Source organism: Lissotriton vulgaris, unplaced genomic scaffold (genome assembly GCF_964263255.1).
Source record: "Lissotriton vulgaris unplaced genomic scaffold, aLisVul1.2 SCAFFOLD_706, whole genome shotgun sequence".
In the NCBI taxonomy this organism is placed as follows: Eukaryota; Metazoa; Chordata; class Amphibia; order Caudata; family Salamandridae; genus Lissotriton; species Lissotriton vulgaris.
Window position 1 is genome coordinate 95,706 of NW_028253650.1, and position 144,179 is coordinate 239,884.

Below are 144,179 nucleotides of genomic sequence, written 5' to 3' on the forward strand. Positions count from 1 at the left end.
AGAAATGGAGGTGGTCCAACCAATTTTGTCCACAAATTGAGAAAGCGAGGAAGCATGTAAACAAATCTGTTTCAGCTTACATGAGAGACCATGGAATGGGCTCCTTGTACAACAATAACTTGCGTTACTACATGCAAGATATCTACAGAGGAGATGGAGTTCACTTCTCAGATGAGGGCAACAGAATTTTCATTCTGAATTTAAGACTGTGCATTGGTACCTACTTATAAGTACCTAAATGTACCATAAACCCAAAAGCTCTTCTCAGAGCTACCCTTCATCTGATCACTCACAATTATTATTTTTCTCTAACTTTTTTCTGTAATTTTCAACAAACTACGCTCAAAGAGCGCTACCCGGTACGCGAACTGGAAGCTAACCGCGCAAATATTAAAAAAAAATGTTTTTTCTCCGCACATATGGTCCTCCTCAGCCACCCTCAGAAAACCTAGGGGGTCAAAATACTTGTACTGTGCCCCCTTCTACCCATTCTGAACATTATTTGCCCTCCATTTTATATCTTAATTCGACCGAAACACAAAATGGTGGACTCCCGTTACGCTCCTAGTTCGCGGACCGGACCGCTTCCCGGGAAGCGGTCCAAAAAAAAAGGTGGGAAAGTAATTCACAGAAAAACGACTGGAGACACTCTCACCAAATATAGATTAGCTTATACTACATAACAATCCCTTTCATTTTCACAAATTTGATTGAAATTCCATTTAGCCATTAAGTCTGTAGACCTCTCTAAATACCGTGAGGTAAATTACTTCACAAAACACATCTGAAGTATTGGAATTGACAACCAATGAAAATGTTACTTTCATTTTCTACTTATATTACCTGACATTTGATTGGTTATATACCTGAATATATATAAAGGAAGAGAAGAAAACACAGCCATTTTGACTACTACTTCTTGTTGTACATCACATTTGAATAGCTACCAAACACTTCAACTTGTTTGTGAAGGTAAGTTGTTATTTTTAAAACTGAAGTATATTGTGCACTATAACTTAATATGGTAGACTTTTTCTGATAGATATACACTATCCCTCTGTAGTAGTTATGGATTTAGATAGACTTCTCTGTTATAGTTATGAATGGAATTAGGCTTGTCTTGGTTAAATCACATACACTTTTTTATAGTCCTATTTCCACTCTGATACTATACACTGCCAAAAATAATTCACTGATAAAAACTGCCTATCTAAAATTAATCCCACCAGTGCCCTATCTCTACTAATATATATTTTTTTAATCATAATTTCAGGCAAAATGGAAGGCGAGCAACAAGTTAAATTTACAATTGTACTGGAGGAGAGCAGCCAAGACAAAATTGATGATTTTATGGATCAAAGTAGAGACCAGGAACTACTACAATGTGTTGAAGCAGTGGATAACCTGCTTCAAAATGAGGACATGTTACACCCTATATTCAATTTTGAAATTTCTGACACTGAAATGTTAGAAAGTTTAAAGAATTATGAAACACAATCAAAATAAAAAAAATACTTTAAAAATAAAGAAAACAAAAAAAAACAACAAAAACAACAAACAATTAACATACAGTATTTGAAAAGTCTATCATTCTTTTTTCCTTATAGTACGCTGCCCAGAACGCTTTCCGGTTCGCGTACTAGGCGCTCACCACGCAAAAAAGAATAAAAAAAATTTTGTTTTGCCCTGCTGGGACCTTTTACAACCTCCACATAAAACCTAGGGGGTCAACGAGGATCTACTATGCCCCCTTATGGTAATTTCCCGGTTTGTTTTGGCCTCCTCTTGTCTCTCGATCCTACCGAGAGACAAGATGGCGGCCGCTCCGGACTGTTTAGAATGTTGACAGACACCGAAGAGCCAATCAGCTTCGCATCGCAAAGCTCCGTTACGCGAAAAGTAAGCGGACCGGAGCGCAGCCCGGAGCGCTGTTACAGATATATATCTTGTTTTGAACGTTAATTTCTCAAAATCCACTGGAGCACATATATTGAGACCTAGCAAAGGCACATCGGGCTAACAGTCCCTACAATTTTGCCAAGTTTCGTGCAAATCCATTCAGCCGTTCGAGCTAAAAGTGAGGCCAACCGCCCTATGGAAATTAACATGTGGAAAACGCGTTTTGGGACCCCCCTTTTTTCTCGGCCCCCCCTTGACAAAACCCCCCCAAATTTTAAAGGGCTGCTCAGAAACAAAATGTGCCATTTTCCTGAAAATTTCAGCCGATTCCGTCCACAAACGCCAAAGTTATTAGACATAGAATTTTCAAAAATCCCATAGGGAAAAAATCCTAACTATATATACCTACTGGCGACCGCCAGTAGGTAATATATATAGGTCAAGGTCACCGTGGAGTGACCGAAACGCGTCATGCTGGCGAAATCGTGTGAATAAACTTGAGAGGAAAATTACATCTTTGCGCTGTGGAGTGGTTTGTACCTGTGGCATCCGTTTTGGCGGATAGGATCTTGGTCCTGATGTGAGGCAGCGGAGCAGGACTTTGAATTGCACATATATATATATATATATATATATATATATATATATATATATATATATATATATATATATATATATATATATATATATATATATATATATATATTATATATATCGGTCGCCAGTAGGTATATATAGTTAGGATTTTTTTGAATAGGGATTTCTGAAAATTCTATGTTGAATAACTTTGGCGTTGATGGACGGAATTGGCTGAAATTTTCAGGAAAATGGCACATTTTGTTTCTGAGCGTCCCCTGAAAGTTTGGGGGGGGGGGTTTCGTCAAGCGGGGGCCGAGAAAAAAGGGGGGTCCCAAAACGTGTTTTTAACATTGAGTTTTCCATAGGGCGGTTGGACTCACTTTTAGCTCGAACGGCTGAATGGATTTCCACAAAACTTGGCAAAATTGTAGGGACTGGTAGCCCGATGTGCCTTTGCTATGTCTCAAGATATATGCTCCAGTGCTTTTTACGAAAATTAACTATATATATTGGGCTACATTGGGCTATATATATGTTAGAGCCCAAATGTAGCCCAATGTAGCCCAATGTAGCCCAAAGATGGCCACCAGAGACAAGAAAAACCAACTGTAGCCCAAATATCAGCCAGATGTAGCCCAATTATAGCCCAGTGACAGAATGTCCCAGAGTGTTCTAAGGAACAACTTGAGCGCTAACAGTCTTACTTATGACAAAAGTATGGCACACCTGAAGTCATCTTGATTGGAATAAAGTGTTAACACTTAAAACATTTAATTTGCAAAGGAACAAAATGAGGGGTTTCATTTTGCCATAGAAATGTTATATATTACCTACTGGCGGTCGTAGGTATATATAGTTAGGATTTTTTTGAATAGGGATTTCTGAAAATTCTATGTTGAATAACTTTGGCGTTGATGGACGGAATTGGCTGAAATTTTCAGGAAAATGGCACATGTCGTTTCTGAGCGTTCCCTGAAAGTGTGGGGGGGTTTCGTCAAGCGGGGTCCAAGAAAAAAGGGGGGTCCCAAAACGTGTTTTTAACATTGAGTTTTCCATAGGGCGGTTGGACTCACTTTTAGCTCTAACGGCTGAATGGATTTCTATGAAACTTGGCAAAATTGTAGAGACTGTTTGCCCGATGTGCCTTTGCTAGGTCTCAAGATATGTGCTCCAGTGGATTTTGAGAAATTAACGTTCAAAAAAATATATATATCTGTGACAGCGTCCCGGTTAGCGCCCCGGTTCGCGTACCAGACGCGTAACGGAACTTCGCGAGGAGAAACGGATTGGCTCTCCGGTGACTCTCACCATTCTAAACAGTCCGGAGCGGCTGCCATCTTGTCTCTCGGTAGGATCGAGAGACAAGAGGTGGAAATAAACGAAGGGGGAAATGATTGAAAGGGGCAAGGTAGACCCCTCCTGACCCGCTAGGATTGATGTGGGGGCTTAAAGGGCCCCGCGGGGCAAAAAAATAAAATAACTTTTTTTTCGATTTTTTGAGGTGGAAGCGCTACCCGGTACGCAAACCGGGTAGCTCACCGGTAGCGTAACGGGAGTCCGCCATCTTGTGTTTCGGACGAATTTAGTCACAAGATGGAGGATAAACAATGTTGGGAATGGGTATAAGGGGGCACGGGAGACATATCCTGACCCCCTAGGTTTTCTGAGGGTGGCTGAGGAGGCCCATATATGTAAAAAAGAAAACCTTTTTTTTTCAAATTTTCGCACGGTTAGCGCCCGGTCCGCGCACCGGGTAGCGTTCCGGAAAGCGTAACAAGGGGAAAACCAAGGGAAATAGTAAAATAATATTTTAGAGTGCTTTGAGGTAGGGTAGCTCTGAATAGAGCTGTTGTGTTGTGTGGGTGATGTAAGTACCAACATGTAGGTACCAATGAAGAGTCTAAAATTCAATGTACACCGTCTCCTCTGTAGATATTTTGTATGTTCCAATATGGGTTATTTAAATGTAAATGTGTGGAAAAGCACTTCATGCTTTAAAGCAATTGTATTTTTGAACTGATTGTTCTTTCCTCTTAGTCCTCCTCTTTGTTTTTTTTCCCCTCACTCTTCTTCAGCATGATAGTTGATAAATTTGTTCCCTCAAAAAAATTATATACATAAAAAAATTATATTAAATACATATAAAATATATTTTTCCTTTAAAAGAAGAATACATTTTACAGCTTTTGATATTTGCTATTAAAAAACCATTGAAATTCACTGAAAAAACCATAGGTTACAGACCATATATAGTTTGGAATTAGCATTTACAAAACCTTGAAAATTCACTGAAAAAAACCATAGGTTATAGACCATATATAGTTAGGAATTAGCATTTACAAAACCTTATTTTACTCACACAAAGCCATTGAAATTCGCATATATAGTTAGTTGCACTAACTATATATCGCTCACCCGCAATCCACTGCTGATCATGTCACATATTACATCATTCATGACATGGTCAGTGACATCACTGATGACATCACTGATGACATCTCAAATGACATCACTGATGACATCACTGATGATAACATCCAGTGACTGTATGTTTCTGTAAAGTTAAAATATGTCTTACATATTGAAGAATGAGTGGATGTATAAGTGTCTGGATGAAGGATTTAGTAGGTGCATGACACTGTATGAGTGAGTGATTAAATGTGTCTCACTGAGTGCATGGGTTAGTGACTAAACTGTCTTATTTTTTGTGCATCATTATGTCTGTTGTTCTGTAAACTGCTGCATGTGTTGATCAGTAGCTATATGAGTAACTATATGGGTTATTGATTGGTTGCCCAAGTATTTGCATGGGAGACTGAGTGTGTGTGTGGGTGGCTGGGAGGTGTATGACTCTGTGCATAGATGTGTGAGCAGTTGATTCACTAGATGTATGGGTTCAAAAGTGCATGTGGAAATAGCTGTATGGGCGGTTGACTGTGTGCATGAGTGTATTGGTGAGTGAATGGATATCTCAGTGCTACATGTCAAAGTAAGTACATATGTAAAACACAGTACATGTGAGAGTTGACATATATAAATAACTGTGCATAAGAGCCAGTGAATGTGTGAGTGGCTGTATGGATCATTGTGAACTTGTATCAGGGATTGTATAAGAGAGTAAATATGTGTTAGTATATGTTTGAATAAGTAAGGAGTGTATAACTGTATAGTTGAGGAAATGGAGGTGTGATTGATTCTTTGCATGACTGACTAGGTGTGTGAGTAACTCCATGGATGAGTGACAGTCTGTGAGTGTCTGTTTACACTCAGTGTATCTAAGGTTATATTAGAGTCTGAAGAGGTTCATGATATTATCACATGAATGATGTCATCAGTGATGTGATCAGTAATGTCAAATGAGATGTCATCAGTGATGTCATTTGAGATGTCATCAGTGATGTCATCAGTGATATCATTTGAGATGTCATCAGTGATGTCATCAGTGATGTCATCAGTGATGTCACTGACCATGTCATGAATGATGTAATATGTGACATGATCAGCAGTGGATTGTGGGTGCGCGATATATAGTTAGTGCAACTAACTATATATGCAAATTTCAATGGTTTTGTGTGAGTAAAATAAGGCTTTGTAAATGCTAATTCCTAACTATATATGGTCTATAACCTATGGTTTTTTCAGTGAATTTTCAAGGTTTTGTAAATGCTAATTCCTAACTATATATGGTCTATAACCTATGGTTTTTTCAGTGAATATATATATATATATATATATATATATATATATATATATATATATATATATATATATATATATATATATATATATACATATATATATATATATATATATATTCCACTATGACAGCACTCTGTGGAGTGCGAAACGCGTCACGGAGAGATTTATGAAGCAATAAATCTTTTTTCTTGGTAACCCTGGAGTTTGCTGAGTGATCCTTATCCGAGTGCTCGGCGTTGGGTTCGTTCTCCCTGCGGCTGAACCACGCCGCTCCTAAATTACACACAAACCTTCTTGGCAGAAGTATTAACGGGACAAACTATCGTATTTAAGAAGTTTTACTCTTTTTTATTCAATTTTTAGCCTTCAGATAGTATTAATGCAGCAAAAGACAAACACTGATCCACATGTTTCGGGAGCACCTCTCCCTTGCTCATGATGTCATGGGTGATGTCACTGACCATGTCATGAGTGATGTAATATGTGACGTCATCAGCAGGGCATTGCAGGCGCGCAAGTTATAGTGAGTCCAACTAACTATAACGTGGGAATTTCAATGGTTTTATGTCAGTAAAATTTCCAGCTAACTATAACTGGTGTGAAACCTATGTTTTGTTCAGTGAATTTAATAGGTTTTTTAAATGCTAATTCCTAACTATAACTGGTGTGAAACCTGTGGTTTTTTCAGTTTTTTTTCAAAGGTTTTTTAAATGCTAATTCCTAACTATAACTGGTGTGAAACCTATGGTTTTTTCAGTGAATATATATATATATATATATATTCCCTGAAAAAAACCATAGGTTTCACACCAGTTATAGTTAGCTAGACATTTTACTGACATAAAACCATTGAAATTCCCATGTTATAGTTAGTTGGCCTCACTATAACTTGCGCGCCTGCAATGCACTGCTGATAACGTCACATATTACATCACTCATGACATGGTCAGTGACATCACTCATGACATCACTAATGACACCATCCTTGTGACAGAGTGACAGACCTCCTTTCAGTGTAATGTAACCCTTGAAACATATATATATATATATATATATATATATATATATATATATATCCAACAAACAGGTCAGCCCACAAGTTGAAATAGAGCCACACAAAGTTTAATTTGCATCCATTTCATCGCTTGCCAGCAGATGCAAAAACACTGACAGTCTTTCAATAATCGTCTGCCTGACACGTTTCAGGATCGTCTCATCCTTTCTTCAGAGGCATAGGTAGGGAGAGTATGGAGCAGCTTATTTTCACGCACTTAAGTAGTTATTACCCACACCTGCCATAGTGGGCGTGGCGTTGCGCAAAGCCTTCTGGACAATGCAGTGCGCCGAAAGTCCAAAGCAAGATTACTTTATTCTGATTGAATGATCCATTCGCGTTTCGGCGGTATGCACCGCCTTGCTCACTACATCTAGTCTCTCACAAATGCCTGCAATATATTTGACAGGTTGACAAGTCAAAACTGGGTGGTTGTCACAGCAACCAATTCGAACAAGCAACAAAGAAGAGTTATTCCGCCTCTACATGATCATGCAAAAATATAAATACAATGTGTGCTCGGAAGAAAATGAAAGGAACAGGTAATCGTAATATTGATACATTCTATTCCAATATCCTGCTAATTGTTAAATACACAATTATAATTATTACCGTAGCTGAGTGTAAATATGTGAAAAAATTTGTGAGGCAAAATGTACAAAGTGCTGTGAGATGGGAGTCACACGTGACATCATGGGATCTGAGCTTCACTGTAAACGTTAAACTTACTTGAATTTAATGACAGAGATGGGGGGCTCGGCCAGCCACCGTACATTATGTTAGTTCCTATATTGTCAGTGTGTTGTGCCAGTGCACAATGTCAACGTGGTTTATTAGTGACTGTGTCGTTGACAGATTCTACCCCAAGAACAAACTGTTAAACCTTTGGGTAAGGCAGGGTGTGTCAACCCAAGTGGGAACTTGGTCTAATCTAATTCCTGAATGCCCCCGTGATTCCTACTAGGAATGCTGGTGCGCGAGTGTCTCATTATGACGCTGTGTGGCAAAAATAAAAAAAACAAAAAGAGTGGGAAATTATGTGTCAACAGAAACTTAATAAAACTATATCAGAGTGAGGTCCTGATGTTACAGAGCGGTGAGACTGAGCGGGACAAGCAGCTGAGGATTCGAGGTGCACACTTAGAGCCTCATCTGTGTTCATCCCATTTGGGATCTTCGAATCTAGAAGGATTACATATCTAGATTCTAGCCTTCTCAGTGTCAATTGCCTGTTGCCTCCCCTGATGTTTTTAGGGACGCTGTCGATTAAAAAAAAGGCGAGGTCTTGTGCTTTGCCTGCGTGATGTGTGTTAATGTGCCTCGCTACCGGGTTCGCCGGATCATCATTGGCGATGGCCTGGAGGTGTGAAGTATTCGCACGTGAGCTGGATATATGGTGCTGCCTAAAAATCCCTTGCTGCAAGTGCATTGGAGAACGTAGACAGCGAAGTCGGTTTTGCAAGTGTAAATCCCTCTGATGACATAGGGTGTGTTTCTGAATGGGAGGTGTATGGTGGTGGTGTTGGTGCCATGTTTCCAAGCCTTGCATTTTGCACACTTCCGGAAACCTCTCGTTTGTTTGAGCCAAGTGGCTCCTTTGTTGGTAGTTGGAGCATTACACACCAGTTCATATTGCATGGATTTAGCTTTTCTCAAAGTAACTGGTGGAGACTTGCTACATGTGGGGCCTAGACTCGGGTCATTGCGCACCAAAGGCCAGTGCCTATTGAGTATCTTCCGAAAGTTGGCATGGTATGTGTTATACCCTGTGATGAGTCTGGGGTTGCTGCTAGAGGGTTCTTTACTGGTGAGTGTAGAATCATTGTTGGATGTGAACAGGAGGTCCCTCCTATTCTTCTTGGCACATTTTTCCTCTGCATTAGCTAGCGCCATGTAGTTGTAGCCCCTATTTCTAAGTATCCTAAATAGGTTTTCTTTAGATTGCTTGAGGTCCTATGGTCTGCTGCAGTTGCGCATCCTCCTGAGGCACTCTGCATAGGGTATGCTTTCTTTTAGTTTGGTGGAGTGGAAGTTTTGAGCATTTAGTATGGCATTTCCCGATGTGGGTTTCCGGTATGTTCGAGTCTGGATTTTGTCATCATGCACATACAGTACTAGGTCTAAGAAGTGGATTGATAATGTACTGGTAGTGCAGGTGAATGTGACTTTAAGGTTGTTGTTGTTAAGTTCCGATGCAAATCTGATAGCACTTTCCTCTGAGTCCAGCCACAAGATGAAGATGTCGTCTATGTACCCTTAGTAGCGTACCACGTTTTCTGTCATGGCTTGACTTTGGTTGACCATCAGTACTTGGTCCTCCAACCAGCCCATATGCAAATTAGGATAGCTGGGGGAGAAGCAAGTACCCATGGCTGTGCCCTGTATCAAGTGTCATAAACACATAATTAGCATTCCAATTACAGTCATACACTTTGGTTAAGAAGTCTCCAGTGTCTCTTATAAAGGCAGGCAATGTTTGCACATATGGTTGCAGAAAAAAGTCTATGAATCTACTGGTATTCTCAAACAGGCCACCTATGGTGGAGATGATGGGCCTGCCAGGTGGCTGTTGTGCATTCTTTTGCACCTTTGGTATGAGGTATACCTACGTTGTTGTAGAGTAATCATTTTTGAGAAAATCGAATTTAGGTTTAGTTATGAGACCTGCACCTCTCCACCGGTATAGTTCATTGTGGTATTTCTCTTGAATGCCAGCAATGTTGGTTGGACTAATGTGGTTGTAGCGGTTATGGTCCTGCAGTTGTCATAGTGCGTCCTCATTATACATCAATAGAGGCTAGAGGACTATGTTCCCTCCTTTGTCTGACCACTTCACAACAATGTCTGGTCTTGCTTTGTTTTTCTTGATCACCCTGTTGTAGTCCATTCTTTTTTTGTAGTTGTTGGTGATGAAGTATTTGGTGCTGTTTAGAGACAGGTTCTTGATGTCTTTGATTACATTATCAGAGAACATGTGTAGGCCATCTTTGGGTAGTAAGGGCATGAAAACAGATTTGGGCCTAAATGGAGTACGTGCTGATTTATATATGTCTAGGTCTGATCTTGTTGCTGCCTCAGTAGGAGATATTTGGCTTCGCGCTTCTTCATTTTCCAGTGCTGTTAGATCTTTGAGTAGGCTCATGTCTGCCACAGTGATGGAGCCTGGTTGTACTATTTCCGCTGGTTGTTCATTTGCATTTTTTGTCAAGTTCATGAAATGCTTTTGTAATTTTAATTTGCATACAAATTGGAACACATCTATCCTTGTCTGTGCATAATCAAAGTTAGTTTCAGTGCAGTAGTTGAGTCCTACGATAAAATTTCCTTTTCTTGTACATTCAATTCCATGTTGGTTAGATTTATAACTGTATTGTCAGTGTCCATGTTGTGAGTTATCTGCATCTGTTGCGTCTGTATTGTGTTTTTGTCGTTTTTTGAGCAGTGCCTTCCCCAGCGTCTGTCCTTACTACACTTTCTTTTTGATTTTGACTTTGTTGTTTGCCCTTTGCCCTTTCTTGGTGGGGTGGCCGAGGGCGTAAGCTCATTGTGCACTCCATGCGTAAAAAAACAAATTCTTGTGCTGGTGTTGGCGCTTTGCCGCATTGGGTTCCCACTGGTGTTGCCTTCTACATCGGACTCAATTTCTGAAGTCCATTCCGATTCACTCTGTTCTGTGTGTTTACTGGGGTTGTTTGCAGTTGCTAATAACTGTTGGCGTCTTATATTTTTGAATTGTTTGGAAAACGTGTAGATTCTACCGTTGAGGTAGTCATTTCTGTCTCTTTGAAATTGTATCGCTTTTCTTTCCTTAATACCTTGTTCATACTTTGTTAGCCTGGTTTGTATATCTTTCATAATTTTTTGTATCTGCGATCCTTTCCAAAATGTTTTCCCTATCACTTGTGGCATACTTAAAGAGGATGTTAAGCATGTCTTGCGATGATTTTGCGCTATTATCTGCCCAGTCCTGGAGCATCGCAGGGTCAGGGTTCTCATAAGTTGGGGCCATGAGAATCCTCAACCCCCTCGGGACCCGGCCCACATCTAGATATCGTTTAAGTGATTTGCATTCCCACCACTACGACACCTCGTTTTTGCGTAATTTTGCAAGTTCGTGAGTGAGTTTTTTTTACATCACTCAACGCTGGCTCTGCATTCTGGCTCTTAGGCTTGGACCACATGGATGCATTAGTGCAGCATTGCAGAAAATGTCCAAAGCTGCCTCTTCCCGCTCTTTTACCCACTCCATATATATATATATATATGTAATCAATGGGAAACCCAGTTTTCAAGGACGTTATAGTTAGGAATTAGCAATTAAACAACCTTAGAAATTCACGGAAAAAACACAGGTAACTACAACTTACTGTAACTACCTACTGGTGAACGCCATTAGTTAATATATCTATATATTTATATATCTATATATCTATATATACATACATGTTGGGAATTTCGCCTGGGGAGCTCCTGTAATCCCCCAATCCTCGGAACCACACAGGAACAAACAAACGCTCACCCAGTTGAAGGTGCAGGTGAGTAATGTTATTGAAGTTTCAGCAGCCTGCCTGCATGACGCGTTTCAGCCTACTGAGATGCCTTGATCACATGTCGCCTTGAGAGTAACAATGTAACAATATATATATCTCACCAAACCTCCTCCAAAGGAAAGAGCTGAAGCTGCAATGGGGGAAACCAAGGAGACACCTTTATTCATGTGTGCAGCGGCAACTGCATTTCAGGCTAGTCGGCCTTCGTCAGTGCCAAAAGATGATCAGGTGGCTTTCCCAACATCACGTTAAATATGTCCCGTCCCATGCTGATTATTCATGGCTCGCCCCACCCCTGATGTGTTCGCTCACCGAAGACAGCTCACGTATTCCTCGTAAACTCCAAATCCGAGAGTGCAATTTATTTGATAGGTAGGTGATGCGGGGGTGTTGATTATACCTAGTGGCTGTGCGAGCTTTAGCAGGACAGTCCTTGATATTAAAGAACCATGTCCCTGTTGTGCTGCATGAATCATGGCACCTTCCTTAGTCCCCACACCGCTTTAACCCATAGGTCCAGAAATCCTTACAACAGGTGCTTTCAAGAAAGCAAAGGCAGCGAAGCATGCTTAAACATGGATACATCAGTTAATTTAACCTTCACGCTAGAACTTTTTCTAAACGCCGAGATTCTGTGAGGCCAGCTAGGAGGCGCAGACATAAATAACGGGTTAACATAGAAAAGAATCGAACATTTAATTAGAAGTAAGAAAGCAAAGGCAGTGAAGCATGCTTAAACACGGATACATCAGTTAATTTAACCTTCACGCTAGAACTTTTTCTAAACGCCGAGATTCTGTGAGGCCAGCTAGGAGGCGCAGACATAAATAACTGGTTAAAATAGAAAAGAATCGAACATTTAATTAGAAGTAATATATCCCATCTGTACCTGTAACTCTCAAGAAAGCTAAGGCAGCAAATGATTTTTAAACTTCGATACATTGGATAACTATATCCTAACGTTAGGCCTCTTCACTAAACGCTGAGATCACAGGAGGTCATTTAATGGTCTATAAACACCTAATACCTGTTATGAAAATCGAGCTAGAGACATAGCCATGCATCCCCACTCCCTACATAAATACAGATTAATAAGCTTGTGTATAGCTAGGTATATAATTACAATGATCCTTGGTTCTCTTTGTCCTATCTAGATATCTTATCAAGGAATAGGAGGTCATCAATACCCCTACCTACCTACATTTGGGAACCTCGAACTACCAATACCTAAGGTACTGCCGTGGAACACCTTTCCCCTTTCTATACATTTCTCTAAAAAAAGAACCCTTGAATTAGGTGTATCGATTTGAACTATGTTCATGACTTTAGTCTCATCATTCCCTGTTTGTATAGGTGCATCCTTAACCAAATTCAAATGCGATTGTTTATCACGCTCGACAGCAGAAGCATCATCATCATTGGTAGATTTCGACACAAACCACGGTCAGTATCTATCATGGTAGAACCCACAAGATATAAGGTAACATCTAAGAATCCAAACAACCAATCATATAGCCTAACATTAGCTTATCATTCTTTGCAGTTCAGTCCTCTTGTAAACAATACCATTCAGCAGATCAATACATCAAGAAAGATGATTCAAGTTACACAAAGAAACCAATCATAGACTTGGATTGCCATTTTTTAAGGTAATTATAAACATTATGCACTGGCCTACAAAATAGCACATATACACATGCACATACTTTTCAGTCTGAATATCATAACTTTATTTTCTTCTCTCTGTCTATTTTCAATCGAAGGACACAACACTATTCCTTAACACCCCTATACAAAGATAGGATTTAGACCCAGTTTTATCCGTAAGCACATCGAACCGGGGTAAGATCCTCATAAAAAATGTTGTGAAATTGAAAATCTGTAGCTATATTTGAGTATATCTTCTCAGGATCTTGAACCACATGTGCTAGAACCTCTACAGAGACTGACAAAAAACTTTGACGTTTTTAGATACATCTAATTGTTAGGAATGCAATAATAGAACCGCTGTATGTCTACAAATTGAACAAAATCTGTACTATAAATTCTAGCAGCCAGCTCTCGAAACAATATACTGTATAGCCTCATGATGATTATAAATGGAGCTTGTAGTCTGTAAATGTAGTGCACATAAATTGTAACAATGTGTTCCATACACAGATGTAAATATGTTTTATTCTTTTTTAGAAAAACCAAGTGGTTCTCCAGAAGAAGGCGTGAATACGCCGAAACGCGCGTAGAGACAAATTAATAACTCCACTTGTTTGGTCTTTTTTACTCAATTTTTTAAAAATATTATGTGTATAAATTGAAATTGTTGCGATTTTGGTGTGATTAACAATATTGTTATTTGTAATATTGTTATTTGTAATAATCAGGAGAAAGTAATTATATGTTTTTTAATTGTGTCAAGGACTTAATTAAATACTGTTTATATTTTTTAATAAATCAATCATGAATAATACTCTTACTTATTGTCAATAATTGCATGTGCACTACTGTAGGTGATTTACTATTTGGCTACAACAAATCAATGTTCTCCAGTACCTGTTATCCTCTCAGGACCGTTTAGTTACCTAGGTATAAACTATTTTTATAATATGTGTGCCCTGACCTAGGAACTATCTAGTAGTATCAGGGGGTCCCTTTTGCTATATATTACATAGTGCTCAATGCTTCATTATTATTAAACAATAAAATTGTTCTTCAGACATCTCATATTTTACCACAGCTTCTAAAAGGAGTTCATCTGATACTTCTTCGAGATCATACTGCTGGTTTACCATTTCAAAGTTTATAGCTTCCAGTAACTCTACGTGATCCACTGCTTCTAAAAAATCAGCATCATTGCTTTTATTTTTAAAATCACAGGTGATATCTGCAGTACTGATGTCCTCTAATTCAGTATATAGGTAGATTTTGTACTTCAATTAAACTGTTGCTCATTGTCAATGTGTCTTCGGTCATATTCTCCTCTTTATCCATAACAAATCTGTTATGTTCTAGGTCCTTGCACAAAAACATAAACACTTCACTTTAACAGTTTTCTTAGTACATAATTCAAAAGTAGGTTTATCACCTATTTTGGCCCAAAAATAATATTATGTAAATATCATTGTCTAATATTATTCCAACAGTAAAGTTTTAGTACTTCATAAGGTTATATAAATATAATTGCTTATAAACATATCCTGTAATTAAGTTTTCGTAAAATTCTAAACCAGTTACTGCTTATGACTATGGAAAATTACTCAGGCTCTTATACTAAAATGCAGTACTAAAAAATGATGAATATGTCTATTCACCTTACCCCTTCCAAACTAGTAAATGTGTTTTAGTAAAATGCAAAGGATACTGTTGCTTGTCTAGAATAACGCTGTGAATCTGTGTGTATTTAGGTACCATTCTCACACAAGTTTTCGAATGGTTCATGTGCTTTCACACACATCAATCCTTAAAGACCTATCCAGTAATCACCTTTTAACGTAATTATAAATTAGTCATTGCTTTTATAAGTCGAAAATACTCACAGCAGCAGTTATAGAACACCCCTTCAACACAAAGGATTGTGTATAATGAGCACATATTCACATAGAGAAGAAAAGCTACACACACAAACTTATTATGTCCTTCTAAATATGAAAGAGTATTTGAAAACAAACTCTGTGACGTATTTTATGTTGAGCAATTTGGTCTCTTTTAATCCTGAAAGTCCCTTGACTCTACAAGCCAAGCATGTCTTTCTATTCAATAACATACAGGTGCGTTGCAGAGACCTGTTCTCAAGTCATGCTCCATTTTATACACTATGACATCTTAGCCTACCACTAACTCATTGCTTAATCTTCCCAATGCCCCAAGCGCCAGCACACCTTTCCGAGGGTAGCTTTACGATTTGCAAATGCTAGCATTTTTTTTAATTAAGAAGCACAGTAATAACAAATATTAATCAGTTTAATTCTTCTATTGTAAATGATATTTCTTTATGTCTTCTATTTAGATGTTTTTAATCATGAGAATGCACAAAACACAGTTTACTGAATAACATTTTTTAAAATCTCCAACATATGTAGATAATAATGACCTTGTACGTGTTACTATGGAAATCGAAACCTTTATAGCTTCACAGTTTGTAACTTTTCCCAACACGTGCAGAAGTAAAACAGTTAAAAACTCAGCACTTGTAAACTGCAAAATGTGACATCTACATAGGCGGAGCAAATATTCCTTCCATAGACTACTAAAGAACCAAAAGCTATATAAACCACACCTACTGTGCAATTACTTTCGTTTTCGCGAGTTATTTCTGAGTCGCCAATCTGTGCTGCACGTTCCCTTTTCTAGCATCAGATTCTTCTTTTGCGTCAACAGACATATTCCGGAGTTGTAAATTGTTTCAATATGGCATAGGCATAATACTTAGTTATAATTTGTGGCTATTTGTCAATATTTAAACATTTATATCTAGAAAAAAATGTTATTGCATGTTTTTCGCTTTTTCTCAGTAACGTCAGCAGCTTGTTTTCAGAAACAGATAGATTACAACAAACATTGCTCCTTTTCTGGCTCCTTTCAGCTTATATATTGTGACCCTAAACATTTACAATCAACGTCACCATCTTCCAGTTGGTATTGTGTTTTCCCCTAGAGATCATATACTGTTAATATGTATATTTTAACATTAACAGTTATGCTGATCTCAGTGGTGTTCATGATACGTCGGCACAAAGTGTAAAGATATATAAGCAATGTCACAGCTTTTGGTATTTAGTCTGTTCTCCCCTTGTGATCATATGCTGTGAAAATATATATATATATATTATAATTCTCACAGTTATGATCTCAGAGGAGTTTATGACCCGTCACCACGAAGATCAAACTTTTTCACCTCCCGGAGAAAAGAAGTTCAGTAAATAATTACTGCTTGAAAATATTTCATTATGGATGTTCTGATAACTAGATAATTTTATTTTCCTTTTCTTTTTACTGCAACAATGGTATTAATCGTAATATTGTAATAGACTGTCTATTGTTACAGTAGAGGAATAGGAGATTTTTCAGCGCCATCTGTAATATATATCTGTATATATTTTTTTTAAGAAACATATTTTACGAAATTGCACAATAAAAAATATAGCTATCATGCATACTTTGTTACTTTAAATATTTGATAAACCCTACATTTCTGAATGTTATTTTCTAATTTCTATTCTTATTTGCGGTTCATATTCACCTTCTCCCTAAAGAATATTTAGGACCAGAACTGTATATTATAAGAGTACCATCCTATATATTCTTAAGTGACAATGTGATTTGTTAGCGGAACAGTGTGCAACCTCTAAGCACTATGACAGAATGTTCCTGAATTCTACAGAATACAAATTTGAAAAATAATAATGCATACATTTCTATCTAATATGAAGTCACTTGTATTTAACTGTTTTCTACTTGTTCTCTTGACCTCAGATAATGTAGTGCGTGAGTGTTTGTTGTAGCACTTCTATTCTACTTTATCTAAAAGTAACTGATGCCCTCTTGCATTATCAACAAAATGGGGCAACACTTTTACAAACTGTAGCAGAAAAAGGAGGCTGTGGCCACGCTTAACGCCAACCTCGGACTCAAGCAACTGGTGAACACCCCCACCCACTACGCCGGACACACTCTTGACCCAGTCTTCTCCTCCAGCAAGTACATCTCCTTCAGCCACTCCACCGGACTCCACTGGACAGACCACAGCTGCGTCCACTTCAGCTTCAGAAAGACCACGACTCACCACCACCCACAACAGGTTCCCTGTAGGAGCTGGAACAAGATCACCACCGACCAGCACACCACTTCGCTGAGCCAGAACCCTCCCGCCAACTCTACGGACCCCAACCAAGCAGCCAACAACCTCACACAGTGAATCACCAACTGCGCTGATGACCTCGCACCTCTGAAAAACCATCCCAGCAGGCCCGGCAGCAAGAAAGCCTCCTGGATCAATGACGACCTCAAGAACTCCAAGAAGAACTGCCGTACCCTCGAGAAAGCCTGGTGAAAAAACCTGACTACAGACAACATGACCGCCCTCCCGCAAACACCACCAGTTGATCCACACCACCAAGAAGATAGCATTCAAGGAACGAATTGACAATAACACACACAACAGCAAGGAACTCTTCAGCATCCTCAGAAAGCCCTCCAACCCCAGTGCCAAAAACAACGACATCACTCCCTCGCAAGACCTCTGCGACTCACTCGCCTCGTTCTTCCACAACAAAATCACCGACATACACAACAGCTTCGGCGCACAGACCACGCACCCAACCACCGAACCGACACCCCCCACAACCACCCTCCGCGACTGGACCCCAATCAGCACCGAAGACACCATCCACACGATGATCACCAAACGACCCATGCCCCCACCACGTCTTCAACAAGGCCGACTCCGTCATTGCACCCCAACTCCGGGACATCATCAACTGCTCCTTCAGCACCGCCACCTTCCCGGAGAGCTGGAAGCATGCCGAACTCAGCGCCCTCCTGAAGAAACCATCAGCAGACCCCGCCGACCTCAAGAACTACCGCCCCATCTCGCTCCTTCCCTTTCCTGCCAAAGTCATCGAGAAGACCATCAACAGACAGCTTGCCGCCTTCCTCGAGACAAATGGATCCCTCGACCACTCGCAGACCGGCTTCCGCACCAACCACAGCACCGAGACCACCCTCATCGCAGCCACTGACGACATCCGAGCCCTGCTCGACAACGGGGAAACAGCGGCCCACACCCTCCTGGACCTCCCCGCAGCATTCGATACTGTCTGCCACCGCACCCTAGTGCAGCGCCTCAGCAACATCGGAATCCAAGAGAAGGCACTAGAGTGGATCATCTCGTTCCTCACCGGAAGAACCCAGGGAGTCAGCCTCCCCCCGTACAGATCCAAAGCCACCAAAGTCATCTGCGGCATACCACAAGGATCATCACTCAGCCCCACCCTCTTCAACGTCTACATGAGCCCCCTCGCAGCCATCGCACGCCAACACAACCTCAACATCATCTCCTACGCCACCGACACCCAGCTGACCCTCTCCCTCACCAACGACCCAGCCACCACCAGAACCAACCTACACGAAGGAATGAAAGACGTAGCCGAGTGGATGATGAATAGCCGCCTGAAACTGAACTCAGACAAGACGGAAGTCCTCATCCTTGGATCATCACCCTCCACCTGGGGCGACTCCTGGTGGCCCCCTGCCCTGGGTAGTGCACCCAAACCAACGGACCACGCACGCAACCTAGGCTTCATCCTGGACTCCTCCCTCTTGATGACCAGACAAGTCAACGCCGTCTCATCATCATGCTTCAACATCCTGCGCATGCTCCGAAAGATCTTCCGATGGCTCCCCACCGAAACCAGGAAGACGGTCACACAGTCACTCGTCACCAGCCGACTGGACTACGGAAACACCCTCTAGACCGGAACCACAGCCAAACTCCAGAAAAGACTCCAACGCATCCAGAACGCCTCCACACTATTCATCTTGGACATCCCCCGACACAGCCACATCTCCGGACACCTGAGAGACCTCCACTGACTCCCGGTCAGCAAGAGAATCACGTTCCGACTCCTCACCCACGCACACAAGGCCCTCCACGACCTGGGCCCCAGGTACCTCAACAACCACCTGACCTTCTACACTCCCACCCGCCAGCTACGATCGACCAGCCACGCCCTCGCCGCCGTTCCACGCATTCGAAGAACCACCATGGGAGGAAGATCCTTCTCCTACCTGGCAGCCAAGACTTGGAACTCCCTCCCCATCCACCTCCGTCTGACCCAAGACCACCTCTCCTTCAGGAAGCAATTAAAGACCTGGCTGTTCGAGCAGTAGCGGACCACCCTCCCCCAAGCGCCTTGAGACCCTCTGGGTGAGTAGCGCGCTATACAAATCGCCTGATTGATTGATTGATTGAACTGATATTTTATGAAATTCCATTTTTAATTCTCACCCCTTTCATATATACAGTGACAGTTTCTGAAGAAAGTTTATTTGTATTTGCTTAATAAAAGCTGTTTCAACCCTAGATTGAATTTTTTGCTGCGCAACCACACCTCCCCATCAGAAAAGTAAACACCACATTATAAGTAAATGTACTCCTAAGAAGTATATCTCCCGCAAACTTGATTAAAAAAAACAGCGCAAGACATTGTCATTTTTCCGCCGTGATTTATACACCACACGGCAATATTATATAAATGACCCTTGGAACATATAAAAACACATTTTACCTCATAATTCCTCTCCACTACCTTATGAGCACTGTATAGAGTTAATATTGTCACTAACCTGCCCTCTACTACTTTCTTTTCCCATACTCCTTTGGAAGTGCGTCACAAAATCACTGAGAACAGTCAACCGTTCCCACCCAATAAGAAGCAAACTTGTGCTCCTAACACTTTAGCCAATAAAAGTTCATGTTGTTCTACAGAGGAGGAAGGAATGACTGCCAAAACCTCTACTTTTAATACTTCACAGCCAATGAACATTAAGCTTCGTAAGGTCCTGCTTGGAACATGTTACCCTAATACTCTGCGAACAGGAAGGAATCGCTTACAACACTTTCACTTTCAACAGTTTACGGCCAATAAACATTAAGCTTAGGAAAGTCCTCCTTAAAACACGTCAGCCAATCAGATGTCCCTCCTACTCCGCCGAGCGGAAATGAATGGCTGGCAACCCTTCTACTTTCAATAGTTTGCAACCCACCAACATAAAGCTCAGGAAAGTGCTACATACAACATGAAAGCCAATTACATGTCCTTGCAACTCTCCAGAGTACAAGTGAATTACAGAAAAGACTTCTACTTTCAATAGTTCACACCCAAATGAACATTAAGATTGTTGTTAGAACACCTTAGACACATACAAAACACGCCGTCCTACATATTAATAAATTGCCTGTAACAAAGTGACAGTATCTGTAACAAAAGTGAACAGTGCCTAATAAATAAACATTGTTCCACCTTATATTAAAGAAAAGACACAATAAACCGCATTGTTGTTTTCCCGATATAATTTCCACAGCCTACTGCACCCCCCTTCCAACATGAGTGAAGCCCCGTTACTGTGAGGGCCCCAGCGAACCCCTGCTATTATTTTTATTATATTTTCCACTGACTTCTACGACTAACGGTTCCTATGGAAAAAATTTAAAACTCCAACAAGTAACTTTTTCTATGGCCAACATAGTGTGGTGAACTTCTAACCTCTGTGCTCACTAAACAGTTCCATGAACTGTTACTATGGTAACAGGCAGAAAGCCGTTTGGTGATAGAGTTTAAAGGTACTAGCTGCACAAAAACCGTTATATTAACCTGGATCCTCTACATGACAGAAAGGAAAGCAAAGTAAAACAAAACACTGTGTTACCGATTTACAACCCCCTTGTGCCACTTTCGAGTCCAAGGCCGCCCCACCCTACAAAATGCTTTCAAAATAAAAACGAGTTTAAATAAAGCATTTTAGAAACTATACGAAAGTTAAAAAGTATAGAAAGAGGCACGTTTACGTGACGCACTAAAACAGTGCAAATGAGAACACCTGTCAACTGAAAAACATGACTTAAAAGTGGGAGGAGTGAGGGAGTGTTTGTCGTAGCACTTCTATTCTACTTTATCTGAAAGCAAAAAAGCCCAAACATTTTTTAAAAAATGACGGGGCAACACTTATATAATGTAAACTTAAGAAATGACTGCTTATGATAAAATAAAAGAAATGTGGTCCAACGCGTGATACCAATGAATGAAAAATAAAAATTTGCATTTCATCCATATGAAGAATATAAAAGACTCAATAAAAATATTTTGAAAACTTGTGCATATTTTTAAATACCTTTACAGTCAACAAACTCGTAAGCAGAAAACACACTTTAAGTTAAAAACACCCTACTAAAACTAGTTTTTGAAACGCATTGTAAAATAAAGTGCGTCACAAAATGGGCTACATACATGGTGATTGTATCGTAACGTCACATAGAAAAAAAAGCCAATCAAAATTACCATGAGTAAGGTACACGTAACAACACAACAGGCAATAATATGTTTCTACAAAATCTGCGCAAGGAAAGGGATTGGTCGCTAATACATCTTCCTACAACCAATCAAAAAGATGTGTTGAAAGTATCTTTTTTCAACATACAAGCAAATCAGATAACCATGTAAGTACACACAGCGAGAGGCAATTATTAAAGATGACTTACTTTCGCAAGACCCCGAAAGACTTCTTCCAGATTAACTACGCACTTCACTGCCAAATCCCATTTAATGATTATTTAGGCTCTCAAGCCTGATTTGACTTGATTTTGATTAGTAGTTTTGTAAAGCGCACATATGCCCTTGGGCCTCTTAGACACATCACAAATCATCTCTCACCACTTTCTCTTCTTTTTTTGTGTATTGTGTGAGGCAGACTGCATGTCCCTATGCCTAAAGCCCTCGAAGGCCCTGGAAACTGCCACGCCCCAGGGCTAGCTCCTGCAGTGTCCCGGAGCCGTGCTGCCCCCCTCCCAACATTTAAAAGCCCCGGGGGGTGGTGGTAAATTAATCGAGGCTGAATACATTAGTACAGCCCACTCCGCTTACGCTACCAGGAAAACACAACAACACTACATGGCCCAGATTTCCAGTGTAGTGATTTCTTAGTTCCAGGTCTAGTTGTTAGATTGGCACACACACTCCCTCATGGCTGGTATACACCCACACCACACCCATTCAGCACATACGTCACTACACACGTGAGCCTACCTATAAGAAAGACAGGGCGCACGTGCTGTACGCCATTTTAGAGGTGCTCCCATCGCAAGCGCTGTTATGGCCCGTCCTGGTGGTTCGCACGCTTCATGTAGGCCCAAACTACCGAACAAAGGAGCCCACTACCATGTGCATGGACTCTTTGGTCACTGAGTTAGTGGTACCCGAAGCACTGAGCGAGTGAAGAACCAGTGATGATGATGATGGGAGCACGAGTATGTCGTTAGCCATAGAGATATCAAGACTCAGCACCATATGTGAGACTTCTTAGTAGCAGAGTGGGACTGCATGATGTAAAAGGTGTCCTATCCACGAAAAGTTGAGCAGTGAGGCCTGGGTACGCATCGGAGGGAGTTGAAGGGCTGTAGCAGACTGGATACAAAAAAGCGACACAGCGATTTAGAAAAAAGCAGTCCTATATAGTGTATCAAATTACATGTATATATTTTTTTCCAATAGCAGGAACTTTTTTTAATCGCGCAAACATCCGCAATATAAACTATACAAATAGTTCTGATAAATGTGAGAAGGAACGTGTGTAAAAGGGCGATGTTATCCAACTCCGCATTAAGATAGTAACAATTACCAATCATAACATCTTTCTTTTACTATCTTTTAGATGTAGAGCTTCAGGGTGCATTATGTCCCAGCACGTGGTGAAAAACACACTGGTGACAGAAAGTTGAGCTGCGAATATTATTTGCAGTCACTCTGTCACTTCCTCTCTCCTTTGATCAAAAAATTACACACAATGTTAACTTCCTTTTTATCTTACAGGTTGTGTTTCACAAATTGGCGTCCCCCCAACACTTCTAAAACTCAATGTTCGAGGATTCTGTGATGATGCGTGGCCATCGTTACAACTTCTGAGAAAGCTGCTTCGACACGTAGTGCACCCTCTTTCCATCACGCTAATGGCACAAGGTACTGAGCACTGATTCCAACTATGTAACCATGGTCCTGATGATGACCTCAAGTTATAGAGGTTGAAACGCCGTCGACCCTGCAACGCCATTTGCGGCATTCTATTGGTCACTTTCAAAATAACAACATTTTGTGTATAGTTGTAAATATTTTACCTTGACCTTCACTGATTACTTTTCACCTTGCGTCGCCTCCCGTTGTTTCACAATCATATGTGTCAATGCGCCATTTACTCACCTACACATTGCCAGTACAATTCAGGTTGTTATGGTTACTTCAATCTAGTTGTACTTCTGTGCTTCTATATGTAAATAACAATTTTGAATTATTATTTGGTCTCTCCTGTTCTTTTTCCCTGTGCTATGTGATCTACCCTCTTTTTTTAAACTGTCTGTCTACATGATATTCCTGTTGAGACACTGTATTGTTGTTGCAATTACTACCCAGCCTCAACTGGGTTAACAGGTTTACTCCTGTTCTGTGTTTATTCTAATGGCACAAGGTCAGCAAAGAAGCTTGTTTCCGAACCAATGACAAGTCATCAGTCAAAGGAGAAAGTGGGACTATGCTATTACTAACTCTTTATACTATCTTTCAGATCACTAAATTGGAGGGTGCACTTTGAACTACCACATGCTTGGACACAACGGAGGCAAAAGGTGAGCTACGAGTATATTTCTCCAGTATTAACTGTTCCATCCATAACTTTCTCTCTCCCACGTTTTAATGTTGTTTTTTCTCTCTTTCTCTTTCTCACTTTCTCTCACATTGTTCCTCTTTCTCTTTTAAAGTTATGGTCGCTGCTGTCCACTCTGCCGTGCACAACCTTAGCTGAGTTCAAGTAGTGAACTTGGTTGGCAACAGTGACGCCTGCTTCGACACGTAGTGTACCCTCCTTGAATCACGCCAATGGCACTAGGTGAGCAAAAAAGCTTGTTTCCAAACCAATAACAAGTTATTTGTGAAAGGAAAGAGTGGATAGTGTCCAGCACATTCACTACATAGAAATATACAATTACCTCCGAGCAGTGAGAATAGATAAACAGTCTGACTAACGGATCTACAAGATTCTTGCGCCACTTTTGTGTCACTTTTAACATGGGAAAAGTAGCACAAGGAGCTTGTAAATCTGCCTCTGACTTCTCAAGAAAAACACTCACCTCCAGACTCTGCGTGTCAATGAGATGCAACAGTCTAGGTAGGCAGGGGCAGGTCTACAATAGTACCGCAGCGTGGCACCGTGAGCCCTTTGGCTGCACCACGCTACAGCACTTTCAGAGCGTACGAATGCGACATATTCACAAGAATATGTCGCATTCCTGTGCTTTCCCCTCCGCTGGCGCACAAACAGTTGCCATGCACCAGCGCAGGCACCCTTGCACCATGGTGTGCCAAGGGGAGATTGTTTGTGTGCAGGAAGAGGCACCTTCCTGCACTTCAACAATCACTAAAGGCATTTTTCCTCTTTCAATGCGTGCATAGAATGCAGCACGCATTGAAAGAGGAAAAAAAACGAGGAGAAATGAAAACTTTTGTCCTCGTTGCACCTTGCTACGCCACCTCTAGGGTGACGTGGCATTCAGATGCATCTCCAGATTTACGATTTCTTGTAAATCTGGACAATGTGTATTGTTCCATGGGTGTTGCGTGGGAACACCCACAGCAACACCCATGAAACGCCCATTCACAGCAAAGTGCTGCGTGTGAAGGGGCCATATTTACAAGGAGAGGAAAAGTCATGCAGGGTGGCTTTTCCTCTCGTAAATATAAAGGAGTCCCCTGCGCCACCAGTATGTCACAAAAAGTGACGTACTGGTGGTGCAGGGAGCTTGTAAATCTGCCCTGCTATATCGAGAACTGACCGCTATGCAGTGGGAGTGTATGTAATATACTACTTTGGAAGAAAAACAGCGCACAAACACCTCCTTACAGTGGAAGTTAAAAAAATACATTATCCTGAGTATACAAATAAATAAACCGAAAATATACGTGTGCAGTTGTATGTACTATGCTGTTACAAAGTCTATATTCTATCTTTCAGATCACTAAACTGGAGAGTGTACTATGAACCAGCACGTGTTTAGACACACAACAGAGGTAAAAGGTGAGCTACAAATATTTTCTCCAGTATCAACAGCTCCATTTATAACTTTCTCTTTTCCACATTTTAGTGTTGTTTTTTCTCTCTTTCTCTTTCTCACTCTCTCTCACATCATTTCTCTTCCTCTTTTAAAGTTATGGACGTTGCTGTCTACTCTGACGTGTAGATCCAAATCTAAGTTGAAGTTGTGAACTCTGCTGGCCAAAGTGTTTACACAAGGTAAGCAGAGCGGCCTAGATATACAATACCTCTGATTAAATGCATTAAAAATAAAAGAGCTTATTTACATGCCCCTTGTGCCACTTTTGCATCACTTTCAACATAAAAAAGTAACACAAAAGTGGTGCAAGACTCTTGTAAATAAGCCCTAAAGAATATTGTCCTGCATAATGACTTGATCTCTCACCTAATTCTGTCTAATCTCATAATCATTTTAAAGACCTGTTGATCTGTAATTTAAATCTGACGCAGTAGGTACTTCCATAAAGACACGCTTCAACGCAGGCTTATAACACAAGTGAGATGTACAAGGCACACTGCACACGTAAAATCCTAGTGTTACCTTGACTTGTAATGTTTGACCTTACTTAGTGACATCGATCTAATTTGAAACACTAATTTTCTTTTTTGTTTTGCAGATTACTTACCATAGGTCTATTGGAGTCCACATCACATTTTGTTTATTATATTGTTTTATTAAAGTTATGTTTCTAGTTATTTATTGTATTGTTATCTTTAAGTTATGTTTCCAGTTATTTATTGTTGTTTTAATAAAAGCTAATTTAAAAATATATATCCCAATAGAAATTATATTTATAATTCTGAGACTAACTCGTTACCAGATCTGTACCAGAGACTATAGCTACAACTAACGGTTCTAATCCAGAACTTTAAAATTACAACGCCATTAGCAACATAGTGTGGTGAACTTCTAACCTCTGTGCTCACGTAAGTGTTCCATGAACTGTTACTATGGTAACAGGCAGAAAGCCGTTAGGGGTTAGGGTTGAAAGGTACTGGCTGTACAAAAACCATAAAATTTACACTGGATCCTCTACAAGACAGAAAGGAAAGCAAAGTAAAACAAAACACTATACCAGATTTACAACCCCCTTGCGCCACTTTCGTGTCCAAGGCCCCCACCCCCTACAAAATTAAAAGTGTGTGGGCCTCAATGACGTGCCACAAACCCCGGGAACATCCACCCCCAGAGATTTCTGTATTGTGTGAGGGGGGCTGCGTAGCCCTTCGCCTGGTGCCCTCAAGAGCCCTGGAGACCTCCAAGCCCAGAGCCGGTTCCTGCAGTGTCCCAGGGTAGCAGTTGTGGTCCCCGGGGCTTTGAAGAGCGTACCATTTTTCTGTAAAAAATGAATGGATAATCACTCATTTTTATTATCTCCGGGACCCCATCCCCCGGGACTTACATGAAACGTTGGGGACCGTAGAGGGAGCCCCAATGCCCCCATGGTCCCAGACGGCTCCCAGCGTCCTTCGGCTGCCGGCATTGCTTTTCCTCAGGGAGAATAACTAACATGCTGCTCCCCCTGAGAAAAAGCAATCTCCTTTCCTATTTGGAAGAGAGAGCAGTTTAACCTGCTCTCTCTTCCTAATAGGAAAGCTGTGTCCAATGACAGGGTGGGAGCCGCGAGGCTCCCACCCTGACATTGAAAATGGCAGTGTCCTGGGGGTGTGCACCCCGGGAACTGCAGGAGCTGGCCCTGGGGGGGTAGAGGTCCCCAGGTCCATCTTGGGCTCCAGGAGGGGGGCCAACACTTTGAAGAAGCCCCGGGGGTGGCTGTCCCCTGAGCTGGGGGGGCCTCAGACCCCCCATCAATTAATATTTTAAAGCCCCGGGGGTGTCGCTCCCCGGGACTGGGGGGCCTCAGACTCCCCTCAATTAATATTTTAAAGCCCCGGGGGTGGCAGTTCCCAGGGCTGGGGGGCCTCAGAGCCCCCCTCAATTAATATTTTAAAGCCCCGGAGAGTGGCGCTACCCAGGGCTGAAGGGACCTCAGAGCCCCCCTCAATTAATGTTTTAAAGCTTCAGGGACTAGAGTTCTCTGGGGCTGGGGGAACCTAAGAGCCCCCCACACATATATATTTACATTTACTGCGGGGCCATGAGCCCCCGCCGCACATATATTTAAAACAAAAGCCCCAGGGAGTAGCAGTCCCCGGGGCTGGGGGGCCCCTCTGGACCCCCATTATAATAAACTACATTGCCCCCAGGACTTGGCCTCCCTGGGGGCTAATTAGCACTAAAGCGGGCTTCAGGTTTTCTTTTTTTCCATGCCATACGCGTATCATACGTGTATCCCGTGATTAAAAAAAATAATAATAATAATTCTTAGGCCTTGGGGGTCATTGTGGGACCCCCTGAGCAGGCCTATGGGGTCGGGGTGTTTCTACTCTGCCCCCTTTGCATCTTTTGCGCACTTCTTTTTCAATTTTCTTGTGCCTCGGTTCTACTAAGACACAAAATGGCTGCTAACACTTCCTGGTTTGGAGTGTTGACACACAGTTGACAGCCAAGTAGCATGCAGCTCGTGCTCATAATCCTCGGACGGTACTTCATCTATAGATACAGCTATGATTTTACTTTTGATTTTCTCAGGAACTTCTGCACGATTTACACCATTTAACAAAAAGCGTCATCTGTGAACCAAACTCTACCCTTTTGCCAAATTTGGTGTAATTCCGTTCAGCAGTTCGGGCTGTAGCCCGTCTTAAAGGTCCCTATGGAAATTGCATGGGGAAAACTTGTTTTGGGACTCCCTTTTTTCTCGGCCCCCACTTGACGAATCACCCCAAACTTTTAGGGAAGGAGCGAAGCGTAGTAAACCATCTTCTTTCTAGAATTTCACGAAGATTCATTGACCGGTGCCAAAGTTATCCTAAATAGAATGTTGCAGATTTCCTATGGAAACTAGGTCCTAACTACAACTACCTACTGGCGACCACCAGTAGGTAATCTATACATTTCTATATTGATATTACCTACTGGCAGTTGCCATCAGTGATGTCATTTGAAATGTCATCAGTTATGTCACTGACCATGTCATGAGTGATGTAAAATGTGACGTCATCAGCAGTGCATTGGAGGGGTGTGAGTTATAGTTAGCTCAATTAGCTATAATGGTTGAATTTCAATGGTTTTGTATGAGTGAAATATCAGACTAACTATGATGTCCCTGAAACCTGTGGCTTTTCAGTGAATATAGATAGAGTTTGACGTGCTCAACAGCTAGTGCTCTGCATAGGGGCCGGATCCTGGCCCAAAGTAATTTTTGCAACAAAGGATGCGGCAATCCAGAACTGATTTTCTGCACAATTTATTCTTGGCAACTTCTCAACCCAGCGGGTTTCAGTCCTCTCAAAGCTTTTCTCACGGTTAGTGAGTCCTTTGTTTATTACACTTATTTATACCCATCTAGAGCCTTAATAGGGCATTGTGGGATTTGTAGGGCATTTATACAAAACTTTATTGACACAGTAAATGAAAACAAAAATAAGAACTTGCATTTTATGTCAGGTTCAGCATTGTTATTTCTATGTCTATAGTTTGAGGCACTGTTATATCGAGCGCTATTTTCCATAATATTTACCACATTTATATTATTTGTATCATTTCTAGGTCTAGTGCCATTACATTTAACGCATTGTATCCTTAATGGAGACCACTTTGTAAGTGTAGATACTTTAGAGCAGTTCCTAAAACACATATTTTTCGTATATCTCAAAGTAATTCATTCAATAGAGTATCAAACAATAGCAACCAAATAATATAGGAACAAGATGTTTAACCAGTTCTAGTGATTGGTATAGTACCGAACCATTCATTTTTCAGTTCCATTTTTCATGATCTTTTCCATCATTAGAACTTTCTATTTCTATTCCAAATGCACAAAAAGTTCCTTATCGTTATTGATGCCCCTAGAAGCCTTAGTTCTAAGCCTAATAATGTACTGTGATACTGTCTGTCGTAATCGTTTGGTTCGATCACCTCCACGTTCTCCAGCTGATATCATGTGGATTCCGTAATAGCACATCTTTCTCCAGTCTCCATTCTGGCATTGTTGCATGTGCTTAGGTGTGGCATATGTCATATCTTTGTTCTTTACTGCACATACGTGCTCAAGGATCCGTCTTTTGAGCTGCTGATGTATTTCATCCACAGTCGCACTCAATAGTGTAAATTACAAAGCAAGATGTGCAAGTGATATTTTGGTCAATGTTTATTGATTTTCCATTTACTTCCATGATCGTTATCATTTTTTTTCCGATTTTACATGCCTTGCATATGTTGCATTTTTTTACACGTTCTGTTGGTCCAGTTCCCAGTGTGTTTTAGGTTTTTCTTGAAAATGACTCGGAACAAGCATATCTTTTAGAGACTTTGTTTTTCTATACGTGACCGCTGGTTTCTGCCTCAAGATTTTTCCAATGTCTGGATCTCCAGCAATGAGGTGCCAGTATTTCTTGATTTTATTGAGTATTATTCCTCTTTTCTTACTATATGTGGTTATGAATCTCAGTGCAAGTTGTTTATTGTCTTCACCCTTTTCGGTTTTTGGGATCAATGTCTTGGTTCTTGGTTTTTTGTCTATCTTTTTCTTACATTTTTTCAGAGTTCTTTCACTGTATCCTTGTGCTTTCAATAAGACCATGGTTACTTGTATTTTGTTCTCAGCATCTTCTTCCTTGGAACAATAACGTTTCATCCGTGTAAATTCTCCATACTGAATACTGTTTTTCAATGGGGTCGATGGAAACTTGTCCCATGTAGGACCTATTGGTTGCAGTCTCTTTTCTGAATAGAGTAGTGTGTATTTGATCATTTTCAATGAAATCCTTAGTGTCCAAAAATGCAATTTCTTTCTTACTGATTGTGTACGTGAAGGATAATCCAATGTCATTGTTAGATAAATGCTCATAGTACACTTTAAAATCCTCCTCCGTACCATTCCAAATTAAAACAAAAGGTCGACGTACTGGACCAATAGAACAGTTTGATCCAGTGCATCTTGGTTGTCTGTACACCATGCAATTGTTTTCTCCCACCATCCCATAACAGTATTCGCGTAATTTGGTGAAAATTAGATGCCCATGGCAGTACCGCACTGTAGTTTAAAGAGCTCTTTGTTAAATACAAATATTATTTGTAAGGCAGATCTCAATCATCCTCAATAGCATTTGTGTGTGCTTTAAATCCATGATGCTCCGTTGTCTTAAAAAATAGTTGCAAGCTTTCATCCCCACATCATGCCTGATGAAGGTTTACAAAGATACCACATCTATTGTCACTAAAAGATATTGGTGGCTCCATGTTATTCCGTTCAAAATTCTGAGGATGACATGGAGACATGGATTTAAATTACACACAAATGCTATTGATGATGATCGAGACATATACCTCTTTAGAGGTCTTTCACCAAGGTAGCTAATTCAAATACAGTAGTGAGCCAGCCACTTTGATTCAGATCATTGAGCGATAATCATTTCTTGAAGAATTGATCCTGCACTATGGCAATAGTAAACAAGATTAAGAATGGGCCCACTAAGCAAGAACCAAGGGAAGCAATAGTAGTAAAAGGCAGCAGTTCACTGTTGATAATACATCTTTTTTGCTTTCATACACCTACCTTACCCTGTTCCTTGCCCCTTGCAGGTGCCCTAAGAATTCACTTAATGCTTTGTAAGTCTCAGATTCATTCACCCTGCAACTTCTGCTTAATCTTCAGGGCATTGTGGCCCTTATGACCCTTTTTTAAGTTGATCGATTTCCTAATCAATTCCAACCCAGTTCCAACCAACCCAGTAATTAAGCCTTAATTGCCCCATTATTTTTAGACTAAGTGCTCTGCAATATTCCCTTGTTCTGATAATGACTTTGTGATTTAAACCTAGAGGTCGGAATGCCGTCGACAGCAGCAATGCATAGAATCGCTGATCCTTATTTGCAAAATATCTTCAGGAGCCAAAAATTGTGTATTTTTTTGTATACATACTTGTCACTCTCTCACCTTTTATTCACCATAGTGAGCATTTTAATAGTGGGTACATTGCTGTAGGTGAAACTATCTCTATTAATTACTCTATTATTTTGGTAGCTTTTTTGTAAATGCTTATATGATGAGAAAATTAACCCATCACTACACCCTTCACAGAAGCAAGTGTCCAACCTAGTTACGCCAGAGCCGGTTTCACACCAATGACCCCATCCCAAAGTGCCCCACCAACCTCAGTAACCCTGACCACCTCCCAGATCCTGTCCACCATGAGTATTCCTTCCAATCTGATTACTAGCACACCCAAGGCCAGCAACCCCCAAGCAGTCCCCTGATCACTGGAGCTACATCATCAAGCATGCCAGCCCCGACAAGTCAAATCGAAGGGCTTAGTGAGACCCCCCTCTATCGGAGCAATGATACAACCTGCAGCACCCAGAGTAGCTCCCCTGCCCAATAAAGTAGTATCACGGAGATTACACACTCCCCAGTTAAACACTGCCCAGTTAACAACTGAATTTGAAGAGATTCTAAAGCATTATGACTTTAGGACAGTATACTGAGAGTGAATTGGTTCACTTTAGCAAAGAGGCCACAAGAGTAGCAAGGAAAGCGTATGAGAGGAAGGAGATGAATTAGCCCAACATTTTAAGAATGACCCAGGATCTGAAGGAGTCATCTCATGCCCATTTTGAAAGATTCATGCAAGTGTACAGGAAACATAGCAGTACGTATGACCCCCTTGTTGAAAATATGGGAGGGTTCCTCACATAATTTGTGTATGTGCTCCGAGCAGAAAAAATCCAGTATGGATGCTTAGATGATTGTATATGACTCTATTCATATTTGGATGGATTATGCAACCCCATATTCAGAAATATTATTGTTCAAATGCATCCCCATATTCAGAAATATTACTGTTGAAATAAGTCTACAGTGAACCGTTGTCAGTTAGTACTTCTGCACTATGGCAGAGCACATAGTGGCATCACAAGAGTGTACATTGTGGGCAGCAGCACTGAAACCAGAGGTACGGGGATAGTTTACAGCTCCAACATGTGTTAATATGTATCGGTGTATGGCGCCACTTGGCAGAGTCCCACTGCTAGTTTTAGCTCTCTCATGTTAGTCATGCGGTGCTGCAGGGTATGGAGAACCACAAAACTCCACAAATAGAAGCCTCAGCTTCTCATGAAAACAGAATCAACTCCCTAGCACACAACAAATCACAAAATGGTATCCCCATTATAACAACAACACACAAATTATATGTCCCACAGTAAAACAGATGCGAAACGTCTTTTATTTCCTTTCCAGGATTTATTCATGCAAGCTCCCAAATCTTACTCTCAACAGCCAACACGTGTTTCGTCGCGTTTGGGGTGTTGTCCCGCAACTTTCTCAAGGCTGTATAGGAATAAACATACAAAATACCTATGTATTCATTACATAAGTAAGCAAATATGAAAGAGCAGTGTATATGGTATTCAATATGATATCAAAACCTACTTTTTATTGAGGGTCCAAGGGCATATTTAACAACCTCATGGGCAGCGCCCCCACACCAAAATACTAACCAAACACAAAGCGTCCAAAGGTCACAAAGACACTTTGTACTAAATTATGACGAAAACCAACAAAGAGGGTTCTATGGAAGAGAGTGCTACCTTTAGATCCCTACAGGTATTGAAGGATACCCATCAGTAGTTGTCCTGTACCACCCTATTCATCATTTGGGTTCCTCATACTGTCTTCCTCGAATGTTCACGCATAGGGACCAGATGCATATATCCCGTAAGTTGGTGTGAACACGATCGAATGAGGCCAGGATGTCAATCTTACAGCTACTGAATTGCAGTGCAGAAAAAATAGTGAAAAAAGTATATCTAATGTGTAATTAAAATTGGAGAAAATGGGAGAAAAAAAGATTTAATTGTGCCTCTCATTTGCCCAAATGTTAAAAACAGTGCAAAAATAGCAGTACGAGCAAATATCTGCTATATCTAATATGTGGTCAACATTTTTCAGCAGACTGGTGGACACTAGTGTCCTCGGCCTTCATCAGGACCTATAGAAAGAGGTTTAAGCAACTGCAAGTTAGGTAAATACATCAAAAATAAATCAAAAACGATATCACCTGAACTTCTAGGTATGGTTATTTCCACCTCCTGGTGTAGAACTTTTCTGGAGAGGGATATACGTCGTAAGGAAGAACAAAAGAAAGAAAACAAGATACACAAAGACAAATCATTGGTATCAAATAAAACACAGTTCTGTCTATTACATTATCAATGTTGTGCACCCAGCAGTGCAATACCCTGAATATGACTCACAGGGTACCTCATACCTCTTAACTAATGTGGAGGAGGGATTTGCCTCACCTCACCTGGCTGCGGCTCAGGCGAATGGAGCACCGCTCTGGAAAGGCAGAAAGGGTGTATGGACTTAACAAATGTCTTTACGTCCTCATTCTATGCCTAGTCTGTGTATGCTTAAAAAGAAAGTATTCTTTCCTTTAAACCAGATCATTTAAGTTTACCTGGTTGTAACAATCCGATGTCATGTATCTTATGTGTCCATTCAACATGCTTGGCTGAAAACTGCCTGCTCGTTGTCGATGCTGTATGGAGCGCATATTTGTAAAAGGCTGACCATATCAGGGTGATATTAAAAGTTATAGTTAGCGATGTTATCATGTGGTGTCAATATCTCTTATCAACTGACATACAGAGCTGTTAATATTGTGCATGTGAATAGAGATTATCGTCTCATTGCAATACTATGCTTGTATGCGAACTAATATACTAGGTGTCAGATCAATAATCACGAAGGTTAAGGTCGTTATAGCCCGACTCGTCACTCCGGGAGAAAGGAAACGAGTCGTGATCTTAACTGTCGGCCACTCATGAGTGAGAACACAGAAAAAATCCCCCTTCTGATAGTGAAGCCTCATCGTGGATAAACATGCCTGATCGCTTAGTTTCACCATCACAGCTGCTCCAGCGACACAGCTCATTGCGGACCCTTCAGCCCACTGACCTACCTCTCCGTCGTTACTCCCAGCTGCCATCCAAGCCGACTCGGGGAGGTGGTCGGTGGGAGAGGTGCCTCCATTTTTGTGCACTGCCTAGTCTTCCGAGCACGTGATGCGCGTTCATGTGATCGCGTAGCATAGTAAGTACTACGTGGGATCATGGGAAAGCAAGTCCCATGTTTATGTGTAGATGATAGAAGGATAACGAACCCCAAAGTACCAATGGTACATTAAACTTGTAAAGCTCTGGTTTAGTTAAGTTGTATTTAGTCGAATTCCAATCTAAATTCATACTGGAACAAGACAAACTAAATCGGCAGATGTTTTAAATTCAGCTCTAGCAGGAATAAAATTGTCTTGCTAGTTGAAATAAATTCAGACTATGTCAAGGTCTTAAAGCAGGGGTTCTTTGCACATCAACTCTATTCGCTTAGTTGACAAGTGATGTGATCACGGAGCAGAATGCCCCGAATCGTCATGAGAAAAGACGTCCTCGTAAATGGTTAATGTTGTGATAAGCTGAACAAAAGTGTGTGGTGCGGTCTACCTGGTGGTAAAAATGGCTACATACTACAGATATTAAAAAGTATAGTTAGCCAAAGGTGGAATCCTATGTTATAAGAGTTATATGCTCATATCATATAGTATCGATGTTACTGCATATGTTGTTCGAAAGGTCTTTAATAATAGCGTACAACAATAAACACAAAATAATCTGAATGGGTGTACAAAAGAGGTGCCTACATGACATATCATAAGTGTGAGGGATGAACCCTACCTCATAGAGGTCTGAGATAAGCCTTATTCTAACAGTTATGTAAATAGTTAGAAGTACCGAAAATGTGTTGGTAAACTATATGTAGTTAGTGACGATAAAAGAAGTTACCAACAAATGGTTAAATCTTGAGTAGCCAATCAGAGTGACATCCAAGGTGTGTCCTCATTCAGGCCATTCTTGTCTGTGCCAAGCTTATACACCCATTTTTGTTCTTTTATCAGTAGGTATTTACTGCTATCAGCTGTATGTTCAGACATAAATGGTTGTTCAATCACTGTCCATTTGAAATCAGTAGGACCATGTTTTGCGTCTAAAAAATGGCTGGTAAGTCTGGTGGCCTGCTTTCTGCACCGTATTGTGCTCTTATGTTTGGAGATTCGGACCTTAATCTTTCTCGTCGTCATGCCGATGTACTTCAGTTGGCATGGGCAGATCATCATATAAATCAATCGTTCACTATTACAATTAGTGAATCTTCTTTGTTGCCATGGACGGTCCGTACCTATACTGATGGAGACTGATCTAGATGTTTGGGGGCAGGTGGCAGAGGTACAGCATGGGTGGTGACCTTCCACGGCCGGAAGGTCTTCGGTCGGGTAAATACCAGTTTATCTTTGAGATTAGACCCACGTTTGAAAGCAAACAGTGGAGGAGGTAATGTATCTGTGCCAGTGTTCAAAATTGACCGATGCCTCTTGACATTTCTCTGTATTTGATTGAACCTAGTGTTGTAGCTGTTCACAAAAGTAATTCTCCGAGTATTCTCCTTCCTTGGTGCTGGCTCCAAGAGTGCCTCCCTGTTATTATTTGTGGCGTGTTTAAGTTATTGGCGCACCAGTTTTTTAGGGTACTGTTTGGCTTGCAGTTGTTTGTCCAAATTCTGGGAATGTTCAGCAAAGGCTTCTCTGGTTGAACAGTTTTGCTGGATCCGTAAAAACTGTCCGTAAGGCAAGTTGTTCCTGAGAGCCCTTGGATGACAACTGTCAAAGCGGAGTATTGAATTGCGTGCCATCGGCTTTCTATATAGTTGTGAAGCCAAGCCGCTGTGATCAAAAGATCCAGAGAACGCCAGACGATTGGGGTCATGTCCTACTATAAAGCGCAGGAATTGATTCCTGGTGTTCAGCCGTTGCAGAAACAGGAGAAGATCTTCAATGCTGCCTCGCCATATGACGAAAATATAGTCAATGTACAGCTTCCAAGTGCGTATCGATTCACGATACGGATTTGTAGGTGTCAGGACATGCTCCTGTTCAAAATGATGAACGTAAAGGTTCGCCAAACTCGGAGCGAAAACGCTCCCCATGCTGGTCCCAGAAGTCTGTAGGTATATTGTATCCTCGAAGCGGAAGAAATTCTCTTTCATTGCAAGAGACGCACAAGCCATAATAAAACTGACAGGGGTGATGGATACAAAACTCCTCTCTGTCAGTCAGGTGGCTATGACTTCAAGAGTTTCTTCCTGGGGAATCGATGTGTACAACGATTTAACATCGAATGACATCAGATGGTCCGTCGTGGTGTCAAATTCAATGTCGGGAAGTATGCGCAAGACGTCCTTCGTATCCTGAAGGAACGTAGGCATCTCCTCAACATCGGAAGTAGGAAAAAGTTCGCAAAAGTGGACAAAGGTTGGAGAATAGATCCAATCACTAATATAATGTGATGCCCGGGTGGAGGCCTCTGTACTTTATGGACTTTGGGCAAGATATAAAAGTAAGGCATGGTGGGATGTGTGGTACGAAGAAAACCTGCCTCTTCTGCCATTATCCACCCTTCCGATAAAGCCTCCTCAACCATATGGCCAATGATATTGTCAAACCTTTCAGTCGGATCTTCTGTGAGGGGGCAGATGATCTCCTGTCTTGGAGTTGCGGAAGGCACTCATTCCGGTATGTGGTAGTATCCAGAAGAATAATTGCGCAGCCTTTATCAGCTGGCTTAATAGTTAGTAGCTCATCGTTCATCAAGCCCCGTAGTGCAATTTGTTCAGCTTTTGGCAAATTCACAAAAGTATGTTCATCTTCACAATGAAGCCTGGAGATGTTGCATTACACAAGTAAAGTGACTTTGTTTTCATCTTTGTTTCTATTACACTTCAGAATGACGATAAAAAAATTGTGCCTCTTATGTACTTCCTTTCTACCAAACCCAGCACCAGGAAGATACAGCAGGGGGTACTAGACCATATGATCAAACTCAATACAATCCAAGATACAACAAAAGAGTCAGAATTCAAAATTTTTCAGAAACAAATTCCTCAGACTCTGACCCGGAAGGATTATTGGCTGATGAAGATTATGACTATGGCTATCAAAGCAACAATCAGAGAGGACATTTCTCAGGAAGAGGAAACAGAGGCTTGCGGCAACCTTTTTTATCCAGAGGCAGAGGACGTGGGCGACCTCGATATCCGACAACGAACTCGAACCAATATCAACAGCCGAACCCTCCACATCCGCAGCCATATGTCCAAACGAGACGACAGCAATACTGGAAACAGTAAAAAGTCAAAGTAACATCTCTATACCCATTTTCAATTTATCCTCCCATATCCTATCATCTGAGGAAATCAAGGTCCTTAGTAAAGGACTCTCTTTTGTCCCAAGCACAGTAGCAAACAAATTTAAAATTAATCAAGACATCTTTTCCTTTTTCAGGAAAATAAGACTGAAAAAATACTTTGATAGGATAGAGGACAGAGAAGATGAAGAAAATCAGTCAGGATGCAAACCACCATCGATATTTACACCGTCTTTGGACATGTTAGGTCCTGAGGTTAGCATCTTTGAGAAAAGTGTTCTCAAAGAACTAGACAGAGTGTTAAAATACATTCCGAAGCCTCATACCAACCTAGAAACAAAAGAAAGACAGGCGTTAAAGATGCTACAGGAAAATAAAGACATCATAATTAAACCATGCGACAAAGCAGGAGGGATAGTGATTATGAACACCAATCACTACTCGGAGAAGATCAATGAGATGTTAAAAATAGAAGAACACTACAAGAAAACCAACAGACGAGCTTTATCTGCATTGGCAGAAGAAATAAAGGAAACAGTCACCAATGCCTTTATTGATGGATACATCTGTCAAAAAGAAATGGATTTTCTTATCAATACTAATCCTATGGTTCCTGCCATCTATGGTGTCCCCAAGACGCATAAAAATGTAACAGACCCTCCACTTAGACCTATTGTGGCATCGATCAACTCCAGCACAGAACCCTTGTCAAAATATCTTGATACCTTTCTATGCCCACTAACAACTACTTATGCATCCTATATTAAAGATACTGGACATATGATTAATGTGCTAGAACACTCTCCCTTCAATAATGTCACACAGCTACTTGTCACCTGCGACATCGAGTCGCTATACACCAACATACCTCAAGACAAAGCCATTGAAGCGGTAGCAGCCTTACTAGCCAGAGAACCAGGAACCAGACCTAACCTGTTCATACTCGAATGCCTCAGAATAGTCCTTCAAAACAACTATTTTGAATTTAAAGAAGAACTATACCATCAGATCAAAGGAGTCAGCATGGGGGCCTCTTGTGCCCCCAGTATAGCCAACATATATATGGGAGAATTCGAATTGAAAAACATCTTCAATGAAATTGCACCCTTTTATGAGAACATCTCTAGATGGCATCGTTTTATCGATGACGTGTTCTTCATATGGACTGGCTCAGAGAACATGCTTGAAGAATTCATTGAATGGCTTAATTTAGCCGACAGCAACCTCAAATTCACCTGCAACTACTCACCGGATAAGGTTGAATTTCTTGACATCTGGATACGACACACAGAAGGGGAACTTACTGTCGAATTATATAGAAAACCGACAGCAAAAAACACCATACTTGAACATGGTAGTTTTCATTCCAACAGCCAAAAAGATTCCATCCCATTTGGAGAATTTTTAAGAATAAAAAGAAACTGTACTACCATGAAAGACTTCATGACACATGCGAGCAAGCTAACAGAACGCCTTCTCCTACGAGGTTATCCTAAAAGACTAGTACGTAACTCTATGAAGAGAGCGAAGTACTACAATAGAGACGCCTTGCTGCAAGCTGTGGAAAAACCCATGAATCAAAAACTTGTGTGCGTTCTTAACCATTCAACTATCAATAATAAGATCCGAAAAGTAATCAACAACAACTGGAAAATCCTTAACAGTAATGAACAAGAAGGACACCTAAGCAAACCTATCATAGCATTCAGACGCAATAAGAATCTGAGAGATACATTGGTCCATAGCAGATGGAAAAACAAAGACTCTCTACGACAAAGTACTCTTGATGGAAACCCATTACCCAAAGGCAATCACAAATGTGGCGGCTGCCACGCTTGTGACCAAATGATTCCAGGTGAAAAATGGACATATGGTCAAAAAACAGGAAATCTGAGAGAAATGACCAATTGTAAAACCTCCAATATAATATACCTCATCATGTGCCCTTGCCAGTTAGGATATATTGGCGAAACATCTAGGGAATTCCGTACGAGATTCTCGGAACACAAGTCTGCCATTAGAACACAAAAAACAAATGCACCAATGGTACCACACTTTCTACAATATGGACACACTGAAAAAGATATGAGATGGCAAATCTTAGAGCGCATCCATGTACCTCCAGGCAAAGATCCTACCAATGTCCGCAAAAAACGCGAAACATTCTGGATATACCAACTTGATACAGTACGCCATGGACATAATGAGGAGATATCTTGGATAGTTACCTTATAATAGATTCCAATATCATACCTCCGAAGCTCTTTATTATCATTCTCTGTAAACACACCAACCATTTTACCTTATCACATGTACCACTATCATACCTACTCAGCTTTTTATAAGCATTTTTCTGAATAAAGACCAAACTATTTTTTGTAGGTTGCACATGCGTTCATTATATGTAACTATAGACCTCTACAAATATCGTAGGTCCACCCTGCTACTGTTTGACCATATCAGTATCCATTATATCCTCAACTCGGGTCTGCTGTTATATCTTAGCACCCAGGTGCTACTCTCTGTCTATTAATACTATGCCCCACATGTTTCCAAGCATAACAAAAACAAATTTTCCTGAGATATACATGTTACTGACAATTTCTCTTCATTAATACCACCTTAGTAGGTTTTTCGGTCCATCTCCAACTGCCTTGGTCTCCTTGCACTCCCCATAGGTTTTTGCCTGCCTATTTTGATTCTATCTTTGCTTCTTGTCATATAGTCCCTTTACCATGTTTTTTCGACATTCATGCTGGCAAGACCTAAGTCCTCTCTTAATGTTTACATTCCATCTCCTCGATAAGCTTCCCTATGAGCTTCTCCCCGTAGTCCTACAACTATGTTGCCCCTCGCTTTTTTGAAACCCAGCTGCAGTTCATTTTCTCTCTACTGCTGGTGATCGGCACGTATATAACCGACGCCTTTTCATATCTTCTCACTCGCTTGTGGAGCATACTCGTTTGGGACCCCCTGCTACGGCCATCATTTGGACTTTGAAAAGTAAGTTTATGCGACCTAGGTCGGCTGTGCTTTCTCTTATCTTACATCGATTTATAACCTCTTTACTGGGTGCGCTCGGCCATCCTAGGTTTACAGGACGGCTCTGCCAATTCCTACAGGCTTTGTAAACTGCTTGTTTATCTCCGTTTATCGGCCATTTCTTTGAAATGCTTATCAAGCAGCGTTTTTTTCCCCCCATTGTGGCGTATACAAATCACTTTAAAAGTCAGCGTTTTCACACTCGTGCAGCTGGCTAGTCATCTCACTATCCTCTGTGCACGTTATTATTGCGCAGAATCACTCGCTCAATACTTCACTAGGAAAGATACATTAAAAAAACAGTCTTTAGCAAGCCTTCCGCTCCAGTTAGGTTCTGTGTGTATATTTTCTCTATGACCTGCAGCTTTATGGCATACTATACTATTAAACACAACAGGCTTTTGTAAGTTGTTTGTTTATCTCCGTTCACCGGCCGGTCCCTTGAAATGCTTACTGAGCAGTGCCTCCCCCCATCTCTGTGTATATAAATCACCTTTAAAAGTCAGTGCTTTCACACTCGTGCAGCTGGCTGGTCATTTTACTATTTTCTATGCATGTTTCTATTTGCGCAGAACCACTCGCTCCATACGTCACTCAGAATGTCATACTATAAAAACTGTTTTTAGCAAGCCTGAAGCTCTAGTTAGGTCTTGTGGATACATTTTGTTTATGGCATAATGTATTATCAAACTTCAGATATTTACCCTCACTTTTCTAATGTTTGTTACAGGTACAATGAAACATAATTTCTTACTGGTCAACAGCAAACTCTAAATAGAAGACCAGGTATATTACGTATTTTCTCATTTTTTAAGATTTATCACACATTAATCTCTTGCCCCTTTACTCAAACTATGTTTGCATCTTATCCCGTGCAGTACCCTATGAGGACTTTTTGAACTTTATCAGCGTTGGTCTCTCCAACATGCAATGAGAATATAAGGAACAACACGGAATAATACTTATTCCATCTTATTAGCCATAGCAGGTAACACCCTCAACAATCTTGCCAGAGTTATAGCTTTTGCGTACTATTCCAATTCACCTTACCAGTAATCTTTGTTCCTTCAGATCCCACTATTTAGTTTCAAGTGATGACACATATCCCCTCTACTGCACACCGATGTGATCTGCAATAGGTAATGACCATACATGTCAAACCTTTCACTTTTATTCTTTCACCAGGGTGCACACACTGGGACCCTCCTGAAACCTTAACACAGCCCTTCCTTCATAATCATGTCATTCTCTATGATGACACAGGGTGGATATATGTCTCACCATCTCGGTTAGGGTACCTCATTACTTTTCTCTATACCCTCCGTGTCTGCATCTTTTGGATCTTTTTCTCCCTATACTATAGCAGTACTTCCTTTTAATTCTAAATAATTTGATCTGTTAGACTATAGACTTTACAGGATGCTTGTTTAATAAATGCATAAATGCCAAAATGCATAAACTTTGTAAATGATTAAGTAATATCATGCAGGATGTATAAATGTTCATACATGTCTCTCTTTTGTTTTCAGAAAAGGAAAAAACTTATTGCCCCTTATTTTTAATCTTTGTTCACTGATTGCTTGTATTAGTTTTGTTTTGTTTCTCCATCTTGGCCCTGAAGAAGGTGATTGTTTCACCGAAACGTACGTAGGCCGTACATCCTAACAAGATCTGGATAAATGTATTAAAGAATGATCAATACCACACAGATCATCGTTTAAAATTGGTGGAATCCTCACCCATATACCATCTGTGGAAAGTGTATTACCATCTGCACCTTTGGGTTGTTATTTCTTATTTAGTGTGTTTGTATGTTTTTTTGTCTGTTTTAAACAATTATGAATGTGATTGTATGATTGGTATGTATGAAAGTATGCATGTTACCAAGATATATGAGCAATAGGGGCAAAACTTTCTCTTCAAAAAAATGTTTCTTTACATTGCACTTTATTTAACTGCACTCTTGGCAATCTATTTAATGTATTAGGATTATTTATGACTTTTTATATGTGATGCTGTCAATGTATATTTGTACAAACCTTTAAAAAGTAAAATGATAAAAAAAGACAAAAGCAAAATCCAATAAAATAATATGTTTATAATACCTTAAAGTCTTGTCTATCTATAGCATCCCTGTATATGAAAATATCTGTTGGATTTATTACCTTGTTAAAAGTAATATAGGTCTTTAAAGAGGTATTTGTTTACGCTTCCTTCACTGATGGTATATTTTCAAATAGTTGCAAAACTAATTTACAAGTATTTACACTTTTATGTATGTTAAGAGACATTTGCTATCCTACAACCTTTTCTGTCACACTGTGCCCCACTGAGTTTGTGATTTGTTTCACATTCCAAAATTACCTTACTTTGCAACCAGCAAAATGAAAAATAAACATAAATCTCTGTGTTAAATAAGCAGCAGTTTGCTGGGACAGTGTCTGACACCTGGCTTCTGCCTTTGAAATCACAGCAAATGGGATATAATAAGCACAAACATTTAAAGGGTTCTTTATGGTTCATGTTCCTTCTTACCCTCTGCAAAACAATTGTGGGGCTGCTGCAGAACTCCCCGCACCTCTACAGAATCAACTCCCCAGCACACAACAAATCACAGAATGGTTTCCCCGTTATAACAACACACAAATTATATGTCCCCCAGGATTTATTCATGTAGGCTCCCAAATCTTGCTCTCAACAGCCAACATGTGTTTTGTCGCGTTTGGGGTGTTGTCCTGCAACTTTCTCAAGGCTGTAAAGGTATAACCATACAAAATACCTATGTATTCATTGCATAGTGTAAGCAAATATGAAAGAGCAATGTGTATGACATTCAATATGATAACCAAGAAATGACACAAGGTGATCCTCCAGTACATCGAATACAAAATGTACACAGATGTTGCTCCAGCGTGAGACATGATATCCTCATATCAAAGAGGTAGGCTATAACCAAAAATTTGATGGAGAGATAAACAACCCTTATAAAGAATACACATATAACTAACCTTAGTGCAACCTTCTCGCCCGACTGTGAGGTGCACAAAAGTGAAAGTCCAAATTTGCTAACATGGTTGAAATTTCGACTTAGCATCCGTATCCAGTATGGTCATAAGCTCCGCGATTTACAAGCATTAACAATTCTGTGCCATACAGGTTAATACGAAAATTCCATACCCAGTGCAAATTTCGTAGCCAAATCATTAAAAACAGGCGAATTCTGTAAATGGCACTGCATACCATACCATGCTTTAGTTATATATTCAGGACAGCCCTACCATTCTCCTGCTGAATGGGCCTTGCTCATTTGCTACACTTGGGGGTATATTCACAAGAACGTGTGATAACTACATCAAGAGTGGCGTAATGCAACTTTCAACATCACAGCCCATTGCAGGAAAATAACCCTGTGACAACGTGAAATTCACAACACGGGGTAGCATGCAATAGTTTGCCGACACCGCAGACAATGTCTGCAAAACGGTATACAGTCAAAATATTGAGTTAAAAAATATCTAATTACATTAATATCGGATTAAAAATATAGAATGGACACAATATCACATGGACAGAATAAGGGACAACAAAAATATCGAATAGGATAGCAGGATTATCGAATTCAAAATATAGAATGGATAAAATATCGAATGGACAGAATATAGACCATAAAAATAATGAATGGAGAAAATATAGACAACAAAAATATTGAATGGACAGAATATAGACAACAAAAATATCAAATTTGAGGTAAGTAAGGTAATATCGATTTTTTAATAATATCCAATTTCTAAAATTGCTTTTTATGTTAGTACATGTGTGAAAAGTGTATATTTATTTTATAATTTATTTTAATTAATTCATTTAATGGTATTTAATTTTTGCGTAATATAATTCTGTAGCGGGTTGTGGATTTATAGGGGAATAGGGTGAGTAGTAATTTAATTATAATTAATTAAATATTTTAATTTATTTATTGGTATTTATTTTGAATTCATTGTTAATTAATTTTTTTATTGTAATCAATTAAAATATAATTGGTAATTAATTTTTATTAATTGATTAATTGATAATTATGTTATTTTATTATTTATTTTCTGTAGCAGGTTGTGGGTTTATAGTGGAATAGGGTTGGGAGTAATTTAATTCTAATTAATTAAAAGTTTTAATTATTTATTGGTATTTATCTTGAATTAAGTGTTAATTAATTTTTAATTGGTAATTCATTAAAATATCATTGGTAATTAAAGTGTATTAATTTATTAATTGGTAATTATGTTAATTTTAATTAAAAAAATTGTATTGCGGGTTGTGGGTTTATAGGGGAATAGGGTGGGAAGTAATTTAATTGTAAATAATTAAAATTTTCAATTTATTTATTGTTTTTTTTGCTGTTTTTTAAATTATTTTTTAATTGTTAAATAATTCATTGTTAATTAGTAAATAATTTGTATTAATAGGTAATTATTTTTATTAATTAATTTTTATTTGTATTTTTAATTGATTACATATTATATTATATTAAATTGTTAATTACTTTTAACTAATTTTTAATTGGTATTAATATTTAATTTATTTTTATTCCTATATGAAGTATTTACTTTCCCTAACGTTGCACTCTCTGGAGTGGGAATAGTAATTTTTCCCCTACGCTATCCAACTCTTTTCCTACTGTTGCACTCACTGGAGTGGGAATTTTTACTCCTATGCTATCCAACACTTTCTCTACTGTTGCACTCTCTGGAGTGGGAATAGTAATTTTTACTCCTACGCTATCCAACACTTTCCTTGCTGTTGCACTCTCTGGAGTGGGAATAGTAATTTTTACCCCTACGCTATCCAACGCTTTCCCTACTGTTGCACTCACTGTAGTGGGAATAGTAATTTTTACCTCTACACTATCCAATGCTTTCCCTACTGTTGCACTCACTGGAGTGGGAATAGTAATTTGTACTCTTACGCTATCCAACACTTTCCCTACTGTTGCCCTCTCTGGAGTGGGAATAGTAATTTTTACTCCTACGCTATCCAACGCTTTCTCTACTGTTGCACTCTCTGGAGTGGGAATAGTAATTTTTACCCCCCCCCGCTATCCAACGCTTTCCCTACTGTTGCACTCACTGGAGTAAGAATAGTCATTTTTACCCCTACGCTATCCAACGCTTAACCCTACTGTTGCACTCACTGGAGTGGGAATAGTAATTTTTACCTTTACGCTATCCAACGCTTTCCCTACTGTTGCATTCTCTGGAGTGGGAAAAGTAATTTTTACCCTCCCACTATCCAACGCTTTCCCTACTGTTGCACTCACTGGAGTGGAAATAGTAAATTTTATGCCTACGCTATCCAACACTTTCCCTACTGTTGCACTCTCTGGAGTGGGAATAGTAATTACGCTATCCAATGCTTTCCCTACTGTTGCACTCACTGGAGTGGGAATAGTAATTTTTACCCCTACGCTATCCAACGCTTTCCCTACTGTTGCACTCTCTGGAGTGGGAATAGTAATTTTTACCCTCCCACTATCCAACGCTTTCCCTACTATTGCACTCTCTGGAGTGGGAATAGTAATTTTTACCCTACGCTATCCAACGCTTTCCCTACTGTTGCACTCACTTAAGTGGGAATAGTAATTTTTACCCCTACGCTATTCATCACTTTCCCTACTGTTGCATTCTCTGGAGTGGGAATAGTAATTTTTACTCTCCTGCTATCCAACGCTTTCCCTACTGTTGCACTCACTGGAGTGTGAATAGTAATTTTTACTGCTACGATATCCAACGTTTTCTCTACTGTTGCACTCACTGGAGTGGTAATAGTAAATTTAACCCTCCCGCTATCCTACAGTAAAAGTATTGTATATTTTTTATTAATATTATGTTCGTATATATATATATGTATTAAAAAAATTAAATTGTATTTTTTTTCACTTACATTAATTATTCATAAATTTTAAAGTTATTTAAGTATTTTAAGTATGCTTAAGTTAATTATATTTATTATTTCATTAATTTTCAATTACTTTTAAGACATTTAAAAAAAATCGATATTTTGACTAACTATATTTTTTACAACGATATTTTTGATTCAATATTTTTGTACTTACCTGTTTGGAGATAGGGATTCAATATTTTTGCATTCTATATATTTTCTCGATATTTTGGTAAGTCTATATTTGTATCATCGATATTCTTTCAGTGATCCCTGCAAAATAACCACCTCAACGGAGATAAAAAGACAAACCCCAACGCAAAAAACCTGCAATGGGCAAAACGCGATGTGAAAACAGTGACACCCAGCACGAAGCCAGCAATACTCACAAGCAATGCTGGAAAATAGTACAAGGTTAGCATATGGAAAATGCCATGGAACAATAATCTGCAAGAGTGGAGTACCACAGATGCACTCTGGCCAACTGCAGAGGACAACATGTACACCACAACATCCAAGCACCGTGGAAGAACAGAACCGACAGGCAACCGCACGATAGAGACCAGTGGCAGACAAATCAGAGCTGCAGGAGCGACACACCCACCGTGCAGCATACACACATAATCAGGAGTGCACCTGGCATTGACAACATCCCGGGACAAAAAGCACCCCTACCACACAGGACACAACTGGTTCAGCAAATGTGCACAACCTGCCAAATCACATCGGAAATTGCAGGAAACGTAACATCAAAATGTAGAAATATAAGCTGAAACCTGCAAAAATGTTTTATTCACACATGCAGTACATTTGGACATGTTCTACTGTTGCTTGATTGCCATGAACGGTCACAATGTGACATGCGCATGAGAAGTAAGTGTCAATGATGGTATTCCTATGGGCCATTCCTGATGCTGCTGCAGTGGGATGTGGCCCACCTGCCCCGTCACCACCATCATTGGCAGGTATCTCTGGGACTGGGATCCATGGGGCGCTAGTGCGACCACAGATGTTATGCAACACACAACATGCATTGATCAGCTTGCACACGATGTTCGGGCTGTACAAGAGCTTCCCACCTGTGCCGTCCAGGCACCTGAGACGTGACTTCAACATGTCAAATGTGCGTTCAACTATGCCCCTGGAACGTATGTGGGCTGCATTGTATAGCCTCTGGGCGGGTGTGTTCGGATCTTGAAGGGGTGTCATCATCCAAGGGCAGAGTGCATATCCTTGATCCCCTGTGACATTGCAGGGAGAACAGAGTCAATACTTCGTTCAGCTGAATGTGATGGCAGGTCCACCAATACAGGGATGCCTGTGCTGGCTGTGTGTGGGGTGAGTGTTTGCCAGCCCACTGGGAGTAGCTGATGCAGGCAACAACACCACCAGTCATCAGTCACTCATACAAGCAATGTCAGAACTACAAGGGGGGATGACACAAGTCGCACTTGAGCCTATGGAAAAATACCTGGAGACCAACTTTGTATATCTTTACACCATCCTTTCATTCATTGATTGAATTTGAATTTGAATTTAAAAACATTTGTATAGCGCGCTTCTACCACGCGGTTTCTTGGCGCTTTTGGATTGCGATTGTATTTATCAATCACACATTCATGTCTCATATTAATCCAACCTCGATCCAAAGTATATTCTTAGACTGAAATGTAGGCACTTACAGTATTTTATTACTATAAAATCGTTTCTTGTCTTGACATTTAGAAATTTACGAAAATACTTCAGAAACAATACACATAAACAGTAAATAAAACCTTTAACACAATTTATACATCTCACTCTTTAAAAAGAAAACATATAGCATAATCATAAAAACAGCATTCGAATCACCCCACTTGAAAAAACAGTTCTAATATTCTAATTAGATACTAGTTTGATCCAAAAGCTCTATATACTTTACAAGGGGTGCTAAGTACAGGAATTTATGTGTATCTCACAGTCCCTCAGCTTTTATGGATTTCTCGGTATATTATAGGCATCAACGTATTTCGGTTGTTGGAATCAATAGATATGGGGCCACCTTCTTCTGGACAGAATTTCATGTGGGGTCACTTGTTTCATTTGAAAGTTAATTCTGTGTATGTAGAGATAAAAGAACAATAAACTATATATAAACTTACATTTCAACATTGATCATATGCCACTTTGATACAAGAGAACCCCTCTCTAAAATAACATGAATCTTATTGGACCCTGGGAATAGATTTCATGAAAGAAAGACCTGTTCCTGCTGTCATTATATACACATTTGCTTCCTATCACATCTCTTATCTTTACAAGACATTTAAATTGACTTTACGATGTGCCTTAAAATTCAATTCGGAATTGCAACCCAAGTCGTGTACCACTTCATTGATAAAATACCCCCTCTGAATTAACAGACACCTAATTACATTCTGGGGGTCGATCAACGTCAAAACAACATATACATTTAACTCCTACCATATCTCTTATCTTTTCAAAAAGTTCAAGTAAGTTGTATGGTGTGCATTACATTTTAGTTTGGAATATAGTGGGAATTCATACACTTCAACAGTCTTACCCCCCGCAGTCATACAGCACCCTTCATTTTTTTGTATTGACCTTCAAAGTTTCTAGTAGTATTGTTAATGATAGGATTCTAATACGGACTTGTAAGTAAGTCGATGCTCCAATTATTTGAGTTATATTTCTAATCAGGAGGAAAAACAAACTTTTTCAGTTTTTTTATATATATATCATATGTATACCTACACATGTTCCATTTTTTCTGATAGTTTACCTTTTTCACTGAGCATTTAGGATATATAGTCTTCCATTCTTTCTCCTTTCTTAGATGGAGGTAGCTTTTGGCCGCAGGTTAACACTTTGATAACATAATAATTCCACATCTATGTGTTTCTGTTGTGGAAATATAATCAAACGGGCCTCGATCAGTCACTATCCCAAAAATAAACACAACCCACTCTTTTTGTTGTGGACTTCACTATCTCTCACCTTTTATCGATAATATGTGTTCCCGTTTAGGATATAGGGAGGCGAGAAATCCCCCTGGTCTCTTTGTCGGGTTAATTTCTAAATTATATTATTCCCGATCTCTCGGAGTTCTAAGATCTATGGACAGTATAAACAATATCTAATTAATCATCCTTCGCCTTCTTTCTCTACTTTGTTCCTTTTATTTTCAAACTCTGTAGACAATTATTCCGCAACTCCACACGTTCAACTTTTGTGTGGCTGTGGTGCCATGAAATGTCTGTATTGGGTGCAGGGGTAGGCCAGGATGACCATGGGGTGGTGTGGTAGCGTCTGGTAGGTGTTCATGTAGTTTGACATGTTGAATGTGGTTTGGTCACGTGTGCATCCCCACAGTTGTGCATTGTGCTTTGGAGGCATTGTGATGTGTGGTGTGTTGACTTGGTACTTACCAACAAGCAGTCTGTGAGAGTGGTGCGTTTTCGGTGGTTCACTGTCTTACTCTGCGCTGCCTCTGTGGTGGCCCGGGGGAATGCAGGTACGGGTCCAGGGGGTGGTGGTGGTGGTGGTCCTGGGGGTGGTGGAGGTGGGTGTTGTGGCCCTGGTGGGGCTCTGAGCTGCATGATGAGTAGCTCCATGGCGTTGGTTGTTCTTTCAGGTGTGTCTGTGTGCGGGGCTCCATTGCCCAGTGCAGGTAGTCATCTGTCTTTACACCTGCTTGAGGCAGGTGTTAAATACCTGCAGCTACCGCGGCTTATTGCATGTTCTCGGTTCACTTCGCAGATCTGTCAGTTCGTTGTGAAAGTGGTGTTGCTGTTTTTTCTTGTGTTTCGGCACGGGAACGCCTACTCTGCATCTCATTAGCCTTTGTTGGTGGTGTCCGCCGTGGTGTTAGGTTTTGGGGCTGGTATCGTGGGAATTTTGGCGATGTCGGCTGTTTGCACTGGTTTGCGAATTCAGGTGTTAGTTCTATCTCCACTTTTTATACGTTAAGGTGGTGATAAATCAGAGGTAAGTCCTTGTGAATATGACTCTTGGTCTTTGTGCAATTAAAACTCCGTTATGTCGGTGACATAACATTGACAGCAGCACCCCCACTTGGAAAAGTGTTCCAGCACCAATATACACCATTGGGCCGCTGAAGACATGGAGGGTAAATATTCCTCTTTAACTGCAGATTCTGCAAATGTATCAGAATAAGGAACATCTACACACAATTGTTCTTAAATTAAGAAATGGCTCTGAAACAGCATTTTCTGCGATGCAGTGGGCCGCACATGCTTTGCCCAAAAGTGTACAATGTAAAATCTTGGCACCAACGACTTACCAATCAAAGACGTTCTTAAAATACTCTCTACCACATTTGCCAATTAAGGAGTCCTTATGATGGTAAACGCATGGGCATGAATCTGCGTTAAGTGGAAGGAGCAGATATATTGCCTAGCTGTGAAAAATAATAAAACATGGTCAATAATGTGATTGAAGTTGTAAAAAGTGAAAATAGGGGCAGTGTGCGAGAGCTCTATAAAAGCGCTGGGCTGCGCCTTTATATTTCAGGCTTTGCTACACAATAGATCATAGTTAAAGATCTGTTAACAGACCCCTGACTGCTGGGTTAGGCGGGTTGTGGTTTTGTACTAGACCTAATGGCAGTACACAGATTTATTTGAGAGGTGCAAATTGGACGCTGTGCTCTATTGAGGCTGTTGGGAGAACAGGACTGGTACTGTAGGCCCAGCAGGCTGGAGCCCTTTGCTTTGATTCATACAGCGGGGGGGGGGGGGGGGGGGGGGGGGCGCTGTTCCCGTGGCTACCTGGGCTGAGGCCTTGCATTGTCTGGCCATGATTAGAACACAAACACAAGCCTCTTTGCTGGGTGCCGTTAACCCGAGAAGTCAAAATAGAAACAAGATGGAGTCTTAATTATTGTAAAATGTTAAATACGTTAGATGAAAGCGTGACTTGGCAATCAATCCTCATTATAGCACATTAAATTATTTCCTAAAGGAGACCCGAGATGGATATTTTCTTTAACCTTCCAGGGAGCATTGCAACTTTTTTTTAATCTGTCGTCAAATATGTAACACTTTGGAATCTAAGCGTGTCATGTAATGAGGAGCTGGAAGGAGCTGCACGGTTGTGTTTTTATTGCACGCTTTATGATCCGTTCCAAACCTAATCAAGAAAATAACATTATGTTGTGTTGTTGGAAATGGTTAACGCGACAAACAGGGGCTCTCTGTTTTCGAGCATTGGCTTTAGATAAAACGAGTTACCGCAGACTGATAGCGTGAACGTTTTGGACAACACAGTAAGATTTTTAGAGCAAACACGGGCACAGAAAGCATACATTTAAATGAATTTTGTGGTAAACATCTGAGATGAACAACTATTTTAGGGAATTTTTTTCTTGACGGGCAATTTCTGATTTACTAAATGTGTATCATTATGAATTTCAAGCAAACAAGTGAGGTGGCTGGGCATCAGTATCTATGGGCCGACACACCCTCCACATTAGTTACATTGTGCAGCAGCGCCAAGTGGTCTTGCTTACCCTGACAATCTTTTCCACACCAGCATCCCCATCGGCTGTAGGGTTGGATTCTCAAGCATTCCCAAAGTACATTTACATGTACAAAGTCTCCTTGGCCACACCTCCAACAATTGGATTAGGATAGTAAAGAGGTTCTCAGTAATTTCAGAGAGATTAAGGATCAATCATAAAATATTCTAAAGTTTATACATTTCAGTTAGGCTTCTCTCATGACCTTATGATATGAGAAACGCCAGAGGGCTTCATAGTAGGTTTGAAGAATAATTCAGCAATAAGGGTACTAAACATGGTAGATACCTGATCCCGAATTATAACCCTATATACAGAGATATTGTGCAATCAGAGAAGTCTGTAGGATAACTGGCTTGGGCAAGACTGCTCCTTAGGCATTTGGATGCAAATGAAGCTCCAAACAAACATCATGAAAAGATGAGTGAGTCTTCATCATATAACTGCTCTGTATAGAGTATCACCATCTTCGACCACTTGGTCCAGGTAAGATATTTCCTTGTATACACGCATTGTGCCAAACTGGCACAAAATGGTGCACCACGGGGTGCATCTTCAATTGTCTATGTACCAGTTTCCAGATAGGAAACAGTGACCAAAGAATTGGGCCATTAATTTCTGGTGGTAGTGATATGTATGGATAAACTAGAAGGACAGCTTTTGGGAATCTGAGGATTGTCCACTCAAAATTCACCCATTAGGGTGGATCATGTGCCCCTGACAAAAAGTAGACCAGTTGTAAGAGTTTTTTAATGTTTTTTTTTTATTGGCATTGAAAGAGGTGCAAACATTCATAAAACAAAACAGCAGTACCATGTAGTGGACCACATATCCATCAATGTACAAGTATCTTCCTCCTGCGTACAATATCAATACATCATGTACATCGTACATTACATAGTGTGAAGAAAACAACTTTCTCGTGTAGTTACACATGGGCTCCACATCGCAACAAGTAATTCTGCATCTCCGCACTGCAGCGGCTCTCAGCTTGTGTCTCTACCCATCATTCTCATTGTGAATTGTCTGCAACTATAGTACTATGTCAACATGTGGGAGATGTGCTGACCCTTAAGCATTGCCTGTGATATAAATTTCTTATAAATTTCTGATTTTTCAATCTAGGCTTTCTCCTGCCCCAAATGCCTGAGTCGATTTTAAAAAGTGGTTGTTCTCACACCTGCAATGGGAGTAATCATAATATATAAATTGAAATGGAACCAACATGAAAAATCATTATTGGTTTTGTCGTAAAAGGGGTCAGATTGTCCTTCACAATAAATTCAAGGCCTCATTTTGGATTAATGCCTGTGTAGTTGAGGTCATCTACTGGTTAAGTTAATTACCGAGGCATGCATTGGTGGAGGTGCAGGATATGGGCCGTGGCTTGATAACCCCAGTTTTTTTAATAACTAGAGAATCATGAAAATGTGCAAATCTGGGACATCACACAGGCAATGCAAATTCAATCTCAGAGAAATTGAGTAGGATGACTTCAGCATGTGATAAGGCCTTAATCTATCCAGACTGGGTCCAAATTGCATCGAAATTACCTGAATTCTTTATCATAGCTGATAAAAGGGTCAAAAGAAAAGAAGAATAAGATTGGTGATCGCTAACACCCCAGGTGAATGCGAGGCTCTGTCTTTATTGCTCTAGACAAAAAGTGGGCATTATACAACCAGCTCTTTTCATATATAAAATCATCCTCAATACAATAACTCTCTAGGGTCCTAAAGGTATAGCTCTATTCTGCCCTATCCAGCACTTTCTCAAGATGTAATTATTTGACCAACATTTCTGAGGGGTTACATCTACTTTGTTGTAAGATGTGTGTCAGTGTACTGAGTTGATGCCTTTAAGAGGAACCTGGTACAAAATCCACTTGTAAGTGAAGCAGGGATGAGATAAACCTGGCTAGACAGATTGCAATAATTTTAGCCAATATTGTAATGTCAACAATGATTAGGGATATGGAGCAGTACCTCGTCAGTGATATGAGGTTGTGCTGGATCAGTCAAAAAAGATCTTTGCCTTCCTTGGGAATTACAGAAATGGTTGTATCGTTAAAGATGGGACCTAGAAAGCTCTTCTAATCTGCCTCATTGACTGTGTCATTCAGCAGAAATGGCTACCTTCAAGGGATACTGTGGGACGTCATAGTGTTAAAGGAAATTCTCCTCTTGAAATCAGATGTCAGTAGTTTCAGAAGTATACAAAACCTAATATGAGTGAATGTCTAGGCTATATTTAAGGGATGTATGAGCAATCGGTCTAATGAGGTGATCCTGCTGGAGCTGAAGAGAAAGATGTATTTGCTGTCCACATATATGTCAAGTCACGAGTCATTATTCTGTTATTCTCACTCTACATGTTGGGAGTTCTATTCTGTCTAGAATTGTACCAGGTTCCATTCCTGTACCCACTACCACTGGAATGAGTCTGAATGTAGTTGCAGTTTGTGACAGTACAGAGAGTTGATGTTTAAGAGTATTTTGAGTATACACCGTCCCCACTATCATAGTCCTGCCTCATTTTTTGAGTTTCACAAAGGCATACCTGCCCATGGGATCAGTCTCAATCTTAGTATGCTTATACTGCACACTCATTCTGAGGAGAATCGATCCTTCTCATTTTGGAACTGCTGTTAGCGTAAACCAGGTCCCTATGAGGTCCTAGTATTGATAGTGATCACCACTGTTCTTCCTATGTCATGTTTAAGTTTTAAGGATTCATCTTCTGACAGTGAGTCACCTGCAACAGGGCCACATATGTATGTCTGGTGTTCAGCTAGTGGAGCACTTATTAGTATTTTGTTTAATGGGATAAACCATTAACATTTACAGAGTGGATGAGCAGTGCTTTGAAACACAGTCTTGTGTCAGCATGCAAGACAGTACTCTTGTGTGAAAAGTAATGTGAACTAAGGCATAGAACTAATCTTGGGAACCAGTGAGCAATAGTAACCTGAAAGGGTGGTGACTATGGGTACTCTGGTGCCAGGGCTCTGAACCATGTTTACAAGCAAATATGATCAAATTGGTAAAATAAACTGTAGAATTCTGTAACTATGTTTGCACGTATAGATTGCAAAGTAAATCAGCAGGGCTCCATCAGGGTTGAGAAGGTGGTGTATATTAGAGGAAACCAAACAGTCAGTTGACCATCAAACTGTGAGTTTTATGGTGGGTCTGCTTTGGTCTAGGTGCTAGCTCCTCCAGTGCTGGCCGATGCATACTGGGCAGTGAAGTGAGATGTTTAAATTGTAAATTGTGACAGCACACCACTGTAGTTCTCTGGGGGCAAACATGCTGGTGTTGGATAGAAAGAGAAAAGAATGAGTAATAGGACATTGTAGGAAGCATATTACCATGTCGTACAGCTTGGCAATATTTCCTGAATTTATATTATATTCTGTCAGAAAACAGGAGAAATTATGTTAGAGACCTTTTTGGTAACATTCAGCCTAGCTCTCTTGAAAGGAACTCGTATACCAAAAGTATCCCACCCTGTATACATATGATACGCAGGGCACTAGTCCCCTAAGGTGTTACACTGTCCATTTAAAGGCGGGAAAAGAAAGAATTCCTTTACTTTATATAACCCTCACACACTGTAGTAGTGTCATGCTTCATCATCGGTTTCACTCTGACTCCTAAAGTTCAGGGTGGGCTTAACCATATTTCAGGGCGCACTTAAAAGAAGTAGACAAGGGGACATAAAGATTAACAATCCTCCAATTACTCCTAGGTATCCCTTTATACACAAAGTGTTTGGGGATACTAAAAGGGGAATTTGTCAGGTATTGAGGATGTAATTGTCCTATGACCCTAAAACCAACTTGTTTCAGCTCTATACTGTGACACTACAGGGTCCTGGGCTTTCATCAGGGTGATCAGTTTCTGTTCCCTGGTGTGTTAAGTTCCAGACGCTCCCTTCATTTTCTATAAAGTGATGTGCAGGTTTCTGCCTGCCAGTCGCGACCGGCATGGCTCACTGGTGGGGGGGTGGGCAGTGGGGGGAGTCACACGGGGAGAGTTGCAGGGGGGTTTACTTCAATAAACAAATAGACTTACCTTTCCCCCGGCCGGATTCTGCATCTTCTCAGCCCCTGCTCCTGCTCTCCTGCCTATAGAAGGAACAGGAAGCAGGCAGCCTGGCTCACTTTGGACCCTCCCCTAAGCCAATCACAATGCTGCAAGCAGCGTTGGGATTGGTGGGACCGCCGCCGAGCCAGGGGCTTACGGGGAGGCCATGTTCTCCATGCAGGATGCTTTGCAGCCTGCATGGAGAAGGGCAGAGTGCACAAGACTGGTTTAGGTGGCCCCAGAGAGCCTGCCCTGCCTGCTCGCAGTGAAAAATAGAAAAGGTGAAGTGGCGGAATCGATCTGACAATCTTATATAATGGAAGGCCACTTAAATTAATCCTTCACCAGGAATATATATCCAAAAGATTTCTTTATATATTCAAAAATCATATACCAGTATGTGGTCCAAAGTTGTGTTTATGTATATATCATATTCTTTTTTTTTTTAAATAATCATAATCCAACATATATACACACAATACAATATACAAAAACAATCACAAATACATCTGTACACAAATATATACAGTTTCTATTTAGCCCAACGGTTACTGTGGACGTAAAACATGATTTGTTAGGAAACACAATGATTATATTTTTCCCTTCCATATAGGTGAAGATAGCCCATCTACATAGACACAACCAGAGGGAAGGCTCTTGAATCCTCTTTACTCTTTAGGTTATGCTGAATGATTCCTTTTTATATATAATTCTGATTCTTTGGGGCTTCTCCCAAAATATATGTCAACGCGTTTCAGCCCGACTAGTTAGGGCCTCAACGGACTGGGGTAAACAAAAGAGAACCTTAAATTATTCCAGCTGTTAGAATGGCCTGAGGACACCGATTATCAACTAATTTGAGGGGTTTCATGGAAGGAAATTTTGCACTGTATGATAGGGGCAGGTCGTTTATATTTCTTGTGAGCGAACCTCACGTGTAACGGAGGAATCGGGTCTCTTACTCTGTTTGTATTTGAAATGTATTACATATTGTTCCTGATTTTGGGTGTCAAGCGTACTAAGAACTGTCTGATGTGAAACTGCTAGCAGAGCAGCCCCGCCTACCCCCTGCCCGCAACTAATAAAAAATGGAAATAACTGAAAGTTATTACCAGTTTATGTTTCTGCTTCTCACACTGCGAAAAATCAATGGGGCGATGCTCCTCCATCCTGCTGCCTGCACCTAAAAGGACAAGCATATACTTGTCCATTATTCTGCTGTTCTTTCTTAGGTCCAACCTGAAAATAAAAGCAGACTGTATTGGCACCTGAAACCACGTGGGCCAGTATCATTCTTTGTGGCTGATCAATGCGTCATGTGTAATCCCAGTCTGAGAATCTGTGTGAGGGCATGCATCACCAATTGCATACTCATTGCATAGTGACTTGAGAATATGTGTTCCCCATTTAGCCCAAAAATGTGTTTGTGAATGCTCCACAATCAAACTCCTCATGAGAATTTTTGGTGCATATATAATTATATATCACCTTTGCAGACTTGTCATCTGCTTTATTAAAACTCTACGTAGTTTTTTCAAAAACCATTCTTGTACAACACTCTTAAAAGGTATGCATGCCATCCCAGGGACCTTGCCAAAGAATGGGGGATACGTCGATGATTTGGGTGAAGGTCTTTCAGTTTCTCTTAATTGTCATGATCAGAGGCGAAGCTGACTTTGAGTATTGCACTTACTTCTTCTCCAACACAAACACTTGATACCCTGTCTGGGCAAGTAGCCTATCTCTACTCTTTGAGGTGTGCAGCCTTGTTCCTGCATTTGGGAGATCCTTTCTTTATGTCTTGCTCTGGCTAGGACGCAGGCTGACTTGTTGGAATTGGTTTATATCAAAGACCAGTGCATCAAAAGGTCCTTTCTTCTCTATTAACTGTATTTTAAGTCATACAGATGCATTTAGCTTCAAAAGTTAACCTAGAGTGAGTGGCTAAATCAGAGGAGCAGCAGGGGAGTTGAATGGAGAGAGGAAGGCACATATGAACAGTGAGGACGTCATTATGGCTACCCAACCTCACAAGCATCCAAACACTGTTATGAACAAACCCCATGCAAACATGCAGAATGAGGGATTCCACTCTTTGAAAACTACACAAATTTACAAGGCGGACCAGAAAGCTGACTCTCCCCCGGAATTGAGGACAGAAAGCTACACACCTCGGTTATAATCAGCTGCCACCAACCGTTAGTTGTGTCATGCCCTCTCACGGTTCAAGGAGTGCCACTTTAGTGAACCCCAACTACTGACCAGAGTCTAGCACTCTTTTGGTAAGTAATATGCCAAAGTCATACTTGTCAGGAGACTCGTGACATCAGTCTTCAGCTTGAATGGAAAAAAAGGAAGTAGGTTGTCACATGAACACAATGCCAGGGACACTTAACGATGTGCATATGAATGAAGGCAAGTTTTTATAGTGTGGGAATTTGTTTGAGGCCAATGCTTGAAAAAGCATAAGCAACATTTGGGACCAAAAGCATCAGTATTTTTATGGCAGACGAGAAAATGGGAAACTTCGAGAGAGTGCAAAGAGCAGGGTATAATGGCTTTCCTTATATATTAGTCAGAAATGTAAATGATTTTGAAGTGTAGTACTCCTAAAGTACTGTTGCCGTCATTTAGAGCAAACAAATAAGGAATCAATCGCAATAGCTTTCTTACAAAATTTCCATTGTGCAGTTTAGAATTGTTGCCATGCGTGCCCGTTTATTGCAATGCTCTTTTCAAGCACAAGTCAACCGGTCATTCCCCACTCCTCTTTCCTCAGTTGATTCCTCCTAACAAATCTCTTCCTGCCCTATTTGTTCTCCTTCTCCTTCTTATTTTCCCAACTCCCCCCTTCCGCTTCTATCGTCACATCCTTAAACCTCTCTTTATTCTTTAGCGCCACCAATGAACTTTCCAGACGCTCCTCACTCCATTCACAAAACATTTTCTCTTCTGCACGCACAAACATTACGCTAAATAAAGGACGTTTTATTTTCCTATCGCTGTTTTCTGGACAACGCTCTCGAATGTGAACCTTTTTTCTTCCGGCTTTCCTTCCCGGATGGCCCGGAAGTCTGTGTTATCTAATGCCTCTATTTCTTACGTTGCTCTTTTCCTTTTCATTTTTTTATAATATGTGTCCATTTTGGCTGCTTTCAGCACTAGAACAGTTGAAGAGTGGAAATCCCCTTAGGTTGAGGCAAGAAGGCCTACATCCTGGTCAGAGTTCTACAACACAGGAAAGCTGTAATCAATTCCTCCCACCTCTGAAATTTAGCCATTTGCCCCCTTGGACCTCTGTAAATAATTTAGGGCATTGTCAATTTTAAATAGATCTGATAGTCAGAGTTAGATTGATAGATGGCTAAGGATAATAACATGGAATATTAATTTAAGCAGCCTTTATTTGAGTCAGTGGGAAGAGATGTCCTTCTTAATTATTGCTGTCTTTGCAATTCCTGAGAGGCGAATATATGTGGAAACGGAGGGGCATATTATCAAGGGGGTTTATCTCCGCTTTTTTGGCTTTAAAAGCCAAGAAAGCGGAGATAAAATTATCTTCCTATTACCTAGCTGTCGCTAACACCAGTTAGCGACAGCTAGTAGGAGATAGCGACCATCTTGGGCCCCACTTTGCATGTCAGTGATATTTATCACTAATGACATGCAAAGTGGGCGTGCCAAGATGTTAGCGACTAACAGTCGCTAACATCGCTATCTCCTATTACCAACTTTTGGAGATATTCGCGCTAAGCTGAGATATTCATGCATTGCGGCGATTTTTATTGCATTTGCGATAAGCCTTGGTAATACCAAGGTTTATTTGCGGTAAAAATCGCCGCACTTTTGCGGAAAATTTTTGTCTCTAACCAAGCAATAGCGATATTTATCGCTATTGCTTGGTAATATGCCCCGATGTTCTTGTGATGTTGTTCACTACCATCTTTGCATTGGTGGATAAACGCATCAATCACAATGACTGGGGAGCAGAGGTGATGGGTGGAGTACTGGCGAACTTCAATGGGGGCATTTGGGCGAGGATTAAAATGAAGATTTCTAGTTGGGTGATATAAGGTTTGGGTAGTAACTGCGTAGATGCAATGGAAAGCCTTTCCATGAATTCCAATGCACGTATATAGAGATGGGATTATGCTTTATTATGTCGAATCCCAGTAATTCTTTGCGCAAATAATACCATTTCATGAATCTGTACAGATGTGGGTTGCAAAGGGCCCCTGATAATTTGCATCAAGCAATCAATTATTCCACAGGCTCATCTTCCACACTCCCTTCCCTTTCTAAGAATTACACTGTGCATCCCCTAGTTTCTTCCATCCTTTGCTCTTGTTTCTGTAACGGCTACAGTTTGAGTTCCTCCTTGACCACTCTACTGCAACTGTCTTTTTTCCCATTTGAAACCATCTTCCCTTTGCTCGTCCTAGAAAGCTCTTTACTTATTCTTAGATTGTCCACTGTGTTTGAAATGGTGGACCGCACTATGCTACGCTACATTGACCCCCCTCAGATTCATGGGCCCTGCTCTTTTCTGTTCATCTTCATATCTTTATAATCATCCTTACTCTGTCTCTTGGGCCAACTCTTCATTCTCTTTCTTCCAGCTTCCTCGAAACAGAGTGCTCAGCCTTGACAATCTTTGTTTCTCCATCTACATCTCTGCTTATTTTGCTGTTGCTAATGTAATCTTTCCTACCATCTCAATTCTTTCTTTTCTTTTACTCCTACTCTTCATAGTTCATGCACTACATCCCACTGCTCAGCTATAAACTAAGGGTGGGCGGCCAGCTATGCTCTGTGCACGGAGTGCGCGTAGTGCCGTCTCCTATGCATTTTGCGTAGCGGGCGTAGCCAGGCGGCACTACGCGCGCTCCGCAGACGGTGCGTAGCCGGCCGCCACCAGCCTCCCTCCCGCCCTCCCTAAATACTTCAATAAAAGGATAGAAAGCTTTTAAAAACACTTACCTTGTCCGCCGCGTCCCCGGGGCTCCCTATCGCCGTCCCTGGATTCGCGCCGCCATTTCGAGTACTAATGCGCATGTGCGGGCGCCCGCACATGCGCATTTCTCATGAGAAATGCGCATGCGCGGGTGCCCGCGCATGCGCTTTAGTATTCGAAATGGCGGAACGGGAGGGAGGCGGGCGGCGCGTAGTGGGGCTACGCGGAGTGCGCGGGTGGGCGTAGTTTTGTGCCCACTTCGCGTAGCTCCGCGTAGCCCCACTCCGCACACTACCCCCAGGGTTACTATAAACTTGTAGAAGGATTTGAAGGCTCTACAACGAATCCTGCCAAAAATCGGGGCCCTCTAGTTCCCTACTGCAGCTCCTCACTCTTACAACTCTCTCTAATCTTCTATTCTTACTCTTTGTTCTTCAACCCAAAATGTTTCTTACTTTTGTCTCCAATCTCTTTCCCCCTGGAAATCCCTACTGTCTCTCCCTCTTGCACTTTACAAATCTAGGATCTGTGTAGGATCCCTTTGTACATGACCTTATTTTCTACCAGAATACTTACTCTCACTCTTAACTTTACTTGCATTCACTATTGGTCTTCATTATATATTTTCATTCTCTGTTCACACACATTCTTATCTAAAATCTTTTTTCCACTCTGCTAGTTATCTACTCTTTACACTTCCTCCTTCTACTCTCCTTTCCCCTCTTCTTATCCTGTGAGTTGTCTCTCATTGACCCCCATGAAGCAGTCTATGACAGCTTCAGCCTCGTCACTTTATAATTGGACCACTTACTTACCTTGGTTCTGTATTTTGTACCATTATCTGATTGATTGTTCTCTGTACATCCTGTAGGTGCAAGTGCTAAAATAATAAATTAAAACAAAATGGTCAGTTCTAAGTTAGAGCAATGGAGCATGTTGTAGCCTACAATTCCTTGGAGGTCTTAATAGACAGTTTTTTCACACTGGTCTATGTTCCAGGGGAAGATGTGTGCCATGGCCCATGGTAGATGCTCCGAAGAAATTTGCTCAACAATATGGCGGATAATTGCTAAAGCCATTTTGGGCAGCTTTTCATGTGGAAATTCTTCCAGCGTTAACTCTTTGTCACCTGTTTGATGTTTTTAAATGATAGACAAGCTGACGTAATCTGTTTGAGGGGTCGCTGGTAGAGCAGGGGCAATTAGGCCTTAGCCTTACTAGAGTTGTTTGCCTGGGATTTCCCAGGATCTTTCCTACTATGGATTTGCAGAACTGGGCCAACCAGTCACATACTTCGCCGGTAGGAAGTGTGTGTTGCACTAACTTAAAATTCAACAATCATCCAGCAGCCCAAGAACTGATTGTTCCGCGAGAACAGCAAGAAGGGATATCCTAGAGCTAAATTAATAGCCCACAAGGACGCCGTTTCTGGCTGCTGACCACGGACTTTCACGGACTTTCTGCCACAGCTAGCGGAACCCGCTTCGCGGGTCCCACGTCGCAGGAGGGGGAAACCCGAGGCTGTGCTTACTCTGCTGCTGGGCGGTGAGTGTGTGACAGGGCTGCGAGCTGCAACCCGGACTCAGTATCCCCGAAGTCCCGGGTTGCCTTGGCCGTTTCCAGCTGGCCCGCTCTCCCTGACCACCCCGCCCAGCTCCACCTGACTCATAAACGGCAGCGAATCCTATCTGCCTTGGAACCCACAAGGACGCCGTTTCTGGCTGGTGACCACGGACTTTCACGGACTTTCTGCCACAGCTAGCGGAACCCGCTTCGCGGGTCCCACGTCGCAGGAGGGGGAAACCCGAGGCTGTGCTTACTCTGCTGCTGGGCGGTGAGTGTGTGACAGGGCTGCGAGCTGCAACCCGGACTCAGTATCCCAGGAGTCCCGGGTTGCCTTGGCCGTTTCCAGCTGGCCCGCTCTCCCTGACCGCCCCGCCCAGCCCCACCTGACTCATAAACGGCAGCGAATCCTATCTGCCTTGGAACCCACAAGGACGCCGTTTCTGGCTGCTGACCACGGACTTTCACGGACTTTCTGCCACAGCTAGCGGAACCCGCTTCGCGGGTCCCACGTCGCAGGAGGGGGAAACCCGAGGCTGTGCTTACTCTGCTGCTGGGCGGTGAGTGTGTGACAGGGCTGCGAGCTGCAACCCGGACTCAGTATCCCAGGAGTCCCGGGTTGCCTTGGCCGTTTCCAGCTGGCCCGCTCTCCCTGACCGCCCCGCCCAGCCCCACCTGACTCATAAACGGCAGCGAATCCTATCTGCCTTGGAACCCACAAGGACGCCGTTTCTGGCTGCTGACCACGGACTTTCACGGACTTTCTGCCACAGCTAGCGGAACCCGCTTCGCGGGTCCCACGTCGCAGGAGGGGGAAACCCGAGGCTGTGCTTACTCTGCTGCTGGGCGGTGAGTGTGTGACAGGGCTGCGAGCTGCAACCCGGACTCAGTATCCCAGGAGTCCCGGGTTGCCTTGGCCGTTTCCAGCTGGCCCGCTCTCCCTGACCGCCCCGCCCAGCCCCACCTGACTCATAAACAGCCCCTCCCCCTACCTTTAGACAGTATATTTTGAGCCAATTGCTTAGCCGCGCGGGAGCGCGCGGGAGGGCGCCGGGAGAAGCCCGGGACAAGGGCGGGACCGTCTGTGGCCGTCAGTGGCCGAAGGAGGCTGGGCTGGGCCCACTCTCTTGATCCCACTTTGCATTACAATCAAGGCAATGCCCTCGCCTCCACCACGGGAAACCCCCTCAAGGGATGGCGCCTCCAGCTCTGGGACTCTGGATAATTATTTTAAACCCACTAAAGGAGACGCGGACAAGGAAAGCTCGCTTGAGAAACGTAGGGTGGAGCGCAGGCGCTCCATTGAATCGATGAAAAACAGACCTTTGACCGATATCATCCCTTACCCCACCACTCAAGAGGAAGGCACGCCACCTAGCAGTCTAATTAATTCGACACTCGAGGACTTTCCCGTCTTACTAAGGGAAATTCCCTCTACCCCAGGGAAAGCGCCTGGTAAAAACACAGAGCCAGCCCCCCTAGAGTTTTCCCATACTCCTGTTAACCTGGTAACCCAAACCCCACCTATGCAAATGGCTAATAAGAGCAAGTCCAAATTAAACGCAGTGGTGGAGTTACATAGGCCCCCACCCAGTAAACGTGCTCGGAAAACAGCGGGGGGCGGGGGAAATCCAAAATATCACATCTTGACTTTGGCAAGAAACGCACTAACACCGTTCTACCGGGGAAGCCTACGGAGATAGTGCCTACCATTCCACCCCCTAAGCCCCCAAACCCCAGCATAATTGCCACCACCAAAGAACCAGAGGTTATTTCTTCGAACCTAAACCTTCCACTCTCTGCCACGGGGAGCATCGAATTCCTACTCCGCTCCCTTTTGCAGCCCATTAGCGACAGCCTAAAAAAAGTCGAGATTAGGCTCACCCTACTAGAAACTTCCCTTACCACTCTGAACACTCTAGTAAATAAGCAGACAAAGCTAGTGGGAACCCACTCCTCTGCTGGGGATCCTTCCAAAGTAGAAGCTGCAACTAATGCCAATAAAGCCCCCCCCAGAAACCCGCCACCTGCCCCTCCTTTGCAACCCCTTATGGCCATCCAACTCCAGGCAAGGCACAATAACCAAAGCAATAGACCTACTCACCCATTGGATCAACCCCCCCATAGCTCTCAAACAGAGTCCTCTGGAATACATCAAGATCAGGTTAACGCCCCCCCACACACGCCCGTTTGGCCAACCCCCAGACCACGGAGGCCAGACCTCCCGCCTGAAGCCAATAGATTAATGGTGGTCTTAGCAGGTGCCCCCCACTTAAGATCAGGGGAAAACGAGGATTACCAATCCCTTAAGAAAAAGGTAATCAAATGGCTTAACTGGAACCGACCCTTGCCATCCCATTTCAATAACGAAATTATCATGGTGAGAAGGGTCCCATGGCTAGGGAAGACCAGGAAAACCATAGTGAGGGACTGTATTATGGTAAGCTTTAAGGATCCGGGCACGGTTTGACACATTTGTGGAGGAGTGAACCGATCCCTCGATTCCACCATACAGACCCTCCCAGTATCTTTCTTCTTCCCCCGGATTCCCAGGCACCAGGTCCCAATACATGATGACTGGACAAGGGTGGAAAACAGACGCAAACATAAAGGCTTTGTACAATGCCCGCACTTCCAACCGCCGGACACACCCTTTTGCGATTTTAATCGCTTCAATTGTCTGAACGGTTTGGATGGGGTCGACTGACTTACCATCTGTAAGCCAGTGCCAGGGGTCTCTGGCTCCTGTGGCCCCCTGGAACTCCCCACTGTGTCCCCCGGTTCAATTTCTGGCCCACTGAATGATCCAGCTGCTTCAGACCACGGCAGAACCGAATCCTTTCACCTAGCCACTGATGGAGTAGTTGTTGCTGAGGGGACAATTATGGTCCCTTTCCTTGTGGGCAATGGTGCGCCGAGACCCCCGGTGCCACATACATCTTTTGCTGCCCCTGCCACAGGCCCCGCAACTGAAGTGGAGCCTGGATTCACCTCCTCCAATCCTCACGGTATGGCAACTGCCACCTCCGAACATTTGAAGATAATCTCCTGGAACATCGCGGGATTGGCTAACAAATTGGAAGAGCCGGCCTGGGCAAAGTACATAGAGACTGGTGACATATGCATGTTCCAGGAAACCTGGGCCAGAGAGGACTATGGACATCAAGGCTACTCATCATTTTTCATCCCAGCAAGGTGGGAAGGCAAAGGCCGCCCATCAGGGGGCCTCACGACGTGGGTTGCTGCTCATTTGGGCTGTGTGGCCACACGGCTCCCATTCAACTCTGATGACATCCTTGCGGTCTCATTAACATGGCCAAACAAAGCTAATCTCCTGCTGGTCAACATCTATTCCAGGCCGATGGGAATGGCAAAGGAATCACCGACCTTTGATGAACTCTCGAACTTTTTATCTGAACTGTCGACTGATTCATACTATGTGGTGGGTGGGGACTTTAACTCTCACTTTGAGCCACTCCCCGGCCTCCATGAAGGGTTCTTATCGGAAGAAGAAGCTAGGTGGGCAGTACCATGGGTTGATGCGCCATCTCCGAAAGCTTGGACCCCATTGGCACTGCAAATTACTGCCCTCACGCTAAGGTTTGGACTCAGAGCGTGTAATGGGCGATTGAAATCCGATATACCCAGCAAAAACACTTACAATCGACGGGGGAGAGAGTCTCATTTGGACTATGTCTTGGTCCAATTAGCGAGGTGGTCAACAATACAGGATTTCAGGGTGATAGACAGGATGGACAGTGACCACAATGCCCTCGAGTTAGACCTTGTCCACCCAGGCCCTCAGGCCCCAGTGACCCATGAGGAAGGGAATCACCCCACGCTCCTCCTAGATAATAGTAGGAGAAGAATTAGGTGGGAGCATATGGTCACAAACAAGGATAAACTCCCACTGCTTTATGCAGAGATTACTCCCATCCTGGAAATTGTTGGGACCCTTGACAGTGTGGCAAATAAAAAAGACATAAGGAGCAAATTGTTTGATGCCCACGAGGAACTCATAAAAGTTGCGGCACCCCACTTCACTCGTAATTTACGAAAGCCAAGGGAGAGGTGCCAAGGTAAAACACAATGGTACAATGCAGCCTGTAGACGGGCCAAAACAGAACTCCTTGGAGCAATTAAGGAGGGTACAGGAGGGGAACGCCTTAAGCAATGCAGGCAAGCCTACAAGAAGCTTCTTGCTCAGGCCAAAATAGAATGGGAGGAAAACCAGTGGGAAGAACTCACAAAGGCCCTAGCAATACAAGATCAACGCCTGTTCTGGAGGATTGTGAATGGGGGATCAGGGAGCCTCCATTCGGCAGTGGAGCCTAATATAGCTCCTGGAGTGTGGCAGGCCCACTTCCAGTCCCTATATAGTGTTGAGTCCGGAGAACTTCCTGCGCCTATTGACCCGGAGAGGCTGGGCCCTCAGGCGGATCCAATAACACTGAGTGAGGTCACTGCTGCTATTTCAGGTCTGGCTTCGGGGAAGGCGTCTGGACTGGATGGGCTACCGGGAGACCTGTTCAAGCAGGAGCCCACCGTCTGGGCGCCTTACCTCGCTGCTCTTTTTAACAGTATCCTCGGTGGGATGGAAATCCCTAGTACTTGGCTGGGGGCTGAGGTGGTCCCAATTTTCAAAAAGGGATCCCCCCTCCTCCCAGCCAACTACAGACCGATTAGCCTGATAGATGTAGCACAGAAGCTGTTCGGCAGGGTTCTCCTGAACAGGCTTCAGGAATGGATAGAGGAGGTGGGCGCCCTCAGTCCCTATCAGGCAGGATTTAGGAAAGGGGTATCGACTGTGGACCAGGTCTTTAGACTGAATCTGGTCTATTGGAGGACAGCGAGGTTCGAGGGCAGTAGTTTGTACACGATTTTCGTAGACCTACGGGCCGCCTTCGACCTAGTGCCCAGGGGAAAACTTTGGATCATCTTGGCAGGGATGGGCGTACCACCAGATATTTTATTGACCTTGCAGAGGCTGCATCATAATAATTATGCCCAGGTGAGGTGTGGGAGGTCGGGGGAACTGACTGATAGATTCCCCGTTGGCAGAGGGGTAAGACAGGGCTGTGTGCTGGCGCCGACCCTGTTTTGCCTCTTCGTTAACGGGGTAATCGCCCATCTTAACGCCACCGACTACACAGATGCTCCCAAATTAAATGGCAACAGGGTGCCCGCGATAATGTTCGCGGACGACACACTGTTGCTATCTAAAACACCCATGGGCATCCAAAGGATACTCGATGCCTTTGTGGCCTTCTGTCAGGATAGAGGGCTGGAAATCAATTCCACAAAAACCAAATACATGGTATTGAATCCGAGCCCCAAACAGCGCCCGAATCCCCAACTGGGAGCAGTGCGGCTGGAAAGAGTAGCCACGTTTGAATATCTCGGCGTGACGCTCAACGAAACTATGACCTGGGGGCCCCATCAGAGCAGGGCCAACCTTAAATTAATACAAATTACCGGGGGTATATCCCGGATGATGACCGGCTCGTCCTACCGCCCACTGGGGGCCTTAATTCAGATATACAAGGCCCAGGCCAGGGGGGCGATCATGTATGGGGCTGAATTGTGGGGCCACATCCCATGCCGGAACCTGTCTTCCACAGAAAATAGGTTTATAAGACAGATAGCCGCACTTCCCCCTAGCACTCCACTCCTTCCTCTGAGGCTTGACTTAGGGCTACGGCCACTTGCCGACGAGATAAGTTTAAGACCCAATGCCTTCTGGCGCAGGCTATGGAGCGGCGATGATCTCGCCAATTATAGGGCGGAACTGGTCGAACTATTAAATCACCCTAAGGCGCTCAGTATTCCCTGGGTCCAAAACATCCAATCAATTTGCACCGATCTGGGGCTCCCTGAATTGTGGACTGAACCGGCAAATGCAGCACCAAGAATCTCCAAGAGATCCCTGGCGAATCTGTTTCATGAACACAAAAGGGCAAGGGCCTTAGCTCCCCAGACAGAGGGGTCCCTTTCTTCCATATTCCTGCAAACCAAGGATCTCTACAGATTTGAGAAGGCTTTCAATCCTATATATCCTATACTTACCAGAAAGTTATTTCCAGTAGCGGTCGGCAGTAGGTGTTTCTATAGGGCGGTGACGTGGGCAGGAGGTGGGGCAGGGTGGGGGGAAATAATGTATGGATTACGGAGTTTTACAGGTAAGTAAACATTTAAATACATAAAACGAATTTCGTTGCGCACACTGCATCACCAAATGTGATGCAGTGCGCGCAACGAAATTCGTTTTATGTATTTAAATGTTTACTTACCTGTAAAACTCCGTAATCCATACATTATTTCCCCCCACCCTGCCCCTCCTCCTGCCCACGTCACCGCCCTATAGAAACACCTACTGCCGACCGCTACTGGTTATTTCTCCAGTGGAGATACGGTACATTGCCTTTTCGGTCCTTTTCAAGCACCTGGTCACAAGTCCCTTCCACCAAGCACTGTCCTCTTTGCGATGATAAAGAGGAAAATGACTTGCACGTGGTCTTTTTCTGCCCAGCCTACAAGGCAGCCAGAAAGCATTGGCTGCTTCCCTTGATTAAGAATTTGGGTGGCAGGGAATACACACCTATGTACAGGATTTTAAAATCCGATGTTTCCGGCCCAACTGTTTTTGCACTTTCCAAATTCTTTACGAATGTTTGGTACACGCGTAATCGCCTTTTAAAAAATGCTGGGTAGACTTTAGATTCGCTTCAATTCTTAATAACTGTTTTTATTCTCTGTGTTGATCTTAAAATCATGTATTGATGTTTTATCAAATTTGACAGAGTTCATGTGATTTTATTGTATGTGTATCTTTTATGACCAAATGGTCGAAATAAAGATTGGATTGTTCAACTCAGTGCTTTACTTTGACAAACAAAAGTACTTTTATAAACAAGTAAAATTTAACACTCCATACAACAGACTACAGACACCATTTCTTTGCTGGTGATTGTGTTACAACGCCTCAGGTGCTGGTTTTATCCTCAGTGTTCCACCTTCTTGATACTCAGAAATTCCCTCCCCTGTGGGTTCATGTTCTAGAGCAGGTATCAAGGCTTATTTTCAGATTAGGCATTATAGTTTGTGCTCTTATTTATTTTTGAGAAGCCAGCTGGGACCTGCAGCATGTGTCCTTCTTTCTTCCTCTTCTGAGAGAAGATGCACCAGCTGAAAATTTCTCCCATGGTCAACAAACTGCATCAGGCATAGTGGAGGTCGCAGCTCGGAGTCCTTCAAAGTCTTTGGTGCACCATAGATATTGCAGGTCTCTGGTTGATGACAACCTCACTTTTGAGCTTTAGTGACTTTGAAGCGCGCTGAAGAGGTCACAGTTCACAGCCAATCTCTGCACAGTCTTTGCAGCAGTGTAACCTGTAGCTGGGCACAGTCTTCATAGTGGAGCAGCACAGTCAGCTCTCGCACACTCCTCTTGTCATGGCAGAAGAGTTTGATTGGCCAAACTACTTTGGTGTATCCACTTCACCAAGTCCACTCCACTATGCTTCCTTAGTTTAGCAACACATTCCTTCTCTATGTAGTGGAACAGGCTGCTCAGCACCTTTTTTAAGTAAGTTCTCCCAGAACAGTTCGGGTGGAGGTACTATACTACACACTTCTATGGACTGGCAGACCGCTCTTGCCAGTCTTCCTTTGGTCAGTGGACCCACACCATTGAGGGTCAAGCTGCTTTGGTGCTTTAGATCCTTCACATGTCTACAGGGTTGGCAGGTTCCATCCCTCTTTCAGTAGCAGGTTGGCTTCAAGAGTCTTGAGGTCGGAGAATCAGCTCATTTCAGTATGGCAATACTCCAAGTGATGCCCCTCACCTCTGGGAATCTGGCTGTCAGACATTTGCCAGCTCTGATTGCATAGTAGTCCTCGGAATACCCTGCGGAGTACTCCCTTCCTTTGTCAATTAGGACTTGGAACTGGAACAGCATGTGGACTGGTTGCTCCCTCTTTCATATCTTCAGGGAAATAGATTCTCAGGGACTGATTCCTTATGGGCCGCAGTTGTGGTGGGGGCCTCAAACTTGTGGTGGTGTCCCAGCACTCATGGTAGGACCCCCGCAATGTGTAACTGTAGTACGAAGGTCCTGCCATGAATGTGGAACCCCCGCCACGAGTGCGGGCTCCCCTGCCATGATTGTGGGGCCTCCTTTGTGAATCAGGCCCTCTCTCTGCATTTTCAGTACCTCTTTTGGTCAGACCTGTTTTCATCTCTCCTGTGTATGCTGATCTACAGGTATAGCCCTTGCTGAGAGAGATGCTCCTCACTGAAGTGTAGACTCCAGCCTGTAGTACTCAAGACACAGGCACAGAGAGGTGTTAGCTTTCTGCACCTGGCAATCAACATCCACAATGAATAGTGGTCAGGAAACAGACTAAAGACTGGCCTCAACTAAAGGAACCTTCTCACTGTGAACAACAGATACTGCAGTCTTAGATTTCAACCCCACCATCTAATAAATGTTACTAGGGAAACTAATCAGCAACAACTTTCAACAAAAGGACCTAATTGAACTTCTTAATGAAACCTATCTCCTCTTTTCCCACTTTACTGCCTAGGTCCCTTCCCTCCAGCTTTAGTAATGTCAGCCATACACATCCACTGTCTTCTTGTGCATGGGCATACATACAATGCATTTACCACAAAGGCCCATACAAACACATGAATGGTGCTAGGATCTGTTTTACCACATAGAAGCAGAAGCTTACATGAGTGGGCCAATAGGTCTCCGCAACGCTAATACAGATAAATATGTCTGGCACAAATATGGATTCATAACCATGGCTGCCTCCCCTGCTCTGCATGCTAAACTGATCACAGAGATGGTAGTCCACTTCAGACACATGAGGGTACACTTGGTGGACCCCTCCAGGTCATAGGGCAGGCCCAGAACCTCATCCGTTTCAAGGGACAGGCCTAGGCCTCTGCTCATGCACTACAATAGTGTGACACTAGGGCCAAAATCAAAAATCATTTACACAGGGGCAGACTGGGTCAGAAAATAGGACTAGGCACCTAGATAAGCAGACCTTCAATTAGTAAATTAGATAGCTAAATAAAATGCCCCATGTATGCAAATTGGGGCAGTTTTGAATTTGTTACAACACTCTGTATAAGAGTTGTGCAAGGTATTGAAGACTATTTGGATTTAAACTTACTGCAGGCAATGATTGTTTTAAAATCAGTAAAATCATCAAAAAACAACTGGTCCACCAGACTATAAACCAAGCCCACAAGCAGACCAAAAAACAGTCTCTCCCTGAACTGACAGACCAGCCCATCAGGAACTGCCTGATTGCCCTATCGGCCGTTCAGACCTTGGCAGTACAGTAGATACTCAGAGTTAAGTACTCAAGGCAGGGGAACACAACTATAGCCCATCCAGGGAATATTTCCATCCCAAAACATGCTTAATAAAATAGACACTTTACACTGGAGGCCTCCTCTGAATTTCAGGAAGTTTATCTCCCCATTATGCCAATTAGCTTAGAATTGCCTGTTTTTATTGAACCTGCAAAAACACTCAGTGAAAGCAGTGTTTAAGCCGCATCAGAAATGTGGGCAATCAGTAAAGGTCTTGTAGCTTTAATGTGTTACTGAGTATGTTGTGCTAACATTCAGTATTGTTCTGCAAATGCTCCCCAGAGTTAGTTTTCTGACCACTCATGTACATTGAAAAGAGGCAACTTTTTGTGTTTTAGCCTTGTTGGTCGATTTAAAGGAGTATCTGAAAGTGTCATTAGAGGAGAACCCCTATGAAATTATATCCAGGGATAATCTAGCTGGAATAGCACTAAACACATTTTTGGAAGTTTTGTGGATTTTCTAAGAAAATTAAAACATTTTGATATGATGATGTGCCTTTTTTGAAATGACTTCCATATTTTATTCTCATTTGAAAGTGAGTTTATTGATTTTTGTCAATATGCATGCAAGTGACTGATATGTCAAATAATTCAGCGAAATCTTGTGGTAGTAGAAGAAATCATTCACATCTGTTGGGGGATATGAAGAATTGTGCAAACACAACAAGATGATGGACGAAAGTGCTGAAAGTTTTCAAAAACTCATCCTCAGTCAGGGCTGAATCCATTGTTCCTTTACTCTCTATGGCACTCCAGAGTCATGTGCAACTCAGTCTTGACCCTGTTTCTCATTAAAACAGTCCAGCCTAAACTGACAGTCCAGGTCCTCCCTGGACCAGAAACAAACATCCAGTGACTTGTTTCAGGGTATCACTCCTCATCAGCCAGGCTAGTTTGAATCATGTGGCATAGTCAGCAAGGTATCCACATCTAGGCATACCCTTAGCCACTTAGGGCAAACATAGCAAACACAACAAGATAATGGGTGGAGTGCTGAAACTTTTCAACCAGTCAAGAGAACTGGGTTCCCATCATTTGACCACTATGCCACCCCAGTTTGGACCCAACCATATGATTATCAGACTTGACCCTGCTCCTCATGTGTACAGTTCAGCCCGAACTGCCAGGCTAGATCCTCCCTGAACCAGAAAGTAATGAGGATTTTATAAGAAAATTAAAACATTTTGATAGTATCATATGCCTTTAATGGACCCACGTCTGGGCATACCCTTAGCCACTTAGGGCGAACATAGCAAACACAACAAGACGATGGACAGAGTTCTGAAGGATTTCAACCACTCACCCCTAGTTATTTTGTGATGTTGAGATATGAAGAATTGTCATTTCAGTGCTTCACCATGAGAGAAAGCAATTCTTTTGGATTAGGGAGAAGGCTACTTTTTTAGAATAGATTTGTTGATTGGTTCCTTCACAATGTTTGTATGAAGTTCTAAGGAAACAACAGTTCGTGAAGCGGCATTAGTTGTTTTAGTTCTTTAGGTCACTGGGGGATGTGGGTCCATGGGAAATGTTGTAATAGGAGGAGTTTTCTGACATCAGAGAATGTGTCTTTAAATAGGGAGCATTTATCATGTGAGCCTGTTGTAATTGAATACCTATAGATGGTAAGTTTTGAGGAACCCAGTATGTGGTGGTGGTGGTGGTCAAGTAGGGGGCAGGCGGTGACGGTTAACCAGATAGGTAAGATAGGCTTTGTTTCATGTTGTTTTAGGTTTTCTTTTAATAGTGCTTTGATAGTCCAGAATTTCTGAATATTGCTTACGAATATAGTTCATATTTCAGGTGAGCATAATGTAGAGTGGTATGTCGGGGGAGGCGATTACTTCCTTGACAACAAAAAGCAGCCTTTTTGCACAGTTCAAAGCCTGGTCTACTTAAGATTTGATCAGTGGATTTCTTTTCTATAAGGTTAAAATTGAGACTTTGAAAGGTGAACCACCCGCAAGCATCGCCTAGATGTCATTTTTAATAGATTATGGGGTATATAAATATCAACTTATAAATCCTCCCTACCCAAGTTTAAAGTATAGCTAGTCAAATCCACAAGAAGATGTACTTATAGGCGTTTAGCTTGAGGGATTGATCGATGACAAGGAAATATCAGTTAGAATGTAAAACTGTTGTTTATAAAAATCTTTTTATAAAATCCTTTCAGTTCCTAAGTTGTTATAAATACAAAACAAAACGTTCCCCACAGACTACAGAATGCATACTTGTCACCTATTGATTTACTGCCACAAACGTATTTCTGGACTCACCTCATAAATTAAGAAAATTACAATTTGTGCTGTTTTCTTACAAAATAGGTAAGCGTGACGTTTAAACTTAAATTTGATTAATTCTCTTCACCTACAAAATAGGAAATGTATAGGTTGTTATCCAGTCAGATTGCTACTCCGAACGGCACAGTTCACGCAGAATGAATGCAGGGAAAAGAGAGTGCAATTGTTACAGCTGAATTATGTTTCCTGATTAATGAATTGACATCTCACATTTGTTTTGTATTACATTAATTATGAGTCAAATGTTGATAACGCAATCATTGGTAGCCAATCTATCAACGTACGAAATTGAAAACAGTGGAATGCTGGCCCTGACTGATGTGCCTATTTGTTGAATCACCAGTGGCAGGCAAATTGCCATTTTCACTAATGTTTCCTGTTTTAGCCGGCAGAAAGGGTGACCAGTAGGGGAACAGCACAGATCACCGTTGTTCTTTTAGTGGTTTGAGATTAGCCAGTCTTGGAGCCAACTGAGCTGAATTCAGCCATCCTGTAAACAAGCACACGATCTCGTGCTGTGTAAAGGGAGGGGGCTATAACTAGGACGCCAGAAAAAATAAATTTTTTCAACATTTAATCTATATTTCGAACTGATTTAAGCACAGATTGCTAACACAACCCATTTGTCTAGTTTACAATGCTCTGTTTTTTTGTAATCATGGTACTATTTGTTTTTTTTCTTTATTGTCTTAGGCAGCATTCTAATATTAAAGTGCACTACCAAGAGCTGAATTTTTTTCTTCATATTTTTACACCTTTCCGGATTCAATTTCCAAGTTATGTTTCAAGGGACATATGTGGGCGTCCCATCTCACAACTCTTTTATTTTGTCAATTTGGTATTTGCCAGCCATTGATATGCCAGCAACTCTATAATTTTGTGGTGTGTTTGTGCCAACCTACCAACCCTACTTTAGAATTAATTGTACTATCAGAACTAAAACAAACGAACATTGATACAACAGATAGATCTGCTGTCTATGGTGAAGAGCTTCTGCGTTGAGCATAACGTTTATGGGGAGGTACAGTGATACTTGCTGAGGAATGTTAATGAGGTTCAATTAAATGACAATGCATTGTTTTGGGGGAAAGAGTGATGTCAAGAGTGGAAGTGTAGTGATGTGGATGGTTCCGATTTGGTGCAGGGGTAACTGTGTAGTAGTGTGGATTGTTAGTGCAATGGTGTGGGAAAAGAAGTGTGGTGGTATGCTGATGCAGTGCAGTTATGTGAAGTGGTTGTGCTGTGCTGGGGCATAGATACTCACTATTACACTAAGGTTCTTTCGACTGGAAAAATGTAGAGTGCTTTTGGCGAACAGAGTGGGGATTGGTGTAGTGGAGTTGTACAGGAAAGAGGTATTACACTTGTTTGAGTGTGGCCATGCAGTAGAACAAGGTGGTAGTACAGTGCGCTGACAGTGGCAGTGGCAGTGTAAATCTGTGGATAGTTGTGCTGTGCCGGAGGTTATTGTGTGCTTCTGGGTATTAGTGTCATCCTGAGAGGGTATATAGCACAGTGCGGAGGAGTGCTAGTATAAGCTGTTGTGGTGGTGTGGTGTTTGAGCCTCGTTTGATGCTGAGAGTGGTATTTCCGATCTGAATGGTGGTATTGTGGTGATGAAAGGGTGTGGCAGCAGTCACTGGATTTGTGGCAGCAAGTAGTTGTGTAATTATGTAATATAATTGGTTGGTGCACTATGGTGGTGGTGTAAGGATATTAGGAGCTACTGTTATGGAGAGGTGGTGTAGGAATTAAGAGAAGCAGTGCCATGATGTCCTGGGAATGCAATAGCAATTTACTGTCATTTGGTGTTTTGCGCTGGTAGCGTAGTGGTGCAGAAAGAAGTGCAATTATGGAAATGGTAATGAGATGCTGTGAGCATCATATAGTGCTGTGTTAGAGTGGCTCTGAGGAATATATTAAGGTACTGGGGGCAGATAGTGCAGCCTTGGGACATTGTAGTGTGGTGTAGGTCAATGACAGTATGGAGTCTGAGGAAGGCAATATGATGCTGGTGATAGTAATGTGCAGCTGCAGGCTTTACTGTGTGTGCTGCAAGGCTACAGTAGTGAGGTGGCAGTGTATTTGGAGAAGGGTTGGTAATGTGACACTGAGAGGTGGTAGCATAACGTTGAGTGTGATAGTGCCGTGGTGACTGGCTTGTAGTGCAAACCATTCTTATTAGGAGCTTTGATAAAAAAAAACGAAATCATGGAAAATACAATTCAGTTTTTACAAAAGCAACCATGTTGTAAATGCATAAAAGCTAGTGCAAATTGCATGAATCATTTTGTAATGAAACAGATCAATGTGTACTAAACCAACCTGGTTTTTAAGAAAAAATAATCCATTGAAGTAAGTCTTTGCAAAGGTTCTGATGTCACCACTTTTCCCATAGTCAGTCTTTTGTTTCCCCTTCAATGGTTTATGTTTGTGAGACTATGTATGTATGTGATATTTGTATAGGACAAAGGTAGCTAAAAGACATCAGAGCAGTCCACACTGTCAAAGGCAAGCATACAATCAACAAGCAAAATGTGAGGTAGCTGGGGTTCTGCAATGTAGTGATGGTGACGTAGTGTTCTTTAAAGAGGTGTGTCTTCAACTATTTACTTCATTGGAAAAGTGTTAGGACAGTCCTGATGGATATCGGGATGTTCTTCCAGATCCTCAAGCAGCTGGTCACCGCCCCCACCCACTACGCCGGACACACACTCGACCCCATCTTCTCATCCAGCAAGGACATCGCCTTCAGCCACGCCACCGGACTCCACTGGACGGACCACAGCTGCGTCCACTTCAGCTTCAGAAGGACCACGATCCACCACCACCAGCAACAGGTTGCACGCCGAAGCTGGAACAAGATCACAGCCGGCCAGCTCGCGACCTCCCTGAGCATGAACCCTCCCACCAGCACAAGGAACCCAAGCCAGGCGGCCACCAACCTCACGAAGTGGATCAGCGACTGCGCAGACGACCTCGCCCCCCTGAGGACCCTGCCTAGCAGACCCGGCAGCAAGAAAGCCCCATGGTTCACCGACAAACTCAAGAGCTCCAAGAAGAACGGCCGAGCCCTCGAGAGAACCTGGCGCAGAGACCCAACTCCGGACCACATGGCTGCCCTCAAGCTCGCCACCCGAAAGCACCACCAACTCATCCACGCCACCAAGAAAACCGCATTCAATGAACGACTGGACAACAACGCACACAACAGCAAGGAACTCTTCAACATCGTCAAAGAGCTCTCCAACCCCAACGCCGGAAACAACGACATCACCCCTTCGCAAGACCTCTGCAACTCCCTCGCCTCCTACTTCCACAACAAGATCGCGGTCATACACAACAGGTTCAGCACTCAACCGACGCACGCCACGACCGAACCACCGCCCCCCACCACCACCCTCCGCGCCTGGACTCCGATCAGCACCGAAGACACCGTCCGCACGACGAACTCCATCCACTCCGGATCTCCGACTGACCCCTGCCCTCACCACGTCTTCAACAAGGCTGACGCTGTCATCGCACCCCACCTGCGGGACATCATCAACACCTCCTTCGACAGCCCGACCTTCCCGGAGAGCTGGAAGCACGCCGAACTCAGCGCCCTACTCAAGAAGCCATCAGCCGACCCCACCGACCTCAAGAACTACCGCCCCATCTCGCTGCTCCAGTTTCCTGCAAAAGTCATCGAGAAGACCGTCAACAAGCAGCTGGCCGCCTTCCTCGAGACGAACGGATCCCTCGACCCCTCGCAGTCTGGCTTCCGGGCCAACCACAGCGCCGAGACCGCCCTGATCGCAGCCACCGATGACATCCGAGCTCTGCTCGACAACGGAGAAACAGCGGCCCTCATCCTCCTAGACCTCTCCGCGGCCTTCGACACTGTCTGCCACCGTACCCTAGTACAGCGCCTCAGCAACGTCGGAGTCCAGGAGAAGGCACTGGAGTGAATCATCTCCTTCCTCGCCGTAAGGACACAGAGAGTCCGCCTCCCTTGAAGGACTGGGTTCTTTTGGACCCAGCGGTGCCAGGGCACAACACCTGAAACCTTCGTGGGTAACCTGCTCCGGCGTACAAGTCACAGAGACACGGGACACTTCCTTGGGCGTCAAAGATTCAAGGTTTATTTGCTGCAGGGAACACAGAAATCACAGGAAGTACATCGAGTGTAGTTCGGGGAGACTGCTTCAAATTGGTTCTGTGGATCGCTCCTTTTATACAGTTTTTACCCATAGGATAACATTGGACACAAAAGTTTACAACCCGGTTCCCACATTTAGCTCCCAGAGGGGTCGCTTTGGTCACTTTGAAACACACAAAGTCCGGAACATAAGTGCGGAAACATTTGGCGGTTCCCAACTGTAAAAACCCATCTTCCCATCATTTAGCAAATTCCAATCGGCAGTAAAGTAGATCGAAATAGGAACGAAGACAGGTGCAGAGGAAGACGGAGACAGTGGGGAGATCGGAAAGGGTGTAAAAGGGGAGGTATCGGGAAACACGAGATACAGGCATCAAAGGGATGTGCCTAATGAGATGCACGGCTGAGACAATAAGCCCGTGCGGCAAGATGAGCCTCAAACGGCGCCATCTGCCTTACAGCGGCAACCCCCTCGTCATAAAGACACTTTCAAAGAACACGTGTCTTCCGCAAATATCTTGGGAGTCCCAGGGTCGCGGAGCGGACAGCGTCCGTTCGCTGGCTACTTGAGGGCAAGAGACAAAATGGATGCCGTATCTAAGATGGAACCCGTGGGTACAGATGAAAAACCCACATAACAAACGAACGGTTTAAGTTAGCACAGCGAAACTGCGCACACTTACTAAACTCGTCATTTGCGGTTCATAGATACCAGACTCGCCCATATCCGTGCGAGTCGAAAACACCACTTACAATTGTCACGGAACCTCAGACGCTCCTTTTGCCCTCATGTAGGCAAGCACTAGTCGGAATCATATTCGATATTCATCAGACCATCAAGATGTTGTTGTAACATAGCTCTGTCCAACCGAGTCCCCTTGGTAACAGATGGTTGTCTCATACACGTTGTAGCACAGAGGCCACATAAGGCAGGACCACACTGTACACAAAGGCAACACGTGAACAGGAACACTACCACAACCCCGATGATCATCAGAATCTTCCAACCCCAAGTCGACATCAGGCCCCAAAACCATCCAAGTAGCGTCCAATCCCCTACATCCACGTGTATGGATTCGGAGATCTTATGCAACTTCGAGATGGCTTGATAGACAGTAGGAGCATTATCTGGAATGAAAATGCAGCAGCTCGAATGGATCACTTTACATACCCCACCGCGATCTGCTAAGACGACATCTAAAACCATACGGTTTTGTAACGTCATAAGTCTCTCCGCCTGAAGTTCTGTGGTGATATTACCAAGGGCACTGGCAGTAATATTAGCTGTCGATTCTACCACTCGAGTCAACTGTCTCAGGTTCCTACTATTAACCATAGGTCCCCAAAACGGGAGGAAACCCTTGAAAAAGTCTCCTGCCTCTTGACCGGCAGTGTCCTCTTCGCTAATTACGCCTCGTACAACTCTAGTCTTATGATAATCGGCATCTACAGTGAACGTCGGAGGCAATAAATTTGCAATAAAACATGAGCCCATGAAGTCTGCGGGCAACCATGTGTATGCACGATCATAACAGATAAAGTAGGTACCCTTGGCAGCCAGAAACACAGGGGACGAGAACATTGGCAGAACGTAACTTTCAGTGCAAGCACTTGCTCCAAGTGGGGCTTGCGAGCCACGACCCACAAGACAAAGATTACCAGTGTGGGGTACGACCCATATTGGAGGCGAGCTTGTAAGCTGCTTTTCACTAGTGAACATACTATATTCCCCTCTACTTAGGACCCTATAGGCTTGTCTCTCTTCGTCAGGGATAAGAAAAGGATCATGGATCTCATCCTCCATATCCTCTATTGCCATCGATAGCAGCCTCTGATACGAGGTAGGACCAGAGTTGGGGGAACGTTGTTCTTGAATGGGGTGGAAACCCAGTGTGCTTCGAAACATTGTTTGGAATGCTCGAGCTGACCCTTGGGAACTATACGGTAACACCAGATATGGAATTCCCTTACCCGCAGTATGTGGCATCAACCCACACACCCAACAATTAGTAGTGTTAACCACTAACTGATGCTGATGGAGGAGCTGAATAAAGGAATTGTTGCGGAATTCTACACGTCTAGCCTGCTCGTGTTCCGGTAACATATGAAAGGAATGAGGAGAAGCAGTAGAAGTAAGGTTAGGGCAAGGAGTAGGAGTAGGGGTAGCAAGTAAGAAGTAAGACATAGTGTAATACACCCCACCCGCCAAAAATGCAGAAGCAGTCAAAAACAACACAAACAATTGAAATATAAAACATTTGGTACGACTGAGTTGCTGCAGCTTGAATCCGTACGCCTGAGCTCCTTCCAAATCATTCAGCTTCGAGAATGCCATTCCCTACGACCGTCCGCAACGTTTCTTGACGCACTTCGTTCTGTGCAGCAATAGTCAATCCCCAGGAGTTCCTAGGAACCGACGGCCTTTAACCTAGCGTCAAGACCTACTGTCCAGAAGGAAGTACGCGCGCGGCCCTACGGCCCTCAATACACAATATGTATATATATTAGCACAATATTTCTCAGCTGTGGAAGTAAAAAGATACAAGGAAGAAGCTTGATATATGTACAAAAAACTTTCAATGATACGAATGTTCAAAATTGATCATGGGAAACGAGAATATTGCAGTTGTCAATTTCAGCAAAGCAAGAGAATTTTATTTGTCCTTAGTGTGAGATCGCAAAGAATATCGATGTTTCCCGGGACGTGTCTGCTCGTCGAACAAAGGATCCGTTGAAGAGACAGCGTCCTGCTGATCAGTTGGTTGATCTGGTCTTGAGTCTTTTGCTGACAAATGTTCAACAGTGGCTTTCTGCTGCGCTGAGGGTTCTCCAACAAGCTGTGCGTCGCTAAAAGGTACAAACGCCGGCAATGTTTCTGTTTCTGTTGACGCAATGCCTTTCCTTACCCACGGGTCTGCCGGCAGAGAAATAGGGACTCGCTTACAATGGGTAGCATGTACCCAATTTTTCCGCCCCTCAAGACGAACGGCAGTCCTCGTGGCCAGGAGTACCTGGTAAGGTCCGGTGAAACGGGGGTCCAGATTGTTCTTGCGTGAGAAGTTACGAGTAACCACCCAATCCCCGGGCTGGAGCTGGTGGCCTGGACCCTCCGTCTGCGTTGGCAAGGCGTCGTAAACCTGTTGGTGAATTAACCTCAGTTTAGCAGTCAAGTCATGTAAGTAGTCAATCAACATTGGATACTCAAGATCAGAGAATATTCCTGGCCTAGGAACCCCCCACACATTCGCAGGACGGCCGAACACTATCTCATAGGGGCTAAGCCCTATTCGGGAGTGTACAGTTGCCCTAGCTGACAGTAGTGCTAGAGGCAAAGCATCAGGCCACGAAAGTCCAGTCGTAGCCTGAATCTTCGCTAGTTTTAGTTTAAGGGTGCCATTGTAACCCTCGACCAATCCAGCTGACTGGGGATGATTGGCGCTGTGGAATTTTTGATTAATTCCAAGGCCCTTACACACACTCTTCATCACACTTCCAACAAACTCACTTCCATTATCTGACCACACGACTCTAGGCATTCCATACCGAGGAAAGTATTCCTTCAGTAGGATTTTCGCAGTAGACAAAGCAGTATTGTCTTTGAGGGGATAGGCCTCGATCCATCGGGAGAATGCGCAAACCACAACCAAAACGTATTTCAGGTTATTGCATCGCTCCATATGGATGAAGTCCAATTGGATCACCTCAAAGGGATACGAAGGAGGAGCAAAACTGCCAGGGGGAGTTGGGGTTCCTTTGCCAGGATTGTACATTATACACACCATACAATTCTTCACCAGACGTTCAGCACACTTTGTAATGCCATCATTCTTCCACACATCAGCCAGCAACTTGCAAATGCCTTTCGCGCTAATATGTGCTAACCCATGTGCCATTGTCACAACGGCCAGCACATACGCATCAGGCAACATCCATCTTTTCTGATCCGACAAATCAATCCAGCAACCATTCACATCCAACTTTCCCGTACTTTCTTTCCACTTCATCTTTTCAGTGTCGGTGGCCTCATTCTGAATTGCTTTCACACTCTCTATGGTATCTTCACACATACTTGATTCTGCAGGCCACCTAACCGAACTCGTCACATACATTCGAGTGCTAAGGTTCCGGGCAGTCTCCTTAGCAATCTCGTCTGCAAACGCATTCCCACGACCAACATCATCCGTCACTTTACGATGCGCACTACACTTAACAATTGCAACTTGTGCAGGCAAGGTCAATGCATCCAAAAGATCGTTCACAAGCTGGCCATGCTGTATTTTCGTGCCATGCGACGTCAAGAAACCACGCTCTCGCCACAATCGTCCAAAACTATGCGCTACACCGAAAGCGTACTGGCTATCGGTGTACACATTCACACGTTTCCCTTTTGCTAATACACATGCTCTAGTGAGAGCAATCAGCTCTGCAGCTTGGGCAGAATTCTGATTCAATCTTGCAGTCTCAACAACAGTATTCAATGTTACAACAGCATAAGCAGTAGTCACATCGCCATTCGGCAACTTAAAACATGACCCATCCACATACAGGGTGCCATCCGGGTCCTCCAATGGGGTGTTTTTAAGGTCCACACGACCTTTTGTTTCCTCTTCTGTCCGCAAGTAACAGTCATGTTCTGCTACTTCATCTGACTCTGTACTAATTGGTAACAAAGTTGCCGGATTTAGGACATTACAACGTTTTATCTGAATATGGCTTGCCAAGAGCGTCAATTCGTACCCAGACAACCTCGCACTCGTCAAGTGCTGAGTTTTCGTTCGATTCAAAAGAGTATCGACTGCATGCGGAACCATCACCGTAAGCATATTATCCATGACCAATCCTGCTGATTGTCGGATGGAGACCGCAGCTGCCGCAGTTGCTCTCAAACAACTCGGCAATGCTCTAGCTACTGGGTCTAAGGTCGAGGAAAAATATGCACATGGACGTTGCTTACCACCAAAAGGTTGCGTTAAGACACTCAAAGCACAACCTTCCCTCTCGTGAACATATAACGTGAACGGCTTGCTGTAATCAGGAGTACCTAACACAGGAGCCGAACACAATGAATCACGTAATTCAGAAAAACTTTTCTGACATTCTTCCGTCCATGGTAAAGGAGTTGAAACATCCTTGCACGTAAGAGCCACCAATGGTTTCGCTAGCAATGAAAAATTAGGAATCCACTGCCTGCAGTACGACGTGATACCTAGAAAGGCACGCACATCTCTTTGGGTTTGTGGCACAGCCATTCGCGCAATCGCTGCAATTCTCTCTGGGGTCAATCTCCTTCCCTCCTTTGACAATAAGTGACCTAGATAGGTTACTTCTTGACAACAATATTGGAGTTTAGAAGGTGACACCTTGTGATTTAACTCACAGAGATGCTGCAGCAACGACACTGTAGCAATTTTGCAAATGTCCTGAGTATCAGCAGCCACCAATAGGTCGTTGACGTATTGGATTAAAGCCGCACCAACCGGCAACTTAAACGCATCCAGTTGACCCTTCAAAGCTTGACTGTAAATTGATGGACTTTCACAGTAGCCCTGAGGAGCGCGTTTAAACCGGAAGCTACGTCCACCAAGAGAGAAACCGAAAAGGTCCCTGCTCTCTTCGGCAATCGGGATGCTGAAAAACGCATTTTTCAAATCAATCACCGAAAACCATGAAGCAGTAGCCGGAATCAGAGTCAGTAGCGCCGTGATGTCAGGCACAACAGGGAATTGAGGAACCACAATTTTATTTACCTCCCGTAAATCGATAACAAAACGATAAACAGGCGGTTTGGTAGGATCAGTACGTTTAAGAATGGGCAGTACAGGGCTATTGCACACGTTTCCCCGAGTTTCTTCGATGACATCTTTCTCGATCAAGTCATAGATGATCGCTAACAAAGCTCGCTCACCATCAAGGGAGATACGGTATTGGGGAATACGTGGCAATCGCACATTAGACTTCAACTGAACAACATAAGGGGAGATATCAAGTAGGCCCACATCATTCGGACCCGTCGCCCACAAAGACGCAGGAAGAGAATCCAATTCCGGTGGAAGCTTATCGAGGGACAAATACATGGGAGAGACTACCCTCTCTCCTAACGTAAGCTTTACACCCGTAGGGGAACAATACAAAGTTGCATACAAACGTTTAAGCAAATCCAGACCCAAAAGATTTTCGCCACAACCAGTAGTCAAAATCAACTGAGCTTCGAGCTCACGTGGCCCAATTTGAAGGGGCAAAGGGCGTGAAACTGGATTGCTAACGGGGGCGCCAGAGAATCCAACGGAAACATTTGTTAAGCCAGACAAAGGTGCGCCAGGGAGTTTCGAATGCATGATAGAACTTTTCGCTGCACCAGTGTCCAACAGAAAAGGCTCGACGACGCCCGATGTAGCAACTGCGACGTAAGGCCCTCTCTGATCAACCGGAACTGATACTACTCCCTCTCCTTGTCTTTGGCTGTCCTAATAATTACTATCGTCAGTTCCCTGATCGACGTAATAATCGTCTACATTGTACTGCGCAGATCGTCCTTGCGATGATCCACGTTGATCGAAACAATTATTAGAATTTGATGAATGGTCAGAGCGATCATTCTGAGCACCACGACCTCTACCACGCGATGCGTGCTGTGAACCACCACGGCCTCCTTTAGACGAATTGCCACTATTACGTTCATTTAAAGCAGGACAATTGAATTTAATGTGTCCCTCCTGTCTACAATAAGCACATTGATTGTACCCTAACGAGGATCTTTGGAAAGAGGAATCATTACGCGGCTGCGATCGATTCGATTGCGACTGTGATCTATTCTGCTGAGGCGCATTCTGATTAGAACGCGGCGGATACGCTTGTTGTAACAACACTTTAGTTTTTAGTTCTTTCGTCTTTTTATCAGCACGGTCATTTTCTTCTTTCTCTCTATTCTCGTAATATTGTGCCGTAGCCAATATCTGAGCTGAGGTAGAAACGGCCCATGCACTTTCTGAATTCTTTAATTTATTGCTCAAATCGGGCAATAAGTTCGACACGAATTTATCCACAAACAACCTCTGTCCACCTTCAGTACCCATATCCTGTCCACTATGATCAATGAATGCTTCCTCGAACCTCGTAAAGAAGTCGGAAACACTCTCATCTTTCTTCTGCTTACAGGCTGACAACTTGTCCCAATTCACCCTCATAGCTGGCATAAGCGTTTTCATTAATGCAATGATTCGCTGAGGAAGAGCAGTAATCAACTGATCGGGTTTAGTAGCAGCCACTTGTCCAGCGTCTGCCGCTGTAATGGCAGCCCAATCACCACCTAATTCATTTGCGTGATCTTGGTGACGAATCTTAGCCCATACCGGTTGCGGTACGACGTTGCCAAACAACATATCGATATCGGCAAGATTCATTACCGTAGCATCTACGAGCTGCGATAATTCCTTATAATACCCAGTAGGATTTTTACGAGGATCGGGCAAAGATTGTTTCACCTGAAGCACTTCCGATCGTTTCCACGGAAGGTGTATCCACACTCTCTCAAAATGTGCTAACACCGGAGGGGCAGCATTAGGATCAGCTGGTATCCAAACCGGCGGAACTTCACGCATAGGATATTGGCCAGACTCGTCTTGTTTTTCGATGTCCTCAACGAACAATGCATGAGGAATAGGAGCGGGACGAAGAGATAGCAACCGCTCAACAGCACGTCGAACATTAGTATCTACTATCAGTCCAGTTGCGAACTGAAGCCGAAGTTCAGACAGGGCGGTCAGCACCTCGTCAGGCGCATTGGCCACTATCTGATCATGAAGGAACTTGCACATTTCGTCAAACACATATCTCTGAGTTGGTATGTTGAATTGATCAAACGTTTCGAGGACAACACGGGGTGGATTTCTAAGAGGGTTTACCATCCAACCCATCGCCATGTTATATAGTGCAACACGTTCTCTGTTACCAGGAAGCTGACTACGTCTCTGAGGACCATCAGAACCAGCGGACCCAAAAACAGGTCCGAGCGACTGGAAGAAGTTTGTCGCAAGGGGAGAATTACGATTACGAGTAGAGGGAGAAGAGTAAGACACAGGACTAACAAGAGAAGGAGTAGAGACAGTAGCAACAGCAGGGGTTAACAACACCGGAGCAGTAGCGGGAGCAGGAGTATGTGGAAGCGGAGGAGCAGTAGGAATAGAAACAGACAAAGGAGCAGGAACAGTCGGAAGAGCGGGTGCAGGTTGAGGAACTGGTGGAGGAACAATAGGTGGAAGAACCGGTACGGCAGGGACCACAGGAGCTGCGGTACCCTGTACGTACGGAGGTGGCGACTTCATAAGATAGGACATTAAAGGATCCTCAACTGCCTCTTCCTTCTTATCCGACTCCGTAGGCAAAGCAGGATAGCATTTATCTATAGACATACGCTGTAGCCTCTCAAACACTTCCTTATCCTTATCCTCCTTATCACGCTGAAACTGCTCAGCTTTCTTCACTATAGTAGCAACAGTATCTCGCTGACTACGTTTATTCTGTCTGATTTCTTTCTGTCGGGCTTCTTTGCGCCACAACCGAAAGGCATCAAACATGGCCGGCCTAGATTTACGTTCGAACAACTTTATTTCCAAATTATCTAAGATTGACGCCTCGAAGCTACCGTGAGGTGGCCAACGAAGATCGCCGTCTTTCTTTGTATATTTAACCCAATAATCGTTAAAGGCAATCGGGCCTAGCCCATGTTTGCTATATAAATCATAAGTAGGAGTTCCAACCGGAGGTATCGGACATGAGTCCTCCAGCAGGGAATCCGCACCACAAGGTCTGAAACAACTGAACAAAGTACTGCGACCAGGCATCTTGCACACTAGCCGAGTTTCACAAACTTCAAGGGTTACGGGATTTACCAAGTCCCAGCAAAGAACAAAACCCTCGGTCTTTGGCGGCTGCAGTCGTCAAACAAATACAACAACAAAGTACGCTAGCAAAGTGTCACCGACAAAAACACTCACACAGCGTTTACAACAAAGACACTCGCTAAAGTGTCAACAACCAAGAACTCTGGGAGCGACCCACAAAATACTTAACTCAAAGATCGATGGCGTCCTCAGGAAGGCCCGTCAATCGTCTCGCTATACCAAGGTCTACGCCAGGCGCCAAAACAGGTCTACAGTCAGGGCAGCAGTCCGTCGCAGCCGTCAGGAGGCGGGAATCTTCGCGGGAAAAGTCTTCGGGCCACTTATTTCGACAACAGGATCGATGAAGCGGGGTGCACCTTCCCTCGGAGATTTCACACGAAGTTCCTCACGATCGTCGGGCTTGGACCGGTACCACTGATGCAGCCCCACGTTGGGCGCCAACTGAAGGACTGGGTTCTTTTGGACCCAGCGGTGCCAGGGCACAACACCTGAAACCTTCGTGGGTAACCTGCTCCGGCGTACAAGTCACAGAGACACGGGACACTTCCTTGGGCGTCAAAGATTCAAGGTTTATTTGCTGCAGGGAACACAGAAATCACAGGAAGTACATCGAGTGTAGTTCGGGGAGACTGCTTCAAATTGGTTCTGTGGATCGCTCCTTTTATACAGTTTTTACCCATAGGATAACATTGGACACAAAAGTTTACAACCCGGTTCCCACATTTAGCTCCCAGAGGGGTCGCTTTGGTCACTTTGAAACACACAAAGTCCGGAACATAAGTGCGGAAACATTTGGCGGTTCCCAACTGTAAAAACCCATCTTCCCATCATTTAGCAAATTCCAATCGGCAGTAAAGTAGATCGAAATAGGAACGAAGACAGGTGCAGAGGAAGACGGAGACAGTGGGGAGATCGGAAAGGGTGTAAAAGGGGAGGTATCGGGAAACACGAGATACAGGCATCAAAGGGATGTGCCTAATGAGATGCACGGCTGAGACAATAAGCCCGTGCGGCAAGATGAGCCTCAAACGGCGCCATCTGCCTTACAGCGGCAACCCCCTCGTCATAAAGACACTTTCAAAGAACACGTGTCTTCCGCAAATATCTTGGGAGTCCCAGGGTCGCGGAGCGGACAGCGTCCGTTCGCTGGCTACTTGAGGGCAAGAGACAAAATGGATGCCGTATCTAAGATGGAACCCGTGGGTACAGATGAAAAACCCACATAACAAACGAACGGTTTAAGTTAGCACAGCGAAACTGCGCACACTTACTAAACTCGTCATTTGCGGTTCATAGATACCAGACTCGCCCATATCCGTGCGAGTCGAAAACACCACTTACAATTGTCACGGAACCTCACCCTCCGTTCAGATCTGAAGCCACCGAAGTCATCTGCGGCGTTCCTCAAGGCTCCTCGCTCAGTCCAACCCTCTTCAATGTCTACATGAGCCCCCTCGCAGACATCGCACGCCAGCACAACCTCAACATCATCTCCTACGCCGACGACACCCAGTTGATCCTCTCCCTCACCAACAACCCCGCCACCGCCAGAGCCAACCTTCACGAAGGGATGAAAGAGGTAGCCGAATGGATGAAGAACAGCCGCCTGAAACTGAACTCGGACAAGACGGAAGTCCACATCCTGGGAGCCTCACCCTCTGCCTGGGACGACTCCTGGTGGCCCCCTGCCCTAGGCAGCGCACCCAAACCAACAGACCACGCACGCAACCTAGGCTTCATCCTGGACTCCTCCCTCTCCATGACCAGACAAGTCAACGCCGTCTCCTCGTCGTGCTTCAACATCCTGCGCATGCTACGTAAGATCTTCAGGTGGATCCCCACGAGACCAGGAAGACGGTCACCCAGGCCCTCGTCACCAGCCGACTGGACTACGGCAACTCCCTCTACGCCGGAACCACCGCCAAACTCCAGAAGAGACTCCAGCGGATCCAGAACGCCTCAGCACGACTCATCCTGGACATCCCCCGTCGCAGCCACATCTCCGGACACCTGAGAGACCTGCACTGGCTCCCGGTCAACAAGAGAATCACCTTCCGACTCCTCACCCACGCACACAAAGCCCTACACAACCAAGGCCCAGGATACCTCAACAGCCGCCTAAACTTCTACGCTCCCAAACGCAAGCTTCGATTGACCGGCCACGCCCTCGCCGCCGTCCCCCGCATCCAAAGAGCCACCACAGGGGGACGGTCCTTCTCCTACCTCGCCGCCAAGACATGGAACTCCCTCCCGACCCACCTCCGCCTGACCCAGGACCACCTCGCCTTCAGGAAGCAACTCAAGACCTGGCTGTTCAAATAGTAGCGGACCCCCCCCCCCCTAGCGCCTTGAGACCCTCTGGGTGAGTAGTGCGCTATATAAATGCTTTGATTGATTGATTGATTGGGTTCATTAATGGAAAAGGTCTGGTGCTTTGAATTTTCTTTTTTACACTTCTTTCAGTTTAATGGCCTCATTGCTGTGGGAGTGTGTCAAGAGCCACCAGAAATTGTGGGTTTGTCTGCAATATAGACACAGTTTTTAGTCATGATGGCTTTGCAAAATATGCAGCTGGGTTTGACGATGGTGTGAGCAAGCAAGAAGAGCCAATGTTGTTCCATCTTAATGGGGATAATCATATTAATTCAGGCAGCGGGTGAAATATTCTGTGGTGAGTAGGATGTCTGTTGTAACTTGTGCATTGAGACACTGGCAGCCTTGTAGTAATATTGAAAGTCTTCTTTATTGGTTCCAGCTCAGGGTAGTATTATTCTCAGTTCAGGTATGTACCATCTCCTACATCTCCTACACTAGCCCCACCAGGAGCAGCCTGCCTAGCTGCTCAGCCCATCTCCAACTGTCACCACTCATTCACACATGCACCCAGGCATTCCATTCATCACAGTCACACCAACATTCCATTGCCATCTCTCACTCTGGCTGAGCAGCTAGGAGGACCTACGCTGATTACAATTACATGTAAAACTCAGGATATAACATTATTCCTTTCCTTTTAAAATGGAAACAAAGGTAACAATTTTAAAGAAAAGAACTATGCACAAAAAAAGCGATAGTGTTCATAACTAAGAGATGCAACTAAAAGTAAAACATCACAAAAGAGAAAACAATGCAAATAAAGAAAAGATGGGCAAAATACAACATATAGAAACATGCATCAAAATCCCCCATTCTCCCTCATGAAGATTATTAAGTCATTTCCAAAACATGAAATAAAACATAACATCACAAAAGATGTTAAAACGTGGAGCAGCAAATATCACTGCATACTATTAAATAACAAACTAGCAATAACCCCATCCTTCCCCAAAAAACATTTGAAAATAATGTAGTAAAGGGTGCAGACACCCCACGACTAACACCCGAGGCCAGAAACAGACAACAAGGGTGAACCAACACCAAAAAAAACGTGTACCACAATATGGACCACATTGAGGGTATACACAGTGAGGCGCAGGGCGACTTACACACGACCACATCTGAAGCGCGGGGCGATTTACACAGGACAACACGTGACACACAGGGCGACTTACACACATACAAACAAAATAGACATGCTGCACAAGGCGGCTTACCAACACATCAGACCAAACGTGCAAACCAAACGTGCAATGTAAAACGACTTACACACACAACACAAAGAAGTGGGAAACCACCCACCAAGACCAGAAACACCCTCCAGTGGGAATACCATGTGATGCCCACCCACCAGAAGACTAGGACGTCCCATCCAATTAAACAGGGTAATACTGTGGCATCACTACACACTAAATGTGCTGTAAAAAAATACTATAACATAAACTATAAATAGTGCATACACAATATCTGTTAAATACAACATCAAAACATAAGATCATGCCCCTCATAAAAACTCATGTGCCCTTATGGGACTCACCAGTAGGTGATACCTAACCCGAGCAGCAAAACCCAGTAAAAGTAAGGCAGACAAAAAGAACAATTAGCCCCAAAATGAGTGCTAAACATGTGAACACCCAATTGATGTAGGGCAGCAGTGAGTGTGGTGCGAAGTGGAAAAAAAACATGAACATTCCCATGCTGTACTAGAACTTACTAAAACAAGGTTTGACGTTACATTAATTCAGGCTTTTTAACCAAGTACATAGCATTGTTGACAAATCCCTCGAAATAGTCACTTCTTGTTTTGAAAATGAAAAACCCCTTGAAAACGTCACTACTTGGGGGGCGTGGCCAAGCGCGACCTAGAATGGCCGCCTAGTGAGGGAGCTCCGTAGTCATTAAGCCCTATTGACAATCCCTATGATCCATCCTGTGGCCCGATGTGCCTCCCCTGGTGCCGGAGAGGGAGCGGAGCCCAGACCGCCCGCCCGTAGTCTTTTGTGGGCTTCATTGCTGTGCTGTGGCAAATTTTGTAACCGGCCGAGACTGGGCCTCGGACTGGGGCCCACAGTGAAGTCCTGTGCCCGACAGCGCCAACTTCCCGTTGGCCGGACTGGAGAGGCTGCGGCGGAGGCCGAGCGACAATCGGACTTCTGCCCCACCCTGTAGCGACATGAAGCTACGTTCGGCTGGCGACGGAGGCAGCATAGCGGTGGAGGTCCTGGCGGTCTCTAGATACATGGACGACCGTCCGCCCTTGGTGCTATTGGTGTCACCCGCACACTCTCTCCCCCGCGTCGGCCCCGGAGGACATTGGATGGCCGGTGAGTGACATTCTCCCTGACTGATACTGGGGGCAGTGGAGGTGGAGTGCTATTTATGGACCTGGAAAGGAGGGGGCCCCCGGTGTGGAGGTTTGCGGTAGGCCTTGCAGGCCTCTGTAGTGTCGATCCTGAGGGGCATAAATACTGAGACTGGCGTAGAGGGGAGTTGTACGGAGAGCCCTCCCCCCCCCCCCCGGGTTACCTGCATTGGCCCAAACGGTGGGCGCTGCTGTATCTATTCCACCCACATTGCCTGCACCCTGCACCACAGTTTCTTCAGCTGGGAACGTTGGGGTGCCCAGGAGCTTGGTTGGGAGTGAAGAAAGGGCATGGCCTCAACTGCCCCAGAGGGAGAAAAACTATGAGCCTCTGAGGGGATACGGGTGGAGAACCCCCCCCTCCCACAGGGCTTCCTCTCGGCGTTGCGTGATTGCTCTGCGCCGTATGGAAGATTCCGTTACCACAGGCCGCACTGAATATAGCGCTGGGTATGTAGTCCGAGATTTGGAGTGCGGTGCAGGGCATCTTAGTCATCTGCCTCCTGCGGCTGGCCCCCAACGGAGTACTTCAGCTTGCAGAATGGAGCGGGTGAGGGGTGCTGGGGCCAAGGGCCCGAAAACGGTCCAGGCAAATAAATTGAATCAATACACGATCTCGAAGGACACGCAAAGGGGGAGGCCCTCTGGGGACTCTTTGAAGGGGACTCTGCTTGAGGAGGAAACTGAGCCCTCCCTAAAAGATGTCATGAACGCGATAACGGGGGTTAAAACCTCGCTTGAACACAAGATGGACTCCATGGCTATTGACATTAACTTGATTCGTGCGAATATGGGGAAGCTGAATGAGAAGGTGAAACAGGTTGAGCTCAGTACTTCCAGTCTTGTGGATGATGTCTCTCAACTGTAACTGAAGGTCAAAGAGTTGAGAGACTCCCGTGCTGACTTCAGCCTCAAGCTTGATGACTATGAAGGCCACCTCGGCCGCAACAATCTACGCATCCTAGGTGTGCCGGAAAAGACAGAGGGACAGACCCCCGACCTATTTGTGGAGGAATTCATCCTGAAGCATCTGAAACCGAACGGCCTCAGCAAGTTTTTCACCATTGAACGGGCGCAAAGGGTCCTGGGTGGCCATCCCAGATCGGGCGCTCCCTCACGGCCTATGTTGGCCCGAGTACTCAATGATCGAGACAGAGATGCTATCCTCCAGAGCTCGAGGGTCAGCGCCCCTCTCAAATATGAGAACGCTACCATCTCCTTCTACCCGAACTTTACGCAAAGAGTGCAAAAGCAGTGGAAATCCTTTTTTTCAATAAAGAGAGACCTAAGGGAGAGGGGCATGAAGTACTCAATGCTGTCTCCAGCCCGTCTCAGGGTCGAGGCGGAGGGACGAGCATGGTTTTTCGACCACCCGAAGGCAGTGATGGAGTGGCTTGAATACTGTGGTCCTCGGGCCCCAGCGGACAAAGGAGATGACGGAGATGCGGACACTCAGTCTTCTTGAGTAGGTGGTCAGTGGGGTATTTGAGAGATTGCTGGGGGGGCGGCGGGTGGAGGGTGGGTTTGTGGGGGGGGACGAAATGCATCACTGAGTTGATTTGATTGGTGCCTGGGACTATCTATTGGCACAGGTGGTCAGTACCTCTGGCTTGGTATTATTTTTGTTAGGGCGCTGACCGGGGCTTATGGTCTTTCACCCCCTATGTAACACTTTTTTTTTGTTCTTTCTTTTGAATGGTTAGGGCGACAGGCACTCTGCGGTTTTCAAAGGGCAGTTCAAAGCCTAATGGGCAGGGCAGCGGGGTGGGGGGATGTTGAAAGGGACAATTTGTTTCATCTGTTGGATGGTTTGTTAGCCTTGTCAGCACATTGCACCTAATTGTTATGCAGCGTACAGAGGATTTTTGAATTTTCTATGTGATTGATGGGGGGTAGGGAAATCAGGCTTTTGAGCTGGACCATAAATGGGTTGGGGGACAAGATCAAGCGTGGTGTGGTCCTGCAATATCTCAAGAGGCACTCTCGGGATGTTGCTCTACTCCAGGAGACGCATCTGGTGGGAACCTCATGCAAAGCCCTGCATAGAATGGGGTATAAACTAGTTGCACACTCAGGTTTCACGTCAGGCTCCAGAGGAGTGGGCATATTAATTTGCAGGGCGTTCCTATTGGCAATTGCTTCCCTATGGGAGGACGACAGGGGTAGATATATCGGGGTCAGGGGCACGTGGGAGGGGCATAGCATCAATCTCCTGTCGGTCTATGTTCCGGCGGGGCTGCAGAGCATCACATTTTGAGACTTGGGGAGGCTTTTGCTTGGTCTCCTGGAGGAGCTCCTGATATTGGGGGGCGACTTTAATGCAGTTGTCTCTGGAGCTCTTGACAGACATCCCCTGCGTGATATGGAGGGAGCTATGCGGTGGTTGTCGGATTTTATGGAGGCATTGGGACTGGTCGATAGCTGGAGACTACTCCACCCCGATCAACAGCAATACACATTCCACTTGGGGGCTCACAATAGCCTTTCCAGACTTGACTACTGTTTGGTCCCTGCTTCTCAAGCAGCTTACATGACTGAGGTTACACACCTGGCTAGGGGCGTTTCGGATCACTCTCCACTGTGGGTCCACATGACTATTACTCGAGGCACGGCTGGCAAAGTGGCCCCCATTAATCCTTGCCACTTGCGCAATCCCAAAATTCGCAAGGACCTCATTAAAGCATTGGAAGACTATTTCCTTGTTAATGAGGGATCGGTATCCTCTCCAGTGTCCCTCTGGGAGGCCTTTAAAACGGTTATTAGGGGTCAGGCCCTCTCACTTATAGCGGGCTTGAAGAAAGAAAGGAACAGGGAGTTGGTAGATCTAGAGACTGATATTGGTTTGCTTGCAAAAGAATTGGAGCTGGGAGTGACATAGGCCACATTACATCTCCCGAATCTTAAACAGCACGACTATAAATCGCTGGCTACTGATAGGGCCAAGGCACTAGGCAGGGAACAACAGGGCAGGCTTTACGACCTGGGTGATAAGGCCGGGAAACTCATTGGATGGTTAGTCAAAAAGGACTGGGCCAGCCGCCTTGTACCTGAACTACTCACGGAAGAGGGAACTTTGCTTATAGACCCACAAGATATAGTTGACAGGTTTACGGCCCATTTTTAGACAGTTTATACTACTCGGTCAGAGGATGACTCCCATCTGTTGCTCCGGGATATTCAGCTCCTGTGTCTCTCCTTGGAAGATCTGGACTTTATGGATAGTGCCCTGACTTCTGACAAGATTGCGTAAGCTATTTGGTCCCTTAACTCTAGGAAGGCGCAAGGCCCAAACAGGCTCCCTTTTGAACTCTACAAACTCAAGCCGGATAAACTAGCACCCCACTTGAAAAACATGTATATTGCGTCACATGACAAGGGGATCTTGCCTAGAGACCAAAGGGTGGCATCAGTGGTGGTCATTCACAAAGAGGGTAAGGTCAAAACTAATTGTGCATCATACAGGCCCATCTCCCTACTTAATGCTGAGCCGAAGATTTTGGCCAAGATTTAGTCAAACAGATTGGTGAAAGTGGTTAATGGCTTGATTCACCCTGATCAGTCGTGCTTCATGCCCCGCAGAAATACGGCCCTAAATTTGCACAGGCTGCATGGTGTAATTGCTAGAGCACATACTCTGGGTGAGCCGGCCGTGATTGCTTCACTTGAAGCGACCATGGCCTTCGACACTATCGAATGACCCTATTTGTGGGCGGTTCTGGCTAAGTTCGGCCCCAAATTTCTTTAGATGGGTGCGTCTGCTGTATTCTAAACCAATGGCTCTAATAGTTGTAAACCACAGAGTCTCTGTGCCATTTCTGCTCAGTCGGGGCACCCGTCACGGATGCCCCCTGTCCCTCCTCCTTTTTGCGTGCACTGGAGCCACTAGCGGCCTGGCTGCGCTGGGAACCGTCTATTCGGGGTCTGCGATGGTCCCCAGAATGGGAGGATCGAATATCATTATAAGCAGATGATATACTGCTCTATCTGACTTTGCCCCGGAAGTCCCTTTTTGTTGTCTTTGATGTCTTGGCCTCTTTTGGTAGAAATTCTGGGCTCTCCATTAATTGGGGAAAGTCCCTATTGTATGTGTTGAGGGGTGACCCCTCGGTCCCCCCTCAACACATCTAATGATGAGTTTGAACTTTTGAACCTGCTTTCACTTTTGCAAAACTCGTTTTTCTGCAGAACAGCATTACAGCAACTGTAATACCCCACCAAGCTTATATGAGAAAGTTGATTTCAAATCCAAAAGTTATCCAAAGAAAATCAAAAGGCCTCAAATCCAAAAAAGTGCAGGCAAATGTCAACCTGAGGAGTTATTCTGATAAAAAATCATCATTTTCAGAAGGTCTATGCTGCTTGCTAGTAGATTTCTTGTGCAGAATTGCAATTTTTGTAATTTCGCGAGTGTGAGATTGTTGCTGCCCGCCGCACCTACATGTTCGCAATTGCGAACTTACACCACACGCCGCAAAATTGTATCACCAAGAAAAAAAAATCCGCTGCGTGCGAATTTGCGGATTTTCGGTAAATTCGCGAGCGTTCGCGGATTGCGAATTTACCGAAAATCCGCAAAATCCGCGAGCGTAACGGATTTTCCGCCCATGCTTACTCCAAGCTGCTCTTCCTAGGGACAGGGAGCCCCCGGAGGCCTCACCGCTTGAAGATAGAATCCTAGATGGCCACCTGCCCGAAAAAACGATTTCCCTAATCTATAAGAAGATAATCAATCACAGAGCTGCTCCCCCTTGAAGTATTGAGAACTAAGTGGGTCCAAGATGGGATAGAAGTAGACGATGAGGACTGGCAGACGGCAGTGTCCTCCCCAAGAGAGGTTGCTATTCCGACTCGACTGAGGCTGGTTCAACTGAAGGTACTACATAGGGTCTATGTCACGGGACCCTTGCTGGTACATATGGGTCTGTCGGATTCTGGTTTGTGTAGACTTCAGTGTGGTCTGGCTGGATCCTTTCTCCACATCATTTGGGAATGTACGCATATCACTGAGTACTGGCGCAAGATTCATGACACCATTCATGGGGTGTTGGGGGTCTCTTTGATGCCGGAAACAAGGAGGTGCCTCCTAAATATATGGGAGCCTACTGACCTAAACGCCGCACAGACACAGTGGGCTACACTGGGCTTCATAATTGCGAAAGGAAGTATTGACCAACTATAGGGAGCCACACAACCTCCCACCTTGGAAACATTGTACCTTTAGTTAGCTGGAGATTACTTTTGCCACACAGTATGGAAAAACCGAAAAGTGAACAGGATGCTGACACTCGTAAACAAGCCTGGGCCGCCCTGTCCATTACAGTTGACACTCGACGATGTTGTACTGCTTTGTACAAGCTTTATTGCGTACACTATCGCAGCACAAACAGAGCAGCGTGGTTGGCAATTATGATGTGAAGATCAATAAGATAGACTGTGCCAGCCGCAAGATAGCGGCACATTTTCAGAGTCAAGTCGGGTGGCTCCAGGCACGTCTGTGCACTAAAAACTACCGAAGCCAGTACGAAGAGCTTAAGCAAACAGTAATGTCACTGCTGAGAGTTCCAAAATCTTGAAAGGAAGACGTCACTGAAGTCAATGAGCGGCACGCATGAAGGTGAGTGTGCTCGCGTGTTCCATTTTTAAAAACGCACAGTTGCCGTTAAACAGTTATCTCTGCCACCCATGAGCGAAACAGAAACTCAGTGAAAAAAACTACAAAGTATGTTCTTCGCACTGAAAAAGCGTGCACCTCAATCCAAGTTACAAACGATGGTCATCAATTCCATGACACTCAGCATAGATAATGTATCGCACTTGTCACAAACAGCATGACAAGCCCGCAGAAAATGTCCTCAATTGCTTGGCGAGCAAGACATGCAAAGCGGGTCTGTGAGAAACATACTACCCGCTGTACAGCAGCTCCATGTAGTAGGAACATCACCATCTAGGGCACTAGCAAAAGATGAAGGAGAGTTGTTAGCAGGCTAGACAAATATAATTGTTAATCCTCCACTAGATGGCCACGTCTTTCACAGCTCTAGTGGATTTCATGGGGTCATATAATAATAGTCTGATGTGAACAGATTCCCAGGCACATTACTTCCACAGTGTTCACTGACAATTGTGGAACTTCCTATATGCCAATAAAACAGCAATCTCAGAAGAACCACACCGCTCCTGTGTGGCACCTGTGAATTTACTTCACTGAATTAGTCCATAACTCTAATCCGTGCAGCCACATTTCCTTTATGCAGTGGATACATCCATACGGCAGATACTAAAGGAAGTGGTAGGGTGAATCTTAAATCAGGCATACCCTAACCTACAGGCCATACCTTTGGTCAAGTCCATGGAGCAAGATTAGGCAGGACACACACGGTGGTTGGTGGACTGTTCGATGACATCGACACTGGTGGGGCTGGCTTCCTTTTTACTCCATTCTGCTTGCACACTTGGGTCCAGGTCCGCTCGTCGACAAATAAAATATTGTAACCTGCATATTGAGACACTGGTAGCCTTGTAGTAATATTGAAAGTCTTCTTTGTTGGTTCCAGTTCAGGGTAGTATCAATCACAGTTCAGCCACGTACCAGCTCCTACATCTCCTACATCAGCCCCGCCAGGAGCAGCTTGCCTAGCTGCTCAGCCCATCTCCAACTGTCACCACTCATCCACACAGGCACCCAGGCATTCCATTCATCCCAGTCACACCAACATTCCATTGCCATCTCTCACTATGGCTGAGCAGCTAGGAGGACCTAGGCTGATTACAATTACATGTAATACTCAGGATATAACAATGTCCTTAAGATTTGTGTGTAAATGTGGAGTCCTGGAAGTCAAGAGGCAGGGCATTACCACCATTCAGATTCGAGAGAACAAATACATCACCTGCAGTTCTGAAACTGCTTTCTAGAAGAAACTGTTGCACTTTGTTTACAAGCAAGAATGGATGCAAAACTGTCTTTTTGTGAATATGATCCTTGAGGGTTAGGTTGGTGTCCGAGGTGAATCCAAGTTACTTGTTATTTGGTAAAAGTTGGGGTCTCAAACTGTCAAGGTTCATGTTACTGAGCAACATTTGTAATATTTAGTGCTTGCTGGTCTTGGCAAATAACATGAATGTTATCTTTGTGTGGTAAAGCTTCAGGTAAGCACTGGACATCCAGATCTGAATGAGTTGGAAGAAGTATTTGACGCTTTGGAAGTCTAGATTGTTGGACACTTTCGAGTAGAGTTGTGTATCATTGGCATATTGGTGAATTGTGCTGCAGTTATGTGTGTGTATAGCCCCAAATGCTTCCTTGTAGAGGTTGAAGATGAATGAGAACAGTATGGAACCTTGAACACTCCAAAGGAGACAGGGATATTTGCGACCTGGAATGCCCATATGACAAACAATTTTAGGTGGGAAAAGTAATTAAAGAACCAGTGCAATACTTTGCCACTGAATCCCGTTCAAGAATCCATGTTGTGGATGAGAATGAAAGGGTTTTCTGCGTTGAAGTGAGAGGTCCAATAATATCATAAGGTAGGTGTCATCTTCATCTGTCGTCAGGAGGGTGTACTTAATGATGAGTAAAGTAGCAGTCTAAGTGCTGTAGTATGATAAAAAAAGATTGGTAGTCATGCAGAAGATGTTTAGCACTGATGCGATCTTGCCGTTGAGTTCAGAATGCTTTTTTGATGATCTTGCTGATAAAGGTTAGATGAAAAAAGTGCCAGCATTTGGCAAATCATTAGGGTCTAGTATGGGTTTCTTTAGAATGATCTTATTCTGGTGAACTGCCTTGAGTGAGGGCGTGCCCTGACAATGATAAATCTACAACTCTATAGGTTGGTAAGGCTGTAGGCCTACAACACCCAATTTCTAGAAAATATTTTGCTTTCCTATCTGACAAATGACAAAGATGTATCAACTTCTTCATAAAATCTAACAGTGGGTAGATGTTCATCAGTACTGAGCAGTAAACTGAACAAGCAAATGAAGCAGTAAAACAAGATTCTCACTCTGTGTGGAAAGTAGGACAGCCGAGATCCAAGGATGCTTGGCAGCAAAGTGCCAGTGGTTGATGAGCTGAATAGTAGACATTTCAAGGGCGCATAATACATTTAAAATATATTATCATTAATTTATTAAAGAACTAAAACTGTTTCCAATGTTCAGTTATACATCTTTATATTAGTATTCATTTCCAAAAATCATTAATATTCATTATTGTAATTGTTTAATATAATTAAAATAAATACATGTTATAAAAAAGTTATATAATTAAAAAAATGTTTACAGTAAATATTTAGCTTTTTAATATTTTTGTAATTAAGCATATTTATTTTAATATACCCCCCACCCTATTGCCCCAATAAAATCCACAGCCCCAGGATTTTCAAAAGATACAATAAAAAATTATATAATTACAATACTATATAATGTTAAATATATGCACATGATTTAATATATAAAATATATTAAAATTGTTAACTTTAAAGCTACCCTACCAATACTCCAATAAAACAAAGAACCCAGAAAAACATTATCAAATTAAAAATAATTATAATCATAATTCATATTAATAATTAGCAATGTCATCGTAAAAGTATAAACTATGCAAAAACTACATTTAATGCCACAGTACTACAGTAATGTACATTTTTAACTGTTATTATTGTAAAACAAGCTATATAGTTACCTTTGACATTTCCTTTCTCTATATGTTGGTACTCACAATATTCTGACCTTGATAAAAGGGTTAGATGATATTCTGGAGTCTATATTCAGAATTTGCACGTGCAAAAGGAATTATCCTAAGAATTGACAGCCACCAAACTAGATTGATATTTACGAATTTTCCAAAGTATCAGCCCCTATAGAGAGCATCAGGAACTGTCTCAGGGACATTTGTATGTACTCAGATTTTCTCTGCTTTTATATCATTTATGCTGTATAGTTTCTAGCTATATCTACATACTTTTTGATAATCTTAATAAGCTTTCTGTAAAAGAAATAAGAAGAAAGTTTGAACAAAAGAGCGGTGTTGGTTTCACTCACATCTGCGCTGCAGGTGTTTAATGCTGAAAAGGTGTGTACTTTTTAAATTTGTTTGTGTTTTTTAAGTGCTTATTTGTCTGATTTTGGTGATTTTGTTACACACTGTCTTATAGAGAAACATGTTGAGGTATTACGTTAGCTCCATCATAAAATGTATTTATGGTTAATTATTTTACATTGTAGTTTGTGCAATTTTTTTTCACCTGTAATGTGAGGAAACACAAGTACTGGCACAAATCTAGTGAAAAACGAATGCAAGTTCTCTGTTTCAGAACCCATGAGATCATAATTGAGCCTCAAGAAAGAGGTGCACAGTTTGATTATCGAGAAATTTTGGATCCGATCGTGCTGAGTTATTTTAGACGATACAGACTCCTGGAGCCATTAGATTTTTTGCACTGGGCTAATCATGTCATCGATTGTGCTTTTAATTTATGATTTATATTATTATATGTTTCAGCTAGAAAATATAACATTTCAATTTGTTATGAATATTTTGGCAGGCTGGATGCTAAACATTCCTAATTAGCATTAAAAGACATCTTGAAACGCATCCTCACGGATTTTATGACAATAATTATAAGTCTGCTTTCACAAAGTATTTTCCACCATATTTTTTTTTTGTATTTCATAACAATGTAAATAGCAAGAGTTCATTTTATTAAATTTAATAGAGCTCATTTTATGTGCTTTGAACAAAAGAATGCTGAGTCAATTATAACAGAAAACACATTTTTGACCTGCAGGTCATATACAGAATTCACCGCTTAGCTTACAGAAAGATCACAGTAGCAATGTTTTGCTATCAACATAGACTTCATTGCAGACATTATTTTAAAATTTCAAACATGAAGGAAAACTAGGTTTAACAAAAGGACATTCATATATTCTTTTTATCATTTCAGGAATCCTAAGTGAAGGCTGCCGGGAAGCATTTTTGCGCTTGATGAATGTTAAATCCAGAATTCATACAGATTTTTTATCCATTTTCTTCATTGCTGAGAAGTCCCAGCTGTCTACAAAAACTCATATGGCTGTTTTAGGCCATTTTTCTCATTTCACTTACACAAAATTCACTGATGCACTCGTTATGGACTCAGTAATTGTAAATTCAATCCTGGTCCACTCTGCATTTAAATTGAGCACAACAAGATGACAGTGAACAATTAACTAGTCCTCACACTGCATCAGTAGAGTACTGCAAAATGCAGCTCTCCTCCTGCGAATGTGAAGAGGGCCCTTTAGTCTCCCATATCTCACAGATATTCATCGGCCTTTGGCTGAATGAGTGCCCCTCAAGAGTTGGCGCCCCTCTGCACCACAGGGACTGCTGGGGCTTGTGTTACAGCCCTCCACTGCATTTACACTTCGGACAATAAATCAGAAAATCTTTCATGCCTTTTATGGATTTATACCATTGAAGACTTGTCCGATAAATAGAAAGAAACATATGATCAACTAGTTTAACACTATCACTGCTGCAGCAATTCCCCCTCTGTGCTGAAAGTGCTTGAAATCCATTGTTCAAGACAAGCTCAGCTCGTCATAAGCACATGACCAGTGTACTGCACGATGAGCTGAGCTCGTCATGAGCATCGAAGGGGTTAAGTGACTACTGAAAGAATACAAGCGAGAAGATCTCAAGCCAGACAGAATCTTCAATAACAAAATCAGATGCTCATAGCCATCCCCGGTCCACAGACAGCCTGTATCCCATCTCTCCAAAACAGCTGCACTAGCTATAAATGGCCTTTGTCAGTGTCCAGCAACCTCCAGGCACATGCCCTCACCCGGTGCTAAGCTATGCATGCCCTACCAAACCCAGCTGCACAAGGCCTCGTCCCTTGAAGCTAGCTATGCACAGCCTTTGGTTGTACACAAAGGGCCCTCATTGCAGTGTTTGGTCTACAGCGAGGATGTGCACGTCTCCAACCCACATTAGCTATATTTAGAGTTTAATTTGTGCCAGTGTTAGCTGGTGTTCCACACCAGCACTTATTTTGTTAATACCAGAATATTTATGACTGTCCACCGGATGGTGGAGCTGTCAGTCTTTTATTAAATTAGAAGAGTATTTAACTCTCTAAAACGAGCTTAAACTTAAAAGGTAATATCAGCATTCACAACCCATTCTTATAGCTTTGGGTCATCTGGTGCAGCTCAAATGGTCTTTCTAAGAGTGCATTGGTTAGCAGGTGGTGTTGGTACTGATAGTTATCAGCACTGGCAGCGAATGTAGGTAGTGCACAGGCCTCCAAAGAAATATATTGGGCCCTGTCTGCAATGGCCTCCTAAGAGATTAATCTGGCCTGGAACTTATTAATATTTTTTACAAACTAAGCACCGGCTATGCACTGCACCAAGCCCAGGAGTATATAGTGCTGACCTTGCATATCCTTTGACCATGCGCAGTGTAGATCACAGGAGCGCTCTGCATGCTTTGGCGGTTAACTCTCAGCTTTAGGAACATACACGCAGCGCTTTAAATAGAAATTTAGAAGTGCAGGTACTTTCTAGTCAGAGTACCTGTTTGCTCCCAAGAAATACTCTCCCATTACATATATTGCAGCAGTGCTGAGAAGTGCAGGTACTTTCCTTTTTATTAAATTAAAGACGTGTAGTTGCTCAGTACTGGACAGTACCTGCCCAGTTAAAGCACTGCAAACACATACCATTGGCAGCAAACAGATCACATCAATAAGTCTTAAATAAAAAAGAGAAAGTTCTGAGTGAAAAAATCACATGCAAAGATACCTGTGGCGAAGCAGGGGAATACTTAGAATTGAAGAACTGACTAGACTGCTGTGCTAACTTTACTAGAGGTTTATGAACACAGTAAAACTGATGTTGGGTGACTAGGAACAGCTTCTCCCTTGCTAGCCCTTCCTCCCTTGGCGCTGGCTCTCCTGGATCCTTGGACAGTTGCCTTTTCCAATAAAAAGCCGGAGCAGCCGAGGATGGTATGCCTCTTGGATGACCCTGCTTCCTGACACAGAGTGCAGTGCATGTTGATCTTGTAAAGTGTTGCACAAGTCTAATAAGACTCCCGTGTATAAACAGTGGAAAGGTGACGATTAATCCAAGCTGACATCTTTGAGTTGTCATAACTCTGCTTTAACAGCACGGGTGCTGTACACATGTATTAATCATTTATAAATGCAAGCATTTCATGCACAGAATGGAACGGGCTGTCTGTCCAGCGCTCTTTCTTGTTCGGAAAGATCGGAAGAAGTGTTTTTCTAAAGCTAAGTCTGCTCTTTCAGTTTCTTACACCCAACATTTAAGTTGTAAGCGCGCCTCGCAGCTCTCTTCTTGGCATGTCTTTTGGGAACTTTACGAAAAAAACTAAGGCATCCGAATTATGAAAATAAATTGTTTGAGATCTTCGCTATAAATAGTCATAAAGTTGTCCTGGACTTTACAGCTAGTTTATTGTGAACTACAGTTTTTCCACACAAAACAAAGGCAACATTTTAAGATATTTCTCCAGGTTTGGAACACTGCAACACTAAGGGGCAGATTTACAAGCCCTTTGCGCCTCTTTTACGCTGCCGTTGCGTCACTTTTGTGACACAGTGGCAGCGCAAAAGATGCACCATGGTGGGGGGTATTTACAAAGTGACGCATCTCCCAATGCGTCACGTTGTAAAGCAATGCACCAGAAGGAGGTGTTCCATCGCAGGGGGGGGGCGTTCCGGCGCAGGAACGTCTCCCAAAAGTGGCCGAGTGAAATCTACAAGATTTCACTCAGTCACTTTTGGGCTCATGCTGCGTCAAAACCCTGCGCCTGCTTGAAGCAGGCGTAAGGATTAACGCAGCATTGTGGAGATAGAGCCCCCCAGAGCATTGCTGGAGCTGCGTCGCACTTGCGACGCAACTCCAGCAATGCGCCGCTTTTACGGCATAGATGTGTGACGCATCTGTGCAGTTTTTGCCCCATTGTGCGCCGCATTGTAAATGCAAAACAACGAAGGAGGAATGCCAGTACTGATAATATAATTAACAAACCACTTATCAACCAGAAAAATACATTTTTGTGACAAAAATGAAAATAAGGGGATCAGCACAAGGTAAAATATCAACCATACAGTCATAAATCAAACATATCACAGTCATACCACAAACATTCATACATTCATACTGGAGTACTTCACACAGACTGGAGAATTCATACACCAGTTGGGGAAGTAATACGTCTGCTGTAGACTTGTGGAAAATTCAACTCAAAACAATACACTCCTTTGGGTCAAAGTAAGTCAATTAAATAAGTTATTTCTAGATATCAATCAATCAATCAATCAATCAATCAATCAATCAATCAAAGCATTTGTATAGCGCGCTACTCACCCGGAGGGTGTCAAGGCGCTTGGGGGGATCCTCTACTGCTCGAACAGCCAGGTCTTGAGTTGCTTCCTGAAGGCGAGGTGGTCTTGGGTCAGGCGGAGGTGGGTGGGGAGGGAGTTCCACGTCTTGGCGGCCAGGTAGGAGAAGGATATGTACAAAAGTGAGTGTACAATTGTCAGGACTAGTGAAATACAGTTATAACACTAAAACAACCAAAGGCAGACCAAAACAGGGGGGGGGGGGGAACAAAAATGTCTTTGGTGTTGACTATACCCACTAAGGTTAAAATTATTGTACCTTTTAATATATTTTGCAGAATAAAGTAGCTATTTAATAGCATTTCCCAGTCTTGAAGTATATCTTTTTCTGGTTGATAAGTGGTTTGTTAATTATATTATCAGTACTGGCATTCCTCCTTCGTTGTTTTGCTTATTAGGCTCAGCCTTACTGATTAGAGCCAGCCCTAGTTGCTTTTTGTTTCATTGTAAATGTGGCGCATCAAGGGTGGCGGAGCTGCGGCGCGCAATTACTGGTGCATCCTTGCCGATGTGCAGGGATGCACCATTAATTGTAAATCTGCCCCTAAGTGTGTGCAGTAGAAAGAAACTGCCCCAGGCTGCCAACTGTCCTCACAGCCCCGACAGAACTTGCTTAAGGATTTCCTGTAAAAAAAAATGAAGGCAAAATGGAGTTGTGAACTCGCACTTGTTTTTATTAATCAAAACCGCAGATTTACATGTGGCTTCATTTGTGCTTCATCATTTTATAAATCTCTTTGACCACCAGTCCTTACAGAGGGACTCATTTATGAGGTTTTGGCACAGGGCAGTGCTGCAAGGAATCTTGCTGCACTGCCCTGCGTCAAAAGAAAGGGACAGGAATGTGGTATATCTATGAGAAACTGCACATTCCGGTTATTTTCCCCTGTGCTGGTGCATTATGGGCTGCCATGCCACTATGCAGGGACTCTTGCGCCATGGTTCAAGAGTGTCCGCATTGTAGGGGGCGATTGTTTTTTCAGAAAGGGACACATTCCTGAACAAAAAAATCACAAGTGGAGTTTTCCTCTTTCTATGTGAATTGCGGAATGGAGCACACATAGAAAGAGAAAAAGACATGGAGAAATAAGGATATTTGCCCTTGTTGCACCTCCCATGGGGTGGCTTTAGAATCAGACGCATTCCCAGGTTTACGATTCCTCGTAAATCCAGGAATGCGTCAGATTCCATGGGTGCTGCATGGAAACACCCACAGAAAAACTCATGGAATGCCCCTTTGACACTGTGCTTTGCAGAAAAAGGGCATATATTTGCAAGGCCATGAAAAGCTTTGCTTGGCCTTATGAATATGCTGCAGCACATTACGCCACTGAAGCATCACAAAAGTGACACTCCAGCGGAACAAAAGTTCAGCTGAGGCCCTTGTAAACAGGCCCAGAAATTGCAGGTGACCAGTTTGGATTTGTTTCAACTGGATCTAGTTGGTAGTAAATTAGGGACTCATCTACAAGAAAATGATGAAGCGGGGCACAGCAAACCATTTTGCTGTGCAGTGCTGCGTCATTTTCAAAGCACAGCGATGCGTCGCATTAACAACAATACGACAAATCCCTGTGATTTTCCCTGCTCTGGCACACAATTGACTGGCATGAACCAGCACAGATGCCAGTGGTAGCTGGTACGGATCGGGGGTGGTGGGAAAGAGGGCACGGTGGAAGTGATAAATTAAAATAAAAATAAACTTCCATTGTCTCTCCGCATCCGGACGGAACAGGAAATACCCAGGCTCCCTAAGCCAATCACACCACTGCAATACAGCTTTGTGACTGGTCTGAGTGCTGTGGTTCGGTGCTCAGATGGGAACTGGGAGCCTGGGCATGCTTTCCACCAAGGATGTAAAACAGCCTAGGTGGAGAACATGCAAAATGCGCATGACTGTTTGGCCGGCCCAAGACAGCCGGCCAAACATTCATGCGTATTAGTTATAATGGGGTGGCCCTGTGACCCTCAGAACCTGGGTTCTAAGTTTGTATATGCAACAATGGTTCTGTTGGGAAGAAAAAACAATTGCTTTGTTTATCCTAAAGGCTAATAAACCTCATAGTATATTTTAGGTGTTGTTTTAGAAATACAAATATCTCCTAACTTTGAATGAAGGGAATAACCAAATAAAAAATAAACAAACCATTTTTTGGATTCAATCCAGTATATTCATTATTTTATAGACCCTTAGTCATATAAATGACACTAATGTACATATACTAAAGGGGTTGTCCTAAACAAGATTTAACAAAAGCATACAAATGATGGACACGTGATTTTGTGAATAATAGTGAAAAAGTGACATTAACTGCGATTCACAAATAAACATACAACCTGCAATTTTAGTCCTGATGAAGACCTGAACCGGTTGCAATTAAACAAGCACCATAACATAGGGTCGAAACGTCGACGTAGCATTGTCCATCAGTCCATACCAAGTTTCAACCACAACAAAAGAAAACTGAAATATGGTTGTTACTAATGTATTGTGAATCCTGGACTGATTCTTAATTATTTTTATGTATGTTTACTTGTGAATCGCAGTTAATGTCACTTTTTCACTATTATTCACAAAATTACGTGTCCGTCATTTGTATGCTTTTGTTAAATCTTGTTTAGGACATCCCCTTTAGTATATGTACATTAGTGTCATTTATATGACTAATGGTCTATAAAATAATGAATATACAGGATTGAATCCAAAAAATGGTGTGTTTATTTGGTTTTTTCCTTCATTCAAAGTTAGGAGGTATTTGTATTTCTAAAACAACACCTAAAATATCCTATGAGGTTTATTAGCCTTTAGGACAAACAAAGCAATGTTTTTTTCTTCCCAACAGAACCATTGTTGCATATACAAACATTCATGCGGACTTACAAAGTGCCTACCATTCCTCTCCCTGCTCTGTGAGCAGAGCAGCCCCACCCGCAAAGCGTCTTAACAGGGGAAAATAAAATATTAATAACATCAAGTTATTATCAGTTAATTTTTCCTTTATTTACACTGCAAAAAGTAGTGGGGCGACTCTCCTCCGCCAATGGGTACCCCTGCCTCATGTTGTAAGGGTGCAAGGGTGGCTGCGCTGTGGGGATGATTTGTTTTGTGCATGAAGGGACACCTTCCTGCACAAAAACAAATCATTAATGGCATTTTCCTCTTTCTATGGAATGCAGCATACACTGAAAGAGTAAAAAGGAAAAAACTAGGACAAATTATTTCTGCTCATTGTGCCATTCCTAGGCATAGGATTCTGACGCATTTCCAGTTTTATAAAATGTTGTAAATCTGGGAATGTGTCAAGTTCCATGAATGTTGCATGGGAGTACCCACAGCAACACCAGTGGAACACCCCGTTCACATAGAGTAATGAGTGAAAGGAGACCATATTTGCAATGCCATGAAAAGTCACAGAGGATGGCTTTATGTGGCCTTGTAAATATGGACAAGCCCATTGCTCCGCCGATGGGTAACTTTTTTGATGCCCCTGCAACGCAATGGGCTTGCCCACATACAAATATTTACGCAATGGCTTTGTAAATAAGCCCTGTAGTCTTTACATATGGAGTAGCATACCATGAAGAAAAATAACATTCATCCAATTATCATCTTGGAAGTGATTCAGATGTCCACTGGTATTTGTTTGTATTTTTAGGTCTGACGTCAGCCAAGACCTTTTGATTTTAATAAAATTAAATGCATAATTCACTTACTTTTTGGAACTTTCAGCTAGCCCTGTCCATTCATTATTAGGCTATTGTTTCTTTCAAATTTTTGTGTCTGTCCACTCTCGCATATAGGTCACCCCCTTGGCTAACTTCACTGCTAGTGACAGCATCTGCAATTTCACAGCAGTACATCGGCACACAAAGTAGCTCCCTTCAGGGCCAGACAGTGCGTGCTTTTGGAGACATAAAAATACTAGGTTCTAACAATTTTATTTAAAGATTGACAATGACCGGAAGCTTCCCCAACAATATAGTAATGCAAAAATAAAATAAGCATTAACAAAGCCAAAAGGCTTGAAGCTATCCGTAGACTGATGGCTTGGCCAATACGTCTTTTTTATAGATAAAAACTAACCTTTAGTTGTCTCATCAGTCTCAAGTTAAAAAAAAAGTCATACCAAAAATAAATAGATCTGTAGCTGCATTAAGAGGTTTCCAGCCAGCTTTCTTCAGCCATTGGTCTCTTCAAGTGGAATTCATAGTTTGCTTCTTCCACCACAGCAAACATCATGGGGCAATGGGCACTTCATTGATTAGCGGTGTTGTCCTGCTGGTAACAGCATTTTGTTTGATCATGTTCACAGCCCTCAGAAGCAGTGCACTTCCCTGAAAGAGCTGGTATGCCTATGGCTGCTTTTTTAATGTCATACATTTTACATATTGCCATTTTAAGCAATATGAATATGTTAGCACAATAAAATCTATACTACTATTATAAAGAGAGAACAGAAACCTTTAGGCAAGGTAAACTCGGGAACCACAGCGCCAATCCACACACCCAATACATTGTTGTAATCCTCAGGGTGTGTAGATGGACATAGGCTGCATAAAATAAAAAATAAACGTAAATTAAAAAATTAAAGTTTAAAAACAAAGTAGTCCCCTAAAACAAGCACCGGCCGCGATGTAGCGCTGACCGCGACCTACACCTGCGTGATGATGACAGGCGGGGAGGAGCGGTGACGAGTGGCGACGTGCGGCGAGGAGTGACGTGCGGCGAGGAGTGGCGCGGCGGCTCAGGTAAGGCGAGGTGGGAGGCGGTCCGGGCAATGTCGGGGCAGGCGGGGGCCCGGGAGTGGGGGCTAAGTCTGGAGCGCGGCTGAGGTAAGGCAGAGGCGGGAGGCGGGAGGCGGGCAGGAGGCAGGCGGGTAGGCAGCGGTATAGGCAATGTCGGGGGGGCGGGCGGGAGGACGGGGGGCCCGGCCGGGACTAAACAAATGCTCAAAATGGGGAGGCTTATTTGATTTACCAATGCTTTTTTGGTCTGGGGTTAGCAAGGATCTTTTGATATTGCTAAAATTATATAAGGGAGACAGTACCCTGTGCCATACATTATAAGGTTAATGCAAGTCACTGAAGAGTTCCATAACCATATAGAGGCACAAGGCTGAACTTGGAGGTCCTTGATAAGGTTATAGAACTAAAAGGCGACTTTTAATATCCTTATAATGTACGCCAGGGGGTACTGTGTCCCATGTAATACATGGTCACACCATCACCTTTTCCACAAACCACTTAAAACCTTGGTGCATAGCTCTGTCATATGAAAGAGGGACCATGTTTGCAGACATGAAGACTAAAAATAAAGGCGCTCATTATGATCGCGGACGGACTTGAGTCTGTCCGCGACAGTAGAGGAGGAGGGAACCTCCGCATGGCCTGCGGAGTTCCCTTCTGTGAAATTAGGATGTGACCGCCACCCTGGCGGTCACATCCTCTATTTTTACCATTGCTGCGGATGCGGCTTCAAGCTGCACCCGCCGCAATGGTAAAAATGCATACATTGCATTTGTATGCAGAAAGCGGCAGGCACCGTGCGGTGCCTGCCAATTACTGCATACAAATGCAGGGGGGTACCGTAGGTACCCCCCATGTGCACCCCCCTCCCCCCCTTTACCCAGGGGGCCCGCAACGGGCCCCCGCAGTGAAGTTGGAAATGCTTTTCCACGGCGGAAAAGCCGCCGTGGAAAGGCATCTCTTTTACACCATCCTAATAGACACCGCCAGCCATGTTACAGCTTTTCCGCCGCAGTTGTAAGTCAACCACGGCGGAAAAGCGGCGGACTGAAACCAGGACCCACCAGCCATCCTAATGTGGTGGTGGCTCTTTGGTGGGTCCGCAGAGGATGTTCCGCATCCTCCGGGCCGGCGGTGGCTTCCGCCGGCCCGGAGGATGCGGAAAATCCTCCATCATAATCAGCCCCAAAATCTCCAGTGTAAAATTAAACACATCAAAAACCTGTTTGATATTTGTTGCAAACGGATATTAGAAACAGTTCAATACAAATCATTTTTATTTATTTTTTAAGAAAAAGCTGTAGTACCTCGGAATTTGTAGAAACATACCGAAAGATTTTAGCATTTCTCTATCTATGGAGTGCCAAAAATAAACCTTCTCTATGCTTGTCATTGTAAGCTATTAAAATAGAGGAGAAGAAAGAAAAGCAATAAACTATTTTTGTTGCTTTAAAGGTATTTGAAATATGCTCCCTGACCTACCTTTCACTGTGGTTGCTGGCTCTGGCAGCATGCATTGTGACATCAAAACTCGACTGTAATAAAGTATACTAGTTGAATTCTGACATTTTTTCTTTATAATTGGTGACTGAGTGCATCAGTGGTGAACTATTTTTGAAAAATTAGAAACAACATTTATACAGAGATTCCAGAATACCATGCACTTTATGTATATAATGTAGTTACTTGTAGGCGTGTTCCACCAGCCCTCCTCCACCCTTGGTTTGTTGTTGTGTCATTCATATTTCTTCAGCCAAGTACAGCATCTACGCATGGGGAAGTGGGTCAGCCCACTTCAGCTATTGGCTAACTTCACAGTGAGTGGCAGCCTTCTGCCCTTTCAATTGGCGCTCATCTACACAGAATGGAGCAGATTTACAAGTCCCTTGCGCCACTTTTGTGTCGCTTTTAACATTGGAAAGTGACGCAAAAGTGGCGCAAGGGGCTTGTAAATCTGCCCCAATGTATCTCTCTAAAGTTCCAAGGACTGCTATGAGTGTGCTTTAAGAGAAAACAAATATTTTAGCTTTTAGCTTTAGAGTCAACAACAACGTTACACAAGAAGGGGAACAACAAACATTTGCAAAACAAAAAGGCTACCATCCTATAGCAGACATATTGATTTTGCTAATGTTTGTTTAAACTGTGAATGCTTTTCTGTTTGTCATGTTTAGCACATATAGCTAATGTCTACACATATGTCTGAAGAAGGACTGTTAAACAGACACACTATGGTGGGGATCATGACGTGTTACAAGGAGGATGTTGATAAAAAAAAGTTATCTTTTTTGTGCAGGTCTTTATTTCACCTGTGTTAGTCAGCACTGCCATCTATGGCTCTCATGCTTCAGCCCAGAAAGGTGTCTCTTAATATTTATGGGAGCCAGAGTTTCAACAAACATTGTACAAACATGAACCCAGAGGTGATTTATTGATACCTGATTGGTTATATTTATGGAAACCGAGCTCAGGATCTGATAAATCAACCCTTGCAGCTACAACTGTCTTGTTCTACAGCTTTACCAGCGCCTCGTGTAAACCAAGCTGGGCTCCGGGCTGCACGCCCTGTTACTGTGCACTTGCTAATGCTGTGCAAAGCCAGAAAAAGACCCGATGGCCAATTAAGAGTTTGTTTGTTTCATTTTGTGGCGCGGTTTATCCGGGACAGTGTAAACAACAGATTGACTAAAGAAGAAGTGGAAATGAGGCCTGCAGCCCTCTGAGAGCAAAGCCCCCTGAAGTATGCGGATGGAGACAGTGTCTGCAGACGTCGTGCTGTTTATGAAAGTCCAGCTGCACGGCGCTTGAATGCAGTTCCCAGATGGGAGCAGCTGTTGGCCCAGCTATTAGGAAATAAATAAAGCGTCGGGGATCTTTTTGTACACTTGCTCCAGGCCGGTTGCGTTCAGCCTGACACTGCGCTCAAGCTGCAGCCCTGAATCACGTCAGATGTGGTCAAGATGGACGACCGGTGCGCATTTGCCACTCTGACGCTCACTTATCTTATTTGGCAACCTTTCAAACGGCAAGCTGTTCCCCTTCGTGTCATATGCTTTATCTCGACTCTGATGTCAGCAGAACTCGGGGAATCTAATATTCCTACTCCCAGGGACTGTTTGGGGTTCATTGTGCGAAAAGGGCCCTGTATCACTCCGGCAGCTGCTTCCGCTTGATATGCGGACATTTTACTGGCTTTGTATTTTCTGTGGTTCGCTTTAGATAATGTTTAGTAGATTAGCAGCACATACACATCAGAAAGAGTTGTTTTTTCCTAATAAAGTGCAAATAAAACAAAAATAACAATGCTTTTCCACAGATTATCTAGCATATTCCATGTTACAGTTTTTTCCACGGCTTGCACATCGTTGCAGATGAAGGGAATGCACGAATGCATAGTGACAGGAATAAATCTGGAACTCAAAGGAAAACTCACTCTTTTGTACTTGTTTTCGTGATCCATGTTTATTGCATACGAAGGAACCACTGGTTAAACAATGGATGCACTGGGTTGGCAGCATATCTTCTGGCGGAGATTCAGCCCAATGACAAATATCTTTCCAAGTTATCCTTTGAGGTGCTCACAGAAATGTCGTTATGAAAATAAAAACGTAGATCTCAGTCATACATTGCAGAGGGCAAGTTTTTGGCTCCTCAACAGGCCTGAATGGATTTAATGACCCTCTGCCTGATCCAAAAATGCATACACAAAATGTTCTCTAACTACTTCATCAACAAAAGAAAACACTGCATTTCTGGGTACCTGCTCCTTAAAGTCTGAAAGACAGGACATTATCCCCATCTCCAGAACTTACTGAAATTTCAAAGGTTGACATGTTTCAGTTTCGAAGCAAGGACTCGCGGCACAAGAAATACATGTCCCGCTTCCCTTTCCCACTACTTATTTGTGTAGTTTGTAGTTGCAGCCTTCTGCCCTTTCACCGGGAGCACGTGCACATACAAAGTAGTTATGTAAAGTGCAAGGGACTACTGTGGTAATGTGTGCACCAATTGACAGGCATCCAGTTGCCACCTAAAAAATACTCACTTTTTTTCCAAGGACCATGTAAACAGGACCTCGTCACCTCCTGCTTTTTCTGTCCCTTGCTGAGACAGACGTTGCCCTGTCACGGTCTTTACCTCAAAGTAAGTTCATCATTTGTGTATGATTCCTTTCACAGACATATCATTAGGTTGTTGGATTGTACCCAGCCTGGTGTGGCCTTAACCGCATTCATGTACACTATGAATGAATTCTGGATAAGGTGGAGATTGAGCTGAAGGCCCACTCTATGCCCTTTTTGCGAACACAAGAAATTGATGGAGCTAGACCACTGAGGCTGTAGACGTCCTCCCTCATGAGTGTGGGTTTTGTCATTGAAGATGGCCAGGTGCTGTGTATGTGAGTATGGCATTTATGTTGCAGCTTCTATATGGCAGTGGTACGGGATTTCTGGGCCTTTCAGACCCAGATTTCCCCTTCAGACTGGTTTACTGTTCCATCAGTGGAAAGCGCTGCCAATACATTCCTAGTACTAGGAGACGTAGAGCACGATTCACAAGCTGCATTCATTTTGTAGTAGATAAAGTAGAGCTGCTCATGTGCTTTAGAATGCACTCACAACCTCTGCCTGTGCTACTTCTTTCTTCCCTGTGCAGAGAATTCTGCCTTGTGTGCAGAGATCTCTGCACATGTAGGTAAATGTTTTGGTATTAAATGAGGGAGAAACAGGAGGAAATGTTGAAAAATGTGGACTGTCTGCTCCAAAAATGGGCGACGTTGAGGAAAGTGTAAGGAGAGGTTTAGGAAGGGAGATACACATACTAACAATAACCATTTAAAGAGTGAGCCCATTTCCATTCACAAACTTCACTTCTAAAGGCACTATAGCCAAAGAAAATTCAAACAGCAGAAAATCTACTCCAGTTCAGCCTTGGAAGAAGTATGCAAAAAGAACAATTGATGGACAGAATGCAGAACATTGTCATACATTCACCCCAGTACAGAGATATGGGCCTAAATACATCGTTTTTTTGTTCACCATACTATTACAGTTTGGACCCAGCCATATGCAAATTGGTCTTGACCCTGTGCACAGTCCAGCCCGAACTGCCAGGCCAGGTCCTCCCTGGACTGGAAACAAGTATCCTAGGACCAGTTTTGGGCTTTCAGCCCTCATCAGCTAGGATAGCTTGACTCAAGTGGCATAGAGAGCACGGGACACACATCTGGGTATACCCGTCCCATTCGGGGTGACAAATGCAAAAAGAACAATTGAAGGACAGAATGCAGAACAATGTCATACATTCACCTCAGTACAGAGATCAGGGCCTAAATCCATAGTTTTTTTTGCTCACCATGCCATTCCAGTTTGGACCCAGCCATATGCAAATTAGTCTTGATCCTGCGCCCAATGGGAACAGTCCAGCCCGAACTGCCAGGCCAGGTTCTCCATGGACTGGAAACAAACACTAGGATGTTGGAAGTATGTTTCTCTTAGGACTTGAATAGGGAGCTGTTCTTGCATGTGCTCCTGAGCCTAGGGATTTCAGCCTCAGCTGTACGTTCGGCATGCACTCTATACCCTTTTTCTGCATACTGATGGACCTCGGTTATGACCATCAGACATTTTATGGACCAAGTGTTGATCAGGACGTTTTGTACAGGAGAGCCTGAATTGGTGGCTTCCGTTTCTTGAAAGGTATCTTTCTGGCAAACACCTGGGTGATTTTATAAAGAAATAATTTGGTGATCATACATATAGGGTGAATTTCTACTTCAATTATGAGCTGAATGTGTGGGTTTTATGGAAGCACTTATGAAGGCGCTATTTGTGCAGTTCTTGTAAATCGGGTTCTGTATGGAACTCACAAGAAACACATAAGCCTGTACTGTTGTTTTTTTTTTGTTGTTTAGAACTAGTTTTACTCTGGTACTTCTGTATTTGTGAATACAAGGCCGAGAAAGAGGGGTCCGAAAGGAATAGCATGATTATTTACCATTAATGTTCATTACTACTAGTAAATGTAAATGTATTTATATAGCGCAAATCACCGACCCGGTATCTAAGCGCTTGCTTAGGGAACCCGTCCTGGTATTCCCCTGTGAGATAACTCCGGCAGGGTATCCACAAGGTGAAAGTCAGGCATCCCACCGCGAGGGGCCGTTGTGGAGATTAAGCAAGCTATTGCCCAGAGTCGCAGAGTGTGAACCCGTTAATCGAGTAGGCACCGGAGCGAGAATTGTCGAGTCCATGGACATTTTAGGACTCAAGACCCCGCCGAGCCGGGAATTGAACCCTGGTCCCGGGCTGACCTCTGCTTCCAGGTCTGCCTCCTCTAACCAGTGAGCCACACTTCTCCACTAGTCCAGCTCTTCCTTGTCTATCACTTGCACCGCGCCAACCTTCCTATCTAGACACTATCAGGCCAGGACAGGATGATGCTTGTCTTGGGGGCTTTTCTCTGACAGTGATTTTGATGTGGGTATCTTTCATAAGGACCTGTTGAGAAATGCGAGCTAGGAGGAAAAACATTTTTAGATGACAAAAGTGCATTTTTATAGTGTGAATGTACGGCTTAGAAAGTTCTGGGTTGAATATCACCTGTAAGTACTTATCCTGAAACAAGACATTCAGACACAAGGGAGAGGTCCCCACCTCTAACTTTTTGGCTGCTTCCAACTCAGACACCAAGTGATGAGAGGTGTTTTGGTTCACATATATGTTACATACAATTTTCCCCATTCAACTATTCATTTGTTTATTCTAAATTGAAATACATTAGCTTGTAAATTTTGAGTCGGGTGGGTTATATTATATTATTGTTGGCCACCAAAGTCTGTGGATCATTTACAAGTGGGAAGCTCAATGGACAAAGGGGTCAGTTTTGGCTTGATATGATTCAGAAGTTAAAAATAGCAAAACGTGGATAAGTTGATAATGAGGTTTCTGATGCGGATACAACAGTGCGAGTTCATTTTATTTATCCACACAGAAACGCATAAATGCCTTATTGCCCACTAACTGATATTTTTGTATAAATGAAATGCATATGTGGGAGCAATGCCCACAGTATTTAAAAAATACCATAAGAATTATTATACTTTTATTTGAAAAAAATATGAATTTACCTTGTTTTAATTGGTGTCCAATACATAACCCACATTTGAAACATTTGTGCTAATAAAAAGTCAGTGAATAAGAAGTGTACAGATCATCCTATGACCGCCTATATCACAGTTTCCACATCTTAAAATGGACCTTCAGCTGCTGTTGTTCAAATTGTACCATGTATAATCTAATCTTCATAGACTGATGACCAAGTGGTGTGAATGAGAGTAAATAATGCCATAACTCGAGCTTTAACTCCTAAAGAGAAACAGAAACACAAAAATGAAAATGTCATGAAATAGTATATCTGCTTTGCATCTGTCAATGCTTCCCTTCTATCTCATGCTGGCACGAGCATTCTTTAAGTCTCTCTTCACTATCTCTGCCTCCTACTCATAGAGTGCTCCACCATTCTTCACTCATCCAACCGTGCCATTCAGCATATGCGCCTCAACCTCATCTCTTCTGTAAAATATTCATCCGCCAATGTATTTTGGTACCTGCCTGCAAATCATTCTCATCTCAGTCTGTATCACCAACTCAGGATATCCAGGGTCAGCCAGTCACTCCACTCTCACACACCATCCGCACCCACACTGACTAATGTCTGCCTGCTGCTAGAAATACTCTGCTGCCACATTCTCGTCACAGTAAGAATCTCCCACCATTATTTTTGGTGGAAGATAGGAAACGTTATGATTATTGTTATTGTTTGTAGTTTTGAAAATTATTCGAACCGTATTTCCAAAGGCTGAACTACGATTTAATTGTTGTTGTTTTTTTATAGTTTAAGGTGTAGTGTAATATCTACTGTAAGCATTTAATGTATAACATTTTGATTGTATGTATTGAGAAACAAACCTTGCTTTATACGCCTTCCGAATTGAAATATTGCAGGAAGAGGAGCAGTTAAATGAGGAGCTATAGGGAGGAGAGTCAACGGATGCCCTTAAAAAGGTCCTACGAAAGATTAACAAAGAAAAGCGGCACTGCCACGGTATTCCAGCCAACACATTACAGATCTCTGGTTTGTGATAACGTTTATTCCAGTAGCTGAAAATAAAATACACAGTAAGAACAATGCCTCAAAATGGCAGAGCCTTCTAATTCCGGCGGCAGTGTTGCAAAAGTCAGGACGTCACAATGCTGCTGTATTAATTAATTAATTTATTTATTTATTTATTTACTACAGTGACTGCTAGGTAGAGCGATATAAAAGCAAATACAACAGGATTGTAGGATGGGCAGGTCAGAAGCCCAACCGTCAGGTGAGTAACTGTGTCTGAAATTCTCTGGTCCCTACTCTTGTTCTTTTATGAGATAATAGGACTAGTTCAACTTTCAAAAGTGTACTGAACTTCCTGTAGTTGACTTCAAAACTCAAGTTATGACTGAGTGCACTCCAGCATCTAGAAACTTGTGCACCTGGTGACCTGCCTCCATGTTTCATCCTCTTAAATGATCACTTCTTATTCCAGAACCTTGAGCAAAAGTTTCAGGTTAGGGTATAGTGAGGTGTAGGATTTTGCAGGTATAAAAGGTATTTGCCCCAGTGTGCTTTAGGAATGGTGCCGAAAATCTTATGTTTGATCCTGGAGTCAGCAAGGGGCCAGTGGAGAGCTTTATGTGTAGCTTTTATGTGGTCTCACTTTCAAAGATTAAGATACAATGGGGCAGCCTTGTTCAGAAGCTTTTGGCTATGGTAATGAGCCGATAGGGAGGCCGAATAGATGATATTGCAGTGGCTAAGGTGGGCTATGACAAAGGCTATTTAAGCTCAACTGTAAGATCAGAGAAGTAGGAGGATTTTCAAAGTAGAGAGAGTTGCATGGTCATACATTTGTCAAAGCATTGACTGGGGACTTGAAACAAAACCCATCATTTTTATACACACAAAAAGTCCATCCTTGCAGATTAGCCTGCCAGAGAGCAAAAGCAAATCTGAATGAGGGTTTAGATTTTACCACTGGTCAATATGGGAGATTAATTTTGCTTGGCATGAGATGCACAAAGGAGATGAGAAGTCCCTTAACAGAAAGAATGTGTTTATAGAAAGACCTCCAAGGATGTGATTTAATATTGCAGCATTAAGGCAAGGTAGTGTCTGTGTTAGAGGTTTCGTCGGCCACTCACTCGTCGGCAAGCCCAGCTTGCCAGCTTGCCGGAGTGTGGAGAACCATCCCATTGCGGACTGCGGAAAATATTGCTGGGGGTATACATGATATTTAGGAACTGTCACACAAGTGTCAGCGGTGGTATCGGTGGCTAGGTCCCTGGTGGTTGCCATGCAAGGTGATTCCTCCCAACAACAGTCTCAGCCCTCGGAGGAGGGTCTGTTCGGCCCGGGTGGCTCACACTCAGTATGGCACCAGCAGCAGGATGCCTCCTAAAGTGGCTCACGTTATGGGAGCAAAAGTGCCTGATGCTACAGCGGTGCTTGCGAATGAGAGCCTAATTCAGCCCCAGTGACCCAAGACAGTGAAAGCAGGAGCAATAACCACCAGTAGCAGCAAGTTAGCCCTGAAAGGCAGAAAAAGCTCAGAAGCTGCCATTGCAGGGGATGGGAAAAATGATGATAACATGTTACGGGGATGAAGCAAGACTCTCAGTGTAACCAACAGCAGCAGCAACAAAGCACCACTGAATTTTTCCGGGCCATAACGGTAACTACAGGAGGTCCTCTGGCGAAAAAACCTGAATAAGTCATCAGGAGCCCATCGGTTAACTGCAGCAATTCAGTGAGTGCAAAGTACGGAGCGGAGGGTCTTCTAAGTGACTTTGATACACAGGTAGAAGGGCAATGGGGGCCCCTGAGGCCACTGGAAAATCTGCTGGTTGAATCTGTCCCTTTGGCTATATGGTAAAAGAAGCTGCTGGTCACCCAATTTGCAATGCAGAAAGTAATCAAGTACCTCAGTGCTGCAAGCCTCTGCTTGGAACTATACCATGACTTGTGCTCTGGTTGAAGGGGCAGTAGGCTTTAGAGGGCTGGAAGACTCCTAGGAATTAGGAGACAAGTTGGTTTCTCCCATAGATGGCTTGGGCATCAGTTTTACAGTCTCAGAGACCAGGAGTATTATCCAGACCTCTAGCTCCAGCCTTGGTAGCCAGCATGACAGCCCCCGGACAGTGGCAAGAAGAAATAAGCAATCTAGGAGCAAAGATACTCCACAGTCAAAATATGCTGCAGAAGGACCAAAGAAACAAGGATCAAGCACTACCCTAAAGTGAGACTACTCGGTCGGATGTATGGCGTTACAACGCATACTTTAACAACGCAATACATTACAACGCAATTTTTACAACGCAGGATCCTTTACAACGAATGCCTTTACAACGCATGACATTACATCGCAGATGCTATTACAACACATGCCATTACAACGTAAGTATGGGTAAGTATATAATTTTAAATAAAAATGTAATTAATAAATATTTAATTCATTTAATTTATTTAAGTAATTTTTTTTAAAGTATTTGTAAATATATATATATATATATTTTTAAAATAGTGAAGGTGTTTAAAAATAATATTCAAACTCCAGGGGGGAGTAATAGTAGGGTAAGTGCTGGATAATGTAGGGTTAAATTACTATTCTAACTCCAGGTGGGTGTAATAGTAGGGTAAGTGCTGGATAATGTAGGGGTAAAAATTACTATTCTAACTCCAGGGGGGTGTAATAGTAGGGTAAGTGCTGGATAGTGTAGGGATAAAAATTACTATTCTAACTCCAGGGGGGTCTAATAGTAGGGTAAGTGCTGGATAGTGTAGGGGTAAAAATTACTATTCTAACTCCAGGGGGGTGTAATAGTAGGGTAAGTGCTGGATAATGTAGGGGTAAAAAATACTATTCTAACTCCAGGGGGGTGTAATAGTAGGGTAAGTGCTGGATAGTGTAGGGGTAAAAATTACTATTCTAACTCCAGGGGGGGTGTAATAGTAGGGTAAGTGCTAGATAGTGTAGGGGTAAAAATTACTATTCTAACTCCAGGGGGGTGTAATAGTAGGGTAAGTGCTGGATAATGTAGGGGTAAACATTACTATTCTAACTCCAGGGGGGGTGTAATAGTAGGGTAAGTGCTAGATAGTGTAGGGGTAAAAATTACTATTCTAACTCCAGGGGGGTGTAATAGTAGGGTAAGTGCTGGATAATGTAGGGGTAAAAATTACTATTCTAACTCCAGGGGGGTGTTATAGTAGGGTAATTGCTGGATAGTGTAGGGGTAAAAATTACTTATATTTTTTTATTTGTAGAACTTTTTTTAAATTAATATTAAAATTACTTAAATTAATTCTTTTAATTTATTTAAATTACTTTTTATATTAATAAATATGTTTATTGTTTATATTTATTAAATTATTAAAATTTAATTAATTAAATATTGTTTTAATTAAATAAATGTTTTAATAAAATGATATACTTACCTATACTTACGCTGTACACATGTGTTGTAATAGCATCTGCTATGTAATGTCATGAGTTGTAAAGGCATTCGTTGTAAAAGATCCTGCGTTGTAGTAGTTGCATTGTAAAAGTAGTCCGTTGTAATAGTTGCGTTGTAACGGTTGTTTCCCTACTCGGCTACGTAAAAAATATTGTGCCTCAATGGTGAGGAACATACTACTAACGAGGCTAAGATGGTGCCAGTCGAGGAGCCCTCTCCAAAATTGATTTATGAGTCCATTAAACAACACCCGGAAAAGACCTAAGTGGATGGGAAAAAAATAGGGATAGTTAGAAAAGTGGCTAAAGCCTGTGCAGAAATAAGCGTGAAATTCACAGCTACAGAAGAACGGATAGCCACTTAGGAAAATGATGTCACCAGGGCCCAAAATCAGTCAGAAGTACAGGACGCACAAATCATTGATATTCAATGGAAATTAGTAGATTTTGAAAACAGGCAGCACAGGAATCACTTGAGAATTTCAGGCATCAAAGAAGGAGCTGAAGGGAATGATATCCCGGCTCTTATGTTGAACCTGATGAAGGGGGCCTTCCCTGAGTTCCAACAATGTCACTGGGAACTGGAAATCCAATGAGTGCATCTTTATCCATTCATGATGAAGAAATCCAGCCTGCTGCTCCCTTGAAAATCCAAGCCAAGAGTTATAATAATTTATTTTGGGAATTATCTGCTCCGTGAAGCAGAATTTGTGAAAGCCCGCCCGGATGTCAAACGGATTTTTGAAGGACAGTCCTTTTTTTCAATGCTGGACTTCTGTCAGGCAACATGGAGAGACGCTGGAGGCTAAGACAGTTGATTCAACCATGTCAGACACTTAGGACTGAGGCCTACCTAATGAACAGTGCCCACCTGAAAATAATATTCAATAATAAAATCAGAGTTTTTTCTTCGGAGATAAAAGCCCAAGAATATATGGACAAATTGGTGTAGCATAGACTATGCAACCTCTGTTTAGAATTTGTGCGGTATGTTTGATAATAGCCATTTCCAAAAAAACATCGTCCAGGCGCTTGTGACCGCCAGACTAGACTACGGGAACATCCTTTTTTGGGGGGCTAATGGAAAGGGGCGACCATTCGGTCCCCCCGAACGTATGGCGGAGTACCACGATCCCCCCGGGAAGCCATCTTGGGCGGGAGGCGAGTCTCGGCTGGTATGCCCGAAGCGGCGTAGCCGGGGCGCGCCCTTTCCCGCCCTGGAGTGGGCTGGCCTAGACACTGACGCGGCCGGCCACGCCCTTCGGGGCAGGCAGGGGCGGGTTTACGCCCGCCCTGAAGACGGATAAAAGGAGCCACAAGCCAAGAAAGCATCCTCTTGTTCCTGTGCTCTGAAGCTGCACCTCCTCGCTGCACGTGAGCTCGAGACGGAACGAAGAGCCAATTTTGAGCGTGGTAATCTTTCTTTTTGTATTACAGATACTCTGTCGGAGAATGCCTAAGAAGGTCGGAAAGCGAATGACTACCGACCAGATGCTGCGGATACTCATGAAAGAAGTAACCGATTTGAAGAAGTGGGTGGCGGATAGAGACGGAGAAGGGGGACCGAAACGTCCTTTGGCGGGAGCAGCTCCGGGAGGAAAAGGCAAAAGGCCCAGAAGGGGAGCAGCTGGGGGGGACATCCCGGTTCCCTGTGCGCCACTCGAAGAGCCAACTCCGGTACCGGCAGAGGGGAATCCGATTCCCGTAGTGGTCACCCCCGTGTCCGGGGAGGATATGCCGCCCGAGCTGGCAGCACAATTAGCAGCGTGGTTGGGTAAAGATAGCGAGGGCGCCACGGCTGACGACGCGCGAGTGTTGATGAAGCAACTGCGTGAAACAAGGGAGGCGGTGAAGGCATCATCGCCAGTTATCACGCCGGCTGCGGCAGTAGAAAAGCCAACAGGAACAGCTCCAGCCGCAGATGCAGCTTCCGGTTCAGGTAAGCGGCCATTGCCGATTGCAAGGGATGAGTCTGCACCTTCACGAAGGGAAAAGTTGGGTCAACATGTCCCTCTGGCTATTAAGGAGAAGATATGGGCAAATGAGTATATAAACATCTTCTCGTTGCTTACTGATCATTATGAGATGGAGCATGTTAAGAGCCAAAAGGAGCTCATGCATCCGAGTGTTTGGCGCGCAAAGATGGCCGCCTTTAAAGTTGATGAAAACATTGGCACTTGGGGGAAGGCGTGGGGAATTTTTACCTCCATCATGGGCGAACGTAGACCCGAGTTGCTGTCCGAATTGCCGATCTATCAGACACGGATCATGGAATATTCCGTATCATATGGGGGCAATCAGTGGTTCTGTTACGATAACATTTTTAGAAAAGCAAAGGAGCACGATAAAAACTTAACTTGGGATTGTTACGATTCTGTTTCATGGTCAAAAATGGAGAGTACTGGTATGTTAAAAGTACCATTAGTAGGGAGTAGCGGGGGTGAATCCTCCCGCCAATATGCCGGGACCCCCTTTCGATCAGGTACAGGTAACGAATACAACTCGAGGCCGAACGGCAACACAGGTAAAAGGGGGATTTGTTGGAACTTCAACAGAGGAAAATGTACGAGGCCCCAGGGGTCATGTAAATTTCGTCACGAATGTGGAGGGTGTGGGCAGCCATCCCATCCGGAGTCCATGTGCAGAGCCAAAACGGGTGATAACGGGGGGAGAGGAGGCGCCAAACAGGTCTAAAATAGTCCGAGGGGCGCCTTTACCTACTCCGGTTGATACCATGGCAATGATTCCTTGGCTCAGCGAATACCCGGATCACGCTTCCGCTGGGGTGTTGAGGAACGGGTTTTCATATGGTTTCCGCATCCCAGTGGGGGGCTTTCGGGGTGTAAGAAAATGTAAAAATCAAATATCGGTCTTGCAACATACGACCGTAGTACAAGAAAAAATTAGGAAGGAGGTTACTCGAGGTCGAGTCGCCGGTCCATTTGACGAGCCACCGTGTGCTAACTTTGTTTGTTCTCCTTTGGGGGTGGTCCCTAAGAAGGACCCGGGTGAGTTCCGACTGATACATAATTTATCAGCCCCACGTGGTCTGTCCGTAAATGATGCAATAGACCCGGATGTGTGTTCGGTGCGGTACGCATCTTTCGATGAGGCCGTAGCCATGTTGAATCGCCTAGGGCCCGGGGCGCTGATGGCAAAGTCAGATATTGAGTCAGCGTTCCGGTTGCTCCCGGTATACCCAGACGATCAGCGTCTCCTTGGTTTCATGTTTCAGGGTCAGTTTTACATGGATAGATGTATGCCAATGGGTTGCTCTATTTCTTGTGCATATTTTGAACAGTTTAGTTGCTTTCTGCAATGGGTCTTCACAAAGAAGACTGGTTTACAGCATGTCATGCATTATCTCGATGATTTTTTGTTTCTGGGGGCGGCCGGGGGTCCGGAATGTGGACAGGCTTTGAATGAATTTTGTACGTTAATGAAGCATTTCGGTGTGCCGTTGGCACCAGGTAAGACTGTGGGTCCCTCGACTTGCCTCGAGTTCCTGGGGATCGAACTCGACTCTGGGGAAGGTTGTTTTAGACTACCTAAAGAGAAGGTGATAAGATTCAGGGCTTCACTGGAAGCTTGTATTAGCAAGTCCAAGGTCAGGCTGCACCAGTTGCAACAATTGGTGGGAAAGCTGAATTTTGCCCTGAGAGTCATGCCGATGGCCCGCCCCTTTTCCCGCTCGATCGCTCAGGCCATGGTCGGCCTGAAGGAGGGTCATCATCGCACAAGGTTATCGGCAGAGGTTCGTCAGGACATGCGCATTTGGTTGGCATTTCTGGCGGATTTCAATGGTCGAATTGTCTGGAACAAACCGGCGGTGTCCTCCGAGGAGCTGGGGCTGTGGACAGATTCGGCAGGGAGCACTGGTTTTGGTGCCATATTCGGCACACGATGGTCGGCTCAAAAATGGCCGTTATGGTGGCGTGAGTGTGGGCTGACAAGTAACATTGCCTTTCTTGAACTTTTTCCCATTCTTGTGGCCCTGAAAACTTGGCCTGAGGGGTTCAGAGATCACTCTGTGGTGTTTTGGTCTGATAACATGACCGTGGTTGAGTGTATCAATAGCCAGGCAGCACGATGCAAATGGGTTCTGAGATTGCTCAAAGAAATTGTGTTATTGTGTATGCAATTGAACGTGCTATTTAAGGCAAAACATGTGCCAGGGGTAATGAATAAAGCGGCTGATGCGCTTTCTCGTTTTCGTATGCAGGCCTTCTGGGGTTTTCTGCCCACAGCGGACCCGGTGGCGGCACCCTTTCCCGAAGCTCTCTGGTCTCTCGGTGCCCCGAACTACAGAACCTCGTGGGAGAGAGTTTAGCACCCAGGACGAGGAAGGCATATGAAGGGGCGTTCCGATCCTATTGGGCCTTTGTGGGGACTGCTAGGGGAGAGCTTTGGGGCCAGGAAGAACTAGTAGTAGATTTTCTGCTGTCGTTACATCAGGCAGGCAAATCAGTGGCTACGGCCCAGAGGCATCGGGCCGCCATTTCCTTTATGGCAAGGGCCCATGGGATTCAGGACCCGACCGCGTCTTTCGTTGTGCAGAAAGCGCTACGTGGGTGGCAACGCCTTGAGGGTCGCAAAGTAGATGCAAGGCGCCCGATAGGTCTGGATAGGTTAGCTCTGTTGTTATCTGTACTCCCTGCAACATGTTCATCCCTGTATGAAACAAGGTTATTCAGAGCCGCTTTTGTGCTAGCATTCCATGGGGCTATGCGGGTAAGCGAACTAGTGGCAAAGAACAAGCAGGATACCATGGGGGGACTGTGCCGAGAGCACGTTCAGGTCAGGGGGGAGACAATGACTGTCTCGTTTGTGAGGTCCAAGACCGATCAGGGTGCAATGGGGGACTGCATAATCATACGAAGGATTCCCGGGTCTTCCATGCGCCCGGTGAGTTGCGTGGAGGAATATTTAGCGCAAAGGGTGGCATCATGGGGGGGGACCTTGTTGAGACACGCTGACGACACCCCACTGACGAGGTTTCAGTTTCAGCGGGTGCTTGCGATGTCGATTTCTGCCGCGGGCTTGAACCCCGGCGAGTTTGGGACCCATTCCTTTCGGATAGGGGCTGCTACAGAGGCTACAGCCAGGGGTCTGAATGTCGAACAAGTTAAACGTGTGGGGCGTTGGTCCTCGAATTGTTATAAAAGGTATGTGCGGTTGCACATGTTGTGAAGCTGTAATGATGTACTCACGCTTCTTGTTTTGTTTGGTTTTCAGTTGCGCAAGCCTACGAGGCGGGGCGGACTGTGCAGTCGACCCAACACCGGGCCAGCGGTCAGACATCACCGGCTGTGAAAAAGGAGGTGTGGGTCGTGGGCCACTCATACGTGAGGCGTGCCGCGGACGTATTCAAAGCAGGTGACATGATTCACGTGGCTGGGGAATACGGGTACAGTGTGTCCTTCTACGGAAAGGGCGGGCTCTGTATTGACCAGTTTCGATCATTTTTTGAGGGTTTGTTAGGGCGGACGAGGTCACCGCCGTCTATAGTCATAGTACATCTTGGGGGCAATGATTTGGTGACCACTGGTAGACGACTTCTTCTTGAGGCAATGCTTTCCACGGTAAGTTGGTTAGCGAGGAGAGTTCCAGGGTGCACAATTGCATGGTCCCATATGATCCCACGGAAAGTGTGGCGGGGGGCTCTTTCGGTTTCCGCTCTGAATCATTCAGTAAGGAAAATTAATAATAAAGTGAGTAGATTGTTCCGTTCAAGTACACTGCATTCTATTTCGCATGGTTGTATTAAAGGGGACAGTATGTATTTGGGGGATGGTGTTCATTTGTCCCGGGTGGGGAACGAGTTACTCATAGGAGATCTGATAGCTTGGCTAAGGACTTTATGACATGACCTTTAGGCAGGAGTGTTGTGGGGGGTCCGGATAGCCAGTCAACTATCCGGCCTGTGGCGGTAAGGTCATGATCGGTGAGCAGTAATTGGAAGATCCCTAGGGGTGGGCGTCACCCATTACGGATGGGAGCGCTCGAGGGAGGTGGCCATTGGCCCCTCAACGGGGAGGCGGTCCCTTCTAAGGATGGGCCGCCGAAAGGAAAGGAAAGGCGGTCAAGGCCCCTTCCTGGGTAGGAGGGGCTACAGCCCCCTCCTGGGGAATTTCCCGGGGCCAGGACATCTGCGACGGCAGATGTGGTAAGTTGTGTGGGGTTTGGGAGGGGGTCTACGCTACCTTCTAGATACCTCACACGAGTCCTCGGACGACCTTTAAATGGCGTCGAGTTTATTGGGGCCCCCGTCAAGTCAAGGGAAATTGGTAAATGCACTTGAGGTACGCCTCTGTGCGGTCGCCCCTCACAAGTGAGGGGGATATGTCTGGTTTAGGGATCTTGACACCGGTTACGACCTTGCCGTTGGCCCTTAAACGTTAGGATGTACAATTTCAATTTAAAGTTTTGTAGGATGTTAGTTCGGCTAGGAGAACCTCTGTATTAGAGTATATGTTAAGGTTAGCCAAACATCGCAAATGTGGAAATGAAATTGTACATTAATATGAAACTGTTATTTTAACGTTTTAATTTTGTTTCATATTTTAATAAATACGGCCGGGAGGGTCACTCCCTCCCGTCTTCCAAAAGTTCAGAATGTTTCCGGTTTCCCATCCTTGGGGATTGTGTTGAGAGGGGGTGGCGGGTATCTCAGCCATATGGAAAGGGGCGACCATTCGGTCCCCCCGAACGTATGGCGGAGTACCACGATCCCCCCGGGAAGCCATCTTGGGCGGGAGGCGAGTCTCGGCTGGTATGCCCGAAGCGGCGTAGCCGGGGCGCGCCCTTTCCCGCCCTGGAGTGGGCTGGCCTAGACACTGACGCGGCCGGCCACGCCCTTCGGGGCAGGCAGGGGCGGGTTTACGCCCGCCCTGAAGACGGATAAAAGGAGCCACAAGCCAAGAAAGCATCCTCTTGTTCCTGTGCTCTGAAGCTGCACCTCCTCGCTGCACGTGAGCTCGAGACGGAACGAAGAGCCAATTTTGACCCACCCACCAGCCCCTGAGGACAGCAAGTGGTTTTGAATAAAGTTTGATGTGATGATTCTAATTTTTACAGGTTGTGATGATCATCGTGATACCTTTTGAATATGCAATAAAGAATGAATGAATTGTAGTATGTTTTTGCAAATAAAGTAATTATGCACTAGTGTTGACCAGTGATCATGCCTTTTTATAAGTCGTAATTGTTACTGTCTTTAGTAATTTAGTCATTTAGTAATTTAGTTAGAATTGTCGTATTTATTTTGGTCGGGCGGTAAGGTCATGATCGGTGAGCAGTAATTGGAAGATCCCTAGGGGTGGGCGTCACCCATTACGGATGGGAGCGCTCGAGGGAGGTGGCTATTGGCCCCTCAACGGGGAGGCGGTCCCTCCTAAGGATGGGCCGCCGAAAGGAAAGGAAAGGCGGTCAAGGCCCCTTCCTGGGTAGGAGGGGCTACAGCCCCCTCCTGGGGAATTTCCCGGGGCCAGGACATCTGCGACGGCAGATGTGGTAAGTTGTGTGGGGTTTGGGAGGGGGTCTACGCTACCTTCTAGATACCTCACACGAGTCCTCGGACGACCTTTAAATGGCGTCGAGTTTATTGGGGCCCCCGTCAAGTCAAGGGAAATTGGTAAATGCACTTGAGGTACGCCTCTGTGCGGTCGCCCCTCACAAGTGAGGGGGATATGTCTGGTTTAGGGATCTTGACACCGGTTACGACCTTGCCGTTGGCCCTTAAACGTTAGGATGTACAATTTCAATTTAAAGTTTTGTAGGATGTTAGTTCGGCTAGGAGAACCTCTGTATTAGAGTATATGTTAAGGTTAGCCAAACATCGCAAATGTGGAAATGAAATTGTACATTAATATGAAACTGTTATTTTAACGTTTTAATTTTGTTTCATATTTTAATAAATACGGCCGGGAGGGTCACTCCCTCCCGTCTTCCAAAAGTTCAGAACGTTTCCGGTTTCCCATCCTTGGGGATTGTGTTGAGAGGGGGTGGCGGGTATCTCAGCCATATAAGGACGTAATACGGAAGCTTCAGGTGGTTCAAAATTCAGGTGCTAGACTGCTCTGACAGATTTCTAAAACATCTTCTACCTCTAGTGCCCTGAGAGATCTGCATTGGCTTAGGATCGAAAGCCATACCAAGTTTTAAGCCTTGGCATATATGTTCAAGATCAAGTCCAGTACAGCCCCTCAATATCTGCAAAATCTTGTTCATTCCTCCCAACCCTCTTGTTCGTTATGCTCTTCTACTCAGGGAAAATTCTCGATTCCCAGAGTCAAGCTTACGAGGACTAAAGGTGACTTGTTTTCCTACTTAGGTCCATCCCTGTGGAACTCTCTCCCCACAGCACTTCACAGTGAAACATTATATGCGAACTTCCGTAAACTTTCAAAAACTTGGTTGTTTAATCAGTAACTTTTTATCTCTGCTGCTTCTGTTTTTTCAGGCCGGCGCTGGGAAACCCTTGTTGAGTAGCTGTGCGCCTTACAAAACTAACATAACATAACATAACATAACATAACATAACATAACATAACATAACATAACATAACATAGCATAACATATTGCATAATGAATAAATGTATTGGAGAATTTCTGGCGTGTCGCAGAGGTAATACCTGGAGTGGTATTGTCTGGGATGCATTTAAGGCAGGGGTAAGGTTTTTGCCTCTACCATAACAAGAATTAAATCCAACATTTAAATAAATTATATCAAATGAGGTCATTGAGGATGAACTTGTCGGAGCTATAGCTACTGGGGCGTGTATGGAGACAATTCTGCATAAGCTTGCTGTAAAGATGAGGCGGAGGCAGGAACTGCTGTTAGGAGATTTATTCAGGAGAAGAGAGCCGTCCAGCATGAAGGAGAGACAGGGCAGCTGCAACTGCCAAACAGGGAACACTGGGGGAGAATGCACAGTACAAGAAGAACCCACAGGTGACATCATGGAGTTCCAGCAAGTATTGCACAATACAGGTCACCACACACCTCCCCCCTTTCTAAAAAAAAACAAGATTGAACTACAATGAATAGTAAATCATACATAGTCATGAAATCTGTTGGGTCTAACAATCAACCTAGAGCTTTTCCTTAAACCATTGTCGACTTGAACATTGGGAGTAGGAACAGTTGCACGAGAAGCACGAGAAGGATCTCTGGCAACGCGAGAAGTGCTCCACCAATTTCCATTTGACAATTTGACAGCATTTTTGCGAACTTCCACAACTTGTTGGGAGTTGAGAAACTTGGAAAGACCTTTTTTAACAGTGACAGGATTCTTAATCTTGACCCAGTCACCAGCATGAATACTATGAAAAGACTTCTTAACATGTCCCACGTCACAAGGGAGAGAACTGGAAGATTTCTTGTTGGCACAATCCCATGCCACTTCCAAATCACAACCTTTGTGGAGACTCTTGACCATCCAAAAAGGAAAAGCTTGGGAAGAAGCTTTCCTTCCTCTCATCAATTCAAAAGGGGAGAAGCCTGTAGCAACATGTGGGGAAATTCTATAAGACCATACAAGATCTTTTACAGCTTGGAAAATACAGCTATTGGAATTGAAGGCGGCCTGCACACATTCAACAATAACCCTATTGAACCTCTCGGTTTTGCCATTGCTCTGAGGGTGATACAAAGGAGTTCTAGTGTGTTTGATGCAACAATTGTTCAAAAAAACACTCATTTCCTTGGAGATAAACTGAACCCCATTGTCGGTGAGGATTTCTTCTGGACAACCCTCCCTCAGAAAAATTTTGGTCAGGCAATCAATAACGCTCTTTGAATTGGGAACATTGATAGGTTCAACCTCAACCCACCTAGAGAGATGATCGACGAGGACCAAGAAATACTTGGAAGTGTTGGGAAGAACATGGAATGGACCCAGAAAGTCCAGGCCAATTTTTTGCCAAGCTCTGCTGGGTGGGGGAACAACAGAATCACAAACACCTTCCAAAACAAGGACTTTATCGCTGGTGTTACAGCGTGTGCAAAGTTTGACAGCATCCACAATTTGATTATCCATTCTTGGCCACCAGAAATTTGACCTGACATTTCTTTTGGTGATGGTGGCACCCAGATGACCAGAATGAGCATCAGCAATAATTTTTTCCCGGTAAACAGAGGGAGGAATAAATTTATTGCCCCTAACAATTTTGCCACTTTCCAAGGAAAGTTCGGAATTGATTTTCCAATAAATTTGAAGCTCAGGGGAAAGAGATTTTTCCTTGGGCCAACCTTTCTGTATGAAAGAGACAACATCCCTAAGTACAGTATCATTCTCAACAGCATTAACCCAATCATTCTCAGCGAAGGAGATGGAAATTTGTGAAATGTTGGCCACAAAACACTCTTCAATTTCTGTTTCCCACTCATTTTCGTTAGGTTCTTGTATGGGTAACCTGGAAAGAAAGTCAGCACGTTTGTTTTTGCCCCAGGAATGTAAACAACTTTGAAGTTGTATTCTAAAAGTTTAGTGGAGAGTCTAGCCAACCGTGCGGTTGTGCGCTTGACATTTCTGCCGGAAAGAATGTCGACAAGAGGTCGGTGGTCGGTTTGAAGAACAAATGGTCTGCCCCATAAGTAAGATTTAAACTTTTCAACACTCCAAGCGCAGGCCAGCAGTTCCTTTTCAATAACAGAATATTTGCGCTCGACAGGGCGAAGAGTCCTGGAGGCAAACCCCACAGTAAATTCTTTACCAAAGGCTAGTTGTGAGAGGACAGCTCCTAGGCCATATTCACAGGCGTCAACGGTGACAAAAGTTTCTCTGTTGCCATTGAAGGGCTGAAGAGCAGGAGCCTTTGTGATGTGTTCTTTGATGAGCTGGAAACCTTTCTCACACTCATCAGACCAGCTGAAGGTGGCACCTTTTTTGAGTAAAAGTCTAAAACACTCAGTGGTCCTCGCGTAGTCTCTCATGAATTTGGAGTAGAACTCACAGAGACCGAGGAAGGACAGAAGCTGCTCTTTGTTAGAGGGAGCAGGGGCCTCAATGATACTCTTAACTAGACCTGGCCTGGGCTTAATACCACATTCAGAAATGGTATGACCGAGGTATTCTACTTCTCTAGTTTTGAACACACATTTACTCTTTTGTAGGGTTACACCTCTTTTTTCCAAGATGTTGAAAACTTGGTCAATGACTAAATTATGTTCGTGTTCAGTTTGGGTGAAGATAAGGATGTCATCCTGGAAGACGACAACATTAGAGAGTTCCTCAAACATTTCAGACATAATACGCTGAAAAACAGCGGCGGCAGACGCCAACCCAAAGGGAAGGCGACGAAATTGAAAAACTCCATCAGGAGTTACAAAAGCGGTGAGATGTCGAGAGAGTGGATGTAACTCAATCTGGTGGTAAGCTGCCTTTAAATCAAGTTTAGAAAACCAAGTGGATGAGCCTACTTTAGCTATCAAATCCTCAATGCGAGGGAGGGGAAAACCATCGACCCAGATAGCTTCATTGAGACTGCGTAAGTCCACACACATCCTGAGATCGCCAGACCTTTTTCTGGCAAGAACAATGGGAGAAAGCCATATTGTGGATTCTACCTTTTCAATGATTTCTTGCTCGCATAATGACTTAAGGTGTTTGGACAAATCTTCTCTGATACTGAGGGGAACGTTCCTCAGCTTGTGTTTGATTGGGGAAACACCATCTTTGACCTTGATAAAGTGTTGAAAATTGGTAATCTTGCCCAAACGATCTTCAAAAAATTTTTTGTACTTGTGCTCCCAGAATTCACTGTTAAAGATGTTGCAAACTGGGGTAGAAGATGCAAGGGAAGAGAGATTGCATCCTTTAATGAATACAGGGTTGGGTAAACCAGGTTTAATGGTGACACCAAATTCTGCCTGATGTTTGAGTCCTAGAACATTGATACCACGTTTGGCAACATAGACCTTCCCCTTTATGGATTTGTTAAAGATGGAGATTTCGGCCAAGAAATAACCCAGAAGGTTGATTCTGCTTCCTTCAAAGGCCACAGAAAGGACATCAGGAGGAAGTAGGCATTTATTTTGCCAAAGGTGAGAATATTTCTCATAGGAAACAATAGTGATGCGAGCCCCGGTGTCTACCAGTAGTAGGATATGGCAATTGTCAATAGTGGCATCAACTTCAGGGTCAGGGACAAGAAAAGTACGGCTAGTAGTGTCATTGTCTTTCACTACAACAACATATTCCTGATTGGTCACATCACATTCAGAATGTTCAGTTGAAAGCTCAAGGGGATTTGAGGCTTGAAAGGAATCATTTTCACACATGACACTACGTACATTACCCCTTCTACCTCTCATGCATACCCTTGAAAAATTCCCATTTTTCCCACATTGAGTGCATTGTTGATTGGCAGCAGGACAATTTTTAAAATTGGAAGCATGGTAAGAAGAGCCACATCTATAACAGAAAGTACTTTGGCTGAATTGTCTATTAGGCATGAAAGGTCTTCTAAAACTGGTGTTTCCCATTCTTTTGAAATAGCCACGAGGGTCACGAGAAATGGAAATGGGAGATTTGGTGGGAAAAGGTACCTTAGTGGACACAGCACCAGAGATGGAAGTATTAGAAAGCGAAACCTCTAATTGTTTGGAATCTTCTAAGGATGTTTCAATACTTTTGGCTATATCAATAGCCTTGTCAAGAGAAGGATCTTTGCAGGATAGAAGTTTCCCTTGGATTTGTTTGCAAGAGCACCGAGCAACAAGCTGGTCTCTGATAAGTTGAGAGGTGAAATTGTCAAATTCACATTTAGACGCAAGTATTTTTAAGGCAGTAACAAAGGTATCAATGCTTTCTTCGGGTTTTTGAGCTCTAGTAAAAAATTTATAACGGTGTACAACCATATTCTTGGTTTTAACAAAATACTTGTCTAATTTAGCTATGGCTATTTCAAATTCGTCAGGAGTTTCGCCAGTAGGTGGAACATAAACCGGTAAATGATCAAAAACGTTTTGCCCTTCTACACCAAGATGATAATACATTAGACTTTTTTTTCTTTCTGCACGGTATCTAAGACCATCAATTGCCCCTAGGTAGGCCATAAAGGATCTCAACCAAAGTTTCCATTCAAGAGGAGGGTCTCCAGGAGTATGAAGAAAAGGAGCAGGAGGAGATACATTTTGCATTGTGAGATCTTCAATTTTCCTTTAAGTACAAAAAAAAAAAGAAAAAATGTTGTAAATATGGCAGATTAGATGTGTTGGTCTTTTTGTTGGGAGTAAAATGCGTGCAGATAAGCGTGTTAAAAGAAAGAAAAAAAAAAAAATATGTACAACAGTTGTGCACGTCAACGTGTAGAGAAACTGCGTGCAGTGGCTGTGCACATCAGCGTGTAGAAAAGAATGCGTGCAGCAGCTGTGCACATCAGCGTGTAGAGAAGAATGCGTGCAGCAGCTGTGCACATCAGCGTGAAGATACTGGATACTCCGGCGAGTTGATGAGGAAGATTAGGCTGAGCTAAGGCTGTGCGCATCAGCGCGAGATTTGCCTCCTTGTCGAATTGTTAACCAGTGTGCTAGAACCATGCACGTCAGCGTGTAAAGTGTTTAAAGCTGTGCGCATCAGCGTAGAAAATTATTTAAAGCTGAGCGCGACAACGCTGAAAGCGAATAAATCCGATGAAGTGTTTAAAACTGTGCGCATCAGTGTAGAGAGGAATTCAGAGTTGTGCGCATCGGCATGTGTCCGCTGTATGAATAAGCTGCGTAGGTTGAAGTCGACAGCTGGTAAAATCAAGATAGAGTAGACAGGAATGAGATGGACGCGAAGGCTTTATGACGTGGTGACAGGCATAAGCGGAACGCGTCTTGCTGGTTGCTGAGAAACCATGTGCTGGCGCTGGGCGTCTAGTTGGTTGCTGGGGAAACGCGTGCTGGCGCTGGGCGTCTTGCTGGTTGTTAAGGAGACGAGAAACGCGATGACGCTGAATGGAGGGATTCCACTACGTCATCATTCTGTAGCGGAGCTCGAAGGTGGCGGAGCAAGCAGTGGAGAAATATGCGGCGCCGATGGGAACAGCGAAAACACAGACAGCACTCGGTAGGACTTGACTTTTGACGGTGAAGACACAGGGAGCGCAGGTGAGACGTAGCGCTGGTAGAAAAAAAAAAAAAGGTAGGCAGCGCAAAGCAGAGTAACAGTTGACAAAGCGCTGGAGAGTGCTGTGAGAACTCGTTTGATTGATGCGCAAAACGAGGTAAATGGTAGAAAAAGAGTCTGTTGGCTGCGACGGCTCTCTAATGTAAAACGTGGGAGAAATGTTTGAAAAAGAAAGTACTCACAAGGAAGTAGATCGTAGGTATGGAAAATGTTCAGGAGTCCAAACCGTTTTGCTAGGAGTTAGTTAGTGAGTAGATCCAACAGCTGAGGAACAGCTGACCATCCTCGTCGCCAATGTAAAGATGAGGCGGAGGCAGGAACTGCTGTTAGGAGATTTATTCAGGAGAAGAGAGCCGTCCAGCATGAAGGAGAGACAGGGCAGCTGCAACTGCCAAACAGGGAACACTGGGGGAGAATGCACAGTACAAGAAGAACCCACAGGTGACATCATGGAGTTCCAGCAAGTATTGCACAATACAGGTCACCACACTTGCCTTGGAAAAAGCGCCTATAGGCACATTTTCAGCAGCAAGAAGGGCTGAAAAAAAATGGCTCGACAGCAAGAATGTCATGAGTATAGTGAACAGGGTGGACATATGCTGGCCTTATGGACAAGGCAGAAGGCAGTTAGCAGGGAGATCCTTGAGACCAAAATAAGAAGGGAAATTTAGTTACCGGTTCCACTGTCTTACGGGAGGAACTCCATAAGTTTTATGAGAAATTATAAGGGGAGGAAGGGTGTCCAGAGAAGAGATCCATAAGTGATTATTTAGACTCTATCCAAACTGAGCAGTTTTCTCAAGAAGATGTGGAATCCTTAAATGCTCCATTCTGAATAGAAGAAATATATGGAGTCCTTAGTGATCTTCACTCTGGAAAGGTTGTAGGACCCGATCAGATCCCTCTAGAATTTTATAAAGTTATTTCGCAATCCTGGGGCCAAATTTGGTTAATATGCTTTGTCAGGCTCAAAAGAGTCTTGGGCTTGGGCCAGTATCATTATTTAATTAAGGAAGGGGAAACCTTCGACTGAGGCTGGGTCCTATAGACCCATAACACTCATGAATAGTGATGCCAAGATATTTTAAAAGATGTAAGTTAGTCAGTTAAGCCTCATTATAGGCAAGGTGATCTCCCCCAGGCAGCATGGATTTATCCCAGGCAAAGGAACTACTTATTATATTCACAGAGTGGTTACGTTGTTTGATGCTGCCTCGATGCAGAAAAAAACATTTGATTGCGTCTCCTGGGATTACATGTGGGCTGCCGTCGAGCGGGTCGGTATAAATCAGGGTTTTATCCATGCTAAATGGGTAATGTATAGGGACCCTGTTGCTCGGCTCCCCTTGATGGGTGGCCAAACTTAACCACTTCTGATTACCAGGGGGACAAGACAGGGTTACCCTTGTTTTCCACACTTATTTGCATGATACATAGATCCCTTGATTCAGAAAATTGATGCTAATCCAAGAATTCAACCTATTCGGTTTCAAGGACATGACACCAACATTCTGGGTTATGCCGACGATCTTGCATTAGTTACATCTGACCCTCATGTAGCATTAATAGAAATTGAGAAATAAACTGGGGCCTTTGGGATAGTGCCTATGCACTTGCTTAATCAGGATAAAATGCAAATAGTAATAAATAGCTCGGTCCATCTAGATGATCTCTGGGTGAAAGCAATCTGTGATTTACCTAGGGGTAAATATAACATCAGAGCTGGAGCAAATTGTTGAGCTAAATTTTACCCCAGTTATTCAGAAAGGAAAGAAGGATTTTGATAGGATGAATAATTTACATCTGTCAATTGTTGTCAGGTGTAATATTGTTAAAATGATTTTTCTCCCTAACACCCTTTATTTTTTTCAGAGCAATACCGCTGAAGATCGAAAAACGCTGGTTTAAGGGAATGGAAGATATGATAAATATATTCATATGGGAACATGGGAAGACAAGGAGGGCCCTGAGGTTTATGACACTCCCTAGGGAGAGAGGGGGTAGGCTGTCCCAGATCTAAGAATGTAATATTGGGCTGCAGTGCTCCAGTATATGTATTGTTTACAGGGGGGAAGCTGCCTGATTGATGGAGCAGCAGTGGGTCACCTGATATTTATGAATTATTATTAGGAGACGAGCATCAAAACTGGTTTCTGAAATACAATGAACCTAGCTATTACAAGAAGGTTAGATTTAAATCCCTCACAGCCGCATTTCGATATATGGACCTCTGTGCCTTCCTTTATAATGTATCTCTTTTGTTATTGGCTCAATTTCCTCATATATTTGTCCGTTCTTGCGTTTCCACTGTTGAAGTGCTGCTAAAATCTGCGGCCCTCTCTGACTTCTGTAGAAACTGGTGCCTAATGAAACATAAACAAAGAACAGGTAAGTGCAACCTATGCCTAAATGTGTTCCTGACTAACCCTTAATCTATTAGAAATTCTCTTCCAAAAAGTACCTCTTGGATCCTGGTCTCTAGCTTCCAGGTTTGGAATATGTTACTGTTCTGGGATGTGCATTCTATTACTGTAAAACCTCTGTAAAATCAAACAAATATCATTATCAGAATTACCAACATCTAACATTCACCTTAACATAACTAAAGCCTAAATTCTTAATAGCAAACTCACTTTTCACACATTTCCAGTCTTTTTATAAAACAAATGCTGTACTTTTACATCAAAATACTGCAGGTAATTTGTGCAAGTCCTTGATTTACTTTTTGCCTTGCTGTCAATGGTTTCCTCTGTTCGATTCTTAAAAGTTCCATGTAAAACAATGTTTATTTCACAAAGTTCCACAAAGTATTCTTGTAACAAAGGGTTTGATCCACAAAGTTCGTGGGAGATATCTTGTTCCAATTGTCTTTACATGAATCCAGAAATCGCCGTCAAAGTTCTTTTAGGTAATAAAAAGTTTTGCACTTACTTGTTGCTGAAAAGGATACTGATCAGTCTAACCTTGTCCTCTTTCTCTTTTGCAGGTCAATTGCAGTGGACAGAAGAGGGGCGGAGGCAAGAAGGAGCCGGAAACCGGAAGAAGGAAGAGCCAGCAGCCGCGCCCGTTGAAGCCAATGAAGGTCTGGAGAGAGCAGGAGTGCGAGCGCCGAAGGATCTGTTCTCAGGTAAGTGGGAGGTAGACGGGCACAAGCACTGGGTGAGGCTCAGGGGCTGCCTTTTATAGACAGGGCTGTGTGTGGTTTGAAGAGCTGGGTGTGGTTCGAAGAACTGGGTGTGGTTCTCACAAGCAGGTGTGCAGAGCTTCAGTTATTATGCCAATGAGTTGAAGTAACACATGACCTAGGGAGGAGTGCTCTAAATAAGTCTTGGTAAAAACAAGGTCCAATGTGTAAACAAGACAGCAATGTCCAAACTTATGAATACATTGAGCAACATACAAAAAAGTCTTAGGGATAGGCTGGGATAACAAGAAAGGCTTTCAATAGTATGTTTAAAGAGAGCTTTTACAGAGACCACTAGTGCAATGAGAGGGGACATCATTGCTGTGCACAAACCCTAACATATAACCTGTGAAGCAGTGGAAGAGGCATTTTACATTCGTAGGATGAGGTGAAGATTGCAAAAATAGTTGACAAGGTTAGATGATCGCCTGAAAGGCAGCTTGATGTGGAATCAAATAATGTTTTTTTCTAATGGATGAGGGTAAATGTAATAACAACATCATGTTATCTAGTGGGAACATAGGTGCCAAACCCTTCTTTTTACGTTGATTAGGTCTGAGGACAGCTGACTGTGTTATCACAAGTATAATGATGCTTAAGACAGAAATGAAACTGAAGGATTGCCATGTGCAATCCCATGAAATATTTAACCATGTACAATCACTGCCAGTATAAATCACATTTGAACTTATTGATAGCCCATCATACATATTTAACATTAGTTTTACATTAAACAAAAAGTTATAACACTTTGAGGTAGACAAAAACAATTTGTTTTCCCCAAAAAAGTACAAAAGTGATTTGCTAAGGATCAAGTCAAGTCAAGTTTAAATTTGTATAGCGCACTACTCACCCAGAGGGTCTCAAGGCGCTTGAAGGAGGGGGGGTGATTTACTTATCGAATATCCAGGTTTTTAGTTGTTTTCTGAAGGAGAGGTGGTTCTGTGTAATGCGGAGGTGGGTGGGGAGAGAATTCCAGGTCTTGGCTGCTAAGTAGGAGAAGGATCTTCCCCCCACGGTGGATCTTTGGATGCGTGGAATTGCGGCGAGGGCTTGATTGGACGATCGTAGTTGGCGGGTGGGGGTGTAAAAGGACAGGCACGTGTTGAGGTATTCGGGTCCTAGGTCGTAGAGGGCTTTGTGTGCGTGGGTGAGGAGACGGAACGTTATTCTTTTGTTGACTGGGAGCCAGTGGAGGTCTTTCAGGTGCCCGGAAATGTGAGCTTGGCGGGGGATGTCTAGGATGAGTCTGGCTGAAGCGTTTTGGATGCGTTGGAGTTTTTTCTGTAGTTTAGCTGTGGTTCCGGCGTAAAGGGTGTTTCCGTAGTCCAGTCCGCTTGTGACCAGTGCATGGGTGACCGTCTTTCTTGTTTAAGTGGGGATCCAACGGAAGATTTTTTTGAGCATACGTAGGATGTTGAAGCATGATGAAGAGACGGCGTTGACTTGTGTGGGCTGATGAAGTCAGTGATGTCTTCGCTGAATTGTGTGCGGGGTCCTGGTGGCCTGTAGATGAGGGTGCCTCTGAGTGTGGTCTTGGGGTCGGTGTGGATCTGGAAGTGAAGGTGTTCTGCGGCTGTGAGGTTATCATTGGAGCTGGTCGTGATGCGTATGGTGTTCTTATGGACGATGGCGATGCCTCCTCCTGTTTGGTTGAGGCGGTCCTTTCGGATGATCTTGTAGCCGTCCGGGATGGCTATGGTGATGTCGGGCGTTGATGAGGCGTTCATCCAGGTTTCTGTAAGAAAGGCGATGTCCGGCGATGTGGTGTCGAGTAGGTTCCAAAGTTCAAAGGCGTGTCGGTGGACCGAGCGGGTGTTGAGCAGGATGCACTTCAGGTTGTTAGTGTCGGAGTTCTGTTTGGTGTTTGTGGGCTTCCATCATATGGTTCACAGCTGTGAACCATATGATGGAAACAGTCTCCTAGCTATAGGACAATTATATGAAAAGCAATTCTAACAGAAGCATGAAACAGTAGCTAAAATGGAAAAGTTGAGGACTTTATTTGAGCTTTTTTGGGTCTGACCTTAGTCAAGACCTTTTGTTTTTCCTAAAACAAAAAATAAATATGTTTACATACATACATATAAGAGCTTTCCTTCCCTATCTTGTTGCAGTGCCTTTAACCCCTTGCATGCTATGGACAGCCGTCTGATGTCACGGTGCGCTTGTGCGGAGGACAGCCGGGGGCCTCCTGAATCCCGCCCACTATTTAAATCGCTCGCACAGCGCAAAAATGTGCAGAGCATGCAAGGAGTTAAAATGTTGGTTCCACCAATCACAGCACATGCATGGGACAAGTGGTCAGCCCACTTCTGTCCTTGTTTTCCATCTGGGTGACTGACAGCATTCTGTCAAACCAATATGTTTTCATCTGCACACAATTTGTGCACTTGGATGAAAGGTAAAATATTTGGTTTATTATTTTATTTATTAGTAGTTTTTCCTATTTTATTTGAAGAAAGAGCCTAGCAGCTCCCAGTACATTTGCATCACAAGCATTTTGGTGAAAATCATCCTAAAATGGCTGCCTGTACATTCACATGCATTCATTCACAAGTGTGTCTGGCCATCTTTACGTGGCTTTACAAAAAACATTCCAAAATGACCTACATGCATGGAAATGCATATGCACCCACAAGCTGCAATCTTTGATTTTTTTTTGTAAATATAATAAAAGCCATTCAAAGATTGCCAATTGTATGTGTTCACACAAATGCCATCTTAGAATAGTTTGGGGAGAACAATATTTTAAAAATCATTCCATGATGGAAGTCACCAATGCATATTTGTGGGCATGAGCTGTCATCTTGCATATTTTGTAATAATGTCATAACCTTTTCAGAGAAATACGATTTAGCCCAGCCAGTAGCTCAGCATCCAAAGATTGGCTTATCAATCATGCCAATGCTTGTTTGAACTTTAATATTAAACAACAGTCTGTGTCAGATGATGAGTGAGATTCCATCCCATGCATTATGCAATAGTTAGAAAAATATATTTAAGAGAGGCCAGAAAGTCCCTTCGTTTGTCACAGTTGTTTCTTTGCAAATTGTTTCATAGTAGAAGAAGGGTAAATGTTCAGACTAAACGGTAATTAATGATTACTCTTTTCTTGTACATTAAATGTTTCCATTTATTTGATTTCAAACCTTTTAGGTATAGCCACCAATGGCTTTAAATGTCTGCAAGGTCTTTACTTGGCAATTTCTTAAAATATACTTGAAGTGGGCTTTGGCTCCATCCTAGAGGAGAATTCCTCTCTAACTCCATCCTGTTTACTGTTTGGAATATATTTCAGCCTTCTATGGATGCTTGCATGTCAATGCATGAGGGAATATTCTACTTCTAATCAGTACACACGATCATCGCACATTTAATTCTTATGCATGCATGCATTTTATTAAAAAAAAAGTTTGAATTATATTTCACAGCAGTAGGCTTTTTATTGGTATATAGAAATACTGGAGTTGCTCTCATCCCGGGCTTAAGGTTTTCTCTGAGAATGCATTGGTAATTAATGCATCTTTTTTTATGTTTGAAAAGCTTTATTTAGAATAATAAAAAGATAACAATTGAAACAAGGAAAAATAAGATGCAAAATATATGGAAGAATAAAAAGCATAACAATTCTTATGTCAAATTGAAGTACAAAAAATCATTTTATGAATTTTGAAGGGAAAAGAATAGGGAAAGAAAGAGAGAAAAGGCGAGAAAACAAGGAGTGAGGAAAGTAAAGATCATAGAGGTAATCAAATAGGTAGAAGGCAATGAATAAAGGAAATCTGCAAAAACTGTATAATATCGAGAAACAGTGGAAGAAATAAAGAAAGATAGAAAAAATCATACATAAAGAAAAAGAGTGAGATATAAATACAAGAGAGAAGAAAAGCATTTAAGGAGGTTTAAAATTCTCAGAATTGATAAACAACAGTTTCTTCTTTGTGGCTAGACGATCTAAATAAACAGTGAGAGGGAGCCAATAAAGTTCAACATTCAACAGTTCAAGTTTACAGGATGAAGCTAAGGAAACATCAAGTCTATGAATGTGACATAGAGAATTCCACCAATGTTGCATGGAGAGATTTGCAAGTGATTTCCAATTGGAAGAAATATGTTGAAAGACGAGTGCAAGCATAAGGTCAAAGAGACCACAAGAATGTGAGGGTAAAGAAATTGCGTCTGAAAGACTACCTAGAAAAAGAAGAGAAGGTGAGTGTGGAGTAGAAAGTGAGAAAATCTGGGAAATGCAATGCCAAACCTGTTTCCAAAGAGTAGAAACCATAGGACAATAGAAGAACATGTGTAAAAGGTCTGCATTAGGCGAGTTACAAGTCCAACAGGTAGAATCATCAGAAGCAGAAGAAAAGTGAGAAAGGGAAAGATAGAGTATGTGATACAGAAAGAAGAGAGATTGAGTGAGAGGAGCAGAAAGAGAAACCTTCAAGGATTTGAGCCAAAGTTTATCCAAAAGGGAAATGAGCCAGACACAACCTAGATCCCCTTCCCAGGAAAAAAAATTGTATACAAGAGACGCTTTAGGGAGAGTAGAGAATAAGGACAAGAGAGGGGAAGGAGGAATGAGGGAAAGCGCAGGAGGTAGAGAATAA